The sequence below is a fragment of the Larus michahellis genome, chromosome 2, assembly GCF_964199755.1.
Source record: "Larus michahellis chromosome 2, bLarMic1.1, whole genome shotgun sequence".
Taxonomy (NCBI): domain Eukaryota; kingdom Metazoa; phylum Chordata; class Aves; order Charadriiformes; family Laridae; genus Larus; species Larus michahellis.
Window position 1 is genome coordinate 157,758,683 of NC_133897.1, and position 144,179 is coordinate 157,902,861.

The window sequence follows — 144,179 nt, forward strand, 5'->3', positions numbered from 1 at the left end:
AGCTGCTTTAACTCAATTTTAGTTGACACAACGTGTAAGTTTACACCAGACAGTCTCTGCACTGGCAAAGCTTAAGAGATTTAATCTGCCTATTTTTATCCAGTCAGAAATAACGCAGTGCAATTCTCTCCCCGTTTAATCAAATTATTATATGGTGTCACCAACATATATAAAATTTGCTTAAATGTCAAAATGATTGACATTACATATTCTTAAAGTCTGCTTTGTTCATTGTTACTTATAACCATGTGTTGATTCTGACTACTCGTTAAAGTACCATTTCTCCCCATCTTCATTAAATATATTCAACAAACTCTCAAGAAAATCTCCCGCAAGGATACTTGGATAGCTGTATTTGGACATCCTCTATTGGCAAAAATTCTGACGAGGCTAATGGGAATCTTGTCTACTTGAGGGTTGTAAATTCAGCCATTGTATTGCCAAATGTAAGAAATGCTCAGAGCTTTTAGATGTGCATTGCTGCAATATTTCCTCAGAATGGAAATTAAGTCTCTGCAGGCTCCCAGTCTCTTACCAAGACAAATTCTTCATTGTAACTAACAGGAGGTTGTCTGCTTAAGGGTTCTTCTTAGTTTGACAGCTCAGGAAGGAAGCAGCTGAGATACACAGCAGCCTGCCCCCATGTTTCTGATTAAACTCCACAACAGCCCTTGCCCCAGGTTGGAGCAATAGCCGAAGGACTGAGGGCAGGGAGGCAAGAGGCTTAGTTCACCACTGGAGACAAGCCCTGCATCTGTACTGAAGCAGCTTCTGATCTAGTCGATGTTGGCTACTATTTATTATAGAAAACTTTCCACTTGTGGAATGACAGGAGTTAATTGAGAGGGCTGCATGGGAAGTGAGCAGAAAAGGGATGCCTTAGTGCAGAAATGGTTTCAAAATTACAGGCACACACAAAAATGTACGTGTGAAAAAACGTAGGAGCAGTGCAAAAGTCCATGGGAAGCATAGAATATAGGTACATTTAAAGGTGCAAAGAGCACCTTTTTCAGGTTGATAAATTTCACAAGAGGAAAATAAAAGTAGTAATAAAAGTAATATATAGAAGAAAGCAAAATATTTCAGCCAAAATTAATGCATACTTGCTCAACTATTGCAGGCAATACTTGGAAAAAGAGGACAAAAGGACTTTTCCTTAGTTCTTTGCACCCGTAGGCATGTGTCAAATACACTCACAACCCTTTTGTTCTCCCTGAACACAGAGCATTTGGGTTTGGTCTTTATAGATAGTCCAGTATTGGTGAGCTGTGCAGCTTTATGCTCAGCGATAGCTGTTCTTGCTTTGGCTCCAAAGGCACTGTGCCTATTGGAAGCAAAGTGCTGTTAGAGACTGAGGAGAGAGGCAGCCTATCAGCTGCTCAGTCCCATGGCACAAAATATGCCTTAAAGGATGCTAAGAAAAAGTTAATTCTCCTCTAACTTTTCAACTCAAGAGCTGAAAGCTGATCATGTGGAAAGTTGTAATTTTCCACTGCAAATGTATGTTTGCTATTCAGTTTTATCCACACAAGGAACAAGCTTGGAGCTGTTGCAATCATGTGTTTTTATATTCCGTGTAAGACCTCAAATCTTTAAACAGAAAGCATTTTGGAAGTCAAACTCTATTCCGTTTGTAAAACTCTAGTCTGTTTCTTCTAGACTTAGGAATTTCTAGCACTTGGTATGTAGCTTTAATGAAGAGCGATTAATTTCCACAAGCACTTCTTCACCTAAAATGGGAACTTTAATTAACGGTTGGGAAGGAGTTGAAGGGAAAATATAAGGGTCCAGCTTGGGACAGTTTACCTTGAATAATACCTGGTCTCTCTCAATTGTAGATCTAAACTCCCCCAGTTTAAGCAAATTCTGATCAAGACTTTTAGCCCTGTGAAAGGATCAACTCTAATACCCTTAAAAATCAAGATACAGTAGAAGCAGGGCACCTGTTCTTGTTTTCTGAAGAGTGTTCTTGTTTTTCTTAGGCTTTAGCTGAAAGGTGATTTGTCCTGATTCGAACTACTGTTGGTTAAATCCTGTTTTTTCTCAATTCCTGAAAAATTAAAGGTTTTCAAAACTCATGAGGCAGGTTCCCGCAGACCCTAAGATTCTTACTGTAAAATGTTTCAGTTTTCCATCTTGTTTCTGATCCCGTCAATTAAATTGGATTCATTGCATTTTGCTGGGGTGCAGCTTGGAAAAGCTAATTGCAAGCTCCAAAATGAGAAGAGACAATAATGGGAGTGATACAGAAAGATGAGGATGTATAAAATTGTATCTCTCAGAGCAAAAAAGAAAAGAGACCGTAAGAAATGGAAGGCCAAGAGGACATGGTTGTGATCATAGGTTTATCTTGCTTTATTTTGGTGGAAAAATGGGGCCTTGATCACTGTCCCGAAAGCAAGACTTGGAGGGAAGGTGGTTTTTCATTTAAATGTGCTTTTATGAAAAAACAAAGAACACAAAATGGCCAGAGATCTGTGGAATGAAGGTTTGCCAATCCCACTTCTGACTCAGTGCGTTTTCACTTGCAGGGAAGGAGTTTGCCTAACAAAGTTGGAGCCAGTCCAAAACAAAAGAGGTTGTACTTGTATCTAAGACCTATAATATTTTGGATGCTCATGCCTGGTAGAAATCAGGGGACAACTATCACATATCTTACTATTACACATGCATAATTTACCTTAGGAAAGATAAGAATGGATGGATGTAATTTTTATCTGCTCATGGCAACAAAAAACCTTACACCCACCCTGCCAATGCAATTTACAAAGTGATAATAGGATTTTGCTTCTTTGGGGAGGGAGGCGAGTCAGCAAAGCAGAAATGTTTGAGAGATGAAGTGATCCTCACTTCTAATCAGAAGAATTTAGACTCTCCAGACCTTAGCACGGAGCCAGCTAGAGAATTTCACGCTATCTGTGAAGAGCATTAGAAGAAGGGTATGAACTTGAAATGTGCACCGAGGAATATTAAAACTGTCTTTCCACTGTGTGGTACTGGGTGTAGCTGCTGACATATAGCAAAGAAATCTTATGGCTTCTCTAAATGCCGCTGCCTAATAATTGCTCTGGAATGGATGTTACAACTAACACTTGCCAGAGTGCGAGTTATTGCGGCTGTGTCTGATCTCGGCTCCAGCTGGGGGGGAGGAAGGAAAGTAGGTCAGCGAAAGGCAGCCCAGATGTATATCACACACTCAAAAGCATGGCAGCATCCCTCTGAGAGCACCCTTTGCACACTTGGTACACTTTTTGTGGACGCATAAAATAATTTAGGTTGGAAGGGTTCTCTGCAGGTCATCTAGCCCAACCTCCTGCTCAAAGCAGGACCAACTGGATCAGGTTCCTTAGTGGAAATCTGAGAGGCCATTTCCAACGCAGAGAATTGCAAGTACTGCTGAAAGTCTGAGCTGTCTGGTTTGTTTTTCAGCATTAATGCGGCTCTCTGGAATGATTTTTATTGGATTTTGAGGTGCTTGTTAGTAAGACAGATGTTCAGCATTTAGATAGCTTGGGCATGGACTAGTTGTCCTAAAAATCCTGTGTGGTACTTTTATGAAAGCCTCTGTTTTGACCGATCTGACACATAGCAATAGAGGCATAAAGGTAAGGGTAACAGTGTAACCTTCATTTTCCTGGCAAGATAAGGAGGCACAGACTGACTGTTTTTCGAAATACCAGCTTTTCTTAGACTCTGTGGTTTTTATCAGGTCAAACTTACAGCATGAACCCTACAGTCAGGCACTCTGAGTTCTGGTTTGCTAGGAGTTTGCACACACAAAAAAATGAAAAATAAACACATGAAGGACTGGAGTCCTCAATTTTACAAACTTGCTTTCAGGTAGGACTAAGTTCCAGTTTTAGGGAAGGATGAGAAAGGTGCTGCTTATTTTATTGAATCACTTTACCCAGCTTACACTTGAATTCAAAGAAATCACAAATAAAGTGCTTAAAGCCATCTTTTCATCACCTGTTTTACCCATAGATGCTCACAGAACATGTAAATGTGATCTGACAGCAAGTGTAAAAGCCTGAGCACGCAGGCGATGTTGCAGGAGAGGTGGGAAGCAACCTGGTTCAAATGAAATAAGGGATAGAGAGGTCTGCAGTCTTTCAGTCCTTACATCTGAATGGGTATTGCAATCCAGCCCCTGAACTCCGTTTTATCCAATACAGGACATCCAAGATTTTTTACAGCTGTTAAGTACTTTGAATCCAAGCAATTCGTGCATTTATGGGTGTCTGCTTTACATCTGCCATTGACCTTTCCCCATCCCCTCTTAGCTTTATCTGTCTGGTATTAACCACTGTGGAGTAAGAGATCAGTTTAATGGATATTTCTCACAAATTTTGTCTGTCTTCATGGCCAATGTATGATGTCCTCCTGGCCCTGACTGCTGGGGAGCGTGGGCTGCTGAAAGGCACACTTCTCTCCCTGGCTGGGTTTCCATTCACCACTCATGTCTCCAGCAGTAGATGGGACCTTCCTGGAGGGGAGACCCTGGTGGCCCACGTGGTCGATGGCGCTGTGTCCCAGCTAAGAACCAGCATGTTGACCTCCAGACCTGAATGATCCATGTGGATGAATATTTTGTGTGAAGAAACTCCAAAGTATCAGTTGATGTAATCCTGCTTTTTTTTTTTTCCTTTTTTTTTTTTTTTAGGGTACACAGGTGTCATGGACAGAATTACAACTTGCCAAAAGTAGTGACTTTTATTTTTTTTCTTTTCCTACAAATGCATCATTTAGCTTCCTTAGAAGAATCTAGAAGTATTTTCTGGGAAGTGCACTGGCTTAAGCACACCTGTTTCATATGCTTTTGCTTAGCATGTTCTAAGAGAAAGTTAATTAAATTTCCTGAAAAAGATCCTTCCACTTGCATGCATGCACTCATTCAGAAATTCAAAGTCAGTGAGCAAATGTAATAGAAACAGTATTTTTATAGGGAGTTGCATAATACATAGTAAATCTCTAATTTTTTTAAAAGGAGGGTTATATTTTTCATTCTAGTGTCATCCTTGCTTTCTGCATTATAGCGCCAATGCACAGGATGAATCATTTTACTCTGCAAATAACTGCATGATGATTTATCCTACAAAATATCTGTCGTCTCCATAAAGCAGAGTTGAGTCAAACAGGAGCCCAAGCCTTCATAGATGCGGCACTGATTTTCCCTCAGTGCTGAGGATCTTTCCCCTGATCGTACGAGGAAGCTTGTGCCATTCTGCTGCGGTTAGTCATGAATATATTTGGGCGATGGCTAAGACTGCCTCCCTCGATGGGAAAGTGGAGAAGGCAGACACGGAGATACCGGTAGGACATCCCCAGTGCTGTGCATGGGCCAGACCCTGAGACCCGTGGAGCAGGAAGGGTGATGGGCAGAGCATTTGTTCTCTGTGTCTTTGCTCAGGTGTTGGGGGAAGTGGAAATTTTGGCTATTGGCAAAATGTTTCCAAAGCTGGGAGAACTTGGAAAGACAGAGGTGTGTGGTTGCCATAGGCACGCTGGTGCTCTCTGTGTATTTCTCTCCTTTCCATTTTTTTGTGCATCTCCCTCAGTACTGTCTTTCTACATAAACATCTACATATGTCAGAGACCTTTTAAAGGTTAAAGCAGTCTATGCTGTGTTTATTCCACCAGTGCTACTTGAAACGTGATGTTTGCTGACTCCGGCCCCTGAATCATTCTCCCTCTGAATAACCCAGGGAGCAAAGGAACTTGATGTATCTGAGCAGGGGCCAACACAAAAGTCTTTGACTAAAAAACTTTGAAACAATCAAGGCAGAATGATATAACCAAGCTCTCCCTTATAAGCAGGAAACCACCATAGCTTGATATAAACTGTAACTACTGTTCACTTCTTTCATTTTACTTCCTATTTTCACCCTGCGATCTTTTCAAGGTCTGATTTAATTGCTGGAAAGCAAACATAAGAGAAGTTATTTCGCAACATTAGAGCAGAAATACCTAAATGCAGTGTTATAAGCATAACAGAAAGCCACAACTGGAGGCATTGAGTAAGAATATTAAGAGCATATTTCTCTTAGGAACATTTTGATGAATGTGTAGCAAGTGTGCCAAGTGTGGTTCTTACTGTAATAACAACAATGTCAATAATAGTGTTACTCTGTCCTTAAGAATTTCACATAAGCCTTCAAGACTATTTTTATTATTTTTCCCATGCAACACTAATGAAATCAATGGCATAAGTATCCCATAATTTTCAGTGGGACTTCAAAATAATAGAGTCATTTCGGTTGGCAAAAAACTTTAAGATCACCGAGTCCAACCATAAAATTAACACTGCCAAGTCCATCACTAAACCATGTCCCTAAGTGCCACATCTACTGTGGCATGGATGGTGACTCAACCACTTCCGTGGGCAGCCTGTTCCAGTGATTGACAACCCTTTCAGTGAAGAAATTTTTCCTAATATCCAATCTAAACCTCCCCTGATGCAACTTGAGGCCATTTGCTCTTGTTCTATCGCCTGTTACTTGGGAGATGAGACGGACCCCCACCTCTCTAGAACCTCCTTGCAGGTAGTTGTAGAGAGTGAGAAGCTCTCCCCTCAGCCTCTTTTTCTCCAGACTCAACAATCCCAGTTCCCTCAGCTGCTCCACATAAGATTTCCATAAATTCCATAACCTTCCATAAGCTCCACATAAGTTCTCTAAAGTCTTGTTCTCTTTAGTCTTCATTAAAAACATTTAACAAGGCTAATTACAGAGTGGTGAGTTTTTAATATGTTGCTGTTTACCTTCGCTTACAATGCCAAGGTCTGGGACTCTACTAGTTAATAAAATTGCATATTGTAATCTATGGCAGTTCCTTGACTGGCTCATTGGATTTAAAGAGTAGTAGTATGTAGTTTGCTTAGGTTTCTCTTTCTCAACTTCATCAGATCCAAATTCCGTGCTCAGCTGTTTCCACACAAGAAATTGTTATTAGTCCATTAGAGCTGTGACCCTTGGATTGGGAGTGGGGAGACATTTTTGTGTATTATATACTCACTATGGGTGTTCGTAGGTCCCTCATATATGTTAAGCAGACTACTTACATATTTAAGGGACCTGCCTCTCTCCATTTGCTTTATAGAGAATTTGCCCGCTTAACTGTGGTCACAATGCAGTTACACACGTTCACTAGTCAATAGTCTTCAATGGGAAGTGTGAATTCCCCTCCTCATTGTGTCTGATGGTGTCACCAAAGGACGTTTGCACTGTATTATACACAGTGCCAGATGATCAATGCTATCACCGTCCTCCAGCAAGGACACAGCATGGGAATGAAGAACCAAACTGTCAGTCCAACTTTATTTCTAACTCAAAGGGCTTGGGAGCCGTTGCTCTGTCCCTCCTCACTTCTTCCCCAACAATATCAAGATGACTTTTCATATATCGGGTCCTTAATATGCAATTAAGAAATGAGAGGCTGATCTTGGTTGACTTTGGATTTTTTGAGCCCTACATTTTCTAGCTTTTCTGTGTGACCCTAAGGTCTAGAAACTTTCTCTTTTTAAAAAGGAAAAAAAAATAAAATCTGATGCAATCGCCGGGTGCTGGGAGCTGGAGTTTGAGGGAAAATACTGCATCCTGGTACACTGGTGACATAATTAGAAAAGTCACCAACTGAGCTTCCAGCATGTAGCGTTCCTCTTGACCTTCCTCAGCTCTGGGCAAGAAAACTCTGCTCCTCTGACCCTGAAAGTCCGCACCCGGGGCTTTCCTTGGCTATGCACAGCAGAAGGGCTGGAGCCCTGCAGTCAGCATCCCCCTCTGTCTTGCAGCTGCAATTAGGGAAATCATCAGCTGTGGCATGGTACCCCCTGGAGGGAAGAAGGTCACTGCCATACCCTGTCCACACTCACTTGGATGGCTGCTGAGGGCCAGCGACAGTGTGGCCCACTGGTCACAGGCGCTTCCCAGTGGCAGAAGGCTGCATGCTATGAAGCGAAAAGTTTTTAATTATAAACACTGTTGTGGGTTAACCCCGGTAGGCAACTAGGCACCACACAACTGCTCGCTCACTCCTCCCCCAAACCCAGCTCCCAGAGGGATGGAGGAAGAGAAAAGGAAGAGGCAAAGTGAGAAAACTTGTGGGTCAAGATAAAAAAACACTTAATACACAGAGGCAAAATAGAAGAAGAAAGCAGGCAAAACAAAACAAGTGATGCAAAGGCAATCACTCACCACCTCCTATGAGTAGCCTAATGCCCTGCCAGTTCCTGAGAAAAAGATGGGTAACTTCCCGAAACCCACTTATCCCTGTTTTTGTGGCTGAGCATGACATTACTTGGCATGGAATATCTCTTGGGTTAGTTCAGGTCATTTGCCTGGTTGTGTCCCCTTCCGGCCTATTGCACGCCCACGGTCTATTCACAGGGAAGCGAGGAGTAGAGTAAGAAACAGAGAAGGCTCTGACACTGTGCAAACACTGTTCAGCAATGGGTAAAACATCAGTGTGCTATTGGCATGTTTTGGTCACATATCTAAACCACAGCAATATGTGAGAAGAAAATTAACTCCTTCCCAGTCAGAGCCAGTACAACCCTCCCTCTTTGAAAAGAAAAGATTAATCCAGGACTACGATTAGGAAACGTTATCAATGATTTCAACATAATTTAGTACCCGCTTGCTAGTCTTTTCCATTCTTATAGCTCCTCTGAGCTGCAGGAAAGGATTTGAATAAAAGAAAAGGCAAAGTAAACCCTCATCCTCCTGGGACAAAATGTTCCTGCTGTTTTCCTACTCTTTTACTTGAAAGCAAGAGTTCCACGAGCAGTTACAGCACTGAGTATTATCAACCACGAGTGTACCTAATGTTATTCAACACAAAGTGTGTCGGGAGAAAGTAATCCCGGAATATCAGTCATTGTTGTGCTGGGAGAGGGGAGTCGGATGGGTGCTCAGTGCAATGCATCACTCTCTGAAAAAGTCTCAGCCAGGCTCAGAAGTGAATGTGTCACTCCCAGCTCGGCTTGCCTGCATGATTAAACATGAGCCAGCACTGCTGTTTTTTAGTGCCGTTGGGTCATATTCCCCTGGAAATCCAGAGCCTTTTGGCAGCGATACTTGAGTTTGGAGTGGCACCCGTATTTCCTGTTACTTGCCAAGGTGAGCATTGCATTTCCAGAGTCTTATCTTGACCTTCACTCAAGAGAAGGCTGCCCGATTTGGGAGCAGGTGGGTTCTGTGTTGGTTGTTTTTAAGTTGTGTGGGATCTTCGTCAGTGAGCCATGTCCCAGAAAACTCGCTTGAGCTGTTGAAGGATTTTAAAGGACAGAGGTGGGGTGGAGGAGAAATGTGAATATTTCCCAGAAACAGTGTTTTGGATTTTATAAATGCGTGTTTGAGCACGTGTATGCATACAAGATACGTTCTCTATGATGTGAATGACACTGGGCAGTCATTTGGGTGTAGTGACTGGGAGATTTGCTCCCTGTGATACTATGGTCCTGGGAACTGTTCATGGATCTGTTACAGAACTGAATGACGGTAGATTTGATGCATTTTGGCACATGATCCGAGCTTATAACCTTCTCCCTTTCATCAGCTCGGTCCTCTCAGGAGCCCTTATTCACCATCTTCTTCAGATGTAAATAACCTTTTTGGTACTCCAAGGCAGGGAATGGACACTCTCCTTGTCTCAAAGCTGAACCCCTGCTCTAATCAGAGTTAGGGCTGAAACAGGGCCCTGCAAAGCCACCTGTGAGTGCATCCTGTGGGTGGGGGGAATTTTCATACCAGTCATGTGAAAATGTTTGGTTTTGCTTTTTATTATCAGTATATTGTGCTATGGGGGTATGCGATAACCACTGACTGTGGGGGCAATACTTACCATGGATGTTGCACAAACTAATGACCCAGGATGAAGACACCACAGACATATCTCTGCATGGCATCCTTTAAAGCTCATTCTTTTTGGTAACAGTATTGACAGGTAAAAATAGTAATTATACCACAGAGAAGCCTGGGTTTTAGAGGGTATCCACAAATGGAGCAAACCTGGCCGAAGGAACTGAATTCCTCATACCTCTCAGGAGGCTCCACTGACTGCATTTACACGTGGCTGTGACCTCCCCTGTTCTTCACAGGCTAAGAAACCCTCAGCTAGGGACACTCATCAAAAAAAGTCTCTTCAAGGATCTGCTTCTGTTAGCAAGGATGGTATTACTGCTTTTCTTAAATGAAAATGGTTTTCCGTATATATACAGTAAAGGTTTGCTATCTCTCTTTTCTAAAGAACACAGGCAACATTTATGGTACCTAAAAGTGTTTCTTTTAGTAAACAGCTCCAGGATTAATAAACCCTTCAAGGATTATCATGGCAAAATTTCTGTTATGATGCAGGCAGCATGTGAGATGCCAGAAGCAGGTGTTGTGAAAGTTGCAGGGAAGGATCGATGTTTAGTAGAGAAGGTAGAAAAAGACAGTGATGAAAATAAATGGAAAGAAATTTGTCTCAACAAACGTTTGCCAAGAGCCTAATTTTTGTGGTGTGGACCAAAAATTGCTGCTGACATTTTCTATAATGAAGTTTCTTCTGATTTGCTCAAAGTTGCCATCTGCGCTCTGACTCATCCATTTTATTCCCAGACTGGGTGTACAAAACAGACCTCCACATCTGCAGGACCCTGGCATCCTCCTGCAAAATGCTTTTTCTAGGAAGGGCTGGGGCAGATGAGTGCATACAGACCTGGGGCTACCCACTTACCACTCTGACAACAAACCCTGACCAAGAAAAATCATCTTTCTGTCTGGATCCTTCCCTCCGGTCTTTCTTTTCCCCCTAACATTAAGGGTTGTTTAAACTTGGTTCTGAAAGCTTAAAACAGTGGTTATGTCTCATCTCTCTCTTTGCTCTTCTGGCTGGATCTATATGTGATGCAGGTTGGCGTAGTTCTATTGAAATCAGAAGAACTATCCCAATTTCCACCAAATAAGGATGATCTGGGGCTTAAAATGCATATTCAGAATGGAATAGTCCTGTACAGAAAGTAGCTGTGGGTAATGAGGCAAGGATTGCAGCTAGCAATTTCAGAATTGTATTTATGAGCCTTAGAGCCACATTTCTCATTGCTAGGAAAATAATATCTGTTCTGTCACTTGTTAATATAATTATCCTCTGTTTCAGGAGAATTAGCAAGTCACAGTGCATTCAGAAACTGCTGCATTTGCATTGTGTAAAGTTGAAAAAGGAAAACACATTTGACACATTTAGTGGTCCAAATGGTGCGTTGTATTTGTCTTTTGAAAAGATTCTGTTACCTGTCCTTCTCTACAGACAATCATTGACCCATCAGTGTGAATAATTTGTTTTGCTCTGGGAAATTTCAGCCACTGCTAGGATTGACTAAGAGGAATTGTTGTTTCAGCAATAATCTCTATTGATGTGCTGTGTATTAAGCAATAAACGGCTGCTGAAATTGATTAATCGACGAAGTGGAGATGAGATTTTAAGGCAATTTCAAATTCTGTTCATTGCACTCACATTTTTTATTAAATATCCCCTTGTTGCGGTATTATGCTACAAGATGAATAGAACTTTTTTTTTATCAGACTTCTTAGTGTCATACATTACTTTCTAAACATTTGGGATGTTTGAAAATCCCTGATATAAGCAGCTCTATTTCCAAGCCTTCACTGAGGAAGGAGAAAAGGATAACCTTGTCTTTTAAAACATATTTGTCTGTGGTTTCTTGTGTGACAGCAGACTTTTTTTTTTTCCCCTCCACTTTGCAATATATAGGACGAGGAGAATCGCCAGAGCAGGTCAGACCCAAGGTTGATGAAGGCCAGTCTTCTGCAGCTGGCAGCAGACAGCACCAGCTGCTTCAAAGGAGGAGACAAGAAGTTTCACAGCTAGTGGCAATTTGAAAATTAACCTCTGAGAAATTTCCTCCCAGCTTCCATAGGTGGAAAATTCATTTACTCCTGGAGGCAGGCAGGTTTGCAGGTCTTCCTCTTCTTCTTCCTTCCCCCACCCTTCCCCCCCTTTTTTTTTCTTCTTTTTTTTCTTTTTCTTTTGGGTTTGCTACTATAATTCTGGCTATCCTTCACAGTTGTATAAGATCTTGGACCTTTTTGATTACTTTGAAGCTCTGGCCTTGATGATATATAATGACAAAAACTTCCGCAGACAAATTGGAATTGGTGTGAAACACTGTGTCCTTGCATCAGTACGAAATATGTCACCTTCCAGTCTCAGCAAGTCTATTGTGTTTCTAACAGTTCATGTTATCAGCGCCTGGTTAGTCGCAAGATTTAGGCCAGAGTGGTTTGTTTTTTGCTTGCTGTTATCCCTTTCCCGTTTTCACCTCTTGTGTCCTTGGAGTGCAATTTCTTCAAAGCAAGCTTCTCTCCTTTACACAGCTTTTATACAGCACTCAGCTCAGTGGACATCAAGTACTTGCAAAAGAAAAATATGCATTAATGTCTAGTTTAACTTACTAGTAGGGGAACTCAACACTATTCAGGTATTCTGGCTCTTATTTGACTAAACATTGAGTAGAACAACAAAAAACACCTGAACAAAATTAACACCTCTGCCCATGAATTGTGTTCCCATGTCACTTACTAATAGTCTATACCAAGGTATGAGGTCTTTTAATCCACCAAAGACTTGAGGTACCTGGAGGAGTCGTGAGGTTGAGGTATTTTGATGGTCATTTATTTTTCTTCAGGCCTCCACTACCCGCATTTGCCAGGGTTTTTTATCCCTAAGGATGAATGATCATGAAAATGAGGGCAGATTTACCTGTATGAGAGTGTTTTATGCTGACAGGCCCCTCCCACTGACTTTCCTGGAGCTGCTCCTGTTTGCACTATAGAGGTGAGAATGGGGCACACAGAAATGCTGTGTTGGTTGGAGAATGTGAATTTCTTCCCTGCTTTCCCTTATGGCTGATCTCTGAACTTTCCAAATTTATAGATTCTAAGGCTTTGAAGAACAGCTAAACTTGACATCAATTTCTGCTTTCACTCAAAACATTTCTGACGAATTTGACTTGGAAACAATAGGCTTCATGTTAAGACAAAACTGAGTCTGTCGTTATTATCTCTTTGTAGATTACATAGCTTTGCAGCAGAAACTGCATAGAAAAGCATGGGTTTTGTTTTATTTTTGTTTAAATCCTGATAAGCAGGAGTGGAGTTGGAAAAAGCAACTGAGAGAGAAGCAAAACAGCTAGGTCAGCACTAAGTCAAGTGTTTTACTGCTTTAATTTGCTATGTCTCTTTGCAAGGAGATACGTTTTGATTGTAGCATGGTGCTTTCCTGGAAGGGCATTTTACAGGGAGGCTGGAGTGGATGGAGCAGGCTATAGGTGTTCTTTATAGGCAGAGACTCCTCATAACAACTTCTATAGCACAGCTTGTCACCGTGTTCAGTTTTGCTACAGTCCTAATGGTCAGGTGAATGTGGCATGGGTACACACGCACAACGAATATAATGTCTGTGGGTGGAGGGGAGTGATATATGTGTCTAATTGCACTTGCGCATTTGTGCGGGAGATTATATAGTCCAATCAGGACAACTATGTTCTAGCTGCTCGTCAAAGCCAGCTCTCAGGCTATATTAAAATTCAAGGTAAATCAATGCCAGTCTTTTCACTACATCTTCTAATCCAATGTAGTTGAAGCAGGGGCATGGTCCTGTACAAATGAAGTAACTGAGATTGATTTCATTCGCTGTCGGTAGCACGGCAGTGGTTTATACCAGCTGAAACCAGACTGAGCGACACTGCTCACAGAAACATGGTGTTTCTTGTTTCAAAAAGATGTGGGGATTTTTGGTGTTTGTGTCATGGTTGCCTGTTTTCAGAGTGCTACTTTGTCAAACAATAGCCATTTCAGTGCCAGTTTATCAAGTCTTCACGGATTTTTGCTAATCAGTTTTTGTCAGAAAATAACATATTTTTTTTCAGCCCAGGGAAAGAATTCGATTGGAAAAAAATATTTTCTTTGCCATGGTTTATCTGCATGATATTTGCCATCAGCACACGGCAGTGGCATCTTAGCAGATCTCAAATGCAGAACTTGTGATGAGAAGAAAATACAGGAGCTAATTTTTCTTGTTAGTTACCTTTTAAATTTTTTTCTTATTCTTCCTGTTCTCTGATGAGGGTGGTATGCACATGCCTGTGGGCCTTTGTGCATGCCGATCCGGGCTGAGGTGTCTGTGCTAGAAGCATTTTTTGTTCAGGCAGAAGCTTGTGGAAAGCCTGGGAACTGATCAGCACTTCCAGCACTTCAGCCAAATAGGAATTACAGACGGAAGCACAAGGAAGGGGCCAACGCTCACAAGGAGAGGGGAAATATCACAAAAGTTTTCAACCTCTTGTGTAACGACAAGGTTCTGCCCTGCAAGTCTGCCCTTGAATGCTTCAAGCAATGGATGCAATTTCAGAAGAATAAGACGATGGGACTAGTACCATTAACTTTCACAGAAAAGTATCTCTCTCACAATCCTGTAGATCTTGCTAGGCTTGGAGGAACTAAAAGAAGGCAAGGAGTACTTTCAGGGAGAGGAGATGATATAGAAGTATTGATTAAGAAAATTCCTACATCACAGGCCTATTTCATTTCTCTTTTTCCTCTCTGTTTTATATTATTAAGACCCTGCACAGTACTTTATCAGTCTCCTTGGCAGAGCTATCTCATTTGTGGTTATCTGACTCTGCTTCGTTTTTATGCCCATATTACTGGTTTATTGAATTGGACAGTTGACTACAAGCCATCCAGGGAGAATGTCAGCAGTAGAATATCACATTACTGAAGTGAACAGAAATTCAGCTCCTGTACATTTTGATGCTATTTGCTGAACTAAACAGAAACATCCTGAGATATTTCCCAGGAGGAGACAATTTTTCACTGAGATAAGACCATGCTATCAACAGGCAACTGGACGTTGCTAAAATAATGCCCTCAGCATCATATAAACTCACATAAAACACGAGTTAAGGATGTGTGAAGCAGCTGGAATATTGCATAGCTCAATCTAGTTTATACCCCAGGTTCCAATCGGGCTCTGCTGGTGGAAGGGAAACATCAGTGTAACTGTAAAGGGAACATTACGGGCAGGTTTTGGGGGCCTTGGATTAACCATAGGCTAAAGTGGTATCTAACAACAGTTAACCCCAAACTGCACTCTAAGCTCTCATCCCATTTCAAATTCTCCATGGGACCTATGGTCCAAAAGGTCGTTGCATCAAAACTAAAAACATTTGTATTCAGTCTTGGCTTTTGGCTACAAATCTGATCTGAACAAGGAGCTATAAAGCTTAACTCAAGCAGCCCTCCCAAATTCCAAACTCTTGCTCAATTTGAATATTATCTATTGGTGCAAAGTTACTTAATTTCATGGAGGAAAAACAGTCTCACTTTCTGAAGAGAGGGGCCCACCTGCTAACCAGAAAGTAACACAATATGTTAAACTGACATCGATTTTGTAAACAGTATTGTCTTCAAGTATTTAAACAATCATCCAGCCACATTTTTATTGTGGGAATAAGCTGGTACTGTACCTGCTATTAAATAACACCTCCTGCTGGGAATGGGTAGATAGGTGGGGAAACCAATAACAACTTCATTCCTTTGTTTGGTGCAAGATTATTTTATTGTATTGATAGAAACATGAAGAAGAAGGGTGGAAGGTGGTGAAAGGGTAGTCAAGTAGACTGATATCAGACTATATAACTAGTAATAATGGGATAAGTTAAACAGAGAGACCTTCATAACGTGAATGTCTGGCACTGCAAAGTAGTCTCCCCAAGGACAGGAAGGAACAGTTAGCTTATTAAATGTGTAATTTAAAATGATTGGAAAAAAAAGTTGGAAAATATTCTGTAGGGAACAGTCTTGGAGATGGACGACTAGATATTTCTCTTCATTGTCTGATTATATGCGTTCATATTTTTTTTACTGATGTTCGAAGAGTGGCAGTGAGGTAAATGGAGGTTGTGCCTTTCAGTTGCTCAGCTACACAAGCTGAAAAAAACATTTTTGATTTCTTAATGGCATTACTTAAGTGAAGAACACTGACCTTTTCTTTAAAAAGGAGAACAAGAGACATGTTTATAAACTGAAAAAGCAAGGAATTGCCAGCATGTCAGTTTAAACTCAGGTTCTAGTGCTATGACAGGAAGACCCCTCAGACACCTCCAGCAGTAATGTATGTTTAATCAAGGGGGAACATTTTTTTTTATTGTACAAGTGCGTGGAATTTCTAATTAATTTTGTGCAATATTTATGAAAATCTTGACCAAGGAGCTTGCTTTGGCATCCTTTTTATTGTCTCCCTATTCTCAAGTATTCAAAGAGGCAATTGCCTTTTTTGGATGCTTTAGTTTTCGTTTTCCATTAAATGTTTTATCTCTCTGGTTATTGGGAGTCATCTATGCATGCAAACAGAATAAATTACACTTCTACCCACTAGATACAGTCTCTTATGCTGTTAGAATGCTCCACATGGTGGGAATACACTTGATAATTGAGGTTTTTAGCGATTTAAATGCAAGAGGATGATTCTGCTCCTGAAATAGGTGGAATAGTTATTAACTTCAGTAATGACAAGTTCAAGCCTTGAGTCAGGAAAAAGAAACTTAATGCTCTTCTTTTCCCCCATCAGTTTGTAGAAGATTTCAAATTGCCTTGCTGTAAATTTCCTGTTTCCATTGACTCCCGTAGATCAAACCCAACAGAAAAAAATGGTAGCAAGATATGATCCAAGCAGAATTCCCCTTATTCACCTGGAGATCAGGATAGTTTTTCAAGCCACTCAGCAGCCATCTTATAATCTTTACCCTGTGGTTGCTCCGTATACTGGCACACACTAAGGGGCAAAGTAGTCCAAGACGGCAGTAGGAGCTCTGGTCCAGAGGATGAAATGGGCCCACAGGACCCCTGAGGACAGAGCGTTCTGGTTAGTAGCAACTCGCTCCCACTTTACACTTCATGGGAAAGATTGGCAGGCTGTGTAGATTCAGGTTTGGTGACTCAATGGCCAGTAACGGCAATAAAGCATTTCCTCATTGATTTTGACTTCATGACCAGTTAAGCAGTGTGTTAGACATAGTAGTCAGGTGCCTTTTCTTGCAGATTAGACACTGCTGTAGTCAGTGAGCTACTTTTTTTTTTTTTTTCCTCTGAAAGACAAAGGGGCTTTAGTGTGTGCATGCATGTATATGTACGCATGTACAAGGGCAAGTGTAGGGTGCTGCACCTGGGGAGGAATAACCCCTTGCACCAGTACAGGTTGGGGGCTGACCTGCTGGAGAGCAGTTCGGTGGAAAGAGACCTGGGAGTCCTGGTGGACAACAGGATGACCATGGGCAATGTGTCCTTGTCGCCAAGAAGGCCAATGGCATCCTGGCATGCATCAAGAAGAGTGTGGCCAGCAGGTCGAGGGAGGTCATCCTCCCCCTCTACTCTGCCCTGGTGAGGCCACACCTGGAGTACTGTGTCCAGTTCTGGGCTCCCCGGTTCAAGAAGGACAGGGAACTGCTGGAGAGGGTGCAGCAAAGGGCTACCAAGGTGATTAGGGGACTGGAACACCTCTCTTATGAAGAAAGGCTGAGGGATTTGGGTCTCTTCAGTTTGGAAAAAAGACGACTGAGGGGGGATCTTATCAACATTTATAGATACTTAAAGGGTGGGTGTCAGAAGGATGGGGCCAGGCTCTTTTCAGTGGTGCCCGGGGACACGACAAGAGGTAATGGGCACAAACTTGAGCATAGGAAGTTCCACCTGAACATGAGGAGGAACTTCTTTCCTTTGAGGGTGGCAGAGCACTGGAACAGGCTGCCCAGAGAGGTGGTGGAGTCTCCAACTCTGGAGACATTCAAACCCCACCTGGACGCGTTCCTGTGCAACCTGCTCTGGGTGACCCTGCTCTGGCAGGGGGGTTGGACTAGATGATCTCCAGAGGTCCCTTCCAACCCTATGAATCTATGATTCTATGTTTATATATACACATATACATAAAATTGCTAGTGTACCTGAATGCATATCCAACGCTTATGAAATAGAAGGCAGATGTCACAGAGACATCAAAGATATTTAGACTAATTTTAAATCTAAAATCTTTACCAATGTCCTTTATTTCTGGATAAAGAAGATTATTCAGATTTAATGCTTCTAACTATTCATCTCTTTCTAAATCTGTGTGAATGGTGGAGGCTAACATTTTTCAGATTATTGAAGAGAGCTCCTGTTCAAACATGGGTGTGATTATTTATGAGAGAGAAGTGTGTAGTCAAGTAGGTGCCACCCTAGAGCCAAACAAAATAGTTCTGTGCCAGGCACTGCTCTGCTGCATGACCCTCTTGTCCATTAGCTTGCAAGGTCGTTGGAGCTAAAGTTAATTCCCCCTGTACATCAAACAGAGATGCTTCCCAGCTGGGAAGCTCACTGGGGGCCTCTCGCTGCTGCTGGGCTGCCAACGGCATTAAGAAACCCCCAAATGGCATAGACTGAAGTGTTGCTTAGACCCGTCAGTAGATTAAATTCCTACGCTGCTAATCCTTTGGGGTTATAGGGATGGCCCAGTGTTGTTACTTTATCTGCCACCTATAAACACGTGCACGTGGCTGAGAGGCACCAGATGTGTGAGAAATCTGGGCAATGTTGGGCTTCTCCACTCCCTCCTCCTCCCAGCTCTCAGATAACGCTGCCCACAACTCCTCCCTCCCTTCCCAAAGCAAAACCCTAGGGTCACTATTCCTACTTCCCTACACCACTCCCACCTCTGGCTTCCATGCTTGACCTACTAACTCTCATTTTGTTGGATGCACAGATGCAAAGCTCTGAAACAGGCACGCAGCAAGCAAGGGAGCCCTGACATACATGTCTTGGACAGGAGGTGAGTTACCATTTATAAATCCCTGCTTTCTGGCTCTGTATTCTTCTGTTCAGAACCAGTTTGACAATATCCAGCTAGTATTACTAAAAAACATATAGCTCAGAAATCCCAAAAACCCAGTTGCAGTCATAATGCTTGTATGTTGCACACAATTTTTCTCTTCATACAGTTTGACTTGATCACCACTGTTAGATCATGAAAGATCCTCAAGCATTTCACATGTAAATTATGCCCCCCAAAGTTGTTATTCCTGTGATGGGCAGTCTCCCTTCCATGCCACAAAATCCAGTTAAAAAGAAATCTTTCCTTCCATTTAAGATGTACGTTGTTTTTCTTTTGAAGCAGCATAGGAAAAATGTTCACATGCTGCCAATGAAAGCTGTATATAGGAAGCCACACCATTTTCTTTCTTTTATTTTCACGTTTGGTTGAAGGTGAGCCTAATTGGTCTATTTATGAACTTTATTTATAAGGACTGTATCCTCAAGGGAGCATTAAGTAACCAACTAATAACCCAAGTTTTATTCAGAAGAGCCTGTGCAGCTGGAAATTTGTCATATCTGATCATAAATGTGTTTTGACGCTTCAGGAACTAAGGGGCTAATCCTGTTTCAATAAAAAAAATGCATAAACTCATAACAGCTACGGTCGTGCATAGACCTGTTTGAATACCCTTGTAATTGTGCAACAGACACTTGGAAACAGGGGACAGCTGATCTCTGGGGATAAAGCATTATCATGCTGCAAGTGAAGTTGAACACCCAGGGTCTCCAGTCAGCCTTTTCGATTTGAATGGGCTATAATCAGGCCAAAGAGGCTGGGAGGCTCATGGTGCGGATCAGATCGCAGGACAGTTTTGAACAGAAAGCCCAACTCTTGGGATTAAAACAGACCAGAGATTTGGTCTGTGCACAGACTCCCTCCTGCACCTTAATTTTTAGTGTGGGTATTTGTCTGTTACTTTGCTTTGATCGCTCTGATTAAGCATCCTCAGGGTGAGTATCTTACCAAGGTGAACTAAAGGCTTTCCAAGTCCTGCTATACCCTGATACGTGGTCAGAGACTCAAAGGGAAGGGAAACCTTCCTCTAACAAACCTTGTCTCCCCATGGACAAGAGCATCCACAACACAAACGGCAGCTAAACCTAAACCACTCCTGCCCGTATTGTCCTGGGTGGCTCTGTCAGCGGGTACCCATCAGAGCTGTGCAGGGAGGCAGCTTCAGCAGGGTGCTGGGAGAGGGCGCTCAGGGAGCAGGACTGCGGGAGGGCAGAGGGGTGGCAGGGATGCTGCTGTGTGAAACCCCTCGCTTTCTCCTTCCTTGGCACCAAAAATTTGTGCCTGTCCACATCCGACACTGAGGAGGAGAATGGGGGGGATACCCTCTTGTTCCTTCACTTTATGTTGCATCTAGGTCCTATTACCTTAGTACATGTGTTGTTTTATAAAATTGTTCGGTTTTTTTCCTTAAACCCAGCTGTAGTTTTTGACTCAGTTCCATCAGTAACAGCTGGTAAGGAAGTGATTTCTTGCTGTATTTCAATTAAATATTTTGATGGTTTAGCTTTTCATCGGGCGTCCATTTCTTAACTAAGTTATTTTGGGTTTGAGTTGTTAAAAAGAAGAAAGTAAGTTTAGCTTTTTCCATGAAAATATATTTGTATCAGGGGAAGGCATGAGGCTGGTGTGTCTGTTTGCTAAAAAAACTATGCATCAGACACCATGTATATTACACCGGTATGATGTTAGCTCTGGAACAGTTTGCAAACCTGTTTATTTTTGTATGAAGCTGTTATCTTTCATAGCACAAGTAAAGCAGCAGCCTTGGAAATAGTTTTGCCCTGGATAAACAGAAGAGGGTTTTCTGTCATCCTCCCGCTGAGTGTGTACAGAGCAGCGGCTGTTACATCAGGTTCTGAGAGATGGTGCTAGATATGTTTCTGAGATGAATGACCGCGACATGGTGCCTGCGATAGTGATGGATGAGGTTACGCAGCCCAGGCTTGCCTTGCGGGGTCCCTTGCTATTGCAGGACTGCAGCTTCCCTGCGAGGCTGGCTGTCGTGGGCTGCGAGGCAGAGCCTTTCTGGGCTGTTGAGCATGTGGTGCATGTAAAAAAAGAATTAAATAATATGGGCTCTTCTCATATTAACAAAGTGCGCACACAAGAGCAGCTGAAGTTCCTTTAACAGGAGAGGTAACACATGGGGGTGTTACATCCCGGTCTGACGACGTTGGGCCCAGGAGAGGTTCGCAATGATTCCAAGCGTGAGATTAAGACACAAACGAGGTCAGATGCTGCTCACTGCAGGTTCATTGTTATTCCCCAGCAATAGTCCCTGAGATGAACGATAGAGTAAATACGTAAGTAGAGGAAAGGCAGAAAGGAGAAGCAGTATTACGGAGCGCAGCAAGAGTATAGTCACCACCACAGGCCCAACGACGTCTCGCCAGTCCTATGGAATTCAGTGGCAGCACGTTGATCTGTCCTTCTCAAGTCGTGATGGTGGTGGGGGTCTCAGTTCCCAATTTGTGCTGGGTCACCGCACTAGTTATAGTCCAGGTTGGTCCATAGCTTGACCAGTCAGTGTGATGGTGGCCTTTGCACAGCTAGTTGTCATTTTACACGGTCGCCATAAGAACTCTTCCTGCCCCCTGCTGCTTGGGCAGCGGCTGACTCAGCACATTGTGCCTCAGCAAGCCTGAGGTAGACAGGGTCTGGCCACTCTGATAACCAAAGGCCTACACCCTTTTCAGCTGGCGGCAGTCTTGGGTGGTGACTGATAAGCAAAAGAATGGTCTGCAGAAGGCGCTAAATAGACACAAGCAAGCTTCTTGTTGGCCTGCAAGCCTGCCGTCGATTTGCAGAAGCTTAAGCAAGCTTTGAGACAATTATTTTGAGGTTCCAGCCTCTCACAAGGGGTTTGCATGGTAAAACCTTATGCCTCTTTGCTTTTTCCAAGGCTACGCCTGTGATGATGACAGGGTTCCTCTTCCAGAACCAGAGAGAAAACCTCCTCATACCTTATTTTCTGGTGAGTGAGAGAGGGATGCGCTGGGCCTGCAGGCTGCGTGTGGGCTTTTTCACTGTCCCCATGGCAATGGGGAGGGTGGTTCACCATTACTGTCTTGCTGCACTGCAGCTCTGACCCCTGGATATGGTTGAAGGGGCCAGATAGATAAGAGTTGGCCAGTGAGTGGCATTCAGGGTCCTGGAGTGGGAGAGTGTCTGCGACAACAGCATTGCCTGCTCCTCAGCCCCAGGCACCGCTGCTGAGGAGGGTGAGGCGGCACCTGGCAGTACGTCCATCGTGCACCTCTCACCCCAGGGGTGTTTCTGTCCCTCGCTGTCCAGAGGGCTCGGGTGCTCTGAAGAGTTTCTAGTGCTTTCTTTTACACATGTGTTGTGGTTTGAAGAACCCACAGCAATTTATTGTCATTTAGACAATTATTCTATCACTCAATGACCCCTGCCCACCTAGGAAGGGGATTGGGAAAGAAAAAAACCTGAGGGCTGAAATAATGAAACAGATATAATAGAATAAGACCAAATAATTAACACTAATAACACTAGAGAACCAATATTGATCCTGATACCAATATCAAATATACAAGAATTATACTCAGCCAGTTCTATCAGCAGAAATCTGTGTGCTCGCAGCAGTGGACAGCCAATGTGGGACACTGCGAGCGCTGCGGCTTCGGGAGGAATGGAAGGGCCCAGGGGTCTGGAAAAAGGGCAAGAAGTTCTCAGGACCTCAGCTGTCATAGGAGAGAAAAACTCTTCAGCAAACTTTCTACTTTATCTTGAATGTGACATTCATGGAATGAAATAATACTGTTGGCCAGCTTGGGTCAAGTGCCCAGGTCCCACTCCCCCTCGTCCACGCACGTGCCTTATTCGAAAACACTGAAAGTTTGAAACCCCACACACCATCGCTGGCAATAAAGAAAACATTTTCACAAATTCAGACACTAGAGTCTTCTAAAAATGCAGTTTTCCCAAGTATTAGACCTTACTGAAAAGCAAAATCACTGAAAGAGAAATTAATCCTGTGGTGCTTAAAGCAGGACAACATGACGTAGGCTGTCTGCTATGAGATGGCCTTCCTACCCAAGGCAGAGCAGCCCACAAACTGCAAAGGCTGCTCCTCACCACAGCCCAGTTCATCTAATCCCTGCTGATGGTTACGAATGACTCCCCCAGTGGTCTCATCCTGTAGGAAACTGTCCCCTCTACTCCAGAGGGCGTCACAGGGCTCAGCATGTCACCGATGAAGGTGCAATGATAAGAAACCTGGAGGATTTGTCCTGGGTAGTTATGGTCTCATCCTTCAGATAGTGACATGGCAGGTTGTGCTGGTGGGGCCTCCAGGTGGAAAATGCAGGCTCCAGCCTGCTAGCCAAGCACAGCCACCACCACCAAAAGGGGAAGGTGATGCATTCATCTTTTAGCAGTGCCTAGATTTAGGGTGCGGGCCAATTTTCATCAGGTTTTTTTGATTTTTTTTTTTGCCTTTTCTCATTTCATTTTGAGTGAGGAAATAGCTCATGATTCCCAGAGGCAGAAGTTCTCCTGCCTTGAAAATTTAACCTGAAACAATAAAGTAATCTTCTGTTTTAGCCCCCCTAGACCACAGGCATGAACGGTTTTTGTTTGGTGCCCAGCTAATTAGCTTGCTGAGAGATGTTAATAGTTAAGCTAATAATTACTACACCTTTGCAACTGACCTTGAGGTAACTTTAATGCAGATACTTTAAAGATAAAAATAATTATTTCTGGATTTCTTTTTATTAGAACAAAATTATTTATATATTTATATTATTTCCCTATTTCAGGTGGTAAGTATAAACCAAAACACATGAAAGTTCAATAACTACTGACCATAGGGGAAAATTACCATGTTTCAACATGGCCAATAGAGAAGGCTGGGAAAATGGGCTTCATCGCTTTGGGGTTAAACTGCTCTTTCAGTGGTTGAGAATAAAGCACACACAGCTTTATTCACACTCACATAACTTTATTCACACTTTATCCTCTTCTCCCCAGGTGATGTTTAGCCAATAGTGGCCAGCAGGTTTGGGATGTGCAGAGTTGGAAAAATAAAACACAAAAATGAATTCTGTTATAGATACAGAAACAGAGAAAAAGCACTTCACCCAAACTGCTATGTGGTTTTGCTTTCCATCATCACTTTCTGACTTCAGAGATGCACACACTTTTAATGGACCTTCTCCAGCAGAAGGGATGGAGCAACCTTGGAACAACTCCCTTTAGCAGTTGGGGACATTGGGGCACAGAGTAATTATCTTGCATCCCTAAACCTCACTGTGACCTGTTATGTGTGGATGGCAGAGCGAGAGAGTTCATGTCTCACTCCTCCCAGCAATTGCAAGCAAAACATAGAAGTAAAAGACGTCTCTCCGTTTTGGAGCTGAGGGACCTTCCTTCTGATCCCAGCGCTCTGGGGTTGTTGCACAGATGTGATTTATGCAGTAATTAAATCTGCAGAATATAGTTAGGTGCCTAAATGCCTTTTAAAATGGTATTTAAAAGACAAGTCCTTGAGGCCTGACATTCAGAGGTGCTGACTCCCACCGGTAGCCACCGAGGCCAATGGGACAATTGGCGCTTAAGCCACGGCGTGGCCTTGAGCCAGAGTGCTCAGCGCTGTGTGGGAGCAAGCCCAGAATGGCCTTCTCACAATGTACAGCTATCTATTTCACGCTAATTTGTGTGACTTTGAAGCAGGAAGATAGCGTGGGAGGGTCTATCCTCTTGCTGAATAGCATCCTGAAAATTATTGCTGTAGGTAGGTACAGCGGGACCGACAAGCGAAATGCTCTTTTCTCAGGCCAGCCAGCGTGCCAGCTCGCTGATTATTTGCTGTATTTGATCTGGCGTATATCTAGTGTGACTCATTCTCTGCAGCCCCAGGAAAATGTGCTCTCTATAAGCATTTTAGAGGGTCTGTTGCTCAGCGTCAGGAAACAGAAAGAAATTCCTCACGAATATGTTTCATCAAAATGGTGGGCTAGATTTTCTTAAGACATCAAGAAAAAGAAGGAAAAATGGCACACCCATATTACCATGAGTGAAGAAGAGTGTAGTTTGCAGGCAGAGGCTGAGAGATATTGTATTGAAAAAATAACATTTTTCTACATATGCCAGAGAGTAAATCATTTCATGCTGGGTCGTTAGCACCCTGTCTTGCTCCCCACCTTTTCCATGCAAAGAAGTAAGTGGAAATTTTGCTCTCTCCCAAACACCATTCGCATCTGGTCTTGACGGATCAGGGTTGGACAAGGTAGCAGGCCAGACACCTGAAAAACAGCCTGGCCTAATGGATTATTAAGAGGACATTATTCAAAACAGAGGCGGTTATGTTGTAATGTAAAAAAAATCTGCATTATTTAAGCTGAACTTCGCAAATGGCTCTACTTCAGATTTGCGGTGCTGTGTAGGAGAGCAGAATTATGACTATCCTTTTCCTCTCTTTGATTTGGGGCGGTGCTGAGAGGTCAGACCTGTAAAAGTATATGGCAGGAAAGACTCAGCCTGACAATTATTTTTGTCCATGTACCTGGGGAGCAGGGAGGAGCTGATGGAGAAATTTGGGGTCAAACTTATTCCTTAAATCCTTTTTAGATTGTGTGTTTTCAGGTGTTACTGAACTGGGTGTGAGTCAGTGCTGGGATGGGACCACTCAGCAGGTTTAAATAGCCCAGGTTGCTGCAGTGGGACAGGCTGTATTCTGCCCACCCAGTATTTTCCCATGCCATGGCGGACAGATCCTGTGCCTCCTATCTGCCCTGCTCCTTTGAGGAATTGCCCTTCCCAGTTAAGCACAGAGGACCAGGCAGTGGTTAGTGGAAGCAGGCTGGATGGAAGATTTGCCAAGATGAGGGATTTAGCAAGATAGGAGACTTAGCAAGTTTTTCCCTCTGCTGACCTCATTCCCAACAGGTTTCTTTTGTCTGGAGCCAAGCCCCCACGCAGGGCAGCTTCTCCTGCTGCTAGTCACCTGCCTGCAGATAATCTGACCTTTTCTTTCTCCAGCATTGGTAACGCTAACAAAAAATGATAGATTGGATGGCAAACCTTAGCTTTTACTGAAGGTTTAGAAGCATCCCATAGAAATGGGACCAGGGCAGTTTCGGGGAGCAAAGAGGAGTGTGGGCAGCCAAGGGGTTGTTGCTGAGATGTGGTGCCTACTCCTTCCCAGGACAGGTGGGCATGGCTTCCCCAGGGCTGCTGCTGCAGACCTGATGGGGGATCTCATCGCATGTACTTCTCAGCACACCAAATCATGCAGGCATAAAGGATTTTGGCTTAAGTCCTCAACACGCAAGCTGACCAGAAAGAATTTTAGTATTCTGCAGGTTAAATCTGAGTTCCTTTCTTCCTTCTTTGCGTGTTGTGTTCTGATCAGCACTCCTTTCTCTTGGCAGACAATTGCTATTCCTAATTTGTATAATAAAATCTGTTGTCTCCTTGGACCAGAAGTTTTTCTTTGAACAACATAGACGCCAATTGTTATTGAAATGCGTGACATTCATTTTGTGTATTTGTTCTCGGAAAACTAAATGAGCAGATTTTTCATCTTGTTCTGTGTGGTTTTGCCAAGCTAGCAGACTACATTTTATCAGCCCCAGACCTGTAAGCAACCTCTCTTTTGACAGATTTGAACAGAATTCCTGCTTTTCTCAGTGTAAATATGGAAAAAAAGGAGCAAGAACCAGGTGTCTATTCTTTATAATGTCTCGTTTTTCCTATATGGTGAGTTGCATCAAAGCAGTCCCTAGAGGGGGGACAGTGTGATTATACATATTTTTACAGGTGGGGAAACTGAGGCATGGCTTAGTGGTAAAGCTGGAATAGAGCTGAGATGCTGGGGCTCCAAAAGCAGTGCTCTGTTTACTGTCTCGCACAGCCTCCTTCACAGTGCTTGCATTAACAGGGCCTGACAACCTCTTAAATGTTGCTGAGTTTATCCTTGTAATGCATCCATGAAATACAGATGATTTGCTTATGCAGATGGGATATTGAAGCAAATATGTGTGTATGTGCTTTAGGAGTAGGGGAAAGAGCTACATACACACACACAGGCAGAAGGAGGGAGAAGCATATCGTAAACACGGATCCACTGGAGAAAAAGAAAACTTGATTAATTTTAAACATTCACCTTCTTGCTCTGCTCAGTTGGGCCCAAAATGTTCCATCCTTAATATGGCTGTTATTGACTTCAGGCCCCAGTCTTCAGTGAAACGTGTGGTTGCTCTTAATCAGGACTCCTAGAGCGAGACCCCCAGCAGGCACTGCTCAAAGTTGAACAGGGGCTTAGCAGCTCGCAGCATGCAAAGTTCTGCAGAGCTGTATCATTGTTTTTCAGGGCTGATGGAGCTCTTTTCTGGGAGGGGGCGGGTCCTGCCATGTCCTGAATCCTGCTTTATAAAATGTCAGCTGTGCAGTCCTGGTAGCCTCCCAAAATAGCCCTTGTTTTGCACTGTGGCCAACAGAGCAGCTCTCTTTGGAAAGGACTGCTCCAGAGAGTCTGGGAAACTGCAAGAAACCTGCAGTGGGGAGCAAGGAGAACAGGTGTTGGAAAACTGTTGCTGGTTTTACGTAGCTGGTCCAGAACTTTGTACCCCTGTATTCTCCCGCTAAGGAAAAGAGGTTGGAAAGCACCACTGAGATACCTGGGTACATCCTGCACAGCGAACAGAAAGGCGTCCTCCTTAAAATGCTTGTTGGAGTAAGGGCACATGAAGCTGTGGACTTATATTTGTAAGGATCCACTAATCCCGGGGCTTTAAAAAACTGATGTGGGAATGTGGTTGCTGCACACTGAGGGAGAGGGCGAGAGAGAAAGCAGCTCCACAGTCTGCCTTGTGAATTTGTTTCACCTCCCCTCAGCATCCTCTCCCCTCATGCAGAACCTGATCGTGAAAGGTTCCTGGGGCTGCAATGAATTTCAGCCTATAAATATATTAATTTTTGTTTTGTGCACTTTGCGCTTCATTGCAGTGCTTCAAATGTTGTCTCAGCATGTTGTTCATTACTGAATCACTGAGAACATATAGAAAGAAGCATGTGGGCTGTGAAACATTTTGGTTTTGTAATGGTTGGCTTAAGTCTGTGCAGTATTTAACTTCCAGTCTACATTTGAAGCATATAGGTTGTAATAATGTTTGACATGGGTGTCAAATCTGTTCGTCTAGCTAGAATAAATCCTATTTCTCTTCTGCATTTGTCTTTAGCAGTCCAAAGCTATGGGAAGATTTCTGTCAAAAATGAAGGCAAGGAGTTTTCTTTCTTCAGAAAAGGACAGAATAGAATATCAATTAATCTATTCTAAGGTCAAAACTACAAGAATACACGCAGTGTTACCATAATTTTGACAGCTGCGTTATCTTTCTTGTGACAAAAAAAAGAATTTTCAGAGAATTTTGCTCTATTCCTTTCACAGAATATGTTGAAAATTATGCTACTAGTGGGATTTTAAAAAATATTGTAATCTTTCTTTTTCATGCTAATATGTCAAACTACTTTGAGAAATAAGAAAAAAAGGAGAAGCAGTGAGCAATTCAGGTATCAGAATTTGATTTTTAATTTTGAGTATTACTAACATTGCTGAAATCTAGCTGTGTAAGTGTATAGGTTACAATATATCTGCATATTTTTGCCTGGCAATGTGAATAAGAAAATGCTGTAAGTGATGCTGGCAACAAAAAAGAAGGTGGGAGATGGAAAATTATTGTCAAAAGGCTGGCCAGGAGCTGTCATTCAAGATGCCTTTATAATGAAAAGTATTTGTCTGTATTTTGTGATTTACACTTTTCAAACTATCTTGGAATAAAAAAATGCTGTCAAGGTATGTAAAATAGAAACAAAATTTTTCAGACAACTCCAGTGTGTAGAGTCCTACCAAAATGCCAAATAATCAGTGTCTGTCTAATTTTAAAAAGTTTCTCTTATTTATGTGACTTCTGGTTATATTTTTCATATTTTTATGAGGCTCAGCTAACAAACATATAAGGCTCACAGATTCATTGGCTGAATTGCCCATCTGCAGGGAGAGTTACCCAGCACAGCTCCAGCCGAGCTCATACAGAGAAAAAAGGAGAATTTGTCTTGGGTTTAATCTGGACTGAGCTTCCTGGAATGTCAAATTGGAGCTGGTTGCAAAATGGAGACAAATTTTCATTAAAAAATTGGCAAGATAAAACTTGTCACCATTTTTCACACCCCCCCTTCCCTGCCCCCTTGACCTCAAATTTCTGCAGTGGTAATGTGACCAGAGAAATAGTCAAGCTGAGTAAATGTATTTAAAGACTCACTACAAATGTAGTCCTGGCTGTTTCTTTTTAAAGCATGGAAGGATGGATTTATACAGGAACTCCAAAAGACCCGAAAACAGCTCCTGTTTTTGTGGATAAGTGTGGGTACCAACAATCAGCTCCAGTACTTAAGTCAATGCTGACCTTGGCCAGCTGCAATTTATACAATTCTTCTTTCATACCTCCTAATGCTGGAGAGATTATTGCTTTCTTATGAAAAAATGAATGAATTTTTCTCAATTTAAAGCTACAGCTCAATGCAAACATAGAATGGGGTTACAGAGGCTTTCTTTCAACCAAACAACCAACCCAGCAGTGATAATGAAATGACACACTTAAACAAGGACATCTTTCACGAAAAACAAGTACAGGAGAAAGTCTTTAGCACTGACCTGACTGCACACATTGAAGATGGCACCACTGCTTTCAATGGGAAACGTTAAACTAAGGGTAAGAGCTTTTGAAAATCATGTTCTAGAAATAGAGGTTTCTTCTCATAGAGCCTGTTTCACCAAGCCTCTTCTCCTTGCTCGCTTATCACTGAGATGAAAGAGATCTCAAGTTGCCCATTACTGCGATACTCCGCCAACACCACTCTAAAGCTGCACAGAGACGAATGCATGAGAAGGATGTGAAATATCAGTGGAGTTGGGCCAGTTGCATAATGATCTCTTAACGGTGAGGCTCAGCAAAAGCAATAGAAGAGTTAAAACACCTGAACTCTGTTTTCCACTTGGCTGTGAGCTCTAATATGAACTTTGATATGACATTTTGGGGTTTTTGCCTGTGTTCTGAAAACTTTTAATGTGAACTCAGCAAAAGCAAAGTCCTCACTGGGCTAAACAGAATCTTCGGAGACGCAGCCTATAATTCCTAATTAGTATCAGAGGAATTAGTACATGAAAACTGAGGTCATAGGCTATTTCCAAGAGGTTTTTGCATATCAAGGAAAATTAATTTTTCAGTGACAAGTAGAGTGACTGTCAGGCCCTGGTAATCAAGGAGAGATCCTTTACTGAAATGTCAAATATCCAAACACAGCAGAGATAACTACAGCTGATTTGAAAGAACCATCTTGTATAGGACTATACTGGGAAATCTTGTTAAAAAATGTATATTCAGCATTTCTTTTCTTTCTCAGTGATTCCCAAAATCAAGTGAGTTCAGTTCACAAATGCAGCAGTACAGGACCTACTGCCCACCTCAAGTTATTTTCTTGGTTTGAGGCTTAGGCTTTGAGCATTAGGACCTGAAGAGCGGAACATGCAGTGCCAGAATTATTCTCAGTTCTGTCATCTGAATGACAAATTATGACTTCAGTGACACCTGTCCAGCTATTTTTATTTCAGCAGGTAAGGTCAGAATGATCTGGAAGGATATTAGTGAGGAAATCAGTGGTAAATGGACAAGAATGAACAGAAACTCTCTTCTTTTTGTTTCTTGGAGCTTCAGCAGGTCTTAAGGGTTGAAAGCCGAGAAAAACATCAAATTCTTGATTTCATCTCTACAGCTTAGAGAAGCAACCTTAAATGCAACTCTGGAGGTGTCAAAATAGGAAGGTCCTAATTTTACAAAATTGTTTTTCTGAAAGTCGTGGAAGAAATTTAGATTATTAGTATTTATTTTGTTTTTCTATAAATGACAGACAAGAAAGATTATGGAATTATAAAACCATAGAATAGTTTGGGTTGGAAGGGAGCTTTAAAAGCCACCTAGTCCAACCCCCCTGCCATCAGCAGGGACATCTTCAACTAGATCAAGTTGCTCAGAGCCCCGTCCACCTGACCTTCAGTGTTTCCAGAGATGGTAGATAGAACTTGTGGATGAATCATAGTGGAATTTAAAGTGGAATTTTGTTCTTCTATGCCTGGTTTGAGTCTTCCAGACTTCTCTGCCTTTCTTGGGCAAAAAAATTGCTTTATTTGTTCTGATATCAGTAGAGCTAGTTTTCTGGGAAGGGCTGTGAGGAAGTGATTCACAATCCAATCCACTGCCATTTTCATCAAATCTCTCTCCTTTGCATTGTAATATTTTCATATAAATCACAGTATATATTTTTTGAAGTACTTTTTTTATACTGGCTGGCAGTCTTATGCTTCTCTATGAAATTACAGTGCAAAGGACAAAGACTGGAATTTTCCTTTGTCCTTTTCCCCCAACCCTAGGTCAAGGACACATTCAATAACACAAGGAGATGGCAAATGCAGGACTGCGTAAAGAACTTATCTTTTCATGTAACTTGTAATTTAAGCTGGAACTCACACAGATGCCAGAAATACATAGATAGGTCACTATAAGGATTGAAAGTATGTAGGGATAATAAAAATACTATGATATGCAATTGTAAAAGCCAACATTTTGGAATATATTTAGCTGCTTCTTTCCCCTCCCGGACTTGAACCAATCAAACACTATTAGAGATTAGAAGGAGACCCGAGGTTGGAGATATATAAAAAAACATCTGCCAAGTTTGGGATGGCTTTTGCCTTCTTCTGAAACACAGGATACTGTCTCCTATCAGAAACTGAATTGATGGACTGTAGCACAGTGATTTATGTTTTCCTATTCTGATATGAAGAAAATAACTGCAGACATTTGTATGTTGGAAAAAATGTATGCTTATGGTCTGAAAAAAATTATTCTTCTTTTTTAATGAACTATAGGAAGCTTGTCCTCGGAACCCAAGCATTAAAGTAGAAGAAAGATGGACAACATATCACAAACAAGCAAAGGAAGTGAGTTAGTTTAATGACACAACTGGCTGTTTAATTATGCAAGGAAATTATCTTCTCCCCTTCACTGTTTGTAGAAATGAGCTTGCTACATTCAGATTTTAAGTAGCATATCCATAAATTTAAGTTTAATGCCACTGTACAGAGGCTTTCCCAGATAATTCAAAAGCCTATCTCCTCAAAGTCATTGAGACTGTCATTCTGACTAGACAAATTTTATGTTCTGTGTGTAATAGCAGAACTGGATGATGTGAGCTATGCTGAGAGGGCTCTCAAACTTTGGGAAGGTCTGTGTGGATATCTGATTTTGTTTTTTGATTCTTTCCCCCTTTATACATTTATTTCAGAAGTTTAAATGCAGCAATATTACCTAACACCTGCATCCTGCTCTGTTGAAGCTGATATGGATCAGTGTCATTCCTTCAAAGCGTCACACTGGTTTGTACATGCCCTGCACATCTTGCCGTGCTAAGGTGGAGGCCAAGGCAATTCCTTGAAAAACCGAGCTGAGTACTTATTTGTCTGAAGTTTCATCTCTGTTTAATTTAGTTATCCATTAATTCCACAAGGATCACAGCACCATGGTCACTATTAAAGGTCTGAATTGCCCAAGTGTCCTGGTTTCAGCTGGGACAGAGTTAATTTTCTTTCTAGTGGTTGCTGTGTTTCAGATTTGGTATGAAAGGAATGTCAATAATGCATATTGTTTTAGTTCTTGCCAGGCGATATTTATATTTTTTCAAAGACATTTCACCTTCCCATAGAAGCTGAAAAGGAGTCTAGACAGAATGATGGAACGGACAATAGACATCATTCTCGGTATATAAATGGGGTTGGCTGGGAGGTGGGTGCTCACAATCACTGCTTGAGATGGTGCCAATTCACCAGGCAGTCAGAGTGACTTGTGTCATTATTCTTATTGTTATTATTATTGTTATTTTCCTTTTCTGTTATTGGTCTCTTAAACTGTCTTTATCTCAACCCACAAGTATTTTTCCTTTCCCTTTCCCGGTTCAGGCTTCTGGCTGGTGTTAAACAACAACACTCAGTTAGCTTGATCAAAATCTCTCTGTCAGACACAAAGAGGTTGTTGCCCTTTACTTCAGAGTGGACAGCATTGCGCCAGTGAAGTGATTCTCCTAGTTCTATTGGGACCCTTTGAGATGCAAGACACTGGGGATGCTACTGGCCTTGGAAAGGCATGGGAAAATACACTTAGCATTTAGCATCTGGAGGGGGAAAAACATATTCAAACATAAATATTTGTTTCAGCACCCTGTTGCAAATGTTCAGCACAGTGCACAGGGATTTACTTGCTCAGCTCCAATCAAATGTATATTAATGGAAGTTGCGCAGATAAATCCCTAAGCTTCTCTAGGAACAGCTCTTCTGTATTTATTATTCCTCTTGAATTTCAATGCCCCTCAAAGATTAAGCAACCTCAGGTTTTATTTTACTTTTGTGGGAGTTTGAGTAAGTCATGATAACATCCTGGGAACGTGACGAGTGTGACAAAGACCATGTTCTTTATTGGACTGATCTCATCACTTGCATATTGAGTGAGAACATTTTCTGTTTCTCAAACCTCAGTATGTGCTGATGCAATATTTGCGTCAACAGTTATCTGCAGCTCCCTAAGAAAGAAGGAAACTGTGAGAAAGAGTTCTTAGGTTTGTTGTTCTTAATGGTGATTTTTTCCAGCATCGGTATGAATTCTCTTGTGAAATGCAAATTGATCAATACAAAAAGATGAGGTAGACTGGGCAATGTCATTAGCTCTAGGACTCTCAAAGGTTAGTGAGGTTAACAGCTGGTTTCTCCAGATACTCGCTCCCAAATTCCCCTTGAGCTCATCCCACAGTAACTCCGGTTTAGTTCTATGCATTTGATGAGTTTCCCATGGATGCAAAAAAACCCACCCAAACCCTAGCAGTGTTGTTTCTTTTAAAAACTGATGATCTTTGAAGGCATAGAGTTATCTTGGAAATTAAAAGGTTGCTTTTAATAGCTGGTAGGTTAGGAACATATTTTACACTACCTTAATATTGATTAAGGTCATGCTCTTCCTTTCCACGCGTTGCGGTGAAGAGACAATGTCTGTGGGACGACTGCTTTACTCTTTTATTACTTCAGTACTATGGCAGAGATGAAAAAAATATTTCTGCTCAACTTGTTCTTTATTCTCTTCCACTTCAATCTTTAAATTCAGTTTTCATGTCTTTGTAAAGAATTTCTCCAGTTCACCCCTGCTTTCAGGAATTGCTGTGTAAAAATATATGGTCCGAGCTGTGTATAAAGACAAGCCAGATAATGCAAACCGTCTCTCTAACCTATTCGTCTATGTACACTATAGGTAGGTTGAAGACAGATGTTGAAGGGAAGCTATGCTTTAGACTCCTTTCAGTGTCTCTTCAGTTTGGCCTACCAGGGACAGATTTCACCTGTTAAACCAAATCTGAATGGCATCACATGACACTCTCACACTAATGTTGCAGCTCATTTTACCAGCATTCAAACCCCATTTTTCCCCTAGAGCAGGAAATAATGTGTCAATAATGTGAACAATCTCTTAGAAGCAAAGCATTCTTTGTTTGTCAAAAGGTATGTCATACAGAGCACAATGGGTAAAAGCAGCAAAGACTTATCTGATGATGATTCTTTCACCCAAACTGTACTTTCTCTCTCAGATAGTGGACTATCTGCTTAAAAGCATGTAGTGCTCAGGATCAGATAGCTTCCTTTAGATTGCCTGGTCCCTCTCTGATCACAGCTGCTTGACTTTACTGAAAACCCCTGTAACTTGTAGGTTACATCTACACTAAGTGCATCTACTCTGGGGTGTAAATGCTGGTTCCCAGGCCAGGTGGTGCAAATTGCTTCTGGCTGCATCTGCACTACATAGTACTTGGCCCTGGATCTCTTCTGTACCCCTTGTGATGACTCTGTGATTTTAAAATGTAATTATGTTTTTGGGTGGGATTTTTTTCACGTCAGTGTCTAGAAATAATGACAAATGCTTGACTCCTGAAATATTAGTAAGCTTTGCTTCAAGACAAACCCTACCGTAAAGACAAGCTATTAAGATGTTAGTTCCTCCTTCCCTTCTTACTGGTGCTAGATTTTAATTTTTTTTCCTACTTGGCATTTCTCCAGAATTACCCATGTTCTCTAGGTTTTTATTTCACCTCCCTCTCTAAAGCAGTTGCGACCCCGGTAGAAGCAACATAGTAATTTAGGTGTACTGGATACGCTTGAGTTTGTGGCCACCTATGCCTGACACGGGACAAAGAAGGCTTTATCAGCTTGAGTCTGGCTGCAGCTTAACCATGTTAGCATGGTGCTATGCCTGCCTAACGCTGTAGCAGCCCAGAAAGGTGTTGTGCAGAGCCACGTGAAATGACTCACCCCTTAGGAATCCACTTACTCAAGAATTTCTGTACCATTTTGCATTTTTCAGGTAAGACCTACCAGTGAGGATGCAGTGTGTTCTCTTGAATCATTACCGCTGGCAAAGATACACAAGAAAGGAAGATCTTAGCCTGAGCTCTCAGATTCCAGGTAGAGTTTGCATGGAGAGTTATACAATATTTATAAAGTCAACGTGTTTGATCTGGAAATCATTGAGAAACAGCAAAGACAGAACTCTGTCATGCCATATTTTTTCAAAGCCAAGACATACTCCCTAGTGTAAAATATCCCAAAATATGTTTAAAATTCTTTTTATTAGTATTACTGTTTACAAAATGAGAAATGTAGGAATATAGCAGGGTCTGTTCAAATCACCAGAAAGCAAGAGCACACTGAAGCTTCCTATGCAATAAGGAAGCAGTGCAGGATTTTTATTGGTTTCTTGCAAAGGTATGTGTACCAAAAATTTTACTTTCTTGGTTGTGATGTAAATCAGGACTAATTCTCCTTCTATCAACAGTCATGCCTAGCTATGTTTAAAAACAAAAGATGCCAGCTTTTTTGTACGCTGTAGGAGATCTTAGAAAATGAATGATTCTCAAAAAAATGTCAAGTGTAAAAATCTCCTTGTACAAATCCCAAGCATTAATAAAGAGATGCCAGATTCTTCCTGCCTGTTCTAGCAGGTCAGAAGCTTGCAGGAAATGGGCAGCCCAAAGGGTATTAGAGGGTCTCTACTATTTCTACCGAGGAAAATAAGTGAGGTTTCAGAAAGCCTTGAATTTACTGACCTTCTCTTCCAATTTGAGCTAATTCATTAGCTTCATAAAAGCCTTTAGGCACTTTCTCAATAATTATTTTTTTCCACGTAGTTGAGTTCTGAATTAGCATTCATCTCTCTGAAGATAAGAGAGTGTTATAAATGCTCTTTCTAACGGATGGAGCTGAAAATCACTTCTCCTGATGGCTGAAATAGATCAGTGGGGAATTTTCTGTGGTTCCTTTTTGTATTCTTTTATAGGACCTTTCCATGCTTTTATTTTCCCAAGTGTTCAATCATAGTCAAGATTAATATGGCACCAGAACATGTGGTCACTGCTCTACGATATCTACAGGTTTTTGTTTTGTCTTCAAGAACTGGTGTGCCAACTCTTATGTATGTGGTTTTTTTTTTGGTTCCCTAAAGGCAACTTATTGATACTCTGAGCCTCCCTGGCTTGCCTTTATTCATAAAATGTGATTTATGATGACTAATATTTCCATGCTTACACACCTCTAAGCTTTCTTGAATGACCACTTGTAGAGTGGCTGTGAGATGACATATTTCAATCAGAATTGGTGGAGTTCTCCATCTTTGTAATGACAAATGCACACTCCAGTCATTAGAAGTTGAACCACAGCTGTCCTCTTGTTTGCTACAAAGCAACCATGTATAACGACTATGGCATCTAAACTATTTGTTACTAGAATATCATCAAGGTTGCAAAGGTCCAGTGAAATCTGTTCACTTTAGATATATGAAAACTTGGATAGATCTAGGCTCTATTGCTTACAGAAGGTTTTACTGCCTGAAATAGCCTCAGTCAGTAACAGAGCATGCTGCCTGATAAGAAGGTCTTACCACCACCCTGTCTCATGTAGGTGTGTGAAACAGATGCAAGAACTAGAGATGCCTTCCTTATCTCCACGCTGCTAGTCTGGGAAAGCGTGCTATGCAGTGGCTTGTTGCTGCAATAAGCAATTCTTATGTGAAAATGAAAAGCCTGACAGAAGAATCCTGAACTGCATGGATTTGTTCTAGCTTCAGCCTGGTCTGATGTCCAAGGGCTATTCCTTATCCGATTTTGGACACCATTAGATGGCGATACCCTGGAATAGGTCTAAAACTCAGTTGGAGATAAAAATAAGACAATTTTGTCAAACTCCCATTCCTACCTTTGCCAAATTATGAACATTTTCAACATTATTCTCAAACCTGATTTATTCCAGAAGTATATAGTTGTAGTGGTTACAGCATATCCAAAGTAATGCATGAATCCTGCTGGAAATTACTGTCTCCACTTTAGATCAGTATTGTTTCAAAATAGAGTAAGAACCTCAGGGTTTGGCCTATGAATCATCACATTTCCTTCCACCTTCAAAAAATTCTTTTAGTTTCTTGGCTATGTGTCAGTAAAAAATGCATTTGTGACTATACCTGATTTTTGATCCTGCTCTGTAAAACTATTTGTGTGTGTGTGCATATATGGCTGCTTGATCATTATAATTAATATGAAAGTCAACGTTAATGTTGTGGCCTGAGTGGGAAGATTCATATAACCAACATGCATGTGTTATCTGTGATACAACTCCTCAACTGGGCTGTACTGGAAAGAGCTTGCGCCTGCCATCAAGTGGCTCTTAGTTCACAAGACCACTATACACATATTTAAAACTGACAGGTCTTTTTCATCCTTCACTGGCACTAACGGAAAGGAACCATACAATGGTCAAGTACTGCAATGGTAATAAAAAGTAAGAAAGGCCACTGCTCCGGGAACAGTGGTACCCAGCATTAGGAAAGCCATAAAGAGAATGGGAGAGGGGTCCCTGACACTGGGTACAAATACAGAGGCTAAGAAATTGCTTGACAAATTGAATGTGTGGGAGGAAGAGAGGAGAAAGCCAGCGGAAAACTAAAGACACAGATGTGAGTATATCCCTGAGGAAAAACAGCAAGATAGAGATTTTAGGGAATGTAGCGCACTGGAAAAGTAGGTTTGGAAATTGTGAGTGAGAGAGTTGTATGCTGTCATTTGTTTCTGCCTATTCAGAGAAACTGAGCTTTGTCGATCCTTTGCAAAGAAACAAGGCTACCTCAAGAACTATAACCTGTTTCATACTAGACGTTTCTTTAAATGGAAATATTCCCACAAGTTCCCATTTACTTTGGTCAAAGTGATAACAATATTTAACTCTTAAGGAAAAGTACCAAAGTGACCTGGGGGAGGCTGTTCTCCTTTTTTTTGATACTGCCTGGAAGCTTTTTGTGTGTGCGTGTGCTGGTAATTTACTGCAATGAGCACTACTACTACAATTGCTCAGTTGCAAGCTTTTGATAAATGAGAGTCAGGAGCTTGTGGGGATGTTTTAAAGGAGCAGTTCCTGCAGGTAACACTTTTCCATATTTCAAGCTTTTGTGGAATGTCTGAACTACTTGGCAACAAATGTAAGGGATTTACAACAAGGCTTACCTTAAATCATTTCTTTTTACATAGATATCACTTTTAAGTAATCACATGCCTCTTATTTAATTGTATAGCTGTTGTCTAAAAGGAAAGCTATGCTATTTGATTTACTCTACTGGCACTTAAACAATACTGATTGGGTTTTATTCCCAGTGCATAATACATGGACTAAGCAGGGCAAAGAAAAGCAGAGATTTTTATTTTGTCTAATTATAAACCTCCTCAAATAATACGAGGAGGTTCAAAAGGTCAACTTGAACGTGAATGTTATTGAGTATGTAGAGAGAACTTGAAAAACAAGTGATAAAGAGGAAAATCATGAAGATCTAATCAATATGGCTAATGGAGCATTCAGCACACTCTTCAGGAGGCAGCAGGAGTTCAATCCAACTGACTAGATATAGGTGTCCAAGTGTCAACTTAAGCAATATTTGTTAGCCGCATAGCGCTGCCTCAAATAACCAAAAACATGTTGAATAACTTGGGACATCTATGCTAGGCAACTAAGCTGAGCCTCAACTGAACCGCTGCATGATGTATTGACAAAGACTTCAATTTTGTTCTCCATCAATAAGCATTTCTTACTGTTTGAGATATGCTGTCTTGCTCTGCCTGGTCTCCATCTACAACTTGAAAAGAGGACAGGTCTCCCATAGGTCTTGTACCACATCTACCAGCCCCATGCATGTACCTCAGAGAGCCTAAACGTATCATACAGCTTTATACCTCTGTGCCTTGCAAACTCGATTGAACGTCAGTACATACGTCTTAATTTCAGCTGCATCTCACCTTAAGTACCTCAGCTCCTGCTCTCCTCAGTGGCAGATTAGGTGCCCAAAGCCAACACTGAAAAAGGCCTGTCACTGAATTCCTCTGTCCTGGAACACGGTTTGCACAGGAATGCTGAGGGTAAGGGGAAGGAGGGGCAGTTCAATCTACCTTGTGACGTTCATGAAAGAGGGCAAAGGCAGTGAATGGTATCGGGTGAGGGGAGCTGATGCTCAGAATTTACATTTAATTGTACAGCTCTTCTCCAAAAATAAAGCTATGCTCTCTGATTTACTGGGGAGGCACTTAAACAATACTGATTGGGTTTTATTCCCAGTGCATGGACTAATCAGGGCAATATATTCTTATGACTGTATTATATATTGTTTCTTTTACTATTTTTTTTCCCCAATTCTTTGAATCTTCAAACTTCAAATAAGTTTATAGTGTTATCACGATGAGGACTGAAGAAACATATGTTAAGGCGTGATCCACTCATATGATGACCATTACTGCTGAAAATTATGGGCATGACAATGTGGGGCCAGGGACAGGTCTAGATTCTCACTCCAGCTGTGCTGGAAGCTTGCACTGGTAGATAAAACTGTTAAGGAAAGAAATGCAGAGCTTCAATCCTTGGACCTTCCTCATAACAGCGTGGCAATTTTTTTCTACATTGATGATTTAAAACAGGCCTGATAAAAAGAAGCCATGCTTTAGAAATTAAGGCAGTAAATAATGGATGCATTACTGGAAGAGCAATAATATAGAGAGATAGCATACCATTTACTTCTTGCAGCCATTTGAAACAAAAGAAGCACAGTCCTAGACAAAATAGGAGTAGAAAAAATGACAGAAACCATTGCCATGAATACCACATTAGTCTGAACCACAGGCAACACAACAGGAAGAAAACATGTCATTTCAAACCACACCAAGAAATCTGGCTGAAACTAAGATGACTTTCTGGAGAGCTGTTTACTGATGTGCAGACACCGCTCTTTGAAGCTGATTTTTCCATTTGGCGTATTTATAGTTCAATCAAATATTCTTATTGATTTGAGGTTGTGGTATTTTCCTTAGGAAAGGCATAATGAGAGAAGGTGTCTAGTAAACCCTCCAGAGATTTGAGCTGCCTGGATGCTGATTAAGGCTGACACTGTTGGAATGCTGACTGTGTTGCTCTGCCTGGCTGCCCACTGTGGCATGCCTTTAAAGATCAGGTTTTAGACCAATTAGTTAATTTTAATTGTGCTTATATTAATTTCAATTAGCCTATCAGATGCCAGAAAAGCTAAGACAGTTTTTTACTCTCATTCTAAAAATAAGTACATAAATGAATCAAAGAATGTCTCATGGAGTGTTGGTATTTGCTTCAGTGTTTTGGAAAAGAGACAAAGCATCAGTCTTCCTGGTCATAGTCACAGAGTTGAAATGAGACTTTAATAGAATGAGACTTTAATAGAATAAGACTTTAATAGAAGCTAATTTTCTTGTCTCCCAGGTGATGTTTCTTTTTTGTTCGTTTCTTTACTTACATTGCAAATTCAATAATTGGAATTGTGTATATGATTTAAGAATTTACATTTCATTTTCAACAGCTAGCTTTGGCACACTAGAGTGAAAGCAGCAATGACTTTCAGAGAAACTTTTGGTCCAGGTAAACCTGTCTTAGACAAGAACATTCAGCATCTCTGTGTCTCTGAAGTTTTTTCTCTAGGTCCCTACATGGTATTTGGAAGATTCCCCTGACTCCAGTGCTTGCTTCTACCTGCACTGGAGTCTGCTTCCAGCGTCCTGCAAGTCTGCTGCAGTGAGGCAGCCCGTGCATTTGGACTTCAGTCCTCAGCTTCTGAGTATATGACTCTTTCTGGGTCAAACAGTTTATGCTGTAACGTGGACACCGCCAGAAAGTCAGTGGACAAAGTCTGCTTTTCTCTGTGGGAAGATACATAGGTGTGAAATTGAGGCCAGTTAACTTTGGTGCTGTAAGAAGACCTCCCAGGATCAAATTCTGTCTTCTTTAACATCTTACACCACTGGTTACTGACATGCTTTATCCTGTGCTTGGCATGTACCATTTACCATTGGAAATCCCATAGTGAATGATGTTGCTGATATCCTGTGGGTAGAGAAAATCACACTTAGACCTGCTGAATACCATGTCCCTGTAGATGAGGAATATCTAGTTTTAATTCTGCCCTAACTCCATGGACTCCTATGAAGTTAAGCCAGCAAAACTGTCTGTGATGTTTAGCTCATTAATGGTCATCAAAGCAACTGAGCTTGCTTTGAGATATTTGGGTTATATCTAGTGATAAAATGTTGTGGTTTTCTCTACCCAAATTCTGAAACATAAATCATAGCTTAAACCAAAAAAGAGTCTGTAGCATTACAAATGTACAAATCTCTCTTCTCCTCCATGAATAGAAAAAAATGGATAGCAGTTACAAATGTTTTTTGCATACAAAGCATCTGTTTATGCTGACGCAGATTATTCTTCTCACTGATAAGTAGGTAAATAAATTAAAAAAATATAATTTTCTGCCTGGGAAGAGATTCAGTTGCAAAATACAGTAAATTAATTCACTTAACGTGGAGCTATTTCTTAAGTGGTTGTGGAAACTAGACCCATAACTTGAAATGATGCACAGAGCCACTAGAGGGTGTTTTGAAGACTGCTCTGCACCTGAACTTGACTCATCAGTAAGATGTTTTAACTGTATCTTCAGGTTGATGTTTAAACTACTAAGTAGAAAGTTTTTTACGCAACTGCTGATAAATCTCAGTTATGATAATTTCATATTCAGAAGGTTTCTCTGCTGGAATTCAAAACAACAGGGCCAAATCCTTTAAAAATCAAAGGTAGAAGCTGCAGTGCAGAAGCATCTCCAAGATCACATCAGCTGGAAAACACAAGCTCTCAGGGTCCTGCACGATCCTTGAGGAAAGCTGAAGCTGATGGCCCCAGCCCCAGGCTGCAGCAGACTTGTACTTAGCATAGCCCAGCCATGGGCAAATAAAGCTGCAAATAATTTACATGGGGCTGCCAATAGCCATGACTGACAAAGAAAACCCAGCGTGTGGGAGTGTTTATGTCACACCTCTTTCCCGGGAAGTATAAGCAATAGAAAAGTAAGAGGGTCATGTGCCAGACTCTTGAAAGCCTCACAGCCCTGGACTCTCTATTGAGCCAGCGATACTGCTGTGTAATTTGTTCTGTGTCTGTTGTTGAAATGGGTTTGCTTAAATTTTTCATTTATCCATCCTTATTTGTTTTAAAGCCTGTGCTAAACCTTGCGCGCTTACAGAATGCACTGCCAGTAAGGTGGCTTCACTGAATATGGCCAGTATTTTAATAAATGGAATTTGTGAAGTCCTAACAAGGAAAGTTGCAGCAGCCTGAGAATATAAAGGTTTCAGGATGATGATGATCATAATAATAAGGTGTGAGCTAGGAGCCTGACATGCTCTAATACATGGAGAAATAGTGAGGAACAAGTTTATGATTCCAGAAGCTATCATTGAAGAGGGATCTAGTTCCCACACGTCCTCTTCTTGTCCATGTGAGCAGAATTATGTGAGGATGGACTGAAGCCCGGACTGAGCTCATACCAGCATGAGCTGGCTCTGGATACTTTCCCTCAGAGGAAGGGCAAGCATGTTCAGGAGATGGCATCTCACAGAGAGGCAAGCTGCCATTTGGGCCAACATCCTGGGAAATGGGCCAAGGACCACAGCTTGGTGAGAAGAGGACCACTTTAGCCAGTGGGGTTACGAACAAACCAGAGCACTGACAGCATCACGGCATGCGCTTTGGCTGAGTATACCCAGGAGATCCTGGATTGCTACTGAGCTCTGCAGATCTTGTTGAGCAAATACCCTTTTTTGGTGTTGCTGCCTAATCCACAGAACTAAAGCAACCTTGAAACAGAGTGGGCACAGAGAGCGGGCACAGAGGATGAGTGAGACCTTTTCAGAGCCCTGCACAGGATACCTTTGGGGCTATAATTTGTATTTTAGCTGTAGGTTAGGTTTTTAGCAGTTAAGATTTTCAAAGAAACAAATTAAAGCTACAGCAAACTGGTCTGAGAGCTTTTATTTTCTCAAAGCCTTCTGTCGATTTATTTATTTAGTCTTCTCTCTCCTTTCCACCTATCTTTGTGTCAGGATTAATAGGGCCTGAAAATAAGACATCAGAAAACAGTAGTGGCAAATCTGATCTAGGTGTGATTAGCCCTTGGCTACTTTATCTCCAAATTGAAATATATAAACAACATATAGATGTTACATGAGTGTTTTGACTACAAATAGCTTCAGATGCAGTAACATCAAACAAAGCTGGAAACCACGAGCTCATAGACGCAGCTAGCACCTTTTAAAAAAGCCCCTGCATTTTGAAGTATATTACCATGCAGTGGAAAAAAGAGGCTTAAAGCAACTCTTAGAATATCACTCTGAAAAGAAAATGATAAACATTTTACATGCCTTAAGTAAAAAATGTTATTCCTGTAAGCCATATTTCACCTACTAATTTCCCATTCATCTCATTGTGTAACATTAGCAGGAAAAAAATCCCAACAAAATCACTTGAAGTCTAAAAGACTAGTTATAAACTATTCAATTTGGCTAAAAAAGTAATTATTCTCATGACTTTTTTCTTTTAAAAAATATTATTTGCTTAGAATGGCTCTTTCTATTACATTGCTAGAACAAACATAATGAAATAATGGACCAGTTAGTGGGCTAATGTATTTTTCACTGGCTTTTTATCATCTTTCTTTAAAAAAAAATTTGTGCTGCTGAGGGTGAAATAGTATAATAAGGTTAATGAGTAAAGAAATAACACAAAACCGCTTTCATCACACTTAGCAGCTCTAAATCACAAAACAGGCGAAACAGATGCTTTGGAATGCAGCCGAGGAGTTGATCAGTAGAAGCTGATTATCTATTAATGAGAGGGTTTTAGTGGTGTACCCTGGTGTAAAAATCACTCGACTTCATTCAGGCAGCCATCAGTTGCAAAAACTATGTATATGAATCACTTGATTGATGTACAAAATTCAAAACAGATTTTCCCCAGTGCCCTATGGGCTGTCATGCACTGATGCTCTCCTATCTGTTTATGTTAATGAAACAGGATTTTTCAGTAAGTAAATATGTGTAGTATTTAATTAAACGCACTGCTGGGCTCTGTGTGAAAATGTAGCCCCATTGTTCAGGAGTGCTATTTGACTGCCACTCTTTGTTTTCACCCCTGGTTTTCCTTCCCAGTTGCCTCAGTCCCCTGACTAAAGAGGAGACGCGTTTGTCCCATGCCAAGACCTTGTGAGCACCAGGGCGTTACGCCACTGAAAGACCGACGACAGCCCCCATCCCTGAAGACTTGCCCTTGCGCCATTACCCTCAAGCAGAAGGTGCCTTTGACTTCAGTAGCAGCAGCCACAAACCCTCAGGTTCCCCTCCCCGGCCCCACACTAGCAGGATTGCAAACGGGGATCTACCGGAGAGTGAATCGCCCTGGCACTCAGGAAACTGCTCTGCTCCCGACTACCTTTGGGGTCTAGGCAATGACTGGGGAAACTGCTTTTTCATGCAGTTTGTTGCCTCGTTTGGGGATAAAGACTTCTTTTTGAAAGTGTTTCGAGACTGAATGCTTAAAAAATTTTTGTGAAAATATATGATTAGAGCAGGAGTAAAAGCTTGTGATTCCTACTTCAAGATCCTACATGTGGGCAGGGCAATGCAATAAAGAACTATGAAAAGACTGAAAATCAGGCTTAAGGTAGAAGCCTATAAAAATATTTCCCTCATCTCAAAAAAAATCTTATACCTTTTGTTAAAGTGGAAGCAAGATTATTATTAATATTATTATTATTTCACCTCAATACATTTTTCTGCTTAATTTTTTTTTGGCATTGTCATAATTATTTTCCTGAACAGAAATAGAGCAGTTGCTGATACACTCTGCAGCGCTCACAGTAAGTCTTGGCATGATTTGTGGCTTTATTTATTGAAGAGCTGGTATTAATAGTTTACATTTATTAGTGGCTGCACGCCCTTTACTGCGGCATGCATTTGCAATTTAATGCTGCCATGTATCAATGGTATTTGCATGTTTGGTATTTTATTAGCCACCAGCAGTGCTCATGCATTTTATTTAGATCATCCTATAACTTTCCCCGGCTGTTTATGGGTCTGTACATAGGAAAGGCTCAGTGTACCAGTTCTCGTCCATACATTTCTAAGAGTCCAGAAGCTGCACAGGCCATGTCCAGTTCAGATCTCTCCTCCTCTTCCTACCTGGTAAAATATTAAGGATCTTTTCCAGATTAATAGGGTTAGGAAGACTTTGCTGAATATGATCTTTTCTCTTGTGGCATCATTAATCAACTGAGAAAGCAATTTAAAGGGAATGGTGGACTCCGCTTTGTCTGTTTAGTCTGTTTTTTCAGAGGTTCAATACAGAGGGGGGCTCAGAATCCAATTAACTGAAGTTATTGGTATATTCATGAAGAGCTGCTCCTTCCACCGTATCCTCAGTAACACATAAATAAGTACTTGAGAAATCTTCCTTGCTCATGGATACTTTTTTTTTTAAACAACAAAAAAAAGATTCTCAGCATCGTTCCAGATCAGTGATACAAATCACATGACCGAGGGAAGCAGAAAAGCCACCTCCATCCATGGCTGTGCTTACACTCTGTCAATACGTATGAGAGCAATGGCTTTGTTTCTACAGACAGCAGGCCTTTCCCCTAAATGAATAAAGATGCTAACAACACGTCCCTCTCTCATGCTGCAAAAGTTCTCCCTCCTCAGAAATAGAGAAAAAAATCTCCAAAGGATATGTATTCTCTTTCTGAAAGTACAGTAAAAGCACCAGGTTTAACATTAGCATCAGCTCAGTTCACTTTGTTGAGTGAACTACCTTCCATCACTTTTGGGGAGACTTTGAAAGCTGCTTGGAGATTGCTGAGCAGAGCTGGGGAAAATGCTCTGAATATTACTTGCAAAGCAGTCTTCAAATTAAATTCCCCAAATTGCCTTTTGCTGTGTTTTTTTTAATCACCTAGCAGCCTTGTTTACGAACCTTCATGCAAACGGCATATCAAAACATGGTTATTTATGAACAAAACAAGTCATCCAATCCTTCCAGTTATATAAAATGGAATATTTTTTACATACTGAATGCATTCTCTATTGCCAGGCCCTGAGTTGTCATGAGACTGTCTTACAAGTCTTAAGACTGTGGTGATATTTTGTTTGAAAGATCATACAGTTAGTGTTCATTTTATCTGGTTTCAGAGCTCTGTAAGATTCACATTTCTAAGCTTTACCTGCACCTGTGTGTATTGCACGTATATCGGAAAGCCAGACTCCCATAGCCCTCCGGCTCCTCAGTGATGAATCTCTAAAGGTACCAAAAATAGTGTGATCTTAATGAGGAAATCATTAAATTTGGCAGTTTCTGAAACCTCATGAGATCTACAGCAAAACCTCCACTGATTTTTTTACGTAGCCCAGATTTTGACCAATGTGAAATCAAATATTTAATCAAACTCTGCATTACAGTAAAAAAAAGATGGCAAAATGAGGACAGCTGTGAGTACATCTTTAAAGGTTTTTGGTGGTGGATGGCTACAGTATGCATCCAAATCTGACATCTAGTTCTTCAAAATTCTCGTCTAACATCTAAAGCATGCAAGAGCTGAAAATCCACATTTTCTTCTAGCTCAGGCCTACATAGATTCACAGTCTAGATGATCTTCCATGAAGATAACTGAATATCTTGATAAGAACAGAGATATAATAGTCTTATCTTCTAGTTTAGGCCTGAAACAGAAAGATAACAGTAAAGGGACACTGAATAGTCATGCAATCATTAAGCTTTTCTAAAGCTCTGATTTAAATTTAGTCCCTACGTATAATCTTTCTATGTTACAAATACGACAAAATTTCAGCAGAGGTTTCCAGAGTCCCCCAGCCAGTGAAAGTATTCTCAGGTGTCTCTCTCACAGTCTCTCATCTCAAAAGTGTTTCCTATCTAACAACTAGTTTAAACATCATTGATTCTGGCACAGGAATGTGACCTACTGTGGGAACGATGATGTTTTTAGGGGAAAAAACTCACCAGCTATGGTCATGCTGGGCAAGAGTGGTGGGACCAGTCCTTAACAAACCCATCACATCGAGAAACAGATTTTTTTTTGCTTTTTATATTAACTTTTTGGCTAACATTATACAAAAAAAAAAAGCTTACTTATGTCTTACGAGGAAGAAAAAAAGACTGACTTTCGTTGCAGAAAAGTTACAAATTGTTGCAAAAGAATAAGAGTGATTTGTCCATTCCTCCAACAGGATCTTGCTCTTACGACAGTGAAAGGTCTTCAGCATGATCTTCTTCATCTTTGCTTATAATGGGGATAAGGCAATTTGAGGCAGATATTAAAAGTACTGGGTCTTCCATGGGTCAAACCAATACCACTGGGAATGGATAGTAATTCAGAACAAATTCCTCAATTTCTTACAAGTTGCCTCAAGTTAATACAGTGACTGAACATAATTTTTGGTGAGTGCAAGAGAATGATCATGAATAAAGCAAGTGCATCTTGATGCACATATATATTATAGGAGCCTGTTTTCTTTTTTTTTTAACGTGTCAAAGTATTTAGGAAAAGGAGATTAAGTGAACAAGCCCATAGATGTGTCCTTGCCTGACAAGGTGTTCCCAGTTAGGAGATGTGATCAAATTCTACTTTTGTTCAATATGTATTTATTGTAATTCTATATACAGAAACATAAAAGCATATATACACTCTGAATTTCTGTGTGTTTAGGTTGGGCCTTGAAGAATTATTTTAAGTCTAGGTGCTCTTTGATTTGAAGTAGCACGAGTCACACACACACACAACAAGGAACAAGCAACTTGTGTGCCTTTAATCTCTGTGTTCATATTGGTAAGGAAACGTAAAAGGGTTATTTCCAAGAACTGCATTTCTTGAAAGAGAGAGAGAGAAAGGAGACTGGTTTAGACCACCAGAGAAGTTCCTGTGCAGCGCAGTCTCTGCTGTGAAGAGTTTGCATCTAAAATAACTGAATGATGAAACCCCACCTCTAGCACTTAAGATCAGGAGCTCAGGTCACAGTGAGTGACATCGTCAAAGGTGTAACAAGTATCCACAGGACAGGACTTTGGGTCTTTGGAGTGCCTGACTAGCACCGTCACCACAAAACTGATGAAGAGGAGGCCCTCCATGCTTTGACTTCAAGAAGGAGAGACGTGAGCCAGCCCAGCCCCGTTAAGTGCCGCAGGCAACTTGGGAGGCTCCTGACAGCTCACAGGATCGTGCCCACAGGCAGGTGGTAAAGCCAGGACAAGATTAAACATCAAAGACTAAATTGCTTTACTTTTCTTTAACAGGAAGATAATACAATTGCTTTTGATCCTTAAGTTTTAAAGGCAGTTGTGAAGCTTTAAAAAGAGAATCTGAGATGATGGCCTGCTGAATCACTTTATTTTGATAGAAAGAATCATACTCTTAAATTCAGAGCCCTCACTGAATCATTCTCCTAGACTTTCCATAAAAGGTGTAGCATAACGATCTTAATTTTTAGTCTTTCTTTCTTTGAGTGGTTTTTCATCTGATAGAGAAGCTATTTTTTTAATAGCATCATGAGAAAAATTATCTCTTTCAGACTGCCTGCGTTAGAGGGCAGCCCCAAGGTACCAAGGAAAAGACAGATGCTTTAAATGATGCTGGTGGCTAAGGTCCAGCCTAGACTGTGCTACCGCCTGTATCTGTCTTTACAGGGAACAGGTCATTAGGTTTGTGAGTCAAGGCAAGGCCTGTGAGTGCGGACGTGAGCACGTCTGTGAGCAAGGGACTGGAACACGTAGAGAATAGATAATATCCTCCTCCATATAACAGGCAGCTGCTGAGCATCCTCTTGTGTATTGTAGAAACTATATCAAAAGGAATGTTCTCCATCTACGTCTCTTGTGTACTGGCCTGTCCCCACTGTGACCTTGCAGCCATTCCTGACAAAGACAGGGGAAGAATGAAGAAAACCAGCCCCTTTTTTAACTCAAAAAGAGTAGATATTGTCAGAATTGGAGGAATTTTCTGATAAACAAGCTTCTAATCTTTCTGGTAAAACCAAAACTGTTTTGCTGGGAGAAGTCAGAATTATTCCAGAAAAGTTCTCCATCTTCCATATGGCTTAAATCTGATTTTTTTTTCTGTATGATATTCTATTTTGAGGGATGAAAAATAGTTTCTTGCAAAAATTAAATTCATTGTAATAATTAAGTAACATTAACAAAGAGTTGTCAAAGCAAAATCAAACATTTGAACAAAACCCAACTAAAATATTTTGGAACAAGTGAGCTTTTCGTTTATTTGAGATTTTGATTTGTGTAGTAATTTGGGGAGAAGAACATGTGCAAAGAAGAACTTAAAACCCACGAAAACAATTTTTTGTCCAACTGTATGAGTGTGTTTCTGAATATTCCTTGCATAGCTTCTTTATTCTGATGGATTCATTTCCTCTAAAACCATTCTGAGTATAATGCAAATGGTACATAACTGGGATACTCTTCTCACTGTATACTCTTCTCACTGTCTCTTTCTCTGTGTTTAACCCTTGTGACCTTTTTATCTGGTTCACTAGTCTCTCTCTTCATATTTAGTATGATCACGTCAACCAGGAAAGTGTCTGACAGTGTCAAACTCAGTTTTATTACAGGCTCTTTGTCATCACAGGCAGCCGGAACTGATATGGTGCAGCTCCAGATTTCCCCAAACATTGCACAGCTGCTTTCAATGATGCCAGACACTTTTTTGAGGCTGGACTGCAGAAAGCCAAATATTGGCTTGACAGTGATGTTATAACAGGAGACTGTAGAAAGCATGGATCCTTTTCACTCAACCTACTCGTACTATACTTTGTGGGATGCTGAGAGCCAAACTACAAGGGAATGCCAAGCTAAGATGTATTACTGTAACCAGCAGAAATACCTTTCCTGGGATGTTGGGCTGTAACCTCGATTCCTCTTATTCCCCACACAGAAATGAGCTCCGTTAGGCCTGGGTTTCATGAACTGGCTCTATTTCATTAGGAACCTTCTTATGGCCTACTTCCCTGCAAGGCTCACAGACACAGACAGGGTAAAATCCATTTCAATTAATATTTGGCGTGTGGTGTAGATGTTTGCATTTGAGCTAATTACTAGGTAGTCTTTATAATCAATGCAGAGAAATGGGTGCCTCTACTGCATGAGTCATCTTATCCCAAGATAAATACTTAAAATAGACTAATTGCACCTTGCAGATGCCTGTTTCTCCCCATCGACTGTAGATAGAGTTTAGACAGCAAGATGCTCTAAAAGTAGATGAAGTGGGTATTGTTGGAGAAGTCTTCCAGCACTGCGCTGAAGATAGGTGGTTCTTCTGATTTGGATTTGGCGGTGCTCCAGACATAGATTCAGGCCTCACATCCCCTAGTGCAGGGCACAGGGAGGTCTTCACAAAATTCTTCCAGCAGGAGTTATCACAGCATGGTATTTCCAGGACAGGTCATAGTACATTTCCCTGGCCAGAGTGGATGTCTCTGCTGTGCAGGTGGACTAGGTTAGAAACCTAGCATGGATATAGTACTGCGGGTGTTTCAGATCTTAAGTCACTGATATTAATACCTTTTTTTGTAAAGCTTATTATCAAAAAAGTTTTTGTAGAAGTTGGAAGCCTAAGTTGAAGTCAAAACGTTCACTTAATGTTGTGTTCTAAAAAAAACCATAAAATGTGTGGATGAACGCACATACACACACATACAAATTCTAAGGAAAAGGGTTCATTCACTGTAGCTGCCTCTATAGCTGAACTGGAGCATGATGCCTGAGGAAATGTATAGTCATGGCTTATGTTGTCTGAAGATACTTTTCCACTGAAGACTCATTTATTATAAGACCTAATATAAAATAATGAATATTTGTTTTAAGTCAAGTCAGGACCAGAACTTATCTCCCGGGGGATATGTGTAATTTTTGTGATAGCTAGGAAAGACTTACTTTCCCTGGAGTGAACTGTACTGGATTTAGTGCTGCATTAGTAAGCCGAGCATCTAAACCGTGCTTATTGGTAATTTAGCTTCTCTTCAGCAGAGCACTAGGGTGTTTCTTTTCTTAAGCATGCACGTAGTCGCAGAGATTGATTTCAATGGAACTACTCAGGAAATCAAGATGAAAATTATTTCTGCTTATTTCACAGATCTAATACTTCTGATTTTAGAGGAATAGGCTTTTCTGAAAATTGGATTTTAAGACCACAGTAATAATTTTTGGTTTTACTCGTGGATCTCAAAGCATTACATAAAGATTAGTGCTAATGAAATCAATAATAGGAAAATGTAGCTGCTCATCAAAATTAGTTTTATGAGAACAAATTATGTCATTTATCTTTGGATTGAACTTGCAAACGTATAGAAGTATGTATGCTTCTTGTATGCTTAGTATACTGTATACCTCAAATTACTTTCATTATACTATTTTCTATACTGTAGGCACAAGACAGGAAAAGCTCTCAGGTTTCATTTTTTGCTGTAGTTCAATAATTCACCCTTAAGAAAAGGGGTTGGTTTTATGCAGTTTAAAGAGGCTGGATCTCACGCTACAGGTTTAGCGTGTCTCACTGGGAGAGAGTTTTTGGATGGAGGTCTCCTGTGGTCCTGATGAGTCCTCTACTGAAGAGGGCCAGTGGGGGAAGGCAAACTACCACTGACTCCTCCATTGCTGCTACTCAGGGTACTGAGGCTGAGATTGTTTAATGTCTTCATCAATGAGTGGGATGATGGGACAGACAGAAGCCTAAACAAGTTGGTGGGTGATACCAAACTGGGGGAGCATCTGAAGTCAGCCCTTCTCTGAGCATGGGGTTGGCCCAGAGGACCTTCAGGGCTTCCACCCAACCTGATTCATTCAATGATTATTGTTTTAGCAATGAACTGGGAAAGTGTTGCACTTTAGGAAAAGTTCTGGTGATATTAATCGCAGTTTGACAGCAAAGCCCCTATGGGACTGACTTTTATAATTTGCTCCCACTCTGGATCCTCTAACAAATAGGCAACAGATTCAGGTCTTTAAGTTGCTTCTTTTTTCTTGCTCCATGGACCCTGAAGTCTTCATAGCACTTTCATCAGGACAGGACAGCTGGAGACATTGGTCCCCTGGGTTTGCATCCCCCAGGAAGACAGGTTTTGAATCCAGACTGACTGAGCAGTCCAATGTGGGAACATTCCTGATGAGCTGGCCCTGGCAGAGCCCTAAGTAATGATGGCGAGATGGTGGTGTAAACTGAGCGGCATAACTTGGCATGCTGGGACCACGGAGATAAAATACATGTGATACCATAAAAACATGAATGTTGTTCTTTGGAAAGGAGAGAGGTAGGAGGAAGACAGATCGCTCTATGTGAGCATAAAAAAGCTGTGCCACACATCTAAACACAAGGTGACTGGCTGATGGGTGGAGGCTGGATTGCAATTTCAAATTTAATACCTAAAGTTTTCATTTGAAGAGGACTGGGGGGGGGGGGGGGGGGAGGGTAGGAGAGGAATTTGACTCCAAAACATGAAATTTCTTAAGTCTGTTGCAAAAAGTGCAATAAAATTCTAAATCTCAGCTTTGCCTTAAAGTCACCGATGGCAAGGACTTAAAAAAAAAAAAAAAAAAAAAAAAAAAAAGAGAAAACCTTCCAGTGACCTTTCTTTTGCTGCAATGTTCCTTCAGAGCTAAAGGGTGATTAGCAGCCACCTGAAAAACATATGCACGGGGGGTGGCATAAAGACTCTATTTAACATTGTTGTGAAGCAGCAGGGGAGAAAGCTGCAGCTGCAAATGAACCTGTTCTTTGCTCAAGTGAAAGTTTTGGCACAAAGATCAATACAGTGAGACCACAAATGAATTGCAGTTATGCTAATATAATATGGGAGGATTAATGCAAATTTTTCTTGTTTAAAACTAGGTTTTGGAGCCCAGTGTTTAAAAATGGTCCCCTTAATAAGATGCCTGGATTACATCTGGACATTGATATTAGCATTTTAGAGGCAGAAAGCAGACATTTATGCCTAGGTTCTCGTTTCAACGTGGGATCGTACCATTCTGTTAAGAGCTGCCTGAAGACTGGACTCTCTGTGCAGCGACGGCTGGAGCTAACTAACTTTTTATTGTGTCCAAGCCACTAATAAGAAGCAGCAGTGGTAAAACCCACTTTTGTTAGCAACGCTCAGAGAACGCTCTCCTCTTGCAGTGTCAGCTGGGACAGAGCTAAATGACAGGAGTCAAAATTAGTCAACGGAAAACAAGTCTTGTTAAACAAATCTGATTTGCTTCTTTCAGCAGAATGGTTCTTTCTGAATAAGGATTTGTAATTAGAGGGAACGTATTTAATGCTCATACACAATATAAATAACATATCTGCTACAATGGATAAAAGTCAGGTAATTTTAATAAATTTTCAAAGACTGTCAATAGTGAATTTGGGGATATTGCCAGGATTTGGCATTGGGAATTGACAGCCTGTCTAGACTATTAAACATTTTCATGGGTTGTCTCAATACCTTAAATATAAACGCAACCATTGATTACTTGCAGAATACTAAACGATGGTATGCTAATTACATACAGAGATTGGGGTTAGTCGTTCCATTCAAATAAAATATGCTTTAATACAATTAAATCTGAAAGTATTTATTTAGGACAGAAGTTCGGGCATTTAATAAAGAGTGGAAAAATGTCTCCTTCAATGATTTGACTCCAAGAAAGTGCTAGGGGTCACGATGGGTGAGCATTTCAACATCCATTTCCAAATATCTTCTCTAGCAACAACAAAAAAGGCTAAATATGATCTTTTAGTATATGAACAGGGTAGAGAAGTCTTTGGAGTTGAATTATCTCCACCTACAGTGCTGGATGGATTGATACTGAAATATTTTTATATTCTGAGAGTCTGTATTATTTGAAGGATGTCTAAAAGCTGGAGTGTATGCAATACATACCCACAAACCAGTGGCCCAAAGACCTGAAATGAATTCCACGTGTAACAAGACTGGAGTCTGTTTTGTTGAAAGTTTACTCGATCACAGAGTACACTGAGAGCACACCAGAAGTTGAAGTGTGTTTTATGCCTCAGGGGAAAGGGTAACAATCTGATGCCTGGAAGTTGAAAGGGGCACACTGAAGAGAGAAAGAACAGCAGGGACCACGGGGTACTGGGACACACCGTTGCAGTACTGGTGAGTTTGTGTCTCAAAACTATTCAAAACTTTTCTTTATTCAAAAATAGAATAGAGAACCTTTCTTTGAGGCTGAGACTAAAAGTGCCTGGCGTATTTAATTTAAGGATGTATGTTTCATCAGAGAATATAAAAGAGTGTATTAGGGCTTGACGAACCTTATGTGGATATGAACTGGTCATAGCTAAGTGCAGGCTGGAGATGGGTGAAAAATTTCTAATTATTATGGCAGTAAGGTCCTAAAACATCATTTCTTTAAGAGTTGTAGGGTTGTTCTGAGGAGGCTGTTTAGTTTATTAGGACAATTTTGTGATATAGCAGCCCACAGTAATGGATGTGGACTTGCTTAAACATGGAGGTGCTTTTCACTTGTATATTGTAATGATGACCTCAGAAGAGATCCAGTCTAGATGGAGCTTTTCATCTTTACAATCTGCAATTCAGTAGGATGGAGTGTTTCAGTTGCACACAATTCCTGGTTGTGTGGGTCTTCCATTAATTCTCATTCAGGACAATACCCCTTTTTGTAGCCTTTCATTCCCTCCTGTTCTGAAGACTAAGCCATGAGAATAGAAGGCATTCAAGACCCTGTAGTCTGAGACTCAACATTGCTAAAATGCAGACAAATTATTGCAACGGTTCTGAATTTTTTTTAAAACTGCAACTTAATAAAAATATGCTGTCAGAAAGTATTATTGCCATATATCATGGCTATCAAAAGACTTGGACAAAGGTAAATAACTGTAAATTTCGATCTGTACCTGAACAATCCAAATCTCTAATATCGAATAGCAAGGTTGGCATGCAAATAAACATTTTCACATGAATTCCAAGTTTTGTGTTTGATACAGCTGCAATATCTACCGGAACGGCCCTCTTTGTCTATTTTGACATTCCTATTTAAATTCCATCTTGAAATCAAACTCAGATTACTGTAGATTATACCAGTTAACTATGCTTTTTTCCCCATCATTTAAACAGTTGGTCCAAATTTAAGCAAATGCTGAATTTAATTAAATTTTTTCCTTGTCATTTTCAAAAAAAGTTCTCTCAAAACAAAATCTGTCTGGTTTTGTCTGTGACACAGGTTAAAATCTGCATCTTCTGTAAGACTTTAATGCTCCTTCTGCTACCTGGAGGTCTAGTTTAACACCACCATTTTTTCAAATGTCATGCTCAAAATATGCTTTAACTTTCTAATGATGAACGAACACTATTGGAGGTAAGCCATCAGTGTAGCAATAACCATAGGTTTGACTTAGCCAATTAACACACTTCTATATTCAGCACCTCCACCCCCAAGAATATGCTGAGCATTTCTACTAGCCTGTGCCTCACATATGAGGCTGTCAGAATTTATTTCACATATTTCAAATCTGTAAATTGTAAAAGAGTATTATACCACTAGAATCATCCCTAGAACCAAAGTTATTTCACTGAAGTGTAATCACAATAGGAAAATACCATTTTGTGGTTTTGTAAACACAAGAAGATGCTTAACCTTTTGAGTGGCCAGGGGGATGTGTAAAAACGTTGAGCAGGATACACAGTTTAATGGGCAGATTAGGCAAAACCAGGTAATCATGAGGATATGACATTATCTTTGTAAAAAAAACCTACGAAGATCGTATCTCAAACAGAAAATGCTTAAAATCTGGTCTCTACAGATTTAGAAAATCCACAGTTCAAGTGGATTTCTTGTTCCTCTTACAGAATCTCAGCTTTAATTATAACGAAGGTGCTGACCTTTGTGATGTCCTGATAGTCTCCAAAACACAAACCTTCAAACAGATGCTGAAAGAATAATAAGTGAGAAGTTCCCCTTCTTTTTCTCAGCACTGGTTCTAAAGCCCAGGTATGTAAATTAAACATTTAATTTACAACCACAACGTGAACAGGTGCACGTTACAGGCAGCAGACCTGTTCTGCTGTTCACAGAGGTTAAAAAAGTTTGCACAAAACCAAAGGTGACTCTTTTGACCATTCAAAAACAGATATAAAAGCTAGAGAGTGTACAGACAGAGTTTCTTGTGTTAGAAATTCCCTCGGGTCTTAATGTGTCGCAACAACACTATGAGGATGGTATGAAGGAACTTTTATTTCATTTTGAAGTGGATACTTAGATCCAGAAAGGTGTCACGTTGGTGAATTCCAGTTGAAACTGGCTACACCTAAGAGCCTGAATATATTTGAAAGCTTGGAGTGGAAAGACTTGTGTACCAGAAGCCTGCAGAAGACTACAGGTGCTCCACCTGTGTCTCCCAAAAGACACCTCACACCTAATTGATTTCTCTTTTACTTCTGCTAGTAGTAGTAGAAAATTGTGCTTAGTATGGTCAGTTTTCAAAATGCTTGCTTGACTAAAATTAATTAGATATCACAGCACCCTTACTGTTCTCTGTTTATTAGCTAGTAAACTGAAAGGAGGGACTGAAATGACTTTGCCAAAGCCACACACCAAGTCAAGATTAGAACTTGTATTTCCGCATTCTCAATTTTTTGCTGTAACAGTCTGATTATACTGCCGGTAGTTTATCACCTTGCCAGTGCAGTATTGCTCCCCTAGGTCTCCTTCCTAATAGCGGTTAACTTTCAGACCGTGTTAAATGCTCACTGGAAATGTGGATGAGGAGGATTGGCCAAAACTGTTACTTTGGCTTTTTTTACAGAGTTTTTAAACCTAACATAATTTTTTTATCCTGCGGATGCCTAGAGCTAGGCACCATTATACACTCAAATTAAGGTAGACCTGATTTCTTCAGATTAAAGTACCATAATGCTTATTTAAATCAACAGAGGAATTGTTGGTGAGCATCCCTGAAAAACAAAACACTTTTATTTAGCTGTCTGAAGGTGGGCACTTTAAAACTCATGACCTGACTTTTAAGTGATAAGACTCATTATCAAGTGAGAAAATAGTTTTCTAAACAGTATGTTTCAGAGTAGTGCTGGGAGATTTTATCTTTTTAAAGAAGAAAAGACAGATTTCCAATATGTCGTGTCATGTTCTTAAATCTAGTGAACTAAGAATAAATGTGAGTGTTTTTTTCTTAGATGAATTTAGTTTGTCCCTAGACTTGGTAGGCAATACAGGATGCCTGTTCTTATGAGAACAACGAATATATCTGAGAATAACTCTTTTAGACGCAATGAGGCCATTTGTTAACACCTTCCCCAGAAAACTGCTGTAATCTTTATCAGTTATGGGGACTGGCTTTCGTTGTATTGAGATGACCCACTCCTAATACAGCAGTTCAGTAGAAAGGAAGCAAACACATGAAGGTAATGGAAGTTCAAATGCATGATTACAGCTCCCATGTGCTAATGAAGAAGAAAGGTAATGCTAAATGAAAAAACAAGGATTACCTGGGGCCAAATGGAAGGTTTCTGCCCTGTATCTGCTTAGGAAAGCCAACAACTAGCAACTCAAATCTTTAAGGCAGAAGCAGTGCTATAATATCATAGGTGGGCCCTCAACTGTGATGGCTTGACAAGGAAAGAATAAGCACTCTTAAAGTCATTAAAGAAAATCCTAATAAAATTCTCACACACCTTAAGTCTGTGGGATGACAGCATTAAATGTCATCCTTTTGCCTCCTGCTGTCAGGATGTCCTGACCTGACAGATTGCCTTTCACAAAACATCAGATTAAGGATGTGCTTTTCACTTGTGTTCCAGTTTTTTTCCAGAGGCAGTTATGAGAAAAGGAGATTTTTGTATGTGTTTGTCTGTCCCAACCAGCCCAGACACTATTGCTGAAAATGAGTAAAAAATGAGTAAAAGTACGGTCACGTCCATCAGGCAATTAGTCATGAAAAAAATCAGGGACAGTGCCGAGGGACAACTGCACAAAATCCGCTGGTACCAGCGGCAGCAAGGGGGGACAGTCACAGGACTTCAGACCTGGTGTGAAAAATGGGTCACCGACACCAAACCTGGGGCTGAGACAGCTGTCGGGCAAGAGACCAAAGGGGTTGGGGAAGGAGGGACTCGCACCCACGAACACCATTCCAGGCTTTGCAGGAATGAAAAAGAGCTTATGCCGTGTTATTTTTTATTCTGTAGTACTTTTCTCCTGTGTACAGGACCACATGAACTCTCTGCATTGCTAACTCTTCCTTCCTCTGGGCTACAGAAGGTCAGATGTGCGTAAGAGAGATTACACCGGTGGTCGGACCTCTCCCCTCTGTCTCAGCTGCAGTGAATCTCCCCGTCAGTGGTGGCATCCTGGTGATGTGCTGGTGGCTCCCGTCAGCCCCAGGGACCGCTCTGTGCGCGGAGGCAGCAGGAGGCATGAGCGACAGCCCTTCTGGCTAATCTCAAACCAGGGACAGGGGCTGCCACGCCAATTTCATGATGTCAAAAAGAGATTTTGTCAAAGACGATGAGGATCTGGGATAAAACCTGCCCCATTTCACTATAATACCTGACCAAAGCCAGCCCAGCAGAGCACACAGGCTCGCTGGGGTGCATTTACTGGTGCAAGTAACACCTTTTCCATTAGCGCACCCTTCCACAGGCGTGAATAGGGGAGATGCTGTCCACCACAATCCAGCTTTTTCCGTCACCCCCTTGTAAGCAGCATCCCAACTATAAACCCAGCTATAAGCGCAGCATATAAAGCAGCCCTGTAATTACAGTGACTTAGTGGTCCTTTGCAGCGTGAATACAATCAATTGCTGGCACACAGTGATATATCCCCAGTGCATGCACAGTGAGGCAGGAGACTGCAGTACGTGGCAGCAGATTGTGTCTGCCCCAAGTATATTTACTTCCCTTTTTGAAAGCATCTTCCTGCCTGGGATGATGGCTAGTGAGATCTTTGTACCCTCCATTACAGAAATGAGTTATTTCTCAGCATTATCGAAATACTGGACAAAAAAAAAGGAAAATCTAATTAGCTAAAGGTTCCTTCCTCTGCCCTGTGTTTTAAATAATCTTGCACAAAGGGATTTTAATTGTTTTCCCAGCTCTTGCTAATACAGTCTGATTAGATATGAAAGCAGCAAATTCAGTGATTAGATATACCAGTATTTTAAATGAAATCACATCAGTATCTGTGCATCCCTTTCAGGCTTACTTACTGTCATACCTAAATAGGCTGGATACGGCAGGCAAATGAGCATCTAGGTAATATTTCACACAGGAGGTCCCATTCTAAGGGGTCTGCTTATTCAGTGAGGCATCAGAACTGGATATTTGACTTTTTGTGGCCTATCAAAATGTGCCAGGCTAAAAATTTTGAGCTAAAACTAAGCACAGTTCCATGTTACCCATGGACCTGGACAAGTGGAAAATCTGTCCCATTGCTTTTTCAGGCCTTGCAAAAAGTTGCTTATGAAAGAGCTCCTGGCAAAGAATTGTTCGCAGGAATTGGAAAATAACTTCAAACATAAAATAAATCGGACACAATAGAAATCTCTCTGCATTCACTCAGTGAATACAATGCATCATTTCTGAGGGAAACTTGCTTTAGCCAGAAGTGTCTGCCCAAGTGCTGGCTCTGCCAGGTAGCAATATCATTGCCCCAGTCCAATAGCTGGGTGCCCAGGGCATTTTTTTAGATGCTGGGAGATGTGTATTCAATTTCAAATCCACTGACGAGTACTGTCAGGGCTGACAGTGTTCTTTTTGGCTTCAAACCGGTCCAGATGCATTGCAGCCCCAGCAGCATCTCCAGCTGTGTCACAGCCAGCTGGAGCAGGCAGCAGCTGGACAAGTTCCCATGTGGTCCTTGAATAACCTGTGGGCTGGTTTCAACGTGCTGGCTTGAAATGGCTAGGTGTGTTACGGTTCACTTACAGCATAAATGGGAACTTACGCTCTTTTACTGGGATGTTGAGGAGTTTTACCAAAAAATCAGGATTGCCTCTTATTTTGTCAGGATGTTTGGCAGCTCTGCTTGCAGCAGCTGGCCCCTAGGCTTTGGCCCCTAATAGGCTACTCAGAAGTGCCCAGACTCTACTAAAATCTAGGCCATCCGTTCCTGCCATTGGCTTCTTCTGTCCAACCTGCCCTTCAAGGCCATTGTAGCATTATTTCCAGATTATTATAATTCCCCAAATCTAAGTCTACTTTTCTTAAAATTAGCTATAATTATTTCAGTTGGTTCAGAGAAACTTCACCAAGGTAACAGAACTAAGATAATTTGAATAAGCAGGTTTCTCATTTGCAAACTAACCTCTCCTTCCTTTGACTATCACTTCACTAAAGTGAATCAATGACTTTTGACTCCCATCACCACAAATATTCCATTTTTAAGCCAACCACATTTATTATGTCTATTTAAGCACCAAGCACATATTTACCTGAAGCCAATGGCACTTTCTGCTTATTGTGAATACTAGTGTGCAGAGAAAAAATAAAGGAGACTGATCTCAAGCTTAGAAAATCCAGCCACGAGGAAACAAATTATTTCATGGAGGGCTATCTGATCTCTCAAGAAATAAATGCTATATCTCTTCATTCTGCTTTTGTCTCCATGCCTGGTGCTCATGCCATTTATAAGGTGAACTCTCTATTTCTATACATGACTAGGATTTTGTATTCCTTATTTCTGATGTCTTATTACAAGGTGCCAGTTAAAATTCTCTTAAAAATCAGAAACTCATCCCATATGTGACCTTTCTTTATATTCAATAACAAAGACACCTGCCGTTCCACCTTGTCATCTAGACATTTGTCACTGTCAGACTGGGATTCCATGAAGGTTTTAATTTTCTTTGAAACACTGCCCTTCTCACTTTTGCAGTGAACCAGTGCCTTGAGAGGCCAGCGTGGGCTATTGACACCTTCACAGTCACCATGGATCAAAATTGTAAATGTTTTTTGAAAATCAAATACTGAATCAAATACCGCAGCCATCTCATGAAATTCTCCCTCCTTGGGAGAAAATCTACTGATCTTTCAAAAAGTGGAGAGCCAAATCCTCTTCTTGAGTAAATCAAGAGATCTATCAGCTCAACAGGAGTTACTAGGTGGAATTTTCTGGCCAGCATTATGCAGGAGGTCAGACTAGGATGGCCCAATAGGCTTTTTTCACCTTAAAACTGCTGTCTCTGTCAGGCATTTCAGTGGAATCACCTGACATTACATCAGTTGAGGTTCTGACCCATTTCTTTCTTTCATCCTTTTTTTCTGAGGCAGGAATGTTTCTATGCCTGTAACTCCATTTAGTAACCTTGATTTTTTTCCCTTCTTGGAGGAAAAAGGAAAGTTCCCCATACTCACATACACTAAGTTTAATTATTCTCCAAAGATCAGTAGGTTTTTGAAAGGGGAAAGGAACAGATAAATGAAAAGGTCACAAATTTATCCTGTATTGGCTCTCATGAATGCACACACTGTGCCTAACATCTTCTAGAAACGCTCATTGTATACTCAGTTTAGTATCTTACACATATTTTGTCTCAGCATTTCTTTTATTCAGATTATCATATTATTCTGTTCTCAGTGACAAAACTGTGTGATCTTGAAATGGTTTATAATAGGATACTTAGATTTCTTTTTAACATGCTTAAATATTTTGAGTGCACTAAGAATTCTGAATCAAGCAGTGGCGAGGCTAACACAGTTATTTGCAAAACATTTGAAAATAACTTCTTCACTCTGTAAACCTCCAGAGACAAACACATGCACATAAAAAGTAAAAAAAAAATTGAATAAAATTGAAGTGAACATTTAAAAATAGAATTTAAGATTAAAAAAAGTTAATGCTATGGTTATTCCCTAAATGAATAGCACAAATTCGGCAAAGTCAGAGTTAAAGTTGAATGTAAAAGAAGTGGAAGGAATAGTGATGCACAGTTAAGGCACCCACACAATCTTAATGTGTGTCAGTGTAATAAGATAAACATGCATTAAAATAAATCTCCTTACATTTTGACCCCAATTTGTACTAATTTGACTTATCGGACATCGTAATTTTTCCCCCTTTTTTTTTCCTATTCATTATGTCATTTCAAGGTAGAATTAAAATTATTTTGACAACTTATTTGCAAAAAGTCTGATTCACCATGTTTAATTTATTTTTTTTTGCGTCAGAGTAACATGGTTCAACAAGCCCAAAGAGTAGATGAGAAGTCACCGAAAGAAAAATACAACTGTATGAAGCAAAGAGCAGAGAACGGAGATGAACACGTGATGCTATGCCCTGATCAGCTTCCTCTTGTCTTCTCTTCCTGTGATAACAAAATTAAACACCCTTATGGATGCTGGTCAGAGATAACCTAAATATCTTCATCATCATCTAGTAATTAAGAAATCCATTGCTAGTATATGAGGTATGCATAAAATGCTTATTAAATTTAAATTTTTACTGCTTAAGTACTGACTAGCGGATTGTCATTTAGGTAGTTTGCAACCTCAGAATCAAAGTAAATAACTTAATTAAATATTATATTACAGCCTTTGGGAGACATTACCTACATTTGGAGCAGAAAGGGGAAAAAAGTTTGAACATATTAATGAGCAGGTGCAAAGATTTATGCCTTCACTAAAAGAAACAGTTAACACTGCAATGATCAGATAAATCCTTTTTTATCTACAAGCATTAAGAACAGGACATATGCATCCATTGTATTTAAATTTTCAATAACTCTTGGCATATTTCAGCTTTACTCATGCAAAAGCCTTGTCTTCTCGCTGTATTGTAAACGTCAAGGTATGGTTTTTAGCCAGTTGCCACCTGTTGAACAGTAACACACACCATTTATTTGGACTATATTGCAAAAAATGCTGCAGTTCAGCTCACAGGTAAGTTAGAATTATGTTAAACAAATTCTTTGTGCTTCCCTGGCTGCTTTTGCATCAGTGATTCAACAGCAATTTGTGTTTCTACCAGCTAAACAAAATTTTTGTTACCAGGTGCAATATGTCCAGTTTGGGCTCATAAATAGTAAGTTTCTGGATGGTAACATATATAATTTTTTTACCAGTTAGAGAGCTGATTCTTCTTTTTCAAGTCAGTTTTGGAATTAATTTGGTACCAAAACCATTATTTAGTATGAGTAAATTCTCTGAGCATATAGATTGCTGTTCAGAATTCAGTGTTCTTATTAGAATGCATGGAGCCTCTTTCTTTCCGGGCTAAAATAGAAACATAAATATTTGCATCATAAATCTCAACAGTGTAGTTGCAAACTTATTTTTTTCCTTAAATCATATGAATGCGTAGGATGTCACATCTTATTCCCAGGCCTTATTTTAATTCTTTGACTGCGTTGAGCGTTTCAGTTTTGTGAGTTAAACTTAAGTAACTATACAATAACTGAATTCTCATTGGTGACCAACTGTGTTGGTTGTTTAGTAGCAACAACAGCAACTGCCCAAAAAAGGGAAGCTTAGACCATGATTCTTCTTCTACCCCCCTGCCACTTTCATTCAGTTCCTATTCTTTTCTTAAGAAATATATCCCCTCTGGCCTGAAAACCTATTCTCCGTGTCCTCTGGTTTGAATATTGCAGGTGCCCTGAAAATAAATTAGTTTAAGGAGAAAAAAAACCCCCACAAATAAACAACTCCAGAATCATTGATACCATAGTCAAGCATCTCTTGCTATTTTACCTCAGAGGCCCTTTTTAATTTTTAATAAGCTTACTGCTGTTCCTGGTCTTTTGGACTACAGTGCCATTAGTGAAGAAAAATGCCATTTGGCACTTAAAGGAATGTAAGGAATAACAAACAAAGAAATGGCCTTTTATAAAATAACTGTAAGGCTTTCCAGCATAACACTGGAAAATAATTTGCAAAACCATTTTTCCTGCTCCTTAAAGAACCTAAGTGGAAATTTTCTGAGAGTGCACTGCACACTGAATTTTGAATGTATATAAATGTGCATTTTTCATGTATAACTCTTCATTTGCCAACCTGTCTCTGTGCTACAATACTAAGATACTATTTAATTCTAGATAGGTAGCACAGAAAAAAATTCTCTCTCTTGTTTTAGTTTCAACTCAACTGCAAACATCTGTCATGAGTAATGACCATGATCTAGGGCTTCTCATGATGTGAATGAACAGTTTTGCTGTTAATATTATAATGATTCACTTTTAGATAGCTCTTTGTATCCCTGATGATCCACTATGAAATCAGTAGACACAAGTCTGTAGTTTCAAAGACAGGTATTACCAAAACATGGGTGAATAATTCTGCATATGAGCCAAGAAGAAATATTTTTAGGAAGGCAGAAAGGAGAACATTTATTCTTTTGTGTGGAGGTAGTGCTTAGGCATTCCTGTTGTGATCAGGTATCTGAGCGTAATATGAAAATGAAGAATAAAGAGTTGTTATTTGCCCCAGAACACTTACCGTGTAAAAACGGCCCTCACGGCCTTCACCAGCTTCCCTGTGGAAGGGAAAAACTTACTCCTGAGACATGGAGAGCTTGATATAAAATGGGAATACATCATCTCCCTCTGTTAATTCCAAGAGATATAAACATGCTATCTAAGAACCATTATTTTACTAATTCTTATCATCATTTAAGTACAGTAATTGCAGAACCTTTTATCTTATTCAAGTCATTCTCTTCCTTCTCAATACTCTGATTTATCTAATGTACCCTGCTGCCAGCAGCACTGAGGGATTTAACCTAAAGGATATTTAGACATGAGATATAACTTCTGTTAGGAACTTCAGGTCTGACACTGAAATAACTTGGAAAGTCACTTTACCTATCAATTTTCTCACCCATTATCTGTCTTTAGAGAGTAAGGTTTGTGGTTTCTTAGTGTGCGAGGGTGATATGTGAAACTGGTAAGCAAAACTCCAGGCTCAGTGCAACCTTCGTCTTAGGTGGGATCAAAAATACCCATTATCATTCCACTTACTACCAATGAGACATGCAGTGAAAACTCTGTGTGCCAATAAACACAGAGGCCAATACTTTCACAGTGGTCTTGAAATTATAGCAACAGCAGCATTATAGCAACGCATAAACGAGGCGCATCTAGAATTTCAAGGCATCTTGAATTTCAAGAGTGCCATCGTCTGCACTTGAGAGTAATTTAAATTTAAATCATGTTTAATTTCTTACATTGTTTCCCTTTCATCTGCGTTGGAAAAACTGTACTGTGTCTGAGAGTATACACTACGTGGCAGGGTAGTGACGAATGTTGATCCATCCAATAGATTTGTGAAGGGCTCTGGGTTTGCCAGCCCAAGTGCCAACAGTATTTCAGTGGAAGCCTTGAATTTGCACATCGTGTTTGTGTGCTTTATTTGTGCTGTTGCGTGGGTTTGGTACCCACAATAGTAATCTCCTCACAGTTGGTATCTTCTAGTGATCTGCAAACGCTACTTCATTGATGATCACTGACAGCATCTTTCTTTGCCTGCAAAGCCTCCCGGGTTTGGGTACCAGTTTTCTTTTGTTGTTGTTGAAACATATTTTGCTCCCACCTCCCTCACATTGACTATGTAGAGAGGCACATCTGCTTTTGTTTATTATGCCATTCATGTCAGCTGTGTTTTGCTGTACATTTTCTTTCCTTGGCTACCTCCCAGCTTTTGTGTTCACAAAGGGGAGTAGAACAGAACCTCCATTGAGCCAATTACCACCCTGTCTTGGGGACTCAGCCGGGAGATCAGCTGCAGTGCATGGAGCATTGTATAATCCTGAGAAATGTCATCCATTCCTTCTCCAGGACAGAAGAAATTGCCAGTACAATGAGTAAGTGTTTTAGCAGACACCAGAATATTCTGAAGTCAATTTCTTGTCTGACTTTTCCCAGTTCCTGTCGTGAAGTGTAAAAAGATAAATTCCTATAAAAATTATTCAGGCCTCTTCAGGTGACTGTCAGTGGGATCATCTCAGCGCCTGTCCAAAGCAGGAATGTATTAACTATACACTCGGGTAAGTTCCTGGTCCACAGAGAACAAACAGTGCTGCATCGCTTGGGGTTACATTTATCTGCTGAACTTTTTCACCACACAGTACTTTTCCAATTTTCTCAGAACGCGGGTAAAAGATGTCCTACAGCCATGATACCTTCAGGTGTGACTGCTCTCAGGCACCACAAGCTTGCAGGATCAAGTCTGGTTTGCACATAGGTGGCTCTCCACAGAGAATATGGTGGCAATGACTCACTACCTGCCGCTCTTGGCACCCACACAGCATGTCATGTTCAAACGGGCATGAGCAGATGCTGCCCAGCAGAAAGGAGAAGAGGGGAGGGCTCTAAAGTGACTCGTAGTGCTGGACTCCTGCCCCGTTGACCCACCCCATGACATCTCCCCGGTGCATGACAGGGCTGGCCACGATGGGTCCTACCACCCAGGCACTGCACCCAACCCCTGAAGCTTCAGAGTCAAGTTGTGTCACTGTTACAGCGTGCTCATCCAAAACCTGCTTCTTACAGATGCAACTAGACTGGTTTTTAGAAAAATCATGTTCCATGCACTAGTCTTTGCTGCAGGAAAAGGAGAGTGGTACTTTACACCCTACTGACCCTCTATCAGACAAGGCCAATGTCATTTTTCAAGCACATGCTTGTGCAATGCTGCCAGGCCAAAGCTTGCCCAGTGTTCGAATGGCCTAAATGCGGAAGTTAGAAATGTTAAAAACCTGATGTCAAACAGTGGAAGGATATGCATTTTAAATGGACTACTAACAGCTTAATAGGGGATAGCAGCCCTTTACAGATGTGAACATGTAAAATTATACCTGGAGGATTACAGCTGTAACCAGCTGGATCTGTAGCAGTATAAAAAACCTGAATTTTCATTTCACATTGTCAGTTTATAGGAACCATGTATGCACGCATTTGACCGTGTGTCTGCCTGTACCCATCTTCAAAAAGTGGAGGTGTCTTTTTCCAGCCATTGCTCACAACATAGCCAGGTAGTTGTCTGGGTTATGTGTGTGCCTGCAAAACCCGCACCACGGTATTCAGTTGTGCCAACAAAAAGAAAATGTGGAGCTCACACCAGGAATCTGATGGAACACGAAAACTTCACATAAACTCACGTTATTTTAGATTTCAGGTAGTTTGAATTTCATACATATTGTAAAAAAAAACCAAAATCATCCTCTAATACTTAGTCAACATTCTTATTAAATGTCTTTCTACCAAAACGGTTTGAACTTTTTGTGGCTACAGTTAGAAATGCTGATGTGTCTTTAATAACAAGTGTCCAGACATCAAGGATTTTAACATCAGACGATCCCATGTCATGTAACACCCTGTTCATAGCGCCTTACCTTCTTTATGTTTTGTGAGCCACACAAGGCACTGCACTGGTATCCCTATGGTCTCCAGTGTACAGAAGTCAGCACAAAAGATGTGGTAAACCACAAACATTAAACGTACACAGACATACCCCAGAGATGCAATGGCTCACAGCTGGGCAGCAGCACCAAGTAGGATTAGGAGGTTTCACACAAGGTTCAAAAAGTTCAGCAAATCTGGCTGTAGAGAACAGAGGGGAAAAAAAACCTGCTGCACATGATGTTTCTGTTCCAGACAATGACTGTAATTATAATTATGAATAAGCCATAGGTAAATGCATAACATCTCCCCAACTACTTAGAAAGTATCCCGCAACAGGGATTTCACATTAGAATCAAAAAGTGCAGGTACAAGTAATAAAGATGATTTTATCAGCGGGAATGCTATTTCCTGTTAGGTACTTACAGCATCTCCACAACATTAATCCCAGCCTATTGACAGGGTCCACTCTACAATAAAATCAGCAGCTTGGCAATTAGAAAAAAAAAAAATGCTGTGTTGGCTTGCAAAGAAAATGTGATTTGTGAAGCTCTCAAGGTTTCAGTCCAGGAGTTTTGTTCTAAATGTGCTGCCTCCAACACTTTGAAACCTCAGATGAAAACAAAGTGCTCCTCTAATGTGACATGTCATTTTGCATAGTGTTCTGTTGGGTCCATTGCTCTTATTATTGTCTTTCTAGGAATAATACCAGTGCCTGCTTGAGATTTGGAAGATTAGCATTAACAGGATAGAAAAGAAGAGGGCAGCTGTTTCATGATGGCATTTAGATAGATGAACTGTCTGCTGCCTAATCCACGTATCATCTACATACCCCATCAGCATAAGGCAACCTGGTAAAGAAGTTTATGTGAGAAAAACCCTCCAAATCTTGGTGTGTCTACTTATCATGCTCCATCTCCCACAGACAGAGAAAAATTACTGTGGTGTATTTCCACTAGCCATACTGACAGCTTTCTTCAACCTCTTGCTGTAGGATAAAATTTAGTTCTAAAACTGCAGCGTCTACACTCATGTTTAATAAATTCTGTAATAGTAAATTCTCAGGTTTGTGAGGCAGAGAAAAGGCTTTTCTGGTTAAGCATTCACACTTTGGGGTACTTATTTCTAATGACTCATAGGAGCTTGTGAGATTCTCTTGTTGTGATAGGCATAGTCACAATAATTGTGATACCAGATTGTGATAGCTGTGAAAGGCTCCCTGGGGAGTCAAGAGCTCAAGTACGATTTAATTTCAGTTGGGTCTGTAAATCTCAGGAGAGCTCTATAATCTCAGTCTATCTGTTATGAATTTATCATGAAGTCTGCTGTCTCTCGCTTATCACTATTGTCAAGTGTGATCAAGTTCTCTAGACAAAAAGCATCTTGTGATCGAGTAATGCTCAGATTTTGTTGCAGTTGTGGGTTTTTTTTTTTGTTTTTCTGTTTGTCTTAACGAAACCATTTCAATAGAAAACTTTAAGCAACCATAGGGGAAAAATGTAACGAGGTCTGATGTCAAACAGCGTAAACAAGATTATTTAGGGCAAAGTAAAGGTCAGAAAGGAATGGAACGATAGGAGTTTTCATTCAAGTGGAAAACTCTTAATTATACAGCAGATTTCCAGGAAAGGAGACTGGAAGCTATTATAATTTCTTTGCATTCAGTGCTTCAGGTCCTGTACCAGCCCAACATTGCCACGCTTTATATCTTTTCGGGATATAGAATTTCACCTGCAGAGAAAGCATGTAACCTGGATTGACTAAAGTGTGGGGTTGTGCACAGACATCACTCATTCCTTCTTAATTCCTTGCAGCCTTTTTGCGAGAACTGCGGCACTTCAAAAACCCCTGTATCACTCTTAAAATCCCCAGCCCTCTTCCTTTTCACTACTTAATCAAGGGGAAAGAATATACTAATGAGTAAGAATTGTGAGCCTAATGAGTAAGAATTGTGTTTTGCTTTTGGTAATGATTCGTTTACTTGCAGCATGTTATTCAGCCATTGCACGGCTTTGTACACAGGGCTCCCGGCATGGAAAAAACCTGGTAAACAAGGCAAACAAAACCAGGCTTCATGCTGTGTGGAAACCAGCTTGTTTATCTTGGTACACTTAGTAGATATTTTCTTTAAAGCATACCTTTGGTTTAACAAGATTTAAAATTCTGCATATTATGACAGTCTCCTCTCATTCCTTGTGCTTTTGTTAAATTTTAAGAAGTTGCTTGAATAATGCATGATATCATATGAAGCACAGAGTAAATTTGTTAATCAATGAGTATGAAATTAGAGATGAAAACAAGATAAAAACCTTTTCAGTCCTGTACTCCATATCCCTGTCGGAAGGTGTTTTTTTTCCCTGTAATCATCAGCACTTTGTTCCGTTCCCTTTTCAATGCAGGATGCAGTGGGAATTTCATAATTGCATTTGTGGGAATAAATTGGAATTTATTTTTCATACAAAACTTGTATTTTCCCATGTTGTTTGTACAGTATTTAAATTAGATCTCTTTTGGATATGCCTCCACATATGACATTTCATGCAGCTTATTCTGTAGAAGTGTGTCCACTCTTCCATTGGCACTAAATCCCTCCAAACGCAATCTGAATCTGCTATTTATAGTTCAGAAATCTGTGTGAGTTTTGCTTCTACATACTGAGATCTGCTAAATAATTAAAACTTAAAATGCGCTTCAAAGAAGCCTTTTTGAATCACATCTGTTACTTCTTGTAGGAATCTTGCCTCGCAGATGTTACTTTTTTTTTCTTGTTTCTTTTAGGGTGCTAATGACATCTTAATCCTATTCCAGTTTCCGTCAATAAAGCAAATCTTCATTACGAGCTTGTCAAGTCGCGGGAGGACAATGATTACAAGAGGCCAGAAGCGGCAGATCCTCTGCCCCCAACTTCCGGTGGAAGTCCCGCCCCTGCCAGCTGTCAGTGGCCCACTTGCCCCAGAAGTCCCGCCTCTCCCAGTCCCGTGCCCCATTTACACCACCTCTTTACATCTTTCCCCTGGGGAGGGGGTGCCATTTTGCAAAACATCGTGACCCACATGTTCTCAGACTGCCCTCTCATTGGCGGGTAAGACCAGCTGCCCTTTCCGTTTTACCTGGAAGTACATCAGAACAGGAAGCTCCTGCCCACGACATACATGGAAGCCACCATTTTTGACAATGTCTTCCTCCACGTGTTTTCATGCTGCTCTGTGACTGGCTGGCTGCTATCTTTTAAACCCATCATACCCACACGATCTCAGAGCACCCTCTGATTGACGGTTTCCTTTGGATCAAGAAGTGGTCATATTTAATTTTATTTTTTTTTTTTATGTTTATGCATAAAGACACAAGCAACACCATCCATGAATATGGAAAACCAGAATAAAATGGCATCTTCAGAAGAACGGATGTGTGAGGTTGATAAGGAAAAGGCCCAAAGGGTTTCCCAAGAGAGACCACGCGAACCAGAAGAACTGGCTAATTGTCCCGTGAATTGGACACGGTATTTTGAGGTAAGTTTCATGCAGAGAGGGCAGGTGGTGGTGGGAGCTCCCTTTGCCACAGCTCTGTCAGAGCATACAGCTACCTGTAAGACAGAGGTGCCGGCTGATGCTATTTGAGTTTCCTTGCCTTTGAGTTGATGACCTCATAGGAAGTTTCACGAGCTCTGGTGGAATGACCAAGGAGGGAGAAGGCAGAAGTGTGCTGGGATCTGTTCACGTTCCTGCCCAGGCCTCCTGCAGCTCAAGAAAGAACGGGTGTAGAAGGAAAAGTGGAAGTGGTGTTTGAGGGGAAGATAAAGGTTGCAGAAGCCTGATGAGCGATCAACATCACTCATACTCTTTGGCTGGCCATTCTGTGGGAAAGTTGGCCCTGACCTCTGCTGAATGCCTCCCCATACTGCTGGGGCACCACCTTCTCATACAGCCCCTGACCACCCATAGCACATCCTGCTTCTGCCAAAATACTGTCCCCCTGCTGGGTCCTCCCTTTCTGCCCCAGACAGGCCCACACTGTCCGAAGGTATGCCCCTTCCCCGGGCCAGAACCCCAGTCCCACAGAGCTGGGCCTTCTCCTTCATCCTCTGTCACAGAGACACCAATCTGAAGTGGGTTCCAGTGGAAAGGCGAGTGGACAGGGTGGACTGGGTGGTTATTTTGAAACCAGCCTGAGAAAAGTGACTTCAAGTTCAGGCTTTGCTGCAGATTTCTTGTATGTCGTCTGGGTGTCCCTCTGGTCCCAACAACATCCCTGCAGGTTAGCTGAGGGAGTACTGGTCCATGTGACTTTATAGAATCATAGAATCATAGAATCATTTAGGTTGGAAAAGACCCTTGGGATAATCAAGGCCAACCGTCAACCCCACTCTACAAAGTTCTCCCCTACACCATATCCCCTAACACCACATCTAAATGACTCTTCCACAGAGAGGTTTTTACATGGGTATCCATTTGGAAAGCCTATTCCCACAGCACACAGACCACCTCTAAGTACTTGAATGTGGGAAAGCATGTGCATAATTCAGGCCTCTATTTACCTCTGGGCCCAGTCGCCAGCACTCCTTTGTGAACCAAATATACCAGTTTACTTGATGTAGGCTGGCTCCTTGCACCTGGCAGCAGAACAGCGTAGGTCCCTGCTGCCGTTGATTTTTTTTCTGTTCTTTTATTTGCAGGCCATCCATCTTTCACCCATCACTTGGGTATTTGCATGGAGCGGACACTGGAGAGACGTCCAGCCTTTACTGGTGAAAGTTTCTGGAATTTTTGCCAGACCTCAACATTCATTTCTGCAATTCTGCATCAGTCCTGGGTCTGTCTGAGTTGCTTTATTCTGTGCTGCTGTAGTAAGCACCAGAGGCTGCAGAGGTTGCATAAACTATGATGTGCAAACATATTTTTGTGACCAACACGAGAAAAGTACCGAAATAAAAAATATTTTCTGCTTCATTTTAAAGACAATCCTCCCCTGTCCTTGTGTCTGTCTCATCCACACTCGACTAAACATTCCCTATATAAAAGAATGTGTCATAACAATTTATTGAAAGTGTCTACCACATTGCAAATTTTAATCTTTTATGAGATCTTTGGATTCTACTGAAGTGGTGATTTTATATTATTTGTAGATCCTTATCTCAGGAGATAATGCAGCTCAATACACTAAACAAGAAATATCCCTTGTAACACTAGTCGGTGGCCTGCAGCTCTGTATGTCAGATGAGGACAGCAAAGCTGCCAAGTGTGATGCAATTCTACCATGAAAAAGGCATCCGGTATTTCAATTGGGCAGGTTAAAGTTGTGGTCAGCCCTATGATTGTCAATCTGGGGAAGCTGGGGGAGGGAAGATTTAACATTCTTTAAGAGGCACTGAAAAAGATGAAACTGCCATAGAAAAATCCAAGAAGAACTTTGGGACTTTATTTCCATTTCTCCCAAATGGATGAGATAAAAAATTGGCTTAATTCAGGGAGTTTAAGCAAAAGGGTAAAAGTAATTATTGAAACAAAAACTGTCATCAGTTCCAGCAGAACAGAGCATCTGCTCAAGATGGATATAAAATGGAGATTAAGAGTTGATGAGAAAATCTGAAGAACGAATTATCAAAGCAAGTGAGAAAATACAAAGTACTTTAAGGCTGTGAAGACATTAGGAAAGTGAATGAATCATTACAAGTCACGGCTGTTACAGAGGAGATCAGGAGAGGACATGCCGGAATGATAAGGGAAAATGTCTCTCACCTTATTCATGGCTATTTTAAACTTGAAGTGGTGGAGCTAAATAGTGTAATTAAACTCAGACAAAGTAATTGAACAAGGCAGCACTAATCCACCGGTTTTGTAGGAAGCACAAGGCAGTCACTGAACTACTACCAGTAACACCCATTACTAATATCAGCTTCTTATGGGACTAAGTGTCCCAAGGGAGAAGATCTTTCCTTGTCCTCACAGTCTAGCTGCAGTGCAAGGATTACTGTCAGAAGACAAATATCCTCTTTGAGTTAGGCAACAGAGGGAACAATTTTCTACTGGCTCATATTTGAAGACGACTGTTTTCATGAAAAGCTTTATTTCAGAAAGAATAGACTTAAAAATCCTTCTGTATCTCAGATATTTCCATATCCACCATTTTCTCCTTGAAGTGCTTTTTCTACGGCTCTCACTACAATCATGTAAAGCTATAGAAGCTGCTCAGTATGAAACCCTGGATGACAGACATTCTTTCATCCAGCTATTCTCCTTTTTGACTTGTCTATGAACCTGCAGCAATTTTCCCTATTCTTCTTGCCTCCTTCCCCTTCCTTAGGCAGACACTTAAACAATAATCCTCTTCTAACTCTGTTTTACAAAGAAAGGTTCTTTTTTTTTTTACGTACTGTCCGGGTAAAGGAAACCAAATACAACAAGACAGTGAAATGTAACAAAGATGCAACAACTTGTCTTGCAGTGCCACATTTCTACCATTATGAGATGACTTTGGTAATCAGAGTGTACTTTGTCCGGCTCATATGTGTCAAAATGGCATCTCTATTATTTAGCATGTTTTGGAGAGCTTTTTAAAAGATGTAGTTATGCACACTATGGCCACTGTGGAAACCAGAACAATTAAATGTCTCTTTAGGCTTCTTTCTGCCAACCCCTTTCATCTGTGCTCCTCAGACAAAGACAAGGAGCAGGTTGTGAGTTGGTTAAGTTTTCCTTTGAGCCTGCCCTCTCATGCCCTTCTGCCTCCCTGCAGCATGGCCAAAAGCATGCTTACATGACCAGGATGTGTAGGAGTTCCTTCTGTGGGACCTGTGCATGTCTAACCACACTGTCAAATGCTTGCATGGCCCACCTCCCAGTCAGCTGCAATCTACAAGTCTAGGAATTCCCGAGGCACCTGCAATGTCAATGACAGAAAGATGTAGGACAGAGGCAACGACTTCAGTGAAAAACACAGAGAGCTTTAAAATATTTGTGTAAGTTTACCTGATTGTACAGTCTCAGTGTTTGTTGGTGTTTCTTTTTGTTTTGTTTTTTAATTGTGAATATCCACAGTTTAATTGGGAAGGTGAAAATATTACTGAAGATAATATCTGTAATACCCATCATGCAGTTATGGGCACATCACTTTCTAAAAGTACTTTTGTGTGTCTGCATTAGATTGCAAAGAAGGTACCTAGTAGAATTAGGCTAGCCCTTATGTGTTTATTAAGATAAGCTTGTTGGTAAAAATTACCTCCTAGTGAATAATAATGCGATACTATGAAATAAATTGAGAAGCTATTCAAATTTTTAATCTCCAAGGTGACCACGGCATAAGATACCAGCTATTTTTGAAGAGTAAATCGAAGGGTTTTTAACCTGCTGGAACTCATTGAAAATGTTGAAAGAAGTAGTGGGTGAAGGAGAATGGATGAGTATAATATGTTTAAAATTGCAAACAAAAGACTCTGGCTGAAGGTCTTCACAAGAGACTATTAAGAAACTTTGGTGGTCAGAGGTTACATCCTGCCATGGATTAAAAGTGGTTAAAAGACAGACAATGAAGTAAAAATAAATAACCGATTTTTGCAGAAGAAAAAAAGGTTAATAGTGAGTTGCCCCAGAGCTGAACATTAGGAACTACCAGTCTGTTATGAAATATGAGTAGAAATGACCTGGAAGAAGGATAAATTGGAGCATTAGTTGCACAGCAATTGCACAATTATTCTCGTTAATCAGAAGAAGATGGGAGAAGCCTAGACATTTTAAAGACAGGAAACACCTTAGATCAGAACGGATTAATAGATAAACCATTAAACTGTGAATCAGGACGTACTGGTTCCACTGTATAAGAGGAAAAAAATAGATGAAAGTATTTCAGTTAACATTGCCAATATGCTTTTGCCTTTTTTCAAACCGTTTGCACAAATCTGCTTGTTCTGAGGAAATTTGTTTGGAAATACGATTTAGTGTTAAGATTTCATTTTGGGCGTAATTCAGGAACTTATGCAGACGAGCAAATATCCTGGTGATCAAAGAGCCTAGTTTGTAGTCACTCTGTCCCTCATTCAGATTTTGCTTGGTCTTTGTTTCACAAGAAGGTGAACAAGTCATCAGATGACAGGGTTTTTTTTAGTTAATATTTTGTGTTGCATGTATAATGCTGGCTAGAGTTTTTTTGGTAAGAAACTTTTCACAGTCTTGGTTTCCTTACAGTACAAAGTTGATTTTTGAAAATTTGGAAAGTCTCAAGCTAGGATATAGCAAATTAGGTCTTAGATGAGCAATTTCCAGCACGGTGCTTGTGTCTGAGTCCCAGGAGGAATGTAAAAGCCTGCATTCATCTTTGGTCACCTACTTTCAAGAAATACTCATTTTTATAGCGATAGTTTCAGAGAAGATTTTTAGCATGAATAACTGGAACAAGTCTGTACTGTTGCGGAACATAGATTTGAGGTTTAGCCTTCACCTGGATCATTCTCCACATTCATTGTGTGGCTACATGAATGCATGCACACTCTGAAAAAAACAGGAGGGCTGTTCGCCTCTTTGAAAACCCGCTGTGATTTCTGCTGAATTGCAGCATAATGAACCCAGAGCCTTAGACCAGAAGCACTGGGCTTGACTAGATCAGAAAAATTACTGAGGAGGGATATGACTGCTGTCTATAAATGCACAAGAAAGGCAAACGCCAGGAAGGGAAAGACCTATCAAAAACTACTGCTACAGGTAAGAGTTGTCATGAGAATTAATCATAGCTGACTAAATTTAAATGAAGACGGTTTCTGGCAGGCAGAACAATGCAGTTCTGGACTAGACTTTTGGGATGGATAACAGAACATTGTGTTTGCTCCATGGTTATCCAGTGGTCCTGGATATTGCCTATTCTGTTTAAATGACTATGGTTGTACTGGACTTTGGGACACAGTATCCTCTAGGACTAAGGGTTATAATCATAGAATCATAGAATGGTTTGGGTTGGAAGGGACCTTAAAGATCATCTTGTTCCAACCCCCCTGCCATGGGCAGGCACACCTCCCACTAGTTACTCAAAGCCCCATCCAGCCTGGCCTTGAACACTTCCAGGGATGGGGCATCCACAAATTTTGTGGACAACCTGTTCCAGTGTCTCACCACCCTCACAGTAAAGAATTTCTTCCTGATATCTAGTCTAAATCTACCCTCTTCCAGTTTAAAACCATTACTCCTCATCCTATTATTACATTCCCCCATAAAGAGTCCCTCCCCATCTCTCCTGTAGGCCCCCTTTATGTACTTGAAGGCTGCTATAAGGCGTCCTCAGAGCCTTCTCTTCTCCAGGCTGAACAACCCCAACTCTCTCAGCCTGTCGTCACAGGAGAGGTGCTCCAGCCCTCTGATCATCTTTGTGGCCTCCGCTGGACCCGCTCCAACAGGTTCATGTCCTTCCTGTGTTGAGGGCTCCAGAGCTGGATGCAGTACTCCAGGTGGTGACTCACCAGAACAGAATCACTTCCCTTGACCTGCTGGCCATGCTTCTTTTGACGCAGCCCAGCGCCCTGGTTTGGTGTGGGGCAGAGCCAACTTTCTATTCAGTAAGAGAGGCTCTTCCTTATACTTGTCCCTGTGGCAACCAGGGTCAGCTGACTTGGCTGTTTACCCTGCGGAGGGGTGACACCTGTGGGGAGGTGCTGACCAGTCAGCTATTCCATCCCATCTGCCATGCTCAGTATAGAAGCTGGGGGAGCAAGGGTTCAGCTCTTCCCTTCTTTCATGGCTCTCTTCTTCAAAGGCTCATGCCTGAGGAGGTCCCTATCTATTTGTCTGCCTTTGATCCCAATCCATGCATTCCTGAATCTAGATCCAGAATCCAGTTCCCATCGTTGAGTCCAGTCTGGGACTTCCCCAGTGCCTGTCAGTGACATCTACCTGGGAGCTTGATACGGTTTTGTATATACTGTATCTATTTCATTATTTCCTTTTTATTTTATTATTAATATTTCATTGAAGTAGTTTAGTTCTTTCTAAACTCATAAATCTCTTTATCTTTCTTCTTCCTTTCCTTGGAGTGAGAGGTGGGGGAGACCATCTGTCATCTTGTCATTGGCCAATCTGGCCCAAACCGCAACACCTAGGATGCGGTTGGCTTTCTGGGCTGCAAGCTCACATTGCCGGCTCATGTTGAGCTTCTCATCCACCAGCACCCCCAAGTCCTTCTCCTTAGGGCTGCTCTCAATCCATTCTCCACTCAGGCTGTATTTGTGCTTGGGATTGCCATGACCCAGGTGCAGGATCTTGCATTTGGCCTGGTTGAACTTCATGAGGTTTGCATGGGCCCACCTCTCAGTCCTGTCCAGGTCCCTCTGGATGGCATCCCTTCCCTTCAGTGTGTCAACCATGCCACACAGCTTGGTGTCATCAGCAAACCTGCTGAGGGTGCACTCAATCCCACTATCCCTGTTGCCGACAAAGTTGTTAAATAGCACCTGTCCCAGTACTGACCCCTGAGGAACGCCACTCATCACTGGTTTCCATGTGGACACTGAGGCATTGACTGCAATCCTTTGAGTGCGGCCATTCAGCCACACTGCATATTCCCTGTGAGCACTTGCACACTCTCAGGTTTGGAAACCATGCTGGAGGTCAGAGATGAGCAAACATGTATAAGGATGGAGCATGGAGGGAGCCTGCAACCTCAGCACAAACCGTGAGGATGTTTAGAAGACACTGCAATAGGGAGCAAGCCCCAGAACTAATCTGGGAGGTAATGGACAGGACACTTTCCTGGGAACCCTTTTCTAGGATTGGGTGAAGTTTCTTCCAACCAGGAAACCACTGAAAGTTGCTCAGAAGGAGGGAAAGACTGATTCAGGACAGGCACAGCATCAGAGGCGTTATGTATGAGTGTATATGTGTGCACGTACATGCCTGTGGAATCTGAGCACTTCCATCTGCCTCACCCACAGTATCTGTATTTTTCTAGTTAAAGAGTGATGAACATCTTGTATTGCATTCACCTTAAGATGAAGGCATGAAATTCCTTTGCACTTTGCATTTCTTGGGATCTGGCCATGCCTCCAAAATATGCTTGAGGAAAATCACCCACATTTGATTTCTGAGTGTTGTTACCAGGCTCTGTGCAACCTGGCCTTCATATATAAAGTCTTTCCTTCAGCTTACTTTGAGTGGAAAAGAATAACCATTCCTCACTGACTTACTGTGCCAGTTCTTGTACTTTTCTGTTTTGGATCAGCAATTTTATGCCATCAGGTCTTTACAATGGATCATCTTTTACTATATGTTTTATTGCTTGCTTCAAAGGAGGTCAGGAAAGGTTTTGAGATGCCATGATAATTAAAATGATTGAAATGTTGAAAAGCGCTTGATATTTCTACTAGAATGCTGTCAAAGTCAGAATGGTAAATAACTAAAAAGGGGAAGACATAAAATATCCATTTAATACATTTAATCCATTTAATTATATCAATTAGTGGTATAAGATGTCTTTCACTTGACTCCCATTTGATGTTGATCACTGGCTCTCCAAAATAAACTAGAAAGCTTGATAGATAAACAATACAGCTCTTCAAAATAAATATGAAAAAACATTAACACTTTTACAATGGCCATTGGGAATTTGAGGGAGACATTACCAGAAATACAAAAAATAGACAAAACATCTCCTGCTCTTTCCTTTAGTGGTTGGATGCAGAAAAGCTGGGTACTGTTGTTTCTCATCTTCTACTGTCTAGGATACTGAAACAAAGGTTTCAGCACTCAGGATTCTTGGGTACTTCAGTCACTCAAAGAAAGGCATAGGTACGCCAGCAAAAAGTTATGGGGATACTTTTTCTGATATTTATATAGAAACTGTGAAAGTTCCTACAACAACTTAAGAGCTTTGCAATGTTTCTTAAGGATTTGGTAATTTGGGTACTGGTAGTATCTGCAATTTCAGAGACAAATGAGCGCTCCTCTCTGGCATACGTTGTAAGAAAAATGAGGCTACACTGGGATTTCAGTAGGTCTGAAGTGTCACTTCAGTATATTCACACTCAGTGTACTCAAAAGTTTATTTGGGAATAAAGCCCAGTATAGGTTAAAGGTGGCCTTGGGAAGCACTACTTAACCTCTGAGCAATCAGAGGGTGGCTTGGACCTTTTCAGAGCAGAGAGCCTGCAAGCAGAGGTTGTTCACAAGCAGAAGTTTTTAAAAATGTTGAAAATCTACACGGGGTAAAAATAGCTCCTATATTCCTTTTGATTTTCAACTGCTCTAGTCTTTTCCTATCTTTATAATGGAATAGACTATTTCAGTCAGAAGGGACCTACAGTGATCATCTCGTCCAACTGTGTCATGGTTTCAGTTAAACCATGACAAGCTGCCTGACCAATTCAGGGATGACCACGATAAAGCCTGTGACCGAGTTAAAGCATGTTCTTTGCTCTTGTATCTTTCTTCCTCCTTCGCACTTCGTCCTCATCACTTCAACCTCTTTCTCTCCCTGTCCTCCTAAGATGCAAAGACTCTGCTCCTGCCATGAGGTCTGTGCTAGATGTGTTGTTTTGCCCATGTCAAGCCTAAATAGGTGAAGACGCTTGCCTTATCCTCTAAGTATGAAATCATATCTGTAGGAGCAGCTGTCAAAACGTAGGCTTGCTACTAAAGTGGCTTCTCAGAGAGCAAGAGGTTTTTTTTTTTAATCTAATTATTGAAAAGGAGCTATGCCAGCATTCAAAAATTGCTATCTACTGTGGCTATTGGACAACCTACAGGAAAGGAGGTACTCTCTGAGTACAGCTTGCTCAAAGCTTGTGCTCTCGTTAAGGACGTGTGCCTCCCTCTTAGTTGGTCACCTTAGTTGGTCACCTTGCTGCTGGCCCTACCTTAGAAAGTTGTCAGGAGGCCTTCGGAGATTACCAGGTGTGAGGATTAAAATGAGGTGATAATATCTTTTTTCCTCTCAGCGCAACAAATATTCAGAAAAAGAGATGCCCTCATTTAGCTGTTTATTGTCTTGATGTGTTAAAGTAATAAAAACCTGCTTTGGCTTATTAAGAATAGAAGAGAAGCTTATAAAGAATCATAAGAGATGAAACTTTGAACTTCTGTTTAGGTAAAATTGGAAAACCAGGAAGGGCTGAAGAATCTGAGAGTGTCAACACAATGGAGGAATTATTCTGGCAAACAGAACTCTGTGTACCCAATTCTTTCCATGTGTTTATTTATTGCTGATATTCTTGTGCAGTAAAGTAGTTTCATATCACTGCTGCCTAGTCATTTTTCTTTGGGAATGTATGAATCAGAACAACTTTTGCTGAACGATTTGAATGGGTGATTGCTACAGAGTATTGCTAGGGCTTTGCATCCCATTGCAGTGGGATACTGTGAGCTTTATGGAACGTTAGGGTATGCAATAATAATATATGAGCTCTTTTCCCCCCCAGCCTATTTGCTTTTAATGACTATAATTAAAGTACAGATGATCCAGTTGAAGTTATATCCTACTTGGCAGGTGTAAGAGCCTTGTAGTAGTACTGAGATACTGGTAACTGATGACTTTAATGTACTGTGCTAGATCTAGTACACCAATGGCTTTGTTTTTCATTTGTTTTGTGTGGGACAACTGGTCACTTAACTAATCCATTACTTCTTATGTTGATTGAGCAGTTTGATATGACTTTTCCTTTTATCAGTCTCCTTCAGCTGATAAACAGGCTTGTTCGCAATAAAGGAAGGATTCCTGCTTTATTGTAGTGACTAATTCTCTGTCTTTGGAGTTGACAGCAACTCCTTCACGCTAGGAAATGAGGTAGACAAATCCCTAGGGCATCCTACAGCATTTCTGCAACTGGACATGATAAAAGTTATGTTGCCTTTCTGTTTGGCTGAGCATCTCCTCATTTTTTGTTGGTATTTTTTTATTTTTTTTATTTAATACTGAAATGGATTTTGTTTTCTTTTGGCATGCATGGCATTTTGGTTTTTTTCTAAACCAAAAAGTCCTAACCTTTCCTTTAGACCTTGGTGTTGGAAGGTCACTCTGTCCATTTCTAAAGGGCTTATTTTTCTATTGCATCTTTTGCCAAGGTAAAAAGAACAAATCTGAATACAGTCTACCTAGGAGGGCTGAAAACTGAGGCATATACTACAACATCTCTCTGAAATACTTGCTGCTGGCAGCTGGGAGATACAGAGTACCTCAGGTATGATCCAGTATAGCAATTTCCTTGTTCCTATAAAATTTTCAGATTTAAAGGATTCTTTGCCTATCTACAGTCTTCAGGGATATATTTCTAAGTGCAGTTGGACAAACAAAAAGTCCAAATGATTTGACCCTCCCTTTCTTCTGTAATGGACCACTTTTGATTTCAGCACATATAACGATTTATGGAGCATCACAGAGCGCCACACCAGTTAAATGTAGGTAGTGTCTTCAATGTTTTTTTCTTGAACTGCTTGTTTCGCCAGTCCGTGAATGTGACCTGAAGCAGAGCACCTTGTTTCTTTGACAAAAAACCTACTCTCTGAGTCAATGACCATCAAGATAGAAACACAATAAATGTTAGGGAGATAATGAATAAATGTGGAAAAAACAAGAAAAATCTTAACTGTAGCAAATATCTGTGAATATTTTAGGGCTGGAGGCACCAAGAGATGCATTTATTTGAATAAAGATTTGCAAGCAACTGTTTTTCTTAGTGAATAGCTAGCTCAACCCTGTAACCTTGTGGGGAGAGAGGTGACGCAAAACTAAGGACCTCCTGAAGCGAGGTTTTGTGACAGCTTTAGCTGATTTTAGGAGGCTTTTGAGCAGCACATATTGGCATCATGCAGTAAGAGGAAGCCAAACATATGTGCTTTGGAACATATGTCTCAGATCTGAAGAGAGTTTCTCTACACCGTAAGTCATATCCTGGCAGAAATCGGAATGAAAGCTAGAAATAAACAATTTCAGAAGAAAAAGAATAGTGCTTCAGAGCACTATTCTTAAGTTAAACTTATGTATCAGTATCCAAGTTTAAAACTACTTAATGAGTGATGACTCAGGTTTTTACCTGTGATGTGCCTTAGGAAAGCTGGAATGTTATTGAAGTAATTTCTTTAATGGAAGAAAGATGGTGCTATTATAAAATGTGACAGATAACAATATCTTTGCGGGGGGGAAAAGGGTCTGCAACCAAATTGCGTGACTTTGCGTAAGAAATTGCTGGCTCACATTATGAATTCATAAATATAAAGTTGCCAGGGGGTGGGGGTGGGGGTGTACTTCATTAAATCAAATACAAGCAGTGGGGGGGAAAAAGAAAAACATCAAGAATCACTTTCCCTTCTTCAGGCCCATGGGAAAAACAGAACCATGTGAGGTGGAACACATTCCGCATTTTAGTTTTTTCTTCCTTTATGTGTGTGTTAATAATTTAAATAATTTTGAATGCATAAAGCCAAAATTTCAGTATTAGACAAAGCTGGCAAATAATTTATCAACGGCAGAACAAATAGTTGCCGTTAATTGAAAGGAATCTTTCTGCATTCTGCAACAATAACCCAGCCACTGGCGCTGATAATAAAATTACCTGACTTCTTAAAGCCAGTTCTCTGGAATAATCTAATGTTCTGATTTTTACGTTATTAATTTGTGTATTCTCAAAATTCATTTTGATGTAATTGACTGAAAACTACCTAGCTAGCTCTTTTTCTCCTTCCTTCTTAACTGTTGTACTGATCGGCATCTCTGTTTTAATATATGTGCATATACGCACACGTGCAAGGACACATGGCTGTATTTCCCCCCAGTACACCTCTTGCTTTCCTGGTATACCTTGTCTTACTTTATAACGTTGGGTTGTAAGCTCCTGCCTTACTGTGGATTACACTGTGTGACCCCAGCTAACACCGGCCAATGGAACTCAATGAGACTACGTGTATTCAGTGAGGCTGCTTACCAACTTACTAGCAGTAAGCACGTGCACAAATCATCACAAGACTTCGCAAAAAAAAACAAAAACCAAAAAACAAAACAAAAAAAAAAACACAAGAAAGAAAGGAAGAGAGAGGAAAAATGGATGTTTAAACATCAATTATGTATCTGTATAAATGATTTGTTGGAAGAAGGAGCTGGTCGTCACCTATGGCTACAGCAGTTGAAATTTGCAAAAAAAATTGCATTTTTTTCCTAACAGTAAAGATAGGATTTTTTATTATTATTTTTATTATTTTATTTTTCTTTCTATGGTGTATTTCATTGTGGCAGTGGCAGGTTGCTTGTGAAAGGACAGGTTGAACTTTGCAGGAGCCTGAAGACCTGTCCACGACTGAGCACTGCAGCAGTCCAGGCAGTAGCGGTCAAAGTCTACCCTCATACCTGTTTAACCCTGAACTGGAGAGTTAACCTCTTAGCATCTCCTTCCTGTATGCCAGTGTCTTGGCAGTTTTGTGCCTGACTTGTGTGTTGAGATTGTAAGAAGGATGCTCATTCCACTGATTTTGATTCTGCTACTGCTTTTTATATAGGGTAGGTGCAGTGATAAATACCTGCAGATATGAGCTTCCATCCACTAGCATCTGTGTTGAGGCCACCAAATACAATCATCGTTACAAGTCATTGGGTTGCTGCTTCTTCACTAGCATGAAGTTAAAAGCTTCATTTTCCTCTAAGGCAAGAGCAAGTCACAGTTCAGTTTGATTCTTTGCTGCCTCTAGTACATGCATAGGAAAGGTGGAAGATGTAAATGACAGAAAGGTTAATGGCTGAGGACAGATGATCTTTTAAAGCTTTCAGCTATTAGTCTTCTTTCAAACTTTCTATCATGCTTCAGATAAATCATTCAGGTTTTTTTTCAGCTGCAGTCACAAGAGCAGGGCTGCTTTTGTGGCGCTTGCCGATTCCCATGTAAAAACTCCAGGTGTTTCTGTGGACATGTATTCCTCTTCTGTTTGTTCTCTCTAGAATGATGTTTTTCCAACTGGGCAGTAGAGGATATCAACGGGAACTTAGGCCCAATGTTATGTCAGGCTGGCAGCCAGTTGTGTCATGCCAGCATTTCAGTGCCTGTGAGACGGATGGCAAATCGCTGACCCTTTTCTGAAATGGCACTGGCAACAGCAAAGGACCAGACGTTGCTACATGTCTCTCTTAACAAAGCAGCAGGGCTTAAGGTGGATGGAGCCCAAAGGCACTGTTAGAGCCAGCTTGCTCTTACTGCAGTTTGCTGTGAGGTTGGATGTCTTTCAGAGTAAGCTTCTTCCCAGACTAGCAGCAGGCAGGCAACAGGCTGCAGAGACTGTGGTGGAGAAAAAGAACAAAACATAGAAAAAATGTCATAGCCAGGCTTTTGTAGCAGCAGAATCTCAGCTGATTACTGCTTGGGGTTCAATGACATTTTTCAGGGGATGCTCTAAAATGATGTATGAAATCCTGATTGTAGATGAATGTTTCTGAAGCTGTATGGGTGCTGCTGCCACTGATGCTGTGGAAGTGAGATACAATATAGAAACTGGTCAACAGGTGCAAGAGACACATGGACACCTCAAAAAGTCAACATACAAGGCTGGCATTATAGTGCTTGTCCAAATGTTTCCTTCTGTTAACCTCTTTCTCAGACCATATTTATTTTCTGTATACATTTCACTCTGCAGACTTTCTCAAAATTTATACTCTTCCAATTCAGTATTAATCTTGCCATCTTGTGACTTCTACTTACTGCTAACAATGTGAACTGTGTATTATGTTGATTTATGTGTAGTCTGGACATTGGAAGAATAACTATAAAGATTAACATAGCAAAATGGGAGAGTCATCTGTGGCAGATATCTGTGGTGGTACAAAACCAGACCCCAGCTTTTTGCTTAAAGATACATAATTTGCTTATTTATTGTTTGTCTTCTGTTAGTAGTTAGCTAGTGGTTAACTTCACAGAAAGGGTTATGAAATATTGGAACAGGCTGCCCAGGAAAGTGGTGGAATCTCCATCCCTGGAGGTATTTAAAATACTGGTAGACGTGGTGCTTAGGGATGTGGTTTAGTGGTGGTTTTGACAGTGTTAGATTAATGGTTGGACTTAATGATCTTAAAGGTCCCTTCCAACCTGGACAATTCTATGATTCGTGGTTAAAATACATAATTCCTTCTCCCTCCTTTAATATTTTTTCTTTTAAATAATAAGGTTCCAACCCGTGCATACTGGCTGATTTATATTTAAAATTTCGATACAAATAAAAATTAAAAAATAACTGAGGAAATAATTCTGAAGTTATGTAATGCTACGTGAATCTTGGGCAAAGGAATGTCATAGATCCTTCAGAAATAATCACACTACTTTGTAAATGACTGATGAGAGTTTGGATGCTTTTTTAAACAGTGGACCACAGGAGCCTCTGAGGCCCAGAAAAGTTTGCAAGCAGTTGAATATTCATAAGGAACTTGATTGTTGTGCTGAACAGATGTAGTGGTGTAGCTGTCTAAAAAGCCAATGGCTTTAGAGTCCATGCAGCATGATGACATTTACATTTTTGTGCTAGTCTACACACACGATTCCGTGAGGCTGTGACATCTGAGTGCAGATTTTGCTGAGTTTTAGGAAGGAAGTTTGGACTGGAGGTTTGTTTTTTCTTTTCCATCATAAATTTAAAAACTTGTCAGAGACATGCAGTGTAAAATAAATCTACTATGAAGATGGCCAGGAGGGCAGAGAGTCCTGTAGAGACACTCTATCAAGATTACAGTGATAGTTGTGCAAAGGATTCAGAAGAGCACATCAGGACTTTACCACGGCAGCACAAGATAACTAAGAGACCATGTATGTAAATTAAGCATTTTAATGATAAAAACACACATCTAAAAACAGAGTTCACCTTTAAAATGATGGTAAGATATGTAGTGAAACACCATTCGGGGTTGCCAACCTGCATGGAAAGGAAGACACTTGTTCATAACAAAACCAAGACCTCCTCTCAACAAACCTGTTTTATTCCTCCTGAGACGGACATTTCTGATGTATCCCGATGGAATCACTTCTTCAGAACTGAGAATAAACAAGGAGGTTTATAGAAAAACATATTTAGAGCAATATATTACTAATACTCTGTTAGATTCTCAGAATATCTGCACAGAACGCCTTTGAATGCACCAAGATGCAAATGAATAAATGTCGAGAAGGCTGTCGTTCAAAACTCTTATTGTTAATTTGGCAACTGTTCTAGATCAGCTTGAATCATATGCAATTAGATGAAGTTACCCTCTCTGCACAAAAGGAGCAGATGATCTCAGTCCTGAACTAAGACCTAACTCCATCTTCCCAAGATTCCAGGAGTTTTCAGGTTTATTCTTCTGCTCTGACCTTTTAACTGCTACAGGACTTCAGTATGGGAATACCCAGTCGACCATCCAAATCACTTTACTTTTTAAATGGAGACAAAATAAAACAGTCAATAGAAGTGACCAGGCAGACATCTAGTCCACATCATCAGTAGCACTGGGATTTCTGAACTATGCCTCAGCTGCAGATGCTATGCTAATTATTTTTCTATAGTTAAAGAGTACTATATTTGAAGAATTTTTCTTTTCTCTGTCTAATGGCAAATGAGAAAATACCCACAATAATTTTGTAATTATTGAAGTAAAACTTATGGAGGCACTAAAGCACAGTATCTTAGACTGAGACGCTCTAAGTGTTTGAGTAATATAACATTAAATACTAACTTAAGAGTTGTGTTACAGGATCAATAGACCAATTGAGGTGCATGTACACCCATGCATGCAACGTGGTCAAGACAGGAGGGGCTGGAAGCCATTGTGCAGTGGGAAAAATATGATATAGTTGCAATCACAAAAACACGGTGGGATGACTCACGCAGCTGGAGTGTTGCAATGGATGGCTATAAACTCTTCAGAAGGGATAGGTAATGAAGGAGAGGTGGTGGGGTAGCCCTCTATGTTTGACTGTCTAGAGCTTGATGATGGTGATGATAGCGTTGGGTGTTTATGGGTAAGAGTTGGGGGGAAGGCCAATAAGACAGATATCAACCACCCAACCAGGATGAAGAGGCAGACGGAATATTCTAAAAGCATCTGGGAGAAGTCTCACAATTACCTTGTTCTCTTGGGGGGCTTCAACTTACCAGATGTCTGCTGGAAATACAATACAACAGAGAGGAAACAGTCCAAGTTCTTGGAGTGTGGGGAAGATAACTTCCTGACACAGCTGGTGAGTGAGCAAACTAGGGAAGGTGCCGCACTGGACCTAGTGTTTGTGAACAGAGAAGGACTTGTGGGTGATGTGATGGTTGGAGGCTGTTTTGGGCATAGTGATCATGAAATGGTAGAGTTTTCGATTCTCGGAGAATTAAGGAGGGGGGTTAGCAGAAGTGCTACCTTGGACTTCCAGAGGGCAGACTTTGGCCTGTTTAGAAGGCGGGTTGATTGAGTCCCTTGGGAGACAGTCCTGAAGGGCAAAGGAGTCCAAGAAGGCTGGACATTCTTCAAGAAGTCTTATAGGCACAAGAGTAGACTGTCCCCATGTGCTGTAAGATGAGCCAGTGGGGAAGGAGACTGGCCTGGCTGAACAGAGAGCCCTGTCTGGAACTCAGGGAAAAAAAGAGAGTTTATGATGTTTAGAAGAAGGAGCAGAAAACTCAGGAGGACTGCAAAGATGTCGTGAGGCCATACAGGGAGAAAATTAGAAGGGCCAAAGCCCAACAAGAACTTAATCTGGCTACTGATGTAAAAGACAAGATGAAATGGTTCTATAAATACATTAGCAGTAAAAAGAGGGCTAAGGAGACTCTCCATCCCTTATTGGATGCAGGGGGAAACACAGTGAAAAAGGACGAGGAAAAGTCTGAGGTACTTAATGCCTTCTTTTCCTCAGTCTTTAATAGTAAGACCAGTTGTTCTTGGGGTACCCAAGAACACCCTGAGATGGAAGATGGGGATGGAGAGCAGAATAAAGCCCCCATAATGCAAGAGGAAAGGATTAGTGAGCTACTGCACCACTTAGACACACGCAAGTCTATGGGGCCAGATTGGATCCACCCAAGGGTACTGAGGGAGCTGGTAGAAGTGCTCCTCAAGGCACTTTCAATCATTTTTCAGTAGTCTTGGGTAACCAGGGAGGTCCTAGTTAGCTGGAGACTAGCAAGTGTGATGCCCATCTACAAGAAGGGCCAGAAGGAGGATCTGGGGAACTACAGGCCTTTCAGTCTGACCTCGGTGTCTGAGAAGGTTATGGAACAGATCATCTTGAGTGCCGTCACATGGAGAACCAGGTGATCCATCCCAGTCAGCATGGGTTCATGAAGGTAGGTCCTGCTTGACTAACCTGATCTCCTTGTATGACAAGGTGACCCACCTAGTGGATGAAGGAAAGACTCTGTATGTTGTCTACCTAGACTTTAGTAAAGCCTTTGATATTACTTCCCATAGCGTTCTCCCGGAGAAACTGGCTGCTCATGGCCTGGATGGGCGTACACTTCGCTGGGTAAAAAAATGGCTGGAAGGGCAGGCCCAAAGAGTGATGGTGAATGGAGTTAAATCCAGCTGGTGATGAGTCACAAGTGGTGTTCCCCAGGGCTCAGTACTGGGACCTGTTCTCTTTAATGCTTTTATCAATGATCTGAATGAGGGGATCAAGTGCACCCTCAGTAAGTTCGCAGATGACACCAAGTTCGGTGGGAGTGTTGATGTGTTTGAGAATAGAAAGGCTCTACAGCGGGATCTGGACAGGCTGGATCAATGGCCCAAGGCCAATGAGATGAGGTTCAACAAGGCCAAGTGCTGGGTCCTGCACTTGGGTCACAACAGCTCCATGCGGTGTTACATGCTTGGGGAAGAGAGGCTGGAGAGCTGCCTGGCAGAAAAGGACCTGGGGGTATTGGTCGACAGTTGTCTGAGTATGAGCTGGCATTGTGGCCACGTGGCCAAGAAGACCAACAGCATCCTGGCTTTTATCGGAAACAGTGTAGCGAGCAGGACTAGAGAAGTCATCGTCCCCCTGTACAGAATCACAGAATCACAGAATGGTTCGAGTTGGAAGACACCTTACAGATCATCTAGTTCCAATCCCCCTGCCATGGGCAGGGACACCTCCCACTAGACCAGGCTGCTCAAAGCCTCATCCAGCCTGGCCTTAAATACCTCCAGGGATGGGGCATTGACAACTTCCCTGGACAACCTGTTCCAGTGCCTCACCACCCTTACAGTAAAGAATTTTTGCCTGATATCCAATCTAAATCTACCCTCTCTCAACTTAAGGCCATTACCCTGTGTCCTATCATAACACTCCCTGATAAAGAGTCCCTCCCTATCCTTCCCATAGGCCCCCTTTAGGTACTGGAGGGAGCTATAAGGTCTTCTCGGAGCCTTCTCTTCTCCAGGCTGAGCAACCCCAACTCTCTCAGCTTGTCCTCATAGCATAGGTGCTCCAGCCCTCTGATCATCTTTGTGGCCCTCCGCTGGACCCGCTCCAACAGGTCCATATCCTTCTTGTGGTAAGGAATCCAGAGCTGGATGCAGTACTCCAGGTGGGGTCTCACCAGAGCAGAGGGGCAGAATCACCTCCCTCGATCTGCTGGCCACGCTTCTTTTAATGCAGCCCAGGATGCGGTTTGCTCTCTTTTCATGTTGAGCTTCTCGTCCACCAGCACCCCCAAGTCCTTCTCCTCAGGGCTGCTCTCAATCCATTCTCCACTCAGGCTGTATTTGTGCTTGGGGTTGCCGTGACCCAGGTGCAAGACCTTGCACTTGGCCTGGTTGAACTTCATGAGGTTCGTACAGGCCCACCTCTCAATCCTGTCCAGGTCCCTCTGGATGGCATCCCTTCCCTCCAGCGTGTCGACCGTGCCACACAGCTTGGTGTTGTCGGCAAACTTTCTGAGGGTGCACTCGATCTCACTGTCCATGTCACCGACAAAGATGTTAAACAGCACTGGTCCCAGTACTGACCCCTGAGGAACACCACTTGTCACCGGTTTCCATGTGGACATTGAGCCATTGACTGCAACCCTTTGAGTGTGGTCATCTAGCCAGTTCCTTATCCACCGAGTGGTAAATCTATCAAATCCATGATTTTCCAATTTAGAGACCAGAATGTCGTGTGGGGCAGTGTCGAATGCTTTGCATAAGTCCAGGCAGATGATGTTAGTTGCCTCCCCTTATCTACCAATGCTGTGGCAACATCATAGAATGCCACCAAATTTGTCAGGCATGATTTGCCTTTGGTGAAGCCATGTTGGCTGTCACCAATCACCTCCTTATTTTTCATGTGTCTTCGCAGAGTTTCCAGGAGGATCTGCTCCACGATCTTGCCAGGCACAAAGGTGAGACTGACCAGCCTGTAGTTCCCTGGGTCATCCTTTTTTCCCTTTTTGAAAATGTGGGTTATGTTTCCCCTTTTCCAATCAGCAGGAACTTCACCAGACTGCCACGACTTTCCAAATATAATGGAAAGCATCTTGGCAACTTCATCTGCCAGCTCCCTCAGGACCCATGGATGGATTTCATCTGGTCCCATAGACTTATGCACTTTCAGGTTCCTCAGATGGTCCCGAACCTTATCTTCTCCTACAGTGGGCAGTTCTTCATTCTTATAGACCCTGCCTTTGCATCCTGCAACTTGGGTGGTGAGGTTGGAGCCCTTGCTGGTGAAGACTGAACCAAAAAAGTCATTCAGTATCTCAGCCTTCTCCATATCCTGGGTGACCAGGTCTCCTGTCCCCTTCCTGAGAGAGCTCACATCTTCCCTAGTCTTGCCTTTACCCCTGACATACTTATAGAAGTTTTTCTTGTTATCCTTAATGCCCCTAGCCAGATTTAATTCTATATAGGCTTTACCTTGCCTAATCTGGTTCCTGGTCGCTTGGACAGTTTCTCTGTATTCCACCCAGTCAGCCTGTCCTTGCTTCCACCTTCTGTAGGCCTCCTTTTTGCTCTTGAGCTTGTCCAGGAGCATTTTGTTAATCCATGCAGGCCTCCTGGCACTTTTGCCCGACTTCTTCATTCTTGGGATGCATGGCTCCTGAGTTTGGAGGAGGTGATCCTGGTGAGGCCACACCTTGAGTACTGTGTTCAGTTTTGGGCCCCTCACTACAAAAAAGACATTGAGGTGCTGGAGCATGTCCAAAGAAGGGCAATGAAGCTGGTGAGGGGTCTGGAGAACAAGTCTTATGAGGAGCAGCTGAGGGAGCTGGGATTGTTCAGCCTGGAGAAAAGGAGGCCGAGGGGAGACCTTATTGCTCTCTACAGCTACCTGAAAGGAGGGTGTAGTGAGGTGGGGGTCGGTCTCTTCTCCCAAGTAACAAGTGATAGGATAAGAAGAAATGGTGTCAAGTTGCGCCAACAGAGTTTTCAATTGTATTTTAGGAAAAATTTCTTCACCAAAAGGGTTGTTGTGTGAGCCAATGCAGGCAGGACGCAGGAACAACCACAAACCACGGATGGAAAGCAAAGAACAAATTTAATCTCAATACCTCACAGACCAGGGAATCTCCAAAGCAACACCTGGGCAGAGGCACGCAAGCAGGGATGCGGGCACCGCGGTGTGAGAGAGAGTTCTTGTTAGCAAGAGTCCTTGGCAATGAGAGAGTCCTTGTTAGCAAGAGCACACGTGGACTCTCTGTTCTTGCTGGTATTTAAAGGGTTCAAACAGGCATAGTTTTCTCACTATGCTTTGATCTTCTTCCACAACAGGCCACGATTCTCAAGCGGCTAGATAAGGTGTCCCTGAGCCCATCACAGACTTATGTTATCTAAGTGCAAGTGTTTTCCTTGCAAGCACCCGAGACTGAGTAACAATTAGTGTGATATATGTGCTTTCCAGCACCCCAGGTGCGGGTCATTTGAGCATATTTACAGTCCTCCTTGCTGATCCTTCCATTGCTTTCTCACAGTTGTCAAGCATCAGAACAGGCTGCCCAGGGAAGTGGTTGAGTCACCGTCCCTGGAGGTATATAAAAGACAGGTAGATCTGGTGCTTAGGGACAAGGTTTAGTGGTGGACTTAGGCAGTGTTAGGTTTGCGGTTGGACTCGATGATCTTAAAAGTCTTTTCTAACCTAAATGATTCTATGATTCTGTGACTAAGTATAAAATGGCTGAGATGATTATTTTTTGTGAATGTCCTTTGACACTGAAAAAGCAACAAGAGACTAGAAAACACTAAGTCTATTTACATCCCATAGAGGGAAGAGTCTGGGAAAGATGATGAAAATTAAGTTCATTAAATCCAACAACACTATTAAGACGTTTTTGTGATAATGTTCATGGAGAATAGAAAGCTGTATTTGGAGAACAAAAATGCTATAAGAATGAGTCATCATGGGTTTGTGAAGAAGAAATTATGACAAACAATTCTGATTACATTTTTAAATGGAATAATGATTGGCTTACATAGAGGGAAACCTGGTAGGCATTTTATAGATGGTTTTTCAAGGAAAGCTTTCAACAAGGTTTCACATGATGGATTACTGCATAAAGCCTTCTAAATATGGATTAGGTGATGAATGCTTAAGATGGCTAAGGAATTGCTCAGAAGATAAAACCAGAGGAATTAAAAGTGCATTTTGTTCACCAAAGCTGCAATCTTATGGGATTCCTTCTAGTGGCTTCAGAAGGACTTATATCAGGACTCTCATGTGAAGTGGAGGCACACAGGACCCCTCACTGACGGCTGTATGCCTTCATATTGATAATTTAGATGGTGCTGTAATACCGGAGAGAGACATTTTCAAATAGCTGACATGGGCCTTTTTAATACCACGTGGTGGATTATAATTCCAGGGGGTCTGAAGCAGATCTGGACACATCGGTACTTCCACATTGTGCAGGGCAGTGCTGTGCAGAGGCACCAGTGTGGATCTCCAGAGGGGTTCATCGGAGCAGGGCGGTGTGACTCACAGGCTACTGAGCTGGTGAGCTCAGCGTGGAACCACAGTGATAGAGCTCTACTGTGTTGGGCGCTGGACTTACCTGGTGGTCAGCTAATTTGTATGATCTGTGTCCTCAGCATACTGTATCACCTTTCGCAGAATTGCCTTGCTGTGTGAGCTGAGCGGTCTCAGGGGGAGAATTTGCAGGTTAACAGGCCAGATCCACGTCAGGTGTCAAATGATGGCACTTTTCAATGGAATAGCATTTTTTTTTCATCGGTCTTTGCCAAGAGCACTTAGAGAGGGAATAGCTTATGTCAGCAAATGAACTAATATGAAAGAAACAGGAATCTGAATGTGTTATAAATGGGCAATTCACATAGGGGCTGTATTTTACGAAATTTGTATTGCTCTCCATTTAAAGTTTAGGCCAGAAGGCTGTATCTCTGCTTCTTCAATTAGATCTCTCTGGGAAAAGTTGTTCTACTTTGAGTCTTGTTCTGGCATGCAGAAGAAAGATGAATACTTTAAAACACTATATCTAAAGCTCGCCAGAATAGGTCATTACCTTCCAATACAGCTAAGGGAACTAATTCACAGAGAACTGAAACAATTTGCCCCACAGGTCCACTGCAGAGTTGGGAACAGAATTTATGTCTTATAAAGCCTGGTACAATGCCCCATTCACTACTCTAATTAGAAAATTATATCTGTTTAAGAATGATGAATGATATAAGCTTGAAGATGATAATAGAAGTATGCACATTTGGCATATAGCCCCGTCTCCAGAATGCAACTGAGCTTGTGAGAACTGGTGTGACTTTGATTTGCAAAAAGCAATTTAAGTGATGGCACAATGTATTTGAGCTACCTAAGAACTGGTGCAAATCTTGAAGTTTGGAAGAGATCAGAAAGAAACTAATTAAATTATCACTCAAATCTGCTCCATAGTTCTCATGGGAAGAAACTATCTTTGCCCTTCTGAATTTATATTTTGAAATGCTGCAAAATTCAAGCAAAGTATGTGGGAGTGTTCTGAGCACATTGTCATGGCGCGGGACTTATGCAGGCTTTTTGAAAAGGAGTTAATTTTACCTAAGAGGTATCTCCTGGTTAATCTTCTTGTTTGTCTTGCTCAGTTACTTTTTAAAGGTGTTGGGTAGTTTGGGAATAGTTTTGATCTGAAAGGATGTTTCAGTCTCTTAAAATACTTCATGTTTAGGACAGATATTTTGGAAATCTGAAATCTAGCTTTTCCTAAAATATAAACCAGGGATTAGTGGGAGTAGAGATGGGTGGGGAATGGGCAGATAAACACCATAAGAGTTCAGGAAGACTTAGGAAGAAATATGTCCATAACATCAAAGTACACTAATTTAGATCCAAAGTAGTGGGGAATGGAAACAACTAAGGTTATTTACAGAGAAAATTAACTGGGAAATATTGACATAGTACATTATAATGAAGTGTCACTTTATTTCCCTCTTGTAGCAACAGTGGCAACACTGCACATAGAGAGTTCAGTTTGCTGTTGGGTTTTTTTGCTGAACAGAGTCGGTTTGTTTGATTTAAAGAGCAAAGACTTGAGTCTGTAAATACAGAGCTCCAGATTTTAGATCCTCATAGAAGACTCCTCTGTTAAATATATAGATCCAAACCCCACAAATACCTTCTAACATAAATACTGCTTTGACTTAGCCAGTACACCTTTTCAGGGATCAATGGTGATAGAAAGATGCCTTTCAGATGGAGGAACAAGATTACACCACCTTCCTTCCAGTGATATCCAAACTGGCCATGAGTTTAGGAAAAATATTTTAAGAATGGTCCGGCGCTGGATGAAGTGCTCACAGAAATTGTGTAATCTTCATCCTTGGAGATTTTCTAAACTAATCTGGCAACCCTAAGCAACCTGATCTAGCTTTCAAGGTAGTCCTGCTTTGATAAAGAGGTCTTTTCTAACATTAATCTTTCTGCAATTCTTTGACACCTGGATTTTATGTTTGTTTGTTTGTTTGTTTGTTTTGAAACATCAACATCTTTGATTTGGTTAAGAAGAAAATGATGGTAAAACATTTGTAGTGTAATTTTGACTGACAAATTTGCTGAGGCTTGTATATTTTAAAAATCTTTTGAGCTATTTCTTGGTTTTGGGGGGACAGTAGCCATCTTTAAGTTCTCTTTTAGTTTGATATTGAAGGGTTATGAGTTATAATATGATCAGTAAATAGTCAAACCTACCTTTTAAATCTTTGAGGTAATTGAACATTTGCTTGGTATGTGATGACTTTCAGTGGAATGATTGTAATTTCCTTGCAGTAGTGATGTTCTGAGCTGAGCCATAGATCTTGTTACCCCCAGCAAAAAACTGGTAATGCTGTGAATGAGAGACCTGAATAATGAACTGGCAATGAAAACATAATAGCCCATGGCCAATGGCCTGTCTCCCACAGTATGTTCCTCTGCAATGGATAAGGCTGTACATATTTCACTTTCTACTTTAAAATGCTCATTCCCTATTTTCCCATGTTTCTCCTTCTCAAAAGTCTTACCCAATAATCTCAAAATCATTTTTGAATAATTGCATCAATTTAAAGGAAATGAACACTGAGCATCAAATAGCAATAATGACGTTTTCCACGTCAAATGGCTGTAGAATTGTCTATAAGACTCCAATGTTTGAATCCCCACAGACATGAACTTTAATAGAATCTCTTGCCAAATTGCAGTTGTGATGAAAGTTTTAAATGACACTCAGTTTTCACCAGCTAGCAATAAATATAGTGCAACTCTATACGTTGACCCTGCAAAGGCATCTGATAGAACAGATTGTAGTCAGCTGTAGGGATTTACTTGAAAACTGTGGCAAACTACATGTGGAAGAGGAAATGCTATAGCATATACTCCCCCCTCTAGATTCTGAACAGATTGAAAGGGAATACAGTCAACATTCAAACGTTTCTTTATTGTCATGCATATTAAAAGCCCAGGGTAAAACTTTGCATTTTTATTCCTGACTGTGTATACAGATAGTATCATTCTCCTTCCAAATGTGCAATATGAAAACTTGTCTGCGTCAGTCATTTTGAAATAATTGCTTTAATTTGGGGCTGTGGCTGAAAGTGAACACAAGGCTGGTGTCATCTCTTAGCAGTCACTTTTTCAACAATTTCCTTTTTTTCCAGCTTGACAAATAACAAATGCTTGGTTGTAACTTTAAATTTAAAATTCATTGCCGACCAGCTGATAAGAAACATACCAAATATTGGATTTCACTGTATAAATAAGCATATCCAGAAGAACAAAGAAGATTCCAGTGACTTTCATTTGTTGTATTACATTGGTTATCAAATTTCCCACTAATCAAAACTTTCATTTCTGTCATGTCCCTGACAGCTTTACATATCATATTTATTTATCATACACCTCTGTTTATCAAAGTTCTGTTTATAACATCTCTCATGCAGAGGAATGATATTCCGCATACACAAATGCGGCTGGTATTTGAGATTTTGACTAGTGGTCCTGTGTTTTTTAAGCCAAGATTTAAAGGATAAAGGAAAATTGCCATTGTCTGTGAACATGAGAACAAAATTCCTTTGCTTACTCTGAGAGATTGTGGCTCTGAGAGATGGAAGAGATTGTAATGCAACGTGCTGAGAAATCCCATTTGGTGAGTGCTAGAGAGCTAAGAAGCTAACAAAGCAATTTGATTGTCCACATAGAATAGATGCTGAGTTTGGAAACCAAATCTGGGGCTTGATTTTTAGAATTACTCGGTAACATTGGTAGGATTAACTGCATCTTTGTCGTCCTTGTCTCTTCCTTTTGTTTCTCTGAGGTCTCGTGTCTTGTGCTTTGATACATCTCAGGACGGTCTGCCTAGTCCTCGCCCAATCTCAAACGTGGCTCACAGGAGAGTATACACCATCGTTGTCAACAACTGGGCTTTGATTCCCGTGGTTTTATGGCCAATGACCTATTAGGGCCTTCATAAAAAGGGTTTCGTTTTAGCAATAGAAAGAAGACAATTAAGGGAAAAGCATTTAAAAGCAAAAATTGGTACACAGATTTTTCTTGCCTTGGTTTATTTCAGGAGGCCAGCTGAAGGCCATCACATTGTGTAAGCTTTTAATTCTCACTTTGTGTCTCCAAAATCTCTGTGCCCCCCTGCAGCAGAGTGTGCCCTTTCAGTCTTCTCGGGTCTTTTGAAGTTTAGAATGAATGCATTAAATAAAGTTAAAGTGTTTGCAACTATCTTCCTTGCTTAAAAACTGGAAGTTCTAAACTTAAAAAGTGATAATCTAGAAAGCTGAAAACAAGAAGTGTCTGGCAGGACTGGCTGTTCTTTTTCAGAGTCGAAGGGTTACTCAGATTTCTCATCTCTCTTGGGCAAAATCTCCAGTTACAAACAAAAAGTGCCTGGCACTTGAACTGGCAGATGTCTCTGATGTCTTCAAACAAGGCCTGCTTATGCAGCTTGGCAAGCCTGGGTGTTGAACGCAAATTGGGTTGTGAAGAGAGCAAGAAGACCTTGTGGAGAAGTTTAGGGAGTTCCTACATGAGAAGGAAGCTGTACGGCGGGAAGTGTGACATTGATAACACAGGGACTGAGCCATAGTACAGGAAATCAGCAAGGACATCCCCACTCCTGCAGAGTATTTAGGTATTTATATTAGGGTATTTAAAGCTGACATGCATCCAAGCCTTGTTTTTTACATCGCCTCCAAAAGTTTCTCTTTAGTAATGCAGTATTGTCAGGAAGATGTTCAGGGATTTGTCCCATTGCAGGGACTTAGTCTTACACTGCCCACCAAGGGGTATCCGGTCTGAGGAAATAACAGTAGCTTCTACTTGTGTAACACATTTTTAGTAGAATTTCTGTGACCATAAATTATTTACATTATTACACCTGAAAGAATAGCAGATGTCTTATTACTTCTATGCAGAGATGAATCTGAGTCGGTATTAAATTTTAGCGATTCTTTATCAGCCCTGAACACAAGCTGAAAAAGAGGATTCTAGTGAACAGGCTTTTATTGCTGCTTAGAGTAGATTCCTCAGGCAATTTATACTAAACAGGGGTAACTGCAGATCTTAATGTGGACCAGTACTGAACCTGAAATCCTTATTTTCATACATGATTTTGTTTCTGGAAGACCCAGTTATATAATCTGGGACTCCCATTTTTCTAGTGGAACTAAAACAGGGCATAATTTCAGCTGTAGAAATTGCATTTAAAAGTTTGCTTCATTCTTTTAAATTCTTTTGGTCACCAGTTTCCATGTACTAATGGATATTATTCATGTTTTGTATACTCATACGAATATTTTAGTTTTCCAGTTCCAGGTTTAGGCTGGTAGCTGTTTTGCCCTAAGTTAGCTCATTAACATGCCTCTTCTAAATTTATTCTCAAAGGCAATTTTTGGACATTTTCTTTCTTCGTTAAGAATGATCTCTAATAATCAAAAGCCTTTTTTCATTCGTAAAGGTGTCTTAAATTCATCATAATTTTCTAAAACAAGAGAAATTTCTTTTCTTTATGTAGTCTTTCTCTTGTTCAGGATAATTGCTGATCAGACAGAAATGTGAAGGAGCTCTCATTTGCAAGAAACTCTTTAGATTTGTAGCGCTTTTCTTTTTTTTTTTGCTACTTTATTTCATCCTTTTCTGCTTATTCTAGGTGCTGTAAAACCATAGCAAACAAATTACAGCTTATAATGAACTTCTCTTGCATGATAATTATGTTTTACGAATAAGCAAAGCACTGATGGGCTGATCCGCTGCAGAGGAGAGGGTAGTAAAAATCAGAAAGTGAGAAGCTCTTGCTACTCTTTGATCTAACTTTTATGGTATGTGCTTTCACTTAACAGGTCATTGAACTAAAAATCTGGATTTATTCTAAATCAGACAGTACTCTTTTTACTCACCCTTATGCAACTATTCTATAAAGCACTACAGATAAGCTAGGAAGGAATAAGCAAGTGCAAAATAGGGGAAGAAACAGCACTGAAAGAGTAGTTATCAGTTGTTGTTTTCTAACTGTAGTTTTCCTGAGAACAGCTACATTGATACCTTTCTAGAGGCCAGTGCTGTTTAGTATTTTCTTGACAGTTTGTCTGACAGAATTAAAACCATGTTGTTAAAATTGCATATGATATGGAGCTGGTAAGAGAAATTAAGGAGCAGGTCAGAACTCAAACTACTCCTGAAGAACTGGAGGAATGGTCCCCAAAACAGAAGGAAATTCAACAGGCTCAAGTGAAAGACATTGAACTTGGGCAGGGAGAATGCGCTGAACGAATACAAAACAGCAGCCTACTAGGTAGCAATTCATCAAATAAGGCCCTGGGGGTAAAAAAGGGGTAGAATAAGGTGAATACGTGTAACAATGTCATGTTATTGTAAACAAGGTGAGCACCATGCTGAGATGTATAAGCAGAAGGGATAACAGCCTGCTGGAACTGCGAAGCGATGTTTTTGCACTTTCCATGTTAATAAGAATCTCTGGAGTAGTGTCTTCTGTGTTGGACACTGTGCCTCAAGAAAGATACGGACCAATTTAAAAGAAGATAGCAATGAGAACTGGCAGAGGTCTAGAAAACATGAGCTAAGAGAAAAGGATGAAATAAATGGAGAAGACTAACAAGGAGAAAATAGGGAACAGAAGACACAAGTCTTAGAAAATGCAAGAATATTGCAGAGGGAGAAAATTATCCATTTTGCATGTCCAGGATGGATGGGCAAGAAGTGGTGACTTAAACTGTAAAAATTGGGAAAATCTTTCTGATGGTAAAAATAGGCAGTCTCTGGGACAGATGGAATGAGAATCTCCTTTGCTGGAAATCTTTGCGGACAGTGCAGGAAAACATCTGGCAGGGATGGGTGTGTACATACAGTCTACTCTGCTGTGGAGTAAGGGATGGCCCGGACTGCCTTCTGAGTCCTTCCTTTCCACAGTTCCTCATGATTTTGTGAAAAGGCGGCAGCTGGAATAAATATATTGTTGTGAAAAGGAAATGTGAAGTTGATATGAGATCAAGGGCGTAATTTACTCAGGATTGCATGGTGCAAGATTTTATGCCATTTTCCTTGCAAAATCTTATAAAATACAGCCACACAACTACTAGTATGTCTCAAGAGCTTCCCACTGGGATGACTGTGGTGTGTTTCATGGACTTCTTAGAAAAAAAACTGTGAGGGGAGCAGCGACTAACTCTTGAGCTGACAGTGCCATCTGTGGAGCTGCGACAAACTGCTCTGGATTGTGACTCAACAGGAACAGAAACATTGACAGATCCAAGACTTTGCCAAGCTTTTCAGGGGAAAGAGACCACTTTGTAGATGTGGCATCTATTAGTCAGGAAATCAGTATTTTCTGGGTTCCTACCAAAACATGCACCTCCTTGGATACAGTTTATAGATTTCTCTTTCCTTGCCAACTGAGCCTAAGTCACTTACTAAGCCCGAATCTGGGCTGCTGTAAGCTGTGGGTTTGGTGGCTGGCTGCACCTGGTTCATGGTAGCTCTTTTGCAGGGAGGGCTCTGAACTGTTTTGCCAGCAGCTCAGTTGTTTTCCCAAACTCTGAAGAATCTTGGTGACATGCTTGCTCTGCTCATCCTGGAAAGTCTGAGAAATCACATGTGAATGAAGATCAAAGGGGAATGTGTCTGGTACTGGATAGAAGAGCAAAAGGCTGGAGAAAGCTTGCACTTCAACTGAAGGGCTTGAGAACCGCAGAGGGAGAATAGCAGTCACGCGTGATGTTGTTTCAGTAGCCCTGTCCTTTTTGTGTTATTTCCTTGTCCAACACAGATAACATGGCGTACAAAGGCTCTCATCAAATAAACCTTTCCAGATGATTATACCCAGAAGTGCCCCATCTGTTCTGCACTTGATTTGTAACTGATGGATTAGTTGAGCAATCCAGAGGCAGCCAAAACCATCTCAGTTGTTGCTGTGCTGCATTCCCCAGCAATGCAGTATTTCCTACGGCTACTGGAAGGCACACACTCAGTCTCCCATTTGTAAAACTCAGCCTTTAGGAGTTGGATTAGAAAGCAACCTCTGTGGCACTAAATCGATCTGCCTGGGGACTGTGCTCAGTGAGTCCAAGCAGCATGGCAATGGATCACTCCATATGCTCAAGCTCGCTCCCTTTCTCCCCAAAACGTCCAAATTGCCTACTGGAAGCAATCCTTGGCATCTACTATCTCCTGAGCTGTGCTTGGGTGTTGTCTGGGCAGTACGACTTGGCATGGGCCAAACCTAAGCAAGATGCTCTGCTAACAGTTAGAACAGATGATTGCAGACCATTGCCAGGGTCTGTGCCTTGGTCCTGTTTGATTTACTTGTATTGGTGAAGCCTAAGAGAAGCTCTGTTAATAAAATGATTGATACGTACAATACAGTAGGTCTGATTAAAGCCCTATGGGAATTATTTTCAAGGGACTAGAGATGCTGCGTGCATAGGTCAACATATGTGGCTTCCAGAAGACAGCTGCTCTGTGAACCAGACCATCAGATGTGGAACAACTAGATATTGTCTAATCACTTCACTGTTCTCTTTTGGTGAAAATAAATTTTTCAGATAAGTTTTCAGCCAAATCACATCTCTGAACAAGCTCTTGGTGCGGCTGTATGAGTTCCTGTATCTACACAGGGCAAGGCACCTGGACTGCAAGACTAGGGAAAGTCTGGGATGACCCCTTCCAGTGGAAACACAGATTTTTATCAGTTTAAGGCAATCATGGCGTGTCAATCTCAGAAAGCTGTGTGCTGTTATCTCCACTCAAGACCTACTTGTTACCCTGGCTCCTGTAAGAGGCTACCCAGCTGATACGCTTGCATATATTCATTTTTTGAAAATATCTCAGCATGAGAGCAACGGGATTCTTATGATGAATGAAGTTGGGTATATTCTTAAATGCATGTCTAATTAATAACAATTACATTATTTGAAAATTGTGTTAATATGTATATCTTATCTGTAACTATAAAAATTAAAAGTGGAAATACCACAACCAGTGTTCTAACACCAATTTTTGTTCTGTCTTGGTTTTGAATTTGTTTTTTGTATTTCTCCTTCAAAGTACCAATTCTTAAGGTTGTTGAGGCTTTCTATTTGTCTGCAGAGGGCTTAGTAAACTTGTGTGTCCATTTTATTAATATAAGTAACTAAAAAAAAATGTAATATGCCACTAAAATAAAGGTTAGCCAGCTAATTAATGAGGAAAAAGTTTCAGTCCTCTGCTTCCAATCTGTTGTTGGCATGCTAGCTTTTTTTCACCACATATTTGCCCATACTGTACTTTCTGGCTTAGGTAGGCATAGTACTAGAAATTACTAAAAGCAGCATGTGTGTTTTTTGGATTCTTTTGACTGTGTGCATTTCTCAAAAATATCAGGTGACTATTTTGACATGTCACAAGCTTGCTTCCTTTTAACCTGCTCTGAAGCCAATTTAGTCAGTAGAATTTTAGTGCCTTTCAGGGAATTTGGGGCTCATCCTGCAAGACAGGTAAAATACAGTAGAGTTCCTTTAAATAACAAGAAAGAGGTGGTTTTGTGGCTTTGTGTTTCTGCCAGGTCTTCTAGTACACTAGTCTCCTTTGTCTTTCAAGACTGTAAAACATGGCACATGGGAAGAAGATAAGTACAAAGCTAACAAACATTTGTCAAAACAGCATAAAAAACCTGTTAGTAATGCTCATTAATATATTTTAAATAGAAATAACTAGACTTATTTTTTTTTCAACAAGAAAGAAGCCTACTGCAGAATACCAGAGAGGTAATTTTCTGGTAAAGTTCAGTAAATGTTACAATGTTTAAACCCCAACATAAAAAGACAGAGAAGGAAAAAACTTTCTAGTGTCAAAAAGTCTTCTGGTGTGTCACAAGGCGAACCAAAACAGATTTCTTTTTTAATATTCAATTTGAAAAGATCTTCATGAAACTGAAGCTATCGTGATCACCACAGCACACAGAGTATCTTCCACAATTTCATGGTGATATCAGGATGTTTAAGTTCTCCATAGACATGTCTGAACCACGAAACCCCACTGCTGTTGGTGCAGGTAGCTTGTGGTACAGAGGCATCCAGTGAGCAGCAGTGGGTCAGGGCTGTACAGAGAATCCAGGTTCACCTGTGTAGGAAGATGACCCTCTCTCTGAAGCATTAACAGTCTAATCCGACCATAACCAGGCCTAAGACAGCCTCAGTGTCACTTTCAGAATCTTGATGGACATGCCATCAAATGGATTTGGAGCTAAAAAATAACCCTGTTCCTCTGAGTCACAGATGAGGCAGGATTTCATTCAGCAATATATTTTGCCATTTCCCTGGCTGAACACAGCGGTGCTTTGGATTTCATTTTCAGGACTGGTGAACCTAGCAGTTTTCATGAGCACACATATCTAGCGAGAAGTAGAGAGCTGAGGTGCCCTATAACTTAATAACATCATCCTGAGATGATGGGAGTATTGTATGACACAGGCTGACAAGAGACACTAAATTGAAAACCATACGTCTGACACTTCATTTTCCTTGGAGATTTGCAACTTGTACACGGTCTATGATCATGCACTGCTGAAAAATTTCTTGGCGTTGCTGACATATTGTTGGAAGGTAGGGCCAAAATGCCATTCTTTAGTTTAAATGTTTTTCCTCACTCAGAACTATTGTTAGTTTCTTTTCAGACAGTAAGTAAGGGACCTTATTCAGCTGCTTTCATATTGATATTAAATTGAGAAATAATAAAACAAATGTTATTACTGTAGCATGTTAAAACTTGCACCATGTGCTAGGTTTTCAGTATTCCTCTGGTGGTCTCAGAAGAGAGAGTTGGTGGGTACCATCTGAGACATGAGGTTAAGTATTGATCAGCACAACTGGCAGTGGCCTTAGCAAACCAAGACCCTACTTGCTGTCAAGATTTTTGGAAACAATGCAGAGCGGAAGTCTTCTGAGATATGCTTTATAAGATGATAAGTGGTTTGGGACACGTTCATGAAGATTTCTTCTCGGCGATAAGGGCCAACATAGGATTCTCCAACACACAAATGCCCTGGTTTCAAAACTGAGCTGTAGGTAGTGAAGCTGATTATTCAGGTATGTTGCTTCAAGACAATGGTTGGGTCTCTCAGGAGACATGCCCTTGGAAGCTATTCAGCAGTGAAAGAGGTTCCAGGGATGGCAATTGTGGCTGACAAGGTGGTCATTGTGGATAGCCTGTACTTCATGCAGAGGCTGTGGGGATGAGCCAGTCACCTTCCGTAGAGGACAAAAGAACATTCTTAAGAGCCTGCCACTTGATGAGGCAGTGAACTATTAAAAGCAAGACTCTACAATGGGCTGAGGAAGGAGCAAGCTCAAACATTCCTCTTCATGTTGCATTGGATTTCGTTGCTTTGAGTTTTCTTGACTTAAAAAGATATTTTTCTAGCTTTTATTATATAATACCTAGTAGTTTTTAGTTGGATTAAACCTATTAGGGAGAGAAAAGGGTGTATTTGCATTGTAAAGCCTCCCGATCTTCTTTGGAATCTCAATATAAGGGACAGGTTTAAACCTATTCACATCATTGCTGTGACTGGCTTGGGCTCTTGTCACACAGACATTGAACTCAGACAACAGCTGACATAATGAAAAATAGAAGGCAGTGGGTAAAGTGACAAAGATCCCTGAAGCCAAATGATGTGCAAAGGAAGTGGGGAGGTTACAGGTGCTGCTGTGGAGGGATGAAAGGGTAAATTCATAGAGCAAAGCAATAAGCCAGTAAAAGTAATCTTTGTAGTAGCACCCTAAGTTTCTCTGAGGTGGAAACAAATTGTATCCATCGAGATGAGTGAAAAGTGGTGGACCAGACCAAAAGTGTTGAGCTTAAATTGCATCTAAGTTAGATAGGGGGATGTCTTCCTATTGGTCAGGATAGTGAGGCACTGGAAAAGATTTCCCAGGGAGGTTATGGGGTCTCTGCTACCCAGAACAGATTAGGAAAGCATCTGTTAGGAATAAAATAGATATATCTGATCCTGATTAAGGATTGGGTAGAGCAGGGTAGACTACCTGACCTCTTGCAGCTCTGATTTGTTGATAGCAGCACAGGAGGATAAGAGCTTGGATGGAAAGATGGTGCTGTGTGGATAGATAAGAAAAGCTGAAACTTAGAGATTTTCTGCAGTACAAAATCTCAGTTATGACTGACGTTAATGATGTGGAGACTGGAATACACCTTCTGAGTTCCAGAAAGGATGAGATATTGGGAGTTTCTGGGTGCTGGGGGCTTGAAACAGGGGACTCAGGCTGGGGATTGTCTACATTTGAATTAGAGAAGAGTTCAAACTGTAACCAACAGAATAAGAAAGGTAGGAGAAGATGACAAGATGCAGCTAGAGAGAGAAATGGAGAAATTCAGGGATTTTAAGATGGCAGAGAGATTAGGGAAAAGAGGTAATCAGGGTGTTCACAAAGGGAAAATATCAAGAATTGGGGTAGTGGGCACGGGGGTAAAGAGAGGATGTAGAAGAATGACTATAGGGAAGTGAAGATAATCAAGTTCTCTGTCTTTAATAGGAGAAGAAGAAAGAAGAAGGAAGTCAGGGTAAAGAAGGAAGGATGTATTCCCATGACTGCCATCTCTGAAGGCTGCATTCTCATGTCAATCTTCACTGGGACTGCTTGGAGTTTCTTCTTGAAAAAAGCACGTTATGATCTGACCTGTGAAGGGTTCTGTTAACCTAATGGACTGCTCAGGCAACGACAAAATTATTTTTTATCAGAAGGCGGGAAGTGGTGTTTTGTGTTTCAGAAGGGTTACAGGCTTCTGTAAAAACAGGCCTAAAGCAGCTGCTTTTGATGTCGGCTACAACTATCAAGCCTGCTTTTCAGATGATGTTGTGATACTATTGGAGGAACGCTCAGTGTGGTTTTGTAGAAGCCCTTTTACAATCCTGTAAGGTCAAAGAAACTATACGATAATACTTGTACTTGCATGAGGATCCATCTTGCAGATCTGCCATGGGCTGTTAAGGGCATATTTAAACCAGGCATATTCAAGCCCCGTGTTTAAACAATGCTACAGTTCTGTTGGAAGTATCTCCAAAGGCTTTTTTTTTTCCCCTTAGAAATTCTAGTGGAAAGAGGTTTTGATTTAAATGTTCCCCTCACAGCACGTGCAACCAAATGTTACCACCAGAAGCACAGGGAGTAGAGGCAGAGATAAGCTTGTGAGACTCCTTTTGTACATGGTAAATGTGTTTGCTGGATGCAAACAGGCATCCGCTACCTCCCCCAGCCCTACGGTCTGCTGTGCATGGGTGGAACCCTCTGTGCAGCACTGCTGAAGTAAATGAGCTCTGTGTAAGCACAAGGTTGCTTGAAGGACAAGGTCCTAATACTGAGAGAACTAAAGCAGGTTTTTAAAATCCTTCTGGCACACTAAGCAGCTTTTGCAGAGCAGGCTATGTGGGCTTTTGTTTTTGTTTTGTAAATGGGGGTTGTGAACTCCGTAATTCGCTAAGAAAATTGTTTCTTGTTGCGTGGAACTGGTTTCAGCTACGCACGTGCAAAATCCGCTTTCTGCCCATACTTGGAGGAACCCCATGGCTTTTCTACCCCTACAAGCCTGGCTGAGGGTTCCACAAAATCAGGTTAGATTGAGCAGGATAATATGTACTTTTCTCCCTGTTTAGTTTCACCAGATACTCCTAGGAGACACATATGTTTTGCTGAGCACTCTCCCCTTCTTCTATTTATACTTTGCAATTCAATAGGAATTACTGTAAGAATCCTTCTCCTGGGGAACTTGGCCTTAACCTTTTGTTAGGTTAAGTATGGATTTACAAAGCAGGTTGTTTTACGCTCTTTAGATAATCACTGATGTTGGAAATACGGGAAACAGGGTACACTGAAAATTGGAGCGAGCCTCTTTTACGAAGTGTTTAATTCTCCTGTATGTACTTCAGTGTTCAAGGAGCGAAAGCATTTATTAGAAAAGAGATGAACTTTGGAGTGAAACGAAGTGGAGAATCTTTAGACATCCCTGGCTAAAATTTGCCCAGTTCATAACTCTGCTGAGAAGCTGTATCAGTGCCATTAAAATTCCAGTGCTACGCTCACACTGTACAGCCCAGGGCACATCAATAGCAGACTGGTTATATTTACACTGCCAGATTACAGAGTGAAAGAAAGTGACCTTCAACAATGAACCCCAACTGCTTTTTCACTCCTTGTCGCTATTTTGGAGACTGCTTCAGCTGACCATCTCCAACACAAAGGCTCCTCCAGGTTTCACTCCCTGCACTGCTGGGGGCATGGTGTGCCCTTGGTGTCGCGCTGCAATACACCAGTCTGGTGGCCTACTATGGACCACTCACAGATGTCATTTGAGACACTTAAAGGAATAAACATATAACATGTTAGCTCTATCTTAGTGTCAGAGGGGCACCACAGACTGAGAGGAGATTGAAGGCCAGGTGCTATGCAGAGGGTATCTGGCCACTGTGCTCGGGAGAGGCTTCGCTTCAGACCCTTGAAGCAGTGAAGATGCTAATCAGTCCTTTAGAAACAAGCCTTGGCTGGGATATGTTATTCCTCAACAGTATAGACATAGCTGTTAGCTTGGTCACAACACTGTGGTATCAGATTCTAATGCCTTTTACACTGGAGTTGCCTCGGATCTGCCCAGCAGGGAGGACAAGGAGAGAAATTCAAGCCTGTGGGTATCCTTATGTCCAAGTCATTGTGGACAGGGCTACAGCGTCCATTAGTATTTTGTTCCCTAACACTTCCTGAGACCGTGGTTTAAATTGTGGATACATTTGCCAGATTATTCAGGATTATGTTTTACATGCCAGTACTCTGAAGATTTTAGCCATCGGGGTTACATTGTGTTGCCCATTTTCCAAAAGTCTGGTGTTACTGTTATTGGAAAGATATTGTTCGCACTTTTTTGAAAAAGGGAAATTGTGGAGGGGTGTGGAGTAGAAAGTATTTCATGTATTTCAGTGAAAGAACAGTGTTTTAAGAGGGAATGAATATAAACAAATGCTTTCTGGATGCAAATCAGAGAATTTTTGACCATTACAGGATCAAATTTCTGAAACAGCATTCAGAGAGGGTCATAATTTAAATGGTTTCATGCTTATAGAAATAATTATTTATACAAAGAATTACAGTATAAATTATTATATTTATGCAGAGAACTGTTATATGATTACTTGTAATAGGAGACTTGATTAATTGGCTCAGAACACTTCCATGAGTTTGCTTGTATTTTCTAGTGCCTTGTTCTGTGTTAATATAGTTCACCTTTATAGCTGCACAATTTCATCCATTCTTGGGTCTTGGCTGGTTTAATTATTGTGATAGTATTCTAGTCCCCAAGACAAAAGGTTCTTTTATTTATTTTCAAGAGTAGACCTAACTGGAAAATTCTATTCCTTTCTTTCCTGGTCATTTCTGTTTAAACAAATGACAGAAAACGTTGGTTTTGCCTTTACGTTTTTCTACAGTTTTAAATTAAGACCACAACTTTGCATTCCATTGTGTGAACATCAGCAAATACTGTGTGTTTTCTTTGCAGCTTGCATTTTGAAAGGATATTAACTTGTTGTGGGACTGCTGCTTGAGAAATAGACTTCCAGCAAAATCACGATGTATTCTGTTTAATGAACTTCAAGGAGCTCAGAATCATACATCCAAACCACTCTGAATAAAAAGAAAAACATTAACAAGTAGCTCAATCAATTTAGTGTCTTATCTTTATGCTAAAGAAAATAGAAGGGCAAACCTTTCCCCACCTCATCTGGAAGAGTACTGTACAGTAATGCAGCTCTACGGGGGCAATGCGTTTTAACTATTCACCCCTGTTTTGAACCCGGTTTTGTTTCAGCATTAGGAAGATTAATTGGGAGAGATCAAAGAGGTCTTTTAGGGTCAGATAAATGGCGTTTCTCTTTGCTTGCCCTCTTGGGTGGCCTTTAGACTTATCGGACTTGAGCAAGAAGGATCACGTCACCAGGAGCTCTGTAACACCGATGTACTAGTCCCGCTGTACACCGCACCTTTATGCATTTGAAAGTTGATGCTGATACTGCCACTTCAAAGGCTCCATTTCGCTTCAGGGGATTCTATCTTTAAAGCGCTCAACATCAGTGGGAGGATTTTCACGTCATGTCACATCCCACTTTTGAAGTTTCCTGTTAATAGGGGTCGCCTTTGAAGACTTCCCACTCCTGAGAGGTTCTTCTCCCAGTTCTTCTTGTTGCGCGGATGTCTCTCACAAGATCTTTTTAGCATCCCTCCTGAGGATTTTCTATCTTTAGGAACATCCCTTAAGAGCTTCTTATTGTTTAGGCCTGGGCCTTTAGAAGAGCTTTGATATCCTTTAACAAGTTCCTGCTTGTGGGCCAGATCATGCAGCCTCTACTCAGTCTTGAGTTCACTGTAACTAACTCACCTGAGTAAGATGAGCATGACTTGCAGAAAACTTTTCTTTATGAGCAGATTTCATCCTTCTCCCATTGCTCAAGTCTATTTAAAGAGAAAATATTAGATATCTACTGCAAAAATGAAGACACACTGCTTGTTATAATTACCATTTTTATTAGTGATGAACAATTCTGTTTTTATGAAATCAGAAACTAACTCATGCTTAAATCCTGCACCTTTTTGGAGGAAAGTCAGATTAACTTTGTTTTATTTTGATTCCTTTCCTCTCAGTGTTGTACTTTCTTGCCCAGACTGGAAAATACCATGCCTTTTAGTATTACAGGCCATATTGAAAACAAAAACTACCAGAAAACTTATTTGAAAGACTCTTTTCATGAGATTCTGAAACCCCGGAGGTCCACATAAGAAACTAAACTATTGAGTGCTTGCATGAACCAAGTCTTTGATCTTTTTGAGTTTATCACATACTTAGCCAGTATGAGCGTTGTCAGATGAATAATTTCGGAATGTTGGCGAATGATTTGAGATTCTACTCTAGATCCTTTTTATTTTTGGTGGCTAAACTTTAAACAAGTCTTTTTTTTAAAAATCTCATCTTTTGTTGTGAAAAGTTTTCTATGTGCAAGAAACAGGGAAACATGGTCATAAAGAAGTTTAAAAATATATGTAAATGACATAAAATTATAACAAGTGAAGGTATGCACTTCATCCCAATTTGCCTTTGGAATGTGCTTTTAGAATTCTCCATTGTCAAAAGTTTTTCTTGTTGTATGTAAGTTTGGTTTTGGGTTTTTTTCAAGTTGACCTGCCTGGCATTGCGACCTTGGGATATGTGTGAATGGTGGAAGAGAAGCTACTGTGGAAAGCCGCTAACAGAAAAGATGTTACAGAAACATCATGCAAGTCAAGCTGCAAAAGATGAAAGTGCTTTTGGAAAGCTTAATAGAGAAGCAAATAGTTATGTGATCATGGGAATAAATGCAACCTGGTGTCCAGTGGGTTTGTATCTTGTGACTGAGTTACTTGTAAGTGATAAAACGGATGACAGGTGCAGTCTGAAGACCTTGGGGGAACCTTGGCCAAGACCCAAATCAATGACGGACATTTCACTAGTGAGGTGGTCTAGGGAGAGAACTTACTGGAGCTGGGAAGAAAGGGAGGTTGGTTGAGATGTGTTTTGAAGTACCTGAGAGGAAAGAAAGAGAGCAAAGTAGCAGCTCTAGGAGTTGCAAAGCAAAGGTGTTTGGAGCTGCTTCAGAACAAAGAGCTCAGAGGTAGTTAACTGACAACACCCTTGCACCTAGGGAGGAATTTAGCCTCTTGAACCAGAAAAAAAAAAAACAACCACAAAACATGGAGGCAACAGGCAAGAGGAAAGACTTAAAACAGTGAGGAAAGAAGGCTGTGTAAATGAGACAAGCAGTGGGCTGTGTATCTTTACTTTCAGACAGAAGAGGTCTTCCTTTGGAAGCCCACAGCTGAAAACTTGATGCGAGAGTTTATTTTAAGATTAAAATTATTCTTAAATTCTGCATTATTGGCATGTGGCAAAATGGATTATGTGTAATAACTGATATTACAAAATTAAAAGTACATCCATTTGAATAGACTTTCATTTTAAAATGCGTTAACTTTTTACAGAGAAAATTGTATGTGCTTATTGAAGAGAGAACAAAGCAAGATTATGTGCTACTACTAATACATCTACTGGCATGTCAAGAAGGTCTTTTTTTTTTTCTTAAGATATTAAAAGTTCTGTAAAGAGCTATTTTAGTTCAAGGTTTCAAGGCGTTTCTTTTCAACAAACAGAAGATGCTTTGAAGAAGAAAAGAGAATGAGACGTTTCACTTGGTAGTACAGTGTCAGCTGGTTGTAGAATCCTGGAAAAATTGTTCCTGGAAAAGACGGATATTAAAAGCAAAACCCTACTACCTGGATAAAAGTAACATAAAATGTTTTAATTACTATATCACATTATGTAATGAAATAAATACGTGCTTAAAGGAAGTACTTGTTTGCACAAAACTTCAATGTTTTTCCCTGGAAAATTGTTTCTTGAAAAGATTTCAGCATTATTTAGTCATGTCCATTTTCCAAGGTTAAAAAAACCCTTAGGCTGTTCATAATATGGTTGTTAATCTGCCCGATACTCACGCTGTCTCAGCCTCTGGTAGCCAGGCTTATGTTGAAGTATGAGTCTCCATTATAATTGCATTTGTTTAATATCTCTCACTTAAATTCTCAAACGCAATTTTCTAGCTCTCCTTTCAAAGATACTAATGTTTTCATCAGTAATGTCAACTTTTAACTAAAAATCAATATGATTCTTTTGTTGTCTCACTCTTTCTGAAATCAAGACTCCTCCAATCACAAATTACTGACATTCAGATTGTACGCAATAAATGAAGTTTTCTGCTCGTAATGAGAGATTATTGTGATAAATATCAGACATGACTTTGAATGAAATGCAGAACCATACAAGGCATACTTAGTAGGAGATACCATCTTGAATAACATCAGAATCGTTTCTGAAGCTAAGAAAGAGAAGATAATTTGGAGCAGAAATAGCTAGTTGGAAAAAAACCCTCCTCGCCAAACAAAAAAAGCATGGCTCCTGACAGTGTTATCTCAAGCAGTAAAATCTGCTCGTTTAAGGACCTATTAATCATAGAGCAAAATGCTGCCCAATTTACATAACTGAGCAGCAGAATATAAAATTTGGCTGAGGTAAAGTGAACATTAATTAGGCAGCTCTTGTAAGTGGCAGTGAGCTTCTCTGTTCTCCCTGAAATGTTTAGTACGTACTCAGTAATTTCACATGGGATTTGGGATGTCTTGCGGGAATTAGCTGGCACTTGTCTCCTTGTTCCTCATCTCTGTCGTACCCTTAATAGCACAGGTTGCAGGGGACACAGTTCACCTTTGCCAGGCCCTGCAGATCAGCGCTGAGAAGCTCTTCTCTCTTAGAAGTTGTAGGTTGCATCTGTCTGAAGCCTGGTACATGCCTGTGATGATTTAAAGCTCACACTGCCGGGAGCAAGCTGGACATTCCTGGCTCATCAGAGACTGGCCACATTCCCAGGGGCTCCGGTGGGTATGTACATTTCCAGTACGCTGACTGCACCTGGAACTGGGATTGGAGCACGGTGCTCTTTGCTCTCCTGCAGCCTACTTAGATTTTATTTGCCTGCATTTCATTTCAAACAAAATGATAAAAAAATCCCATGGCATTGTAATTGTTGCTAGACATGCCACGGCCACCTGGCTCCTCACGGTAAAATCAGAGGGAAAATCCTGATCCTTGCACTGCGCGAGGACTGAGTCCCAGCTGTGGTGTTGACTGGGAACACTGGGACCTCTCTCTACAGGCCAAAATTACTGATGTAAAGCAAATATTTTGCACAGATATTAGTTCATATTTGCACGGTTTTAGTTTTTTTTCTTTAATTAGGGCAATTCATCTTTGAAAACATCTTAAGTTGCATAGTAACATGTTTTCATTTTAATTCCTTTGAAGGCTTTGCAATTAGTGTATCAAGTTACCTAATGAATGATTAGAAGCAAATAATGGCTCACGGTTATTGTTTCTTGCTGAGGCAAACATCGCTGCATTGTTTACAGTTCATTGTTGCTTTGAAGGTTATCTCAGCGATCACAAAGGCGAAAGATTGTTCTCGTTTGTTATGAAATGAAAGGTTTAGATTTTTGGATTACAGACAAAATGGCAGAAAAGCGTTAGTTTTTAGCAGAAAAAGTAACACGCTGCCAAATTGCTTTAGGTTAACACAAATCATTTGCTTCCAACACCACCAGGATAAATGTCAGTGCAGGGGCTGGATCTTGAATTTTTCATGCCAATTTCTGGCTAACTCTTTTAGACTGATTTCTTAATTATCCTTAGCTTTGGCTATAGTTTTACAACCATCAGTAGGAAACTACTGTAGAGACAGTAATTGTGGGTTACAAATTGTTCAGACAGAAAGACAGGATGTTAATGTTTGTCCTAAAAACTAAGCATTTGAAAGTTTTTATATTAGAGAAAAAAATAAAACTATTTCTCTTCACGGGTAGCGGGATTATATTAGTTTTAGAAAAGTAATATTGCAAACATTATAAAACAGTTTATTGTATATCTTTGCATTCCATATACGATTCTGTGTCTAATATTTGGAATTTAGTTTTGCTTTAAAATACACTGTCGAGCGAAAAGTTGCTCTCTGTCAGGATCATGTAGTAATTTTTTGAATCACTGATAATTTAAAGCTTCAAGTTGATTATAAAAATGTCAGCAACAGAAGTTCTGTCCCCAGAATTACAGTATTTGGGTCAAGGCCACAATATATCCCTTGCTTGGGCAGATGTCGTGAGATGAGGACATTTTATTAGTCAACCATTTATTTAAGATAAACTCTTTCTTACTCCCTTTTGTTTCACCATTGAAAGAAATCTGGAGATGTATATGGATCACAGACGGCTGTGCTACAGTGGTGGAGAATAATCTTAAAAGCTCCCTAAATGAAAATCCTGTCTAGGTGTATGATAAACTTTCATCATGTAGATTTCTGGATACAGTAGTTGTATCACTATAAGCAACATAAATATTTTGCATAAATATTCATTTACATTGTACTGCTCTTGTTGTACCACCAGTGTGTCAGGTGCTTCCAGATGCTTTGGGGGTAAACGACGAAGCAGATTTTAAATGGGGTACACAGAAGTCTTCTTTCTTGTTAAGGTGTCCCAAGCAACTGGTAAGGGAATGTGGAGAAAAACCCACAAAAGCAAGGACCAGATACAAACAGCCAGGAATGCAGATGTTCGTACGCATCTGGAACAGGTTTGAGTTCTGCCAAAATCTTCACTGCTTAGTTGTCGCCCACAACTGCCTTTTTTTCTCTACAGACCAAAGAATGTAAAATCCAAGCCCTGAAGAAAATTATAGTCTCACAATAGCAAGGGAAACACCAGTACGAAAAGACTGGCTAAAGAGAAAGAGCATGCCAGCTTGCTGAGGTGACACAAATCTGATTCCATGATTATGGTATTGTGAGTGCATTATCTTTAGTCGGACTGTAAATCAGTGAAAGATCTCTGAATAAATGTTAGGAAAAAATTATCTTCCCTGTGTCCCTTCATTTGCTCTCTTTCTGCTGTGACAATGAACCATGTGATCTAAGTACATTTAAAAAAAAAACAAGCAAACAAAAAAGATATGTTTTTGTATGCAAAGTCTCATGTAGCCCAGATAAACATCCTTGCAGCTAAATATAAAGATAATAATGTAAGTTCACTGTCCTGCCAACAGGCACTACTTAAGGTGCCTTTGAGTGGATAATAACAAATCCTACACAAAAATCACATCATGTATGTATATATTAAAGCGACTCAACTATGAGCAGGACAAATACTGACTAACCTGGGTGGGAAAGCGCAAGATGGGTATTAATTAACAAAGAGAGGGCCCATCATGTGTCTGCTCATTGCTGGATGAAGTATCGTAAACACGGCAAGGAGGTCTTGCTGTTTCAGAGCCCTCCGATGACTCTCTTAACAGCCAGGGAACATATCTTTCATACTTGATGTTTTCCAGGCGGTGCAAGCAATGTACAAAATAAGGTATTTTTTTTAAGCCAACGTATTTTTTTGTTTGTTTTTGATATGTGGAGCACATACAGCGTTGCAGGCAGAGTCTCTGCAGATCTCTGCTGTTGCTACAGTGCGGAGCTTCAAGCTGTGCTTTTGGTCTCTGTAATTCTTCCTTCACGCTCTGTTTCTGGTTAATAAATGAAGCATGGCGTCGTTTCCATTTTGCGCTGGGTAGACCACATACCTCTCTCTGCAGCAGTCACAGAAGCAGCAGGGATCTGGGGAGCACAGGGGGGATCATCATCTATGGAAACACCCATCAGTTGTGAGGCATGCATCAGCCTTTCTGCTGCGATGCCAACAGCTTTCATCAGCCGTGTCCCGAGTCCTGAAGGACCACGCGTGGGGTGATGCTGCATGAACTCCTTTGCCAGGTGTGACGTCGGCATCCACTCAGATGGAGACCCCTTCCAATACATAAGTCATTTCCCGGAAAGCTGGGAAAAAGATGGGCCCTGAGGGAAATTTTTAAGAGGAACATCTTTCATCTCTGCTGGTGGATGAGGAGATGAGGGCCACGAAGATGCTCAGGCGGCTGGAACACCTGTGCTCTGAGGACAGGCTGAGAGAGTTGGGGTTGTTTAGCCTGGAGAAGAGAAGGCTCCGGGGAGACCTTATAGCCCCTTCAAGTACCTAAAGGGGACCTAAAGAACAGATGGGGAGGGCCTCTTTATCAGGGAATGGAGTGATAGGACAAGGGGTAGTGGGTTTAAACTGAAAGAGGGGAGATTTAGATTAGATATTAGGAAGAAATTTACTGTAAGGGTGGTGAGGCACTGGCACAGGTTGCCCAGAGAAGCTGTGGATGCCCCATTCCTGGAGGTGTTCAAGGCCAGGCTGGATGGGGCTTTGAGCAACCTGGTCTAGTGGGAGGTGTCCCTGCCCATGGCAGGGGGTTGGAACTAGATGATCTTTAAGGTGCCCTCCAACTCTAACCATTCTATGATTCTATGATGAAGCTGTTATGTTAGCGTCTATTGGAAAGGGGAGAAAAAAATATATTTGGAGTTGTAATACCTCAGCAGTCTGGAAGCCTGCCAGGGCTGGAGATTGCCTCCAGCAATCATGGTAAACAGTTGCTGGTCTTCCACTAATATGCCTTCTGTGGTGCAGATCCTTTCACAGTTTTGGCCTCTGCAACATCTCCTGACAGTAAGTTCTGCAGTTGAATTTTGAGTCATGCTAACATCAGTTTGAATTTGTTACCAGTTAATTTCACCACACCTCCAAGTTTTCACCTTTCCTATACCATTCATGGTTTCCGCCATTTCACTTCCTACCTTTGCTTTCACCACATCTACCTGTGTGCTTCGCAAACACAGGTTTTGTGTGGAAAAACCTCTGTTTGAAGATATATTGCAGGACTACATGCCATATCAAGGATGTGTCACGCAGTGAATTTATGCAGGGACCCAAGGAGAGAACGTTTTCCCTGTGCCTTTCCTAATAATTCTAAATGTTTCATTTGCCTCTGCTGCAGGGCATTGAACTGATGTTTTAAAAAAAGCCTGTCCTCAATGACTTTAAGATCTCTTTCCTGAGTATATAAAACAAAGGAAGTTTTAACAATAGAGAAAAGGACACAGCAATAATTTATTAAAAACACCACAACAGTGAGTCACCAGTATAAGCATGTAAATAAGCTAAACGCTTGCTCCTGCATTATCTGCATCCACAGCTTTTTGCTGTTTTACCACAGAATATCTCCTGACCAAAATGCTTTTTGTGTGTGTGTGTGAATGCTTTTTTCCCCTTTGGCTTTCCACTGACCTTGGTGAACAGCTCGTTCCCACTGGCTGATGAAGCCACCTGGAGAAGTCTGTCTCATGTGTTTTGTCCAGTCCTGATGCGTTGTTCCTCCCCTGGGCGAGCCCAAGGGCTGTCACCCAGCCCGCCACTGAAATCTTGTCTCTCTGTGGGTAAATGAGGGTGCAGAGGGAAGTGGGGAGAGTCATCAGAGCAGTTGACTCAACTTTCTTCCTTCCTCCACATGTATTTAAAAGGCACAATCTGCCACCAAGCTGCCTTTCTCTTATCACTCCACACCTGAGACTCCCAGCTCCTACACCTCACGCAGTGAGCAGCAGCTCTGTTCTCCTCTGGTGATGTGTGAGCATCACTTTGCCTGGGTTGCCTCTCTCCCAGTGGCTCCAGTATCTGGTGTCTTCAGCCTTCTCATCTGCTTACAGCATCTGTGCCTCTTGCAAAGCTCGGCTGGCATAGGGGCCGTGTGCCTACCTAAGTTTGTTTCACTCTCATTCCAGTATGGAGATAAAAGATCCTCATGCCGGGGTGGATTTGCTCCTCTCTAGGTACCTCTTCTCTTTTGCCCCAGCCTGCCCTATCCTATAGTAAGTGAAAATGGCTGATGGGTAAACCCCTAATTCATATTGACTATGTCTATGGGTCTGAGCATGTGTCACCCAGTATGCTCCAAGCTCTGGGTCCCAAGCACTCAGATTGAGGACCTGTGTATTGAAATCAGGATGTGGGAAACAAAGGGTAAGGAAGAAAGGTCTGGTTCGTACCCAAGTCTTGCCCTGATATGAGGATGAGGTATGGGTGGTGTGTGCGGATCCAGGTTAGAAAGTCTCCCCAGGTTCCTACCAAGTCCTTTTTTTATTGTCTATTAATAGTACGATATGGTTTGATTTCCTTATCTATATCATCAGAGGTTAAAAGGATTTAAATCAAAGCAGCCCTGTATTAGCATATGTACAGCTGTCTATGTGACAAACCAGTCTGTTCCCACCTGTCCTCTGGTTCCTGAGGTAGCAGAAGAGCTTTCTCCCATGAGCTTCAGCATCAATACGCCACTGTAAAATGAAGCTTATGCTTAGTACATTGCCGTAATTAATAACAGCATTTTAGCTCACTTTGCAAACACGCACTAGGTCTGCCTCACAATTCTTCACAGGTGGATGAAGGGACACAAACACGTAAGCTGCTTTTTAACAAACACCCTTGTTTCTAACACGGCTATAAGCAGAGGTATCATTAGCAGCACTTGGCATTTTTGTTTTCAGCGTTTTGTTTTCACAGCTGCTTTATTAAAGAATGCATTAACGTAGACTTAAAGGCGGCAAACACTAGAGTCACACAGTTCAAGCCTGGAGCCTTGATTCACCCAGTGTTTCCCTGTGACATGCGTGGGGAATCCCCACCCGAAAAGTCCTCATCACCTTGATCCTTTTTAAACAGTTCTTGCAAGGTGGGGGACAGATGCACAACCCTCCACAGAAATGTGGTTGCACAGGGAAGGTGCCACGTACTGCATTGTGTTGCTGAAAACAGTCTGTTGTCAGAAAAGCTGGGCTTTGCTGGACTATCCCTTTGTGTTCTGGGAGTGGAAACCAAAGAAAATACTGTGTGAGGCACATGACACACCAAAACTGGTTGTTTCTGTTGGCTTGGATGGTGCTACACAGAGCTGAACCACTTGGCCTCCCTTTCCCCTTCTGTTACTGGTAGCACTTAAGTGAAGATGCTGCCTGCTGGGTCTGAAGTTAATTTATGCTCTCACAGAAGAGGAAGCGCACTGCAGCGCACAGAGGCAAAACTCCAACAAGCAGTCTGAAAGTAAAGGTTGATTTTTGATTAACCAAAGCATCCTCTGCCCTGAGCACTCCTAGAGACAAATGTGCCCATCCTCCTAGCAGGACATGAGACCCAGGCATAGGACACTGCTCAAGAACTCAGCAGTTTGGCTTTATTTAGATGAATACCTCCCACTGAAATCAATGGGAATAAGTTCTATAAATATCACTGAAGATCAGGGCCATTGAGGCAAGGCACTCTTAAGAAACCATCCAGTGAATCTTTAAAACTGTTTTCTATTAGAGTTAAGCTGTAACTAATGCTCCATTACAATGGCGTACTGGAGTCCTTGGAGAACTTTTAAAGTACCCACTTAAAGGAGTGCTCAGACACTGTGATGATTATGACAATGAGGAAGGGACATTTTAAGCATCTGGACAAATCGGAGCTGGGTGCTACAGGAGGGCAAGGATGGCATTCGTGCCAGGTGGTATTTGTATAGCGGCCCTTCTCATTTCTCTCTCCTTCAGGCTGGAGGTTTAGCTCAGGGGTTTTTGTTGCCTCCTGTTGCCCTTCTTTTCAAGTGTAGTGCCCTGTTTCTGAGGGGCTTAAAATAAATTAGACTGTGATGTAAAAAAAATAACTCAAGGCACTCAATGTATTGACAGATTTCTTTATTCTGGGTACAAATTAACAGCTCTTTCAAAACCACCTTGTATTTCCAGTTACTGCTGGAAATCCTGTTTAATTTATTAATCTCTGAGGATCAAGCCAGGTTGGGGGCAGAAATAGAGAGCGGGAGCATATAGATATTTTTACTGAACTGCCTTGTTTTTTAATCTGGGACATCTGCTTACAACGTTAGTTATTCTGTGCAGATCTGGGAGAAATGTTCAGCCAGGTCTGGTATTCACACGCTATGACAATACTTAGGGACGTGGTAAGAATGGTCAAGTCTCACACCCCAGAGCACAACTTGCCCAGTTGACTCCTGCCTCTTCCAGTGTACAACCTGATGTGAGAGCATCATGCCTTAAAGCAGAAAGACCATTGCGAGCTTTGTGTACGTGCAGTGTGCCTGAAGTCTGTCACTCTGGCAGTGTCCTACTGGAGATCAGCTTGACCATCTCTTCTCGCCAACGCCTCTGTCCTCACGGTGCTCCTTGCCTCCTCCTCTCTGGTGTCTGCCTGAGGTTTGCAAAGCATGGGCTCAGGGAACCAAGCTGAAGGTTTCACTCTGTCTCTGCTTATGCACCGAGGTCTTTTCTGCAGTCTGCTCCTGTATAAATACGGGAATTCAAAACAAGTGTTGCGAGCCATGTTCCAGCCTGCATGCCTGGGCCTGCTGGTACAGACTGCGATTTGGCTAGCAGCGCTAATCAATCAGGCGTCAGGAGTGGACAGAAAGTATTTTCAGCCAGCAGGCTGAGCTATAAAATCTAAAACTCAGCAAGAGCTGCTTATAAATAGTATGAAACAAAGTAGTGAAAATTAATCTTGTGTATCTGCGGGGGTTTTTAGGTTAGATCCTTTTTCAAGATAGAAAACAAAGGTCTATTTCTGCAGCGGTCATGAGGGTTTTTCACTTTGACTTATCACTTGTAAGTGATTTCGGAGGAAAAAAATGAAAGGTTAAAAAAGAAAAAAAGAAAGAAAATAATCACTCCTGCCTTCTCTTCTTTCTCCTCGCTGCAGCATCGGTTAGATCATGGCGCACAAAGAGTCAATGTGGCGTTTGGCACAGCCAAAGTGATGAGGAATCTTGGCAAGGGCAAGCAGGCAGTGAGGTGGTGGTGGGTGTGCGGGGTGCGTCCTAAAGAAAATCAGCCACTGAGGAAGCAAATTCTTCTTCTGCCAACAACTGATCCAGTTTGGGGTTCCTGCCCATTCCTCCTCCTTCCTCAGAAAAGATTGATACCCCCAGGTCTGTGCTGGATGCCAATGAGGTCTTTGTGTAGCTGCCTTCTAATTATGCTGGTGGAAACCTGGAAGGAGAGCAGGACAAGGAACTGACCACAATGGGGAAAGAGGAGCAACTTAAACCCAGAAAAGTGAGTCACCCCCTTGGATGTGAAAATGTTGATGGACAGTTTGTTTCCCATTCAGCAGCACTACTTATTAATGGGAGGGACCAGCTGATGAAACTGGCCTTGCTTGTATGAGCAGGGAGTAATGTCAAGAGCTGTGATTGACCCACAAAGTGGGCATAAACATCGTGTTTCATAGCCTTTTCTGTAGCACATTCAAAAGTACAAAGACAGGGAGATCAGCTGTGTAGAAGATTGGACAGGTAGTAGAGGGACTGGTAATAACAGCACTCAGGAAACGGAGCTCAGCCTGGCGGCACTTCTCCAGGATCCTCCAGGAATCTCAGCAGAACAGGGCTTTTAGGGAGTGTCAGCAAAAGAGAGATTAGGTCCCTCAAAAATAACTGGTGTTTGTATAAGAGCTTCCAAGTGAATTTCAGATTCAGCTCCGTGCTATTATTAAACATGAAATAGGTGCTAATGCAAAGGAACAAGGAAGCAGCTGTACGCACAGTTACTGTGCAAGTGTTTTCTAACTTTTTGCAATCTTTTACACTAGATGTCTAATACTGGCAGTGTCCAGGAGAGAAAGGGAAGGAGGGTGCAGAGAAAAAAGGATGTTTGCATTGGCATTGGCTCTTCCATCAGCATCAGCAGCGGCTGAAGCGTGCATGTTACTCTACAAAAGAAATAGGGATCAAGAAGTGAGGGAAGTATTTGAAGGAAAATAAACTTAGCTATCAGTTCCACCCCGCTTCCTCTCAGAGGATTTTGATTAGGCTGCTTCTGACAAGCCTGAAGGAAGGACCTCTGTTGTTCATCTCAGCCTTATGGATTTGTGCCAGGTTTCTGGTCACATTTATACTGACTTGTCCCTAGTAGGATAGAAAAAAAAATATCCTATTTTTAGCAAACACAAAGATCTAGCATATGGCCTGCAGTCTATCATCCTGAGCCCTGGATGCCACATTGAATAAAAGGAGCAGGGTTATTTGGGATCACTGCCTGGATGGGAAGACCTCCAAGGACAATCTCCGAGGTGTCAGTGTTTCAAGAGGTGATGTACTTTCTTGAGTCTGTGCGTCATCTTGCTTAATGACACTACAATCTTTCATGTGAAGCAAAAGCCGTGGTCCTCACTACTTTTGGTCAGGTTTCAAATTTTACAGCATCTGCAATGATTTTTCAAAAGGGTGCCTCTGCCTCCTCAGATAATGGCGCATTATGGCCATACCTCCTGAAAAGCTGTCTATGCAGTGTGTGTGTTTCTTTTGAAAATCTGATCACTTACTTGGTATCTCGTTGTGAATTCTTTGACCAGTTTGACTCTGAAGGATATGAGATGGTTTTGGAAAAACAGTGATGTAGACCATAAAATGATCAGTCTTTATAAATTCTTTAACAATATCCACCCTTGTACCTTTGCTATTCTCTCCTGCTTCTTGAATATGTTACCCAGAAACCAACGGCACTGCAAATCCATTGGTTATTGCTGCCATAAAAATTGGAGTATTATCATGGAGAAGGTGGGGAAAAGTATATTTTGACCTAATTGCTCAGCTGCATGGATCTAGCAGAGCACATCCATGATGTGGATGTTAGCTAACGCCTGTAGATGGCATTGCTGTGGCCTGTTCAGGAGCTAAAGGTTGATGCATAGATGAACTGAAGTGCTCAGCTCTGATCTAGATGCTGTCTCCTTTGACCTGAACATTTTTTAATTAGTAGACCCAGAAGTCCAAGATTCACTAGCTCACAGTGGTTGAATGTGACCCTAGACCAGTAACTTCTAGCTGTATGACCATCCCTAGACTTTCTGGATGACATCAGTTTGTTCAAGATAAAATGTCTGTCATGTAGACTCACCCTCCAATTTAGTTATTTGAGGCCTCCTTCTTTAGAAATTGGGGAGATGCTGACATATCTCAGGCCACCTTGTCCTAAAATTCACCTATTCCTAAAATAGCCATTCTATGAATTTTACTCTGGAAGTGACCACTGATTATGAAGATAGTCTGTCACATCTAGTTTAGGTTAAAATGTCTTCTACAAAGCTCTTTATGTTTTCAGTTCAAATTATAAGGTTGGATGAGGCTCATTTTCTTGCCATATCAGTCTTGCAAACCCTGAATTGGGAAGTGCCTTGAGGTATTTATGAGCAAAAACTTCCCAACCATTACCTAATTTGGAGAAAATTATTATGATAAATTGATATTCATAAATATTTGTTAAGAATTTCGGCCTTCCTAAGAGAAAGCTGACAAATGAATCTGAGTGTTTTTTTTTTCTCTTTCCGTTCTTTCCTGCATGTCCTTCTCTTTCCACATTAGGGAAAGAAACATCCCTATTTCTTCCCGATAGGTGCCTTTACAAATTTCTTTCAGATGCATACTATGATATTCCAAAGCCGCTGGGTAGGGTCAATTCACCTTAATAAAAATAACGTAAAAGTTCACAGCTTTTTTACAAGCTGCATAATGACACTTTTTTTTTTCTTTCTCCTGTATATTAACTCTCACAGAGCCTGAGTTTCCTAAAAATGCTAGGGTTTGGGGGTTTTTTGTTTTCATTAGAAAGGATTTTTTTCTTTCTTTGAGAGCTCTGGGAATTTTTCTGTTTACTTCTTCATTTGGTTCGTGGGCATGTGCAAACTTGTTCTCTCTACAGCCTTCCTGTGTAAGCTTTACATAAATAGTTTGCTCGGTTTAATCAGTGCTCGCTAGCAGGTCTGCTTCCACCCCATCTGAAAGGTTTCTGCCTCACCTGTGGCAGTAATCTCCTGACTAAAACTTCTAGTGCTACATGTCAAAATAACTCTAAACCAATTTTTACTGTCCTTAACATGCTGAATCAGAATTTTATGGTGATTCAGGAGCGGTTACTAAAGCAGTTGTGTCGCACCTGCAACACAAATCAAGAGAAGGTCTGGAAGTGGAAAACTTAGAGCTCTCCCAGAGCCATCCCCATTTTTAAGCCAGAGCTCCAGGCTTACGCAGTGCCTATGTTTACACTGACAGTGAGATGCTGGCCTAAATCTGCCACTTCTATATACAGTACATACTGCACACCCTGTATGTGCTACAGATACTGTACAAACAGCTTCGGTTGACCACAGAAGCTGTCCAGACCCATCTAGGAAGTTCTGCTGAGCTGCAGGGCTTGCTCTTAAGTCTTCCTACCATCCCTGTCCATGCCTACATTGTGTTAAGAACATCCTTGAGAACCACGGGCTGTGAACAGTTGCCATCGGCAAACACCATCCTTGCCTCTCCTGCTGCTCATTTTCTTCCCTTCTTCACCTAACTTTTTGTCCCTTTGCCCACTCTTAGAAACAAGTCCAGTAGAAGACACAAGACCAGTTCTGAGAAGGACCTAGCACAATGGAGATTATTGCAGTGTAAATATCTGTTATGAAAGAGGGAAGCGCGAATTAAGAGCTTGATCTGGGTGAGGACAGGTCTCAAAGTCAATCTGAAACAGGTAGACCAATAGATTGGTAGACCTACTTTTAAGACAATCTGCATAGGCTTTCAAACATTAACACCGTAGCGTTGTTCACAGAGAGGCTTCACTCTCAGCTTAACATCGGGGGTGAATACTGAGAATTTATATCCAGGAAAATATACTATGTCTTACAGATGGAGACACTCCTAAATTCCTCAGTTAACCTTGAGTGAGATGCGCCTAAATACAATAATGGATCCAATCAAAGCACCTTATGGTGACCGTATCTGCTCTGAGCTTTGTTGCTAAGGCCTCCCTGTAATCTGGAGCATTTTCAGACTTCTCCCTTGCAAACTCTACACTCATTCTTAGTTCTCTCACTGCCCTGATGCTTCCTTTCAGCAACGGCAAATGCTGGTTTCTTCCTTCTTTTGTCTGACTCTTCAGCAAACTCTCATTATCCCTCCTTGCTTTTCCACAAACCTTGAAAGGCAACTGGGTGGCAAGTAGTTATTGTAGATGCCCATCATGGGGCCCATCGGTTCTGCCAGCTATTCCCGCGCCCCTTTGATGTTGTTGAAGTCTAATTCCTCGTGCGAGGGGGGCTCCACTCCCCAGAGCACATTGTGCATCCCTGAGAGAACAAGCTCTGATTGTGCTGCCAGTCAAAGCACAGCAGAGATGCTGCTGGAGCCGATAATGGGAGATACAAAGGTGGCTGAGATCACAGGCTGAGGAGGGGAGGGAGAGAGAGACAGACAAACCATATTGGAGTTCAGTGGTTGAGAAGAATAGCCAGGCTCAATTGGAGGATGGTGGAACAGAAAAGGAGTTTCCATAGAGGTGGTGGAAGAGAAAAGGAACAGCGTTTTATCAGTTCAATAAAGGGCTGGGATTTTTCTTTGAGCCTTGACAGACCTTCTGTTTTTTGAACGGGTTCACTGGCTTCTAGCCCAACATTTATGCTCCAAGGCAAGCTCCCACTTGCAGTGCTTTTGAGGCAGAGGAAGCATGTTAAAAATACTGGCTTTTTAGGATTATCAGATGACTTCAATATGGGTAAAAATTAAGAAATTTTCTCTTTCTTTTTCTCTTTCTTCTTTCCCCTTCCTCCTCCTCCCTCTCTTTCTAAGGGTAACCATCTGCATTTAGTTAGCTAAAAATCAAACAACTTTTTTTCCTGTTTTAGAAAATGTTTCCAGCTGGGGAAAGGCCTTTGAATAGAGGCAAGTCCACCAGCCATTTCAGGGACAGAGTGGAATAAGGGATTATGAAAAGGTTACTGATGAGCTGAACGACTTATATTTAGAAACAAAATGAGATGAGAAATTCCTTGAAAACTAGGTTTTTAAAAATAATTTCAGTGGACTTTTCCTAGCTTTTCATTGTAATTTTTTGCATGATCTGTATCCATTACATTTCTGTGTAATTGTAGCCATTAACCAGGTGTACTGTGAATAGCTATGTTGACGTTCAGGTCCATTGAATTTATCCAACAATAAGGATATGGCAGCATACACTGTACTGTGCAATTAATAGAAACCTGAGCTGTAAAACTAGGCTTCAGATTTAAACCTCTGCTTTTTGGAGGTGACAGGGTTTGAGATTCTCTTCTTATCAGCATTTAATAGGACTGAGAATGAGGCAATTAGTTACAATGGCGCACATATCAAGAGGGTGAGAATAGATGAGTGCAGGCCCTCTTCAATGAAATATAACAAACTTGTTTCACTAAAATGGTAAAATAAGGCAGAATTTAAAGGCAGATGATACAGAGGGAATAACAACCCTCCAAAAAAACCCCACCTTCTTTGAAGACGCAGGTTTTGTTTACAGTTCTTTCCCTAGCTGCTTCCACGATGCTCTAAAAATCACTCCACTTGTCTGCACTTTTTAGATCCTTGGGATGACACCCTTCATCTGAATGACTGCCCCTTAGGTTTGAATACATGCAGGGAAGACACCAATGTCAATAGGGAACTCTAATAATGAAGTAAGGTACAGAGATTAATAGGGTGAATAACCAAATGTGTTCCAATTCTTACTTTATATTATGTACTATATCCCTTTGCCTCCCTTCACAGGTTTTTCTCTGAAATATCATGATGCCCTTGTTCTTTAGACTCGCTTCAGCTCTGTGTTTGGAAATCACCTAGCACAGTTAAAAGAATTGGACATTATGAATAATAAATTCTGTAGATATGTAAGGATATGCTGAACAAATGCATATACATTTTCTCTCTTTGCGTATACTTTCTTTACATTATGTACTTCAGACTGTTCAAATATTAAAACAGAATTCAAAGGGTAACTTACCCCATAAAAAGAAAAGATATTAATATTTGGAATATTATTCCTTTATCATATCCACTCACTTTTTAAACTATATTTGAATTACATTATGAATTTTGGCATTGAATTTTCTGGCATTTGCCAGATGACTAATCAGGTCAAAATCTCTGTATTGCGACTAATTTGTGCTGGAATGATCCGTAATGCCATGGCAGAATTGATTTGTGACATAAATATAGGCATCTGCATTTGCATACAGGCATTTCAGTTCTGCCATCTGGCACCTCCTTCAACAGAAAGTTAACTCTGCTTATTCCTTAAAACATTGACCTATGGCCTGTTCAACATTAAATAGCAGTTGGACTCCTTGAGACCACACCTTCTTCTACAATAAGCAAAATAATTCAGCTTTGAAGCAACTCTTTTGGGATCTCTGCCATCTCTCTGTTGCCTTCCAGAGTGGTTTCTTTATGATGGGGTTGTGACCAGATATTTTGGTTTTGAACAGTGATATATTGGAGTAGAAATGGCAGGCCCATTTGGAAAAAACAAAACAACAAATGAATCTATAAAAGTACTTATGTGTAAGAAAGCCACCAGTCTTGATAATGCCTCTAAAGTTTTACGGTGGTACTTTCGGTGTAGTGCTTTAGTGCTTTAATTTGTATCTGTACAGCGTCTGCTCTGACAGGTCAACCCTTATGAGTTATGGTGAGCCAAATTTGAGATTAGTATCCAGTCAATTCTGTGAAGGGCAGTAAATATTACCCATTAACTACAGATGAATTAGTGGCACTATTGAACTAATGTGAGCTGGGATTTCTGGGAGATATACAGTTGCACAGTAGTGGCTCCACTGATAAACGTATTTTCTTATCACACTTTTCAGCAAAGCACAACTATTTGAATTCCTTGGGCTTGGCTTGTCAAGCAACTACATCACCAAGCAGGTCTCCTGATGCCTTGGATATACCAAAACTTGGGGAAAAAATGTTGCTTGTAAAAGAGCGACAACACGATGTGTGATTACATGGTTCTTAGAAGTGATACAATGCAGGTGGTTGCCCCTCTTTGGGTCTCCAGCAGTAACTACAGGCTGCGAAGGCTGTGTGTCCTGTTGCTTGAAGAGCTGTCATTTGAGGGAAAATTCCAGCTGAATACCCTTGGGTGTTGTTAGAGTGGTTATTTGACCCCGACAGAAAAAAGTAAATAAATTGTGCATTACTTCAACACAGATTCATGTTTTGTTCTACTTCCAGGTGCTGTTCTTACTATCCCTTTCACTGGTAGACTGAAAGTGTTTCTCAAATGTAGTTGTGTTTGTGCATACAGGATGAAAGATACCTCTTCTAATTTCAACCATTTAACCATAATCATATCCCACGAGATCCCACAATACCTGTTGTGAGCAGGGCAGTGCCCACTGCCATGCCCTAGGTGGGATCCATCAGGGCTAATTACATTTCGCCTACCCAAAGTTGTCCTTAAAGCTTCCGATTAAAAGTTTTTCTATATTTTTCCAAAAACTGATTGCGCTGTGACAGCATCGTTTCCACACTCCATTCAAAATGTTCTTTAATGTTGTGTGAGTTATCACCCACATACGCAGCTGTTAAGAAAGCACTTAGAAGCCTTATGGGAGGAAAAGCACGTAATGTCACACACACAAACAGTGACTGAAATTATCACAGAACAAGGACAAGAAGCAACTAGTTTGTTGTTACAGACTGTGTCAACAAGGTTAATATATCTCTGTATTATCGCTGTATCTGAGCCTGATTGTGGCAGGCAGTGTGCAAGCACTGTATAAACTCTGCTCTGATCCCTGTGTCTGTAGAAGCTAAAAAAATGCTTATTTGCTAGAGGGACTTAACTTTTGGATTTGGCCTTTTCTTCAACTCTTTTATAATAATAAGATTCTATCACTTTTTGGCCCAAATATTGTTCATATTTAAAGATGATCCTGTTTGCTGAGAATGGAAACTATCAGTGTGGAAACTATAATCTCTGCCTTTCCTGTAGCAGCAGGTGGGAAGTTCTTCCTTTCCCCGGGGTGAGAGAAGTTGTCATGCACCAGAATCCAGAGAAAAATCCTGTCCTCACAAAGACTTGATCTCATGAAGAGGGATTACCCATACAATGGGTCTGCTGCCATCAGCCAGACCGTTAAAAAAAACCCCAAACATCTCTAAGGTTCAGTCTCACAAAAAATACGTCTTCCCACCCATAAAGTGGTTTCTGCTATTTTTAGCTTCTGGGCAGAAAATAAGATCAGTGGGAAAAAAAGACTGTTCAAATGAGGGAAGAAAATGCTCTGAATTACTGCATGAATTCCTTTCTGAGGAGGAAGTACACTCACGTGGAAAAAGTACCTCCAGCTTCTCCTTCTCAAAAGTTTCCAAATTTTCAGTGAGCAAAAGCAGAGGAAGCAATAACTAATAATGAATCAAGAACTATCGATGAAGAAACTATGAACATGTGAAACGCTCACGCAGGTCTTTGCTTCTGACTCTCAATGATTCATCCTTCTTGAAACAGAATTTTTTGCAGTGTCATGTTGTGTTTTCATCTGGTCATGCCTCACAAGTGAAACCAGAACTCCTACTCTTTTGTCCCTCTTTTCTCCCAAATGTCTTCCTCCAAATAGCAATCATGAGACTTGACTGCTAGTGATGCCCTTTCTTTACCTCCTAAAATTTGGTTAATGTTTTCAATTTTTTCTTCTCAAGCCAGCGGGACACAAACTCCCACCCTGAGCATCTCCTGTAATTAACTGAGTCCAGGAAATAATATCTTGGTAAAAAGTTATGGTTTGGTTTTTTTTACTGACAATATCCTTTTTGTTAACAACACCATCTTTGTTTGGGAACATTATTAGCCTTTTGAAGATTTGCAGCTTTGTTCAGCACCGCATTGCAATGCCTTTTGACCATGATTTAAAAGTTGTTTGAGGACATGCCTCCAGCTCTGTGACCTCCCAGATTCCATATGACCAGGCTCGTCAGTAATGCTAATTCATATGAATAAATGAGTGCAGGTCTGTGTGCATATAATTAGGATTCAGATGAAGGATTGATCTGAAGGGGTGTTTCAGATTAGCATGACTTAAGTAACATTGACTGGCCGGCCTTGGCTATGCCTTTTCATGTTATTTTTTTCTTTCTACTAAAGGTTAAGCTAGATATTAAATACTGGTTGCAAGAATATAGAAAACAAATGTGGAAAATGAGCCAGCTGGAAAGATAAACTGGTAAATTTTCAGGAAATTGTGATTCTTCTTTGTATGAGGTGTAATATTGACCCCAAATATGAAATACTGTAGCCTAAACTGAGACATTTAAAGGAGAAACATATGCCCAGTTATCATTCAGACATTCAGGCGTCTCGTTACATTGCAGCAATTTTTCTTTTGTCATAATTCAGCAGAAAATTTTATTTGCAATAGAAAATTAATTTTCCTAATTATGGTCTGCTACAGACTTTATAATGATTTGTTGTCAACATAAATTATCAAGAGGTGTTATGTTGTGCAAAATTATTCAACGTGTAATCATACTTTATAGAAAATATAGGTTCTTCTCATATCCTTTACCTCTGTGTCCCTCTGAGGGAATTTCATTTGGTTGATTTATAGTGGCAGGGGGAAGACACTCACTTTTGTTATTTTACTTTCAGGTGCGTCAATTCTTGCCTATTAACTGTTTAAATGAGTTTCTGATGCTTTTTTTTTTTTTCATTTATTTATGCCTTGACAGATCATGCCAGATCCTAACCACAGTTAGCTCTCACCTATTTAAGGATCTAATCTACTGATGTTTTTATCTGGTAGAGTATTTCACTTGTTTTTCTGCTGGTAGATAATCTGTTAATAAAATATAATCCAAATATAACTAATGATTAAAGTTGTCGTTTGAAAGGCAAAAACATTTAGTCTTAAGAAATGCAACTATGCCAGGAATTCAGCAAAGTATTTGAGTAAGCATTTAAGTAATGAGACAGATAGCCTAGGAATGTAGTGGAGTCCTCTTTAGTGAAGGCTTTTGAGATTGATGGTTGAATAACCACGTGGGAATGATGACATGGAAGTAGCTGATTCAGGCTGAAGGCAGAGAGCTTAACTAGCTGACGGTTTTGTCCAGCTCACATTCTCTACCGTCCAGTTTTTAGTGTGAATAAACTCCAGAGCAGAAAAAACAACTAGGCAGTGTCTCAAAGAATTTGAATTAAGTCTGACTCAGGAAAGCAAACTGAAAAACTTTGCTACCGTGTAAATGAGCATTGTTTGATGTGATACAGCCAGTGTTGAATGCGACCTCAAAAGAAGGAAAAGCCTGAAAATATTAATCAAGGAAGTGAGATCAAAGGATATTATGAATATCTTGCATTCAGTTTATATTAACCAAAAAAAGGGAGAGGGAAGTGTTTTTTAATCTTATGGGCAGTGTGTTTATTTGTTCACTGACGCCTGAAAAGCAGCAAGTCCTGAACAAATGGATGACATGAGGAAGAATGAGTGAAGGGTTCTTGTACAAAAGGTTATAAATTACATGAATTCTGATATAATAGCAGAATAATAGGAAGCTTTAATAAGAATTGATTCTTGTTTGTTATAGGTGTTATCCAGACATAAGAATAAGACGCAGTCCTCAAGGAGCCATCTGGAAAATAGTATGCACCACAATGGAATATTCATGGATCGTGATAACATACAGTTCTGTTTGCTAATTTTTTATACTGAAAGCAGTAAAGCTATTTAAAAACAAAAGTCACAGTTGATGAGTTTCAATCCTTAATTCAGTTTCTTTTAATTAAAAGCTCAATAGACAAAAGCCTACAGTAAGTTTATCTTCTGGACTAATGGAGCACAACATTTCATTTGTTAGAAGTAACTCAGAGGACTGCAAAATAACAATAATTAAAAATTTAAAAGTTAAAAAACTGAACAAGTTTGTTTGAAGATGTTTGCATTCAGATCAATCCAAAATGGTGAAACAGTTTGTACGTTTTCCATAGACCTTGAACCAAATCCCTAGTCAGGGCTTAAACCCAGCATCAGTTTTGTTTTCATGACTTGCAGCTCATTTTGCACTGGTGGCACTGATCACGAGAATCTGGGTGGCATAAATCAGTGTGTCTTCTCCACCACTCAAGAATATCAACCCAAACCTGTACAACCTTGACCGAGTGAAAATATGGGCCAGTGAAGAATTTCTGATGTCCCAGGCAGAGCGCACTTTTGACTGTTATTTCTGTTCTTGCTATTACACGGAAGGTGAGAGTTACACAGCAGTAAGAAGCCACCATCAAGGACAAGGGCCCAAATCTGTTAGTGAATGTACAGACTACTGACACAAAAACTAATCAAAGCTTAATTATAAAATTAGTGATTTCAGGCAGAACTAGGCTAAGGATTGCAAGCAATATGGGCCCTTTTTGATTAACAGAGTACTTGTCTAGCTACATGCACTGTGTAACATTTGTTGTCCTCATCGCACATCATTTCCTTCCTCCTTGTTCCTAGCAATGATACTAGTCTGTAGTGTTATAAAGTTAGAGTAAACTATTAAAAATATACAGGTCCATAGTATTATAAAGGGGTTTTTTTAACATTAATTCTCTCTCTATTTATCTTTATGACTTTTTCCCATCCTGAGAACACTTTATCAAATGATAGTAGACTTCAGAAAGGTCACAATTTTCATTGTAAAATCAAATGTTCCGCAAGATAATTTCAAGACTTATGAGCAATTTTCATAGTATCTTGGTGATTTGTGCTAAAATCAGCGTCCATATTCAAAAGAAATGCAAAAATATTGCTTTCAGTTAGAGGTCAGACAGTGAATATGTGTAAATACCCATTAAAACCATCATGGCTCAAAAAAAATGCAAATATTACAAAACCAAGAGTTCAGGTTCCCAGCAGTTGAATGCCCTTGCTACTGCTGGGCTAACTGTGGGGAGAAGACCAGCAGTAACAGAAAGGTGGGTCTGGATGACCATCACTTGTCGTTGTCATTGATCTAGTTTCAACCATGAGCAGCTTCAGCCTGTGCCCTCTGCACACTTCTTGTATGAAGGGCCCCAGAATTACATAGAGGCTTCTGTACATAGCTCCAGAACTTCTTTTCTAGAGGTAGGATTCTGGTTTGATCGCTTATACAACTGGAGAAGGCAGGTTTCATGGTATGACAGTGTCCCAGCTGCATCCACAATGCCCATGGTAGATTCTCAAGTGTTGCATCAGTAGGAATTGGGCGGCTATTTTTGGATACTCTGTTATTTTCACAAAAAAAATATCCATTTTCAGGATGATATAAACAGTTTGCAAATATTTGTAGTTGGGGACTAGAATGAGGTCGGGGGGAGATGAAGAAGTGGAGAGTGTAGGTATGTACATTCACACAAATAGCTCCCGGGAAACTGTTGTTCTCAGTAAAGTCTGCTTTTCTCCCCTCCAACACAGGGGGAAATTGCACTGAATCATTTCTAACAAAGGAAAGGAAGTAAGTCTTAGCTGAACACCTCTTTTTGCCTTATGGAATGCATGGAGAAACCTCATTTTATTGATTTTGTAAAATCAAACAATAAATTTTGAAGATAGTTCATCTTTTTTATGGACAAATCGTGAAGAACCCACTGTAAGCATTTGTATTACACAGATCGCAGCTGAGTTTGTTAATGATACACACCATATACTCATGTTATGTAGAATCATAAAACCATTTAAGTTGGAAAAGACCTTTAAGATCATTGAAAGTCCACCACGGAACGATCTCCCTGTGTGCCACATCTACACATCTTTTAAACACCTCTAGGGATGGCGCCTCAACCGCTTTCCTGGACAGCCTGTTCCAATGCTTGACAACCTGTTCAGTGAAGAAATTTTTCTTAATATCCAATCTAAACCTCCCCAGGCACAACTTGACACCATTTCTTCTTATTCTATCACTTGTTACTTGGGAGAAGAAACCAACCCCCACCTCACTACACCCTCCTTTCAGGTAGCTGTAGAGAGCGATAAGGTCTCCCCTCACCCTCCTTTTCTCCAGGCTGAACAACCCAGTTCCCTCAGCCGCTCCTCATAAGACTTGTTCTCCAGACTCCTCACCAGCTTCATTGCCCTTCTTTGGACACGCTCCAGCACCTCAATGTCTTTTTTGTAGTGAGGGGCCCAAAACTGAACACAATATTCGAGGTGGGGCCTCACCAGTGCTGAGTAGAGAGAACCATGGGCACACTGCTGGCTCATATTCAGCCGGCTGTTGACCAACACCCCCAGGTCCTTTTCTGCCAGGCAGCTCTCCAGCCACTCTTCCCCAAGCCTGTAGCGCTGCATGGGGTTGTTGTGACCCAAGTGCAGGACCCAGCACTTGACCTTGTTGAACCTCATACCATTGGCCTTGGGCCATCGATCCAGCCTGTCCAGGTCCCTCTGTAGAACCATCCTACCCTCAAGCAGATCAACACTCTCACCTAACTTGGTGTCGTCTGTGAACTTACTGAGGGTGCACTCGATCCCCTCATCCAGGTCATTGATAAAGATATGAAACAGAACCGTCCCCAATACTGAGCCCTGCAGAACACCATTCATGACCCCAAAGACACAGAGAGCATGTTCTTTTTTTTGGATGAAAACAACCCAGATAATTAGGAAAAGGATCAGAATAAACCTCTGGGGAGATAAGAGGGAACAGATAATTACGTTTAGCTTTCTGGAGTGAGATCTGGTTTGGGGCAGTCAACCACTAAAAATGTACATGTTGTAAATGTGATTTTGTGTCCTTCTCCTAGTGGAAGGCGAGATGCTTGCATCTGGGGCTAAGGAAAAGACCTGTGTTGCACTTCAAACCCTGAACTGTTTCTGCTCAAGATCTTCCTCCTCTAGACCACTGTCGCCCAGCAATAATTTTATATCCCTCAGCAGACCTTTTCCCCTGCTGCCTGTGGAGGCGTTGGTACTTGCATTGTTAATTATTTTTCTATTTTTAAACAGCAAAAGAAAGGAAAATGCCCCCAAAATGACACTAAGCTGATGCTGGTGAAAGCATCTTATCCGCTGCAGACACATTCACTGGGTTGTTTACTTGAGCGCTCTGAGAGCCTCCATCCTTTCATGACTGACAGGCTTATGAAGCCAGATGGGTACAGCTCGCTCTGTGGCTTGACTGCCTCAGTAACTTTGCAGGTAATGCTGCCTCCCTCCGAGTTTTGAAGCATGAAAATATTAATTACTCATTCACAATGTAAACCACCTGGTTTTATTTTATTCATTGCAAATTTGCCACCAAATCATTCTATTTCTGCTGTCTTTTAGTGTGTTTTTTATTCTGGCATAGGAAATAATTGGTAAGCTGGCAGAGTTGAAGATGATTCACAAGAACCAATAATTGTTTTTATTTTGTTTTTTTCTCCCCAACATAAATATTTTTACCCTTTTCAGAAATCTGCTTATTGGGAGCACCTCCTCAATTGCTCAGTCCGTACTGAAGGTACATACAATACACCCCACATTATAGATAATAATAAAAAAGAATGCCTGTGACATTTCATCTCCTTATTTTAGTGTCTGTGATGTAAAACTCACTGATGACATCCAAGGTGTCTTGCAGAGATAAGGCGATACTGTTTGCTCATATTTTGAAGGAAAATTTTGCTGTTTTCAATTTAAATATTTACAGTGAGTGCATTCATCAGGACAGCTGCTTTCTAAAGAGATGCACAGCTGGAACTGTGTGCTTGCATGTTGGGTAATTTATTTTACATTTTATAGACCATAATTTAGGAACAGAATGTTAATTTCAGTCTTAGTTTTCAGGGGATTGTAGGCTTGCAGGACACGTGGTTTCCTCTACAAGCATTACACAGCTAGTGAGCAGACCACTTAGGCAGAAATGTTGTTTTAGGATTTTAGACTAAAAGGAAGGAGTTTTTTTATCCCTCAAGTTTCCTTGAATAAAAGATAACTCAAGATACCTCAACAGCTTTTCTTCAAAGAGTGAAGTTAGATCCATGTTCCAGACTATATCTTCCAAGGTTAACTAGTCAGACCAGAGAGAAACAGTGTGTTAATTGCTTTCACTTTACTGCCAATTAGAAAAGTATTTCTGTGCTTTAAATGAACAGAGCCTCCTCAGGAAGCCATGCCTCCTCCTGCAGACCTTGGTCTGCAGACCTTGGTCCGTCCTGAAGGGAAGGAGGTCCTTCTGATACTTCTGTCTGCAGTCCTGAACCAGCAACCATGACGAAACGTGCTGCGTCAGAAACTCAGTGGCTCTTGCAAGCTTCTGAGGTGCTATAGAAAGGTTAGGATGGCTCTTTAACCAGATGGGCACATGCTGGGTGTTGATCCTGAACTGATCAGAGAAGCTGTGCAATGAAGAACAGAAGTGCAGGAGCTGAGGGCTTGGTGGTGCTCTCTCCAATACATCCAGTCCAGCCTACAGGCATGAATAGGGGACAGATACACCCTAGATTTAAATACATGGTCCCTTGGAAGGTGGTGCCAGAAGGATCTTTGTTTTCTTGACTAGAGAGTGGTGGTGTAAAGAGAAAGAGTGCCTAAGAAAAATGGGAAAATGTTCCCTCCATTACAGACTTTTTAGTGAGGAAAGCTATAAATAAGGTTGATATTGTTATAGCCCCAAAGTGTGACCTAGATGTTGATAATTAGGAAAAGGTTAAAGGAGGAAGAAAAACAGTGAGTCAGTCTGCTGAACAGGTGCAAGAAGCATGGGAAACAACCAGGAGAATCTGTGGATCTTAATTGTAATACGCTGAACTGAATTGGCAAACCAGAAAGCTGGAGGAGGCAAGTGCAACTAACTGGAAGTATGACAGCATCTGCAGATGGTTGGTACCTTTTTCTGTAGTGGGATTGCCTTTTCCAACATATTGCAAGCTTAAAATTTCCCACCAACCAACTGGTATCCTTTCACCAAATGAGGTGCTCTATAAGAGCCTTTGAACTGGGGAATACCTCCCAGGCATTTTTCTCTGAAAACCAGCAAGGATTACACAGTTCCCTACAGACCAGGTTCTTGGGACTCCTATGTGTAATGCAGAACCACAACACCTTGAGGCCCATTCAAATATGAAGCTCCTCCTAGCAGGCTGTTTTATACATTCATGATTTTCCTTCCTTCAGAAAGAATCTTGCACCTTCCTTTGTTGGGTTTTATAGAAATTAAATAAATGTCAGTATTGGTATTTGAATTATCTTCATTAGGTTTCAGAGTGAACAGGCTCCTGAGGTGAAGGAAAGCAACACAGACCTCGCAGAGTGCTTGTCTTACCTGTTCATAAACTCAGACTGAACAGCTTTCAGAGGTTACATTGATTTGCTTTTAGAAAATAACATTTTCCACCACAAATATTAGGGAATGGTACACAAATTTTCAAATGCTGATCTTTAAGCACTTAAATCCAAAACCAGAGGCTAAGCATTTGAAGTTTGTACTGCTCCTACCCAATCATGTTAAATGACAGGCCACTTCTGAAAATATGCCTTTTGCAACATGTAGATTCTGGAGTACCAAATAGTGCCAGAGAAAAAACACTATATTATTTTCCCAGTGTGGTATAGGCTTGTTTTAGCAAGTCAATCAGCTGTGAATCATCTCATTTCTTTAAAAACCTGGGAGTGGCATACAAAAGGTAGGCACTCTTCGTGGACTGACTTCTTGAGCTAGCCTGTTAATGCTGTAGTCCATGTGCATGCAACATCAGTCTGGAATTTAGAAATAAAAAAGGCACTTATGTAAAATTGACATAACGAGCGCTAGTCTGTAGCAATCTGGAGCAGATAGCAGAAGAATAATGCTAATGGAGAAGAGAGTGTTCTTTAAGACAACTGATAAAAACACTCATTGGAAGCGTATGTTCTTATCTGTCTCACACTCATCCCTGAAAAGGTATTTCCATTTGATTCTTAGAGAATTTTTAGATGATATCACTGTAAAGAAAATGTTAACTATTTTTTTCTTTGTATATCTAAGCACTTTTGCAGCTGTGTTTCTTCCTTCGCTCTTTATCTTTGGCATTGAGTTGACAAGTGAGACACCAATCATATGTGATTGAAATATCTGTCTCCATGCCTTATTACTGTGTCCTATCAATAAAGCCATATTTTGTGAGGGAAATCAGTCATTCCTCCATTTTAGCTCTTTATCAACAGCCAAAGCTTCTTTTTGGTTTGCTTCTGTGGCAGCTCTGTCTGTAGCACAACATCCATCTGCAGCACACTTTATAGTCTGGCAGATTAATAAGTTAATAAATGTCTAGATGAAATGAAGTCCAGATCTCATCTTGGGAATAGCTTTCTGAATGTTTCAGCTTCAAAGAGCTCACTAGGTTGTCACACGATCTGATTATTCACATTAAACATATCTAATCAGTTACCATTGTTCTTGCTTGCAATAATACATAATATCTCAAATAATACCAGGTTTACGAAGGTTTTCAAAAACCTGCCTTTGTTTTGGGGACGCAGAATGAAACAACTTTCATTGAGATGGTTTCCTTACCCGCCGAGCATGTGAACCAGGATTGCTCTAAAATGTTTACTGGTTTTAGAGTTTGGTCTAGGTTAGGACTGGGGAGGAATCTGTTTCCTTACTAGCATATCATGTAGCTAGGCCTGCTGCAATCTTTAGTTGTCGTTCAGCCAGAAAAGAAAAGTTCTGTAGAGTCATATAGAGTCATCTGAAGGCGGCGTTCAATAACTTAAATACAGGCCTATAAATCTTTGCCTTATGACTCTGTTTTCTGAAGTCCCCATTGTATTTTCAGGTCACTCAGAAGCACATTCTGTCAAATCTGGTGTTCATATGTTTTTCATTTGTGTGCACAGTAACTAGTTAAAATATTGAATGGCTGTTTTTTATTACACAGGGCCTTCAATCCATGTGACTTTTCCCACGCGTAAATCATCCATTGTCAGAGCAGGGACAAAGCAGCACCGTGAAACAATTCATAACTGCTAATTCAACTCAGTATTGACCTAACCCAAATCCCATTAAAGGCAATGAAAAGACCTGGGGGCACTAGGGGTGCCCAAAGGGTTACACAAAGTCTTTTACCTTCGTTTTACAGCAAAGGCAGAAGAGTTGCTTGTGCTAATGTTTAAACTACAGTAGTGAGGGAAGGGAGAGGGGGGCAGAGAGATCGTTTAAGATGATAGAAAAATTTCATTTGCAACTTCAAAGCTGTCAGTAATGTCTTACTCTGTCAATTCAATTTTATATATGAAACTTTTCACTCAGCTTACTGAATACAATTGTACCTCACAGTGGGATCTCCCTATAGACAAATGCTTAGAAACATTCAGCTCTGCATTGTAAAGACTCACAGGAAAATGATACCTCTGATTACTCCACGGTCCCTGGGAGGGAACAGCAGAGCTACAGGTTGAAGACAAGACCATGGCAGGAGGAGATGCCCAAAAGAAAAGATTAACCGCTTAGCGATATGGTAGCATCTAAAATTAGACTCAGGAAAGGTTTCAGGAGAACACAAAGCAAGTATCTCTCTCAGGCTGCCTCATGAACCATGAAAAAGTTACCAAAATGGAAATCTGAGTTAGTTAGAATAGAAGTGTGGCCAGCACGTGGAGGGAGGAGATTCTGTCCCTCTACTTCGTTCTCCTGAGACCCCACCTGGAGTACTGCGTCCAGCTCTGGACGTGGATCTGTTGAAGCGGGTCCAGAGGAGAGCCACAAAGGTGATTGAAGCACTGGCGCACCTCTCCTATGAAGATACACTAAGAGAGTTGGGGTTGTTCAGCCTGGAGAAGAGAAGGCTCCGGGGAGACCTTATAGCCCCTTCAAGTACCTAAAAGGGGCCTACAGGAAAGATGGGGAGGGATTCTTTATCAGGGAGTGGAGTGATGGGATGAGGGGTAATGGCATCAAACTGGAATAGGGGAGATTTAGATTAGATATTCAGAAGAAATTTTTCACTATGAGGGTGGTGAGACACTGGAACAGGTTGCCCAGAGAAGCTGGATGCCCCATCCCTGGAAGTGTTCAAGGCCAGGCTGGATGGGGCTTTGAGCAGCCTGGTCTAGTGGGAGGTGTCCCTGCCCATGGCAGGGGGGTTGGAACTAGATGATCTTTAAGGTCCCTTCCAACCTAAACCGTTCTATGATTCTATGACATATTTAAAATGAGGACAGAATCTCTGCAACACCAGTGGTCTATTTGTGTAGCCACAAGTGTTTCCACTCTTACCTGTGTGGGACGTTCCTTTGTGATCAATAAATTTGATCAACAAATGTAGTTGTTTTCTGTTTGGGTTACTCACAGAGGTGGCACTGCTCCTACATGGAGAGACCAACTACCAGGTGTGTGTGGCTTTTACCCCAGCACCTCCCCTGCATGACATCTTCCATCAGGCAGGCGAACCTTCCCTGTGGAGCCATGTGTCGCTCGGAGGTGTAACCCACTGAACCACTATTACCCCTCTTCCTCTTCACAGAGGACATAGGAAATTTTTTGGAGTTGTAACTGCATGATTTGAGTATGAAGCGCAGCAACTTTTGCTTTTCAATTTGACTCAGCCTTCAGTGTCTCAGGACAACGTGCGAGTTGTGACAGAATGAGCATCCGAGCTGCTGGGGGTCTCCAGCACGCAGGTTCTTTGATCAGAGGAAATGCCCAGCGATCATAGCAACTGCTATTTGATTTTACGGGGTTTTGCACTGAAGCAAGGAATGTTTACTCAGCTCAGTTTGGAAAGCTTCAATAATCACCATGAGATTTAATTTCTGTGTGCATGGAAGCATAGCATGCGACGCCTGTTTTAAAAAGTGGCATTCAGAGCAAAGCCTCACTTATCTGGGTTCTTGGCAATCAATAACATAAAATGCTCAAACAGAGGGTTTTGCTTCTCCACTTTTGAAAAATAGTCAGGGTCACATAAAGGAAGTAATTTTGTGATGTTTATGATTTTCATTACATTCAAAACTGGGCATCACAGGTCTTCTTTCAAACTGGAATTTGCCTTTTTGTCACAAAAGGATCAGTAAGGTAATGCTGGAACCGTGAAGTCAAGCACCAATAAACCACAAATTTTTGTAGCTTCTTAGCTTACCTCATTTGAATGATAAAATGTATTATTTGACTCTGTGATTAGACAATTGTTGAGACTCGATATCTGCGGTGGGTGGTATCCACCTGGCCCAGGAAAAGCACATGCCCTCAACTGTAGAGTTCACCCATCTCTGTAGTTAGTTTCAGTTGCGGTGTGGTATACTTGCTTGTCCGTGAGCATGGCCATGAATCTCCCTGCCCTCCATGTTGTGGAGGGGTCTACATCTGGTCATCATCGGTGCTGGTTCCAGCTCTCCCTTTTCTAACTTGTCTATGGAGTGACCATGCTGTGTAGGCTGTCTCCACCAGTGGCCCTGTGCCCTTTTCTAACAGAAATAAAAAATGAAGATGTCTGCAGACTTCCAGGTTTAACAAATTTGATCTGGCTAAATTAGGTCACCAGCTTGTATCATGGGATTGTGGCAGTTTTGATTCAATCTTATGTGCTAGATGTAAAATCCAAATTTCATCTGACTATGGCCTTTAACCTTCAACAGAAATGGTTAAATTAATGAGTTTCATGTTATAATTGGGAAAGACTATGAACTTTCTCGAGGTCAGCCACGGCAGTTCAGTTAATGAGCTGGTTGGGCCATGAGACTTCATTTGAGGAATTGCCTTATTAGTATTTTAAGGTTTGAGTGTTCTGCTTGGAATAACTCAATTTCTTAAGCAAACACCCCTCCTAGATGGTGTTTCCACCTGGGAAGCTTCAGTCTTAGAAAAATTTTTGAGAAAGTTTGAACTGCTCTGCAGCTTGAGCATACAAGGAAGATCACTTTTCTGAGATCTAGTGTGTATATGTATATACAGTTCCACTGGCTTTAAATGGACTCCATCTAGTTGCAAGGACCTGAGTCACGGATATAACTGTATGATTGAAACTAAGGTTTACACACTGCTCTTAGCAGTTGTGTGTAGTATCTCCAGTTACTCTTATTTTAGGTATGTTAACCCCTGCGATCATTAAGAGGGAGTTACCACTGAAAGTATGTGATTAGTTAAATAGTGGATGTTACATAAACCATTATTGGGAAGATTTTTATAAGAAAGGATTTTTCTTTCTTCAGAGTTCATCAGAAAGTCTTGTATTCATTCTTACTTGAAACATTAAAAAGATGAATATCAAAAAGTGTGGAAGTTCTAGCTGAATAAGCCTCCTGCTCTCTCCTCCCAGGTGCACAGACTTATCAAGGTACAAATCCCGTGTCTGTATTGTCTTTGCTACTTGTGCAAGAAAACACCCTGAAGTTCCTGATGTTAGAGCCTGGCATCGAATACTGTGGAGACTTCAGGGACTTTCAGATCCGATGGGTCATGTTCAAAATTCGTCTTGGAAAGATGCTGCACATACTGCAGCTCTCCATGTTTCAACAAAGCTCATTGTAGGCACCTTTCTTTAACTCATCTGCCTCATGCAGCAGTTGTAATCATTGTCACGTGTTCTTTAGGTGTGATCATATCCACCTCAGACCCCCAGAGTCTCCACCAAATTCACTGCACTGTTATTCTGCCTGTTGGAGAGGTTTTAGATAGAATTATATTCTAGGGAAATCCAGACACTATCAAAAAAGGTAAAAGAGCAAAAATACAACAGATTCTCAAATCCATATTGTGTCTTAGTCAGTAAGAAATAGGTCAGATCCACCTGAGATGTTTTTCTTTCCTTTTCCTATTACTTTCCCAATACTGATGTGGTCCAACCCTCCTCCTTCTTGTCAAGTGGTTTCTTGGGAGAAGGAAGTCTGATTTCACTTGTGGGATTGCATTATCCTCTGGACTAAGTGCTAGGTGGAGGGTAGCATCTGACTGATCACAGAATTGCTGAGGTTGGGAGGGACTTGTGGACCTCCAGTTCAATTCGTCTGCTCAAAAGAGGCTCAAGTAGAACAGGTCGCCCAGGGTCACGAATGATGTTGCTTTGCAGGCAAATAAAGGTCATTCTACTGTGGACAGTCTTTCAGTGTGGATGTGACAAGGCAGGGTGTGATAAATTTCTTCAGACCTTCTTCAACATTTCATCTGCCAGAGCCTGTCCAGAGCACATGACTCCTGACTTCTGCCTGTGTATCCCTTCCTTTCTCCCACAGCACCCCGAACAGCATGGATATTAGTATGAAGGCACTGGGGCTTGTCTGCTGCACCTCTTGATGTCTTCCTGGCAGCAGTGAGGAGAGTCAGTGTAGGCCCCATGTGTTGCAGGGCCTATGTATGGATGATCTCACCTGAGAAGTGGCCCATGAAGAGCTTCCTAGTGGTCTCTCTGCTGTAACCTCATGCGAAGCCAGCGCCTTCTAGATTGGAACATACTTCACATTGCATTTGAGGACAATCTGCTGTCCCGTGGCCTGCAGTGTTACTGGCAGTGATCCTGCATTCATGTGAAGCCAGCCTATGTATCTGGCAGGGTGTGTAAAACCATGCAAAGAGGCAAGGACGCAACAGGTACCAGTCAGGACTCTGGTGCGCTCTGAGCCTCAGGTCATAGTCTTCTGCATACACACTATCTCCTTAAGGAAGCATGCTGATGAGGAAGATACTTTGTAGGTCACAAGAGGTGGCTTTTGGAGTGTGACACCAAGGTGGGCATTGTGGCAGAGGCAGAGATGACTGTGCAAGACTACATAACCTGCAGAGAAACCCTTGGAGGACTGGGCAGCTGGGAACAGGTAATTTTGTCACTAGCTATATCCATATTGCAGATAGGATTTAGGATGGCCACGTAGAGCACATCAAGGAATCTATTCCCAGGGAACTACTACTCCATCCCAGTATTTCCTGAACTATATATATATGTATATATTTGTAAGCAAATATATATCTTAAGCATATATATGTATATATACAAATATGTATTTATGATTGGGTGGCTGAGATCCTACACAAAAAGGGAGGGTGCTCCCATGTGACTTCGTAAGCATGGTCAACGAGAGCTGACTTTCCCTCTCTCTCCTTTCTTAATTGCTTGCAGAGCTTCCCTCTCAAAGACCACTGAAACACCAACACTGTCTGTCTCAATCAACAAATCCAGTGGACTTCGGAGTAACAGAATAGGT

At 41.1% G+C, this 144,179-nt stretch overlaps 1 long non-coding RNA gene across 4 annotated transcripts; it reads left to right on the top strand.

Annotated features, from left to right (window-relative positions):
* The first annotated feature begins 18,792 nt into the window (after positions 1–18,792).
* LOC141739817 (uncharacterized) lies at positions 18,793–72,776 on the top strand. 4 transcript variants are annotated; one of them, XR_012585796.1, is made up of 7 exons: positions 18,793–18,861; positions 35,391–35,491; positions 54,525–54,627; positions 56,341–56,482; positions 62,671–62,909; positions 66,133–71,344; positions 72,508–72,776. It is a non-coding gene; the product is annotated as an uncharacterized LOC141739817 (long non-coding RNA). The 4 variants fall into 4 exon arrangements; XR_012585795.1 differs by having other exon boundaries at positions 62,671–71,344; XR_012585798.1 differs by lacking the exons at positions 54,525–54,627; positions 56,341–56,482 and having other exon boundaries at positions 62,671–71,344.
* The last annotated feature ends 71,403 nt before the right edge of the window (positions 72,777–144,179 follow it).